Below are 144,179 nucleotides of genomic sequence, written 5' to 3'. Positions count from 1 at the left end.
TTTATTTCTTTCTATAGCTGATTTCAATTCCGAGTTTAGTAAAATTCCTGCGTCTCCTACTCTTCCGTTAACACCGACATCTGCATAAATAAAACAGTAATTGGCATCTGCGACTGCCATCAACACAAATGAATGATATCCTTTATAATTAAAGTATGTAGATCCACTTTTCCTCATCGGCAGTATCTTACAATGCTTCGCTGAAAATTGTCATTATAGCTTGCAATTGAACTCCTTAATAATAAATATATTTTAATTTACCATCTAAAGCACCGATGCAATTCGGAAATCCCCACATTTCATAAAAATCCTTCGCAATATTCAGCCAGTCCTCTTCCGTTGCTGGAAATTTTAAAAGCTAAATATAAATTAGGAATAGATTCCTTTAAAATTTTTGAAATTGACGACTGCTGAATGCGGAATGGCAATTGAAGAGAACTTTGGCTTTCAGCAACGATAGTAAAAAGTTGTACAACATTTCAAGAGGAAATCACACACACTGCTTCTGAACGAACAGTTGGTTGCGTAAAAATGACACCTTAAACTGAAAGCGCCAATTCGTTTGGGGTTTTATCCTACATATATAGGCAGAGCGCGCTACCATCACACCATTATTTCTGTCAAAAGTGGTTATATTTGGAATAGATCTCAAAACAAATACTAAGTTAGTTCAGAATTTATCCCAAAAACTACACCCAAAAAGTCGTTATTTCGAAGTGATCCGCAGGTTGATTCCGAAATAATCTTTGTTAATTCCAGAAATATAAGACTTGCTCCCCCCAATAAATCCTCAACCAGTCGCCAAAGACCCCAAGTAGTCCACATTATCAGCATAAAAACCCGAACGAAATGCTGGTTTAAGGTTTTTAGTAGTCCTTATGCTATGTTCTGTTAGTTACCAGTGGCCAAATAGCGCAGGGTCAAATGTAATCGTTCTCCTGGCGCAATACAGCCCCTCATTTTTGTATATTTTTTCGTGATATAGGGACGCACTTTTTCCAGCAGCATCTCGAACTGAGCAGGAGTCATTCGTAAGATGTTTCGATATAGCTTGCTGTCTTCGCATTGAATTTCCCTAAATAACTTACAACTAAATCCTACGACGAAAATAAAGTATAAATATAATGAAAACAAATTCCTATTTAAGGTATTGTAGTTTACAATTCCTTGCTGCTCTCCCTTTTCCGATGGATGTCCAGCAAGGTGAGCGCGCGAAACTGCAACCCTAGTAAAAAGAACGTGACTTGGCGAGGCAACTCAACCCTAGAATCCCTCATATCAGGAATCTTAAGTTGGATATTATGCGAGTGGTAAATGAATGCAAACGTAAACGTGTCAAATGGGAAAACATATTAAGAACTGTAACCGCTCTGCGGCTGTCGGTTAATTCTGGTCAACCGTCAAATCTTTGCTTATCTGGAAGAAATACAGTGCTGAAATTTCCATCGCATTTGGCGATCAAACTCTCGAAGAAATGCGCTAACGCTTTCTGACGGTAATTTATAATGCATCATTCAATAGACAAAGCTATATGTCCTACAAATAAACGGACACATAAACACAAGCACGCCCATTACTGTCACTACCACAGAGGCTACCAGATCCATGTATATTGTATATGAAGAATTGCAGCGCATTCTTGCAAACTTTGTGTGGCGTATTTCTTTTTTTTAGTTTCCGTTTCCCTCTTATGGTAAGAGCGGAAGCATGCAACAAACAATTTGTTGCAATATTTAAAATTTCCAATTCCATAATTTTTTATTTATTTAGTTTTAATTTGTCAAAATAAAAAAATGAACGAAAATATCCAAGTGTCAGAAAATATAAAGCAAAACGGCCGAATGTCAAAAAAACCTATCGAAATACAAACTGGCTGGTTTGTTTTTAACAGCCTAGATTGTATTTTCTTTGTTTTTCGGTAATTTTTTCCAACATAGCTTGCCCGTTTCCACTTACACCAAAATTGTATGTTCCATTTCTTTCACACAAAATACAGGAAAAATACAAGTAAATAAACTAGTGTCCTACCCTTCAAAAAAGGCGAGTACTCCATAAATAGTGTAAGGAATACTCCTCTAGCAGTATAGGAGTGCTCCAAAATCAATCTGTATTCATACAAAAATTGTGCTCCAATTAACATTGCGATGTCCTAGGAGAGAAGTAGGTGATCCCACTGTCGCTTTATTTGTGATATTCCATAGAGTACATACGTGAGAGTACTTTCTAAAGTACTTTCAATGTGGTACTCCATGGAGCACCCACAAAGGATAATATACCAAAGTACTCCAGAAAAACTACTCTGTAGAGTATCTGCGGAACAGCACTCCCTAAACTGCTCCTGAAATATTACTCCATGGAGTACCGACAAGAGATTACTTGCGAAACTGCTTTCAAAACATTACTCCTAGGAATACTAGCAAAAGAGTACTCGTTAAATCACCCTCGATGGGCTTCCCAATGGAGTACCTAAAGGAGATGACTTACGAAAGTACTCTCAAAGCATTACTCCTTGGAGTAGCTATGGAAGAGTACTTTTAAAACCATCGCTAGAGAAGAAGCCACCCAAACTAAAACATAAAATTTATAAAAAAGTCATATTAGTTACTTTATTCACGGAAATGCTAAATTCCGAATGCACTAAATTCCGAAGATGGCGAAAAATGATTGCCTTCTGCTGCTATGCTAGGAGAGCTGACCAATTCCATAACCTCTGATCCTGCGGCATAATTTGGGTTTTCAATTTGAAGCGTCGCATTTTCTCCATTTTTCAATCTACGCGCAAACTTTTCCCTCTCCATTTTCTGAATACGTCTTTTGTGACGTTCGCTGTACCTTTATATATTTGGTTATAATTATTTTATTTTTCACCAATAAAATTGTTTACTTTTAAATAAAATTCACTTCGATAATTATTTCCGCCACAATTCCTGTTTGAATAATTCCCTATACTATAGTATGTATACGTAAAACCAGTTGAGCGGTTGCATTTTATCAGAGTTGCCATAGTAAAATGTTATCATCAGTTATTTGTATGCAATATTCTACTTTTGGCAACTCTGTTCGATCGTCATCGTGTCGTGATCACGGTCGTTAAAACATGAGAAATGATCGGCTGATGGTGGTCCGCAAACGCTTTGCATAGGAATATTATTAGAGTACTCCAACATGAAAAAAATGGAACACGTAATCCAACAATTTTTGCAGGGTATACGTATAAGAAGGTGTCTGTCTCTGGTGATGGACTTAGTAATTCTTCATCTTGTGATAAAAATGTACGCCAAGTACTCAAATGCCATTTGATTTATAAAGCAGCTTCTTGTGTTTGAAAGTATTTAGTTAAAGCTCCGATTTTCTTTTTTAACTAAAATTTCCAGAAATATTAATTTCGTGATTTTTAACACAGCCAATTTACTTGCGGTTTATTTCACAACACAGCTGATCATCGATAAACAAATATCGATACAAAAAAGTTACTGAATAATTAAACTTCCTTGAGGGCCAGGCAAAGTTGACGTATCCATATCCATATAAAACAGCTGATCCAACCTATTTTATGGAAATCAATGTAACTGGTAAATGGTCCCATACCATAACGCCCTTGCCATAACCATACCATAGCCAACCAATTCGTTTTTGGTTTTCTGCCATATCCATAAACAGCTGATTGCTGAATCGCAATTTTTTTGTAATTTTGTTTGCGCTATACTTTTTGTCTGTGCATACATATATACTTTATTTAACTGCTTTTATTTATTTGTAAAGAAGTTATGGATGATTTGAAACTAATAGAGTTGGTGCGCGATTTGCTGTGCCTTATGATTAGGCGAATAAAGATTTCATGGATCAAGCAAAAAAGAATACCGTGTGGAAAGAATTGTCCGCGGAATTAAGAATTGAGGGTAAGTATCTATTTATCAACGTAAATTTGTAATTATACATATTTATACACAACATTAATGCATATATCAACCCTCCAATAGCATCCGTAGCAATAAGCGATGGGAAAATCTGAGAGAACGCTTTTCGAAAGAAATTCGCAAGACGAAGAACACGTCAGGAAGCGGTGCGTCTAATGGAAGGCAGTGGGCACTATTATAAAGCCTGCAGTTTTTAAGAGCACATATAGTACCGTAGGGAGATGCTTGGCGTTTTATTTATGGTAAAACTATTAAGGGGGATGATAAACAGTCCATTTTTGCTTGCGAGGTGATGTTTAATGTCCCTTTTAGGCCCTCTCGGTATTTCCAACCGCTATATTTAAATACATATAGATCGAATTTTCAAATGCATGAACCTCTTCGTTGTCTGTGTCAAGATTTCAATAATCACTGTAATAATATTGATACTTGCGACACACTTTACAGTATAAAAAAATATATACTCACTGCCTTGAACTCATAACTGTTTCAAAATCACATGTTAAACTAGATCTGTTACCTGCTCCAGTTACTTTGGGCGGGTGGCTTGGAATCACGTCCTTTCCAACCTCCCACACATTGCAGCCCTACTATTGTGTGTTAAATATACATCAGCTGCTCGAAATCACGTCCATTTCGACAGCAATGATAATCAATTCCGTTGCTCGGCATCACAGTCCATCCCGACAACTGATTCAATAATATATGTATATACATATTTTATAATATAATTTTGCTCACTATGTATGCTTGTTAATTTTACACTGTAATCCGCATTTATATTCATTCATTCATTCATATTTAGTCTGATTAATTGTAAAATTTGTAGACTAACAAATAAATAAATAAATAAATTGCTGTGCACGTTTAGTTAAACCTTTTTTGAAAAAAAAAATAAAATTTAAGTATTTTGTCAATAACACATTTATTCGAATTATTATTCGATTTATGATAAGTTAGCAATCATTTTCCCATAAAAACATAATTTTATAATAGAAATTTCTTGTAAATATAGATGTTTTATATATCAAACAATACCTTGTTTTATTACCTGCTGAGCTGGCAAAACTGTTCACTTTCATATGTTTTCATTTGGACAGAAATTTTTTGCAATATTTGTGTTGATATTTTATAAGTAAATTAGTGAAATTTAACATAATTTTTTCATTAATTCGTGTAAGTTAGATTATGTTAATATACCAAGTATAAAAAGTAAAGTTATGTGTGCGCTTAAAAGATTGCAAACATGGGGGAACAATATGTATCACACAAATCGGTTTTTCGCCGATAACTTTTGAGCGGGTGAAAAAAGTTAACTTCCGCTTTCGGGTTCTTAATCTAGACGTAAATGCGCGTCTTTTGATACCTCGAAGAGGGGCAATACAACTTTTATATTTTATACTACGAATATTCTTATGTTATTTAGCATTTGCGTGAATAAAGAATCTAATATAATACGCATACACATACGTGAGTAAAGAAACTAATATAATATATATACATAAAACCAGTGCGCTGTTGCATTTTATCAGAGCTGCCAAAGTAAAATTTTATTATTAGTTATTTGCATGCAATATTTTACTTTTGGTAACTCTGCTCGATCGTCATCGTGTCGTGATCACTGTCGTTAAAAAACGAGCAATGATCGGCTGATAGTGGGCCGCAAACGCATTGCAAAGGAGTATTGTTAGAGTACTCCAACATGAAGAAAATGGAACACGTAATCCAACAATTTTTGCAGGGTAATAATAAAATTTTACTTTGGGAACTCTGATAAAATGCAACAGGTCACTGGTTTCATGTACACATATTATATTAGTTTCTTTATTCACGTATGCGTATGCGTATTATATTAGATTCTTTATTCACGCAAATGCTAAATAACATAAGAATATTCGTAGTATAAAATATAAAAGTTGTATTGCCCCTCTTCATTTACTTTCATTTTAAATTAAATTCACTTCGATAATTCTTTCCGACACAATTCCTCTTTAGTACTTTGGCATATGATCCTCTGTGGGTGCTCCATGGAGTACTACAGTGAAAGTACACTCACGTATGTACTCTATGGAATACTCACAAACAAAGCGAGAGTGGGATCACCTACTCCTCTCCTAGGACATCGCAATGTTAATTGGAGCACATTTTTTGTATGAATACAGATTAGATTTGGAGCAGTCCTATACTCCCAAAGGAGTATTCCTTACATTATTTATAGAGTACTCGCGTTTTTTGAAGGGTTGCTGTCGTGAAAAAAGTAACGCACGCGCTCTCTCAAAATAGTGTACGTGTGACTCGCTTTCTCGCTCTTACTTATTGTGTTTTCGACATTCCTTCTCGCTCGATGATATTTACATTTTGAAGTTACTTCATTAGGTATGTTTTCGTTATCCTTAACCAAAACATATGCAACAACAACAACACGGGTAACTGGCTTGCCGGTTACCCGTACCGGTTACCTTCTGTCAAATCGCTTTTTCCATAAATGAAACGCGTCCCTTATGTTCAGATAATATTTAATTATAAATAATTGATATATACAATGTTTTTTTACAATTTAAATTATTCCCTTATTACTCTAGTGAACTTTACATATGTGTATATTGATATGTACAAGCTAATTAAGTACATTAACGTATATTTATAGCTGTGCCCTTTCTGAAACTTTCGAAGCTCAGTTATGATGCCCAATTTTTCCTGCGCTGGTGGTGTTCTTCAACATCAGTTTGCAGAGCCATATGAGTTTTGTAGGGATAATACCGGAAGCCCCAATTCGTGCTATCAAAGTCGATTTACAGGTGATATGGAGCCTTTGGTCTTGACCCTTTTCCATAGTATGCTTGTTAGTGCCTTATATGTGGTACTAAAAAGGCGGGGGGATAGTTGTCGCAGTTTTCTTATAATTTGAGCAAATTTATATTCTTCCTTCAGCCACAGATGGAATATTTGGAATATTGCTATGCGCACATCGTCAAAATCAAATTACCTAGAATGAGAAAGAAACTAATATCAGTAAGGATAGTTTAGTTTTTAATATATTTAACCCGAAAAATGTTCTATAAATAGGGCTCCACAATTAGCTCTTTTCTGAGAGGCCAAGGGCACAAGGGACTTAAGGAGATTTCAGATAACTAGAATCAGGGGTACCCGAAGATACTTCGCTATAGCAATCATAGAGAACACAACATTATAACAAGGGATAATTGATTGATGTTACGAAGTAAATTAGACGTGCTACAAAAACAAACAAATGCAGATGACAGTTTAATTCAACAACAACAACTGTTGCTGGCTCCAGCGGGTTAGGGGGCTTAGAGTATACCCGCGGTAGGTATGCCTGTCGTAAGAGGCGATTAAAATACCAAATTGGTTCAAGGGGTTGTGTAGCGCAACCCGTTTAATGGGTTGCCAGCGCAATATATAGTTTCTCCAACCTAATGGTGAACCTCAACTACCCGTGGCGAATCCTGTTTCTTTAGCAGCCGAGGCACTGGCGACCCCATGTTCCTTATGGATCTACATTTGAAGGCGCTTAGTTAGCTGACATCGCTTACTTAAATGGTTGATTCTAAAGTAAAAACCAAAACAAAATATAGGTTAGGTTGAACTGGCGGGCATGAGGATCTCACATAGACTGAATGAGTCCGTAGTGTTACCAGAAGTTTGTTTTAACGACCAAGCTAAAAACCCTATCAACAACCAGGACCTATGTTATAAAATAACTCCGTCCTCTTGACAAATACTAGAAGCTTCCTAGAACTTAAACCACTTGCTGCTTCTAGATCTGACAGCTGTCAGCTGGAGTCTTAGCCTGGCAAGCGCATGGCACGAGCACAGAACATAATCGAACGTTTCCTCCTCCAACCCGCACTTTATGCTATCACTTACCAAGCCTAATTTAAAGGCATGTGACGCCAGAAGGCAGTGTCCAGTAAGAATACCCATGAGTCTACAGTCTACAGTTTAATGATAATGAAAATATAATAATCGGTGTTTATGAATAACATATTTTAATTAATCTCTTAGAACAACCTGATCGGTGGCTACATCGCCATGTAGGTAGTGTGGTGTTCCACCTTGTATAAACGTAGGTACTGTATGTGCTCAACCGTGCAAATTGACATCAGCAGTAACAATATTTACATAAACATAGCTTGGTATTTGTGCAGGCATCAATATAGCATACATTGGTCCAGTTCGGTGTGCACCAGCCACTTGTACAAACACTTTTAAATGCATAGCTTTAATATAGATTGGATATCAGCAGTGCTCCGGCTGTGCCAATATGTAATGGGCTGCTCCGTATCTTGGTACGGCTGTATAAGTACGGGCGGGTGCTTTGTATTACTAGTCTGCACAAGATCGTACGGTACATAGATGACTCGAAGATGCCAGAGGGCATTGGACATTGGTCTTCGGACCCAGAGCCAAAATATCAGTACCTCTAAAAGCACATCCGAGCATTTTTCAAGCGGAAGTATTCGCCATAAGTTAGTGCGCTAAGCTGAACCTTCAGCGCTGATACCCCAATGAAACAATTGCCATACTCAGTCAGACAGTCAGGCCCCACTAAAGGCATTTGCGGCGTTCGAAATCAGCAAAGTCAGCACTGATCCTTCAGTGCGTAGAAAAGCTGAATCAATTAGGAGCACACAACGTAGTACTGTTGCCCTGGGTCCTAGGCCACAGGGGAGTAGAGGGTAATGAGCAGGCGGACTCAGAGTTTCATTTTTTGCGTCCCTCCCACAAATTGTCATCCTCCCAGCAGATCCTTGCAGCGGGTCTGCGCCATACTCATACGACCACAATCCGGGTCCTTCTCCTGACCCCTGTCCTGAGAAATAGGTTTGCTGCGTTTGCCGGAAAAGAATCTTTTTAGGACGGTCATATATATAAGGGTCTGAAATATTTCAATGAAGTTCCTAATCACATAAAAAGTAGTAATAACTTCAATACTTTTAAAAAAAGTTAATTGGAGCATTGTAAAACCCATCCAAAAAGATACAATTTTTCTCCTCTTATTTTTTACATGATATATCCGATACTGGAGCGCGAAAAGGGAATGGTAATATTGGAAGTAGCAAAATAAAATGCATCCGGCCCTAAGGAAAAGAAAATCTGTCGCCACCTGTAACTCCAGACAGTTCCAACAACTAATTTCGCTGGAATTCGGTATTTTCAGCCGATATTTACTGTTGCTGATCGGAATCATTCGCATTCCGACAGCATTAATATAACAATAAAATTATATAATGTGTAACAAAAATAACGAAAATAAGGCCAAACAAAAGTTGGAGCAGGGGGGGATTGGAAGCACATCCTTTTCAATCTCCCATTATATGTTGAGCTGTGCTGATCGGAATCTGCGTGCATTCCGACAGCGTCTTTACTAAACAAAGTTGAGGGGTGATTGCATACACGTTATTTCCAATTTCCAACATCCAAAGACATGTTTAGCTATGTTGATCGGAGACTAATGTTGTTGTTGTTGTAGCAGTGCTTCGCCCCACTTAACAGCCGCGACCGATCACAAATTGTCATCAATATCCTCTAAAGGAAGTCCAAGGAAACTTGCTGTTTCAACAGGGGTGGACCATAATGAAAGGGGCGTTAGAGGCGTTGGTTCCACATTACAATTAAAGAGATGATTGGTGTCATGTGGGGACACATTGCCAGCGGGGCATACATTTTGTATGTCGGGGTTGATTCTCGATAGGTAAGAGTTTAACCTGTTACAGTATCCAGATCGAAGTTGAGCTAGAGTGACTCGCGTTTCTCTGGGGAGTGTGCGTTCATCTTGCGCAAGTTTTGGGTACTGTTCTTTGAGTACTGGATTAACCGGGCAATTCCTGGCATAAAGTCCGACCCCTGTTTGTGGAGTTCACCAAGGACCTGCTTGTGTTTGTTTGCTTCATACGATTGGGTACTCAGGTGCCGTATTTCCTCAAAATGCTTACGGAGATGACTCCTTAAGCCCCTAGGCGGTGTTGGCTCATCAATCAGATGTCTGTTTGTATGCCCAGGTTTATGGGTTAGCATCTCATTTCTCTCCTTGATGGGGAGTATTCTCGTCTCATTATGTAGATGGTGTTCTGGGGACATAAGAAGACAGCCCGTGGCGATTCTGAGAGCAGTATTTTGGCAGGCCTGTGGCTTCTTCCAGTGGGTAATTTTTAGGCTTGGCGACCATATGGGTGACGCATAGCACGTAAAAGGCTGGCCAATTGCTTTGTATGTAGTAATGAGCGTTTCTTTATCTTTTCCCCCGGGACTGCCAGCAAGGGATTTGAGGATTTTATTACCGCTCTGGATTTTCGGGACAATTGCGGCTGCGTGCTCAGCAAAATGTAGATCCTGATCAACGTCAGTCGGTAGCGTAGTGCCATCGACGTGTATGTTCAAAATGGTCGACACTTGGGACGTACATATTGTAAATAAGGTCGCGGAAGATTTAGTCGGTGATAATGCCAGGTTTCGCGAGGCGAAAAAACTGGAGAGATCAGGGAGGTAGCCGTTTATTCTGTTGCAGAGCTCATCGATCTGTGCGCTTGGCCTGTGGCCATTATTGTACAGTCATCCGCGTATGAAACGATAGTGACTCCTTCTGGTGGTGAAGGTAGCTTAGATATGTAGAAATTAAACAAAAGTGGGGATAGGACACCACCCTGTGGCACCCCTTGTTTAATTCTTCTTGGTTTTGATGTTTCGTTTCTAAATTACACCGATGCATGCCGACCACTCAGATAATTTGCGGTCCACCTTTTAAGACATGGGGGAAGGGTAGACCCTTCCAGGTCTTGCAGTAACGTGCCATGGTTGACCGTATCAAAAGCTTTTGATATGTCTAGCGCTACGAGTACTGTTCTATGGTGGGGGTTTTGATTTAAACCGCAATTTATCTGGGTGCTGATAGCATTTAGCGCGGTGGTGGTGCTATGAAGTTTTCTGAAGCCATGCTGATGACAGGCTAGCTGCAACTTTGCTTGGAAGTAGGGGAGCAAAATGGCTTCAAGCGTCTTTGCTACTGGCGATAGGAGAGATATCGGACGATACGACTCTATGTTAGCTGGTTTCCCAGGCTTTAGTAGCGGGACCACCTTGGCCATTTTCCATTTTTCGGGTATGACAAAGGTTGAAAGAGACAGGTTGAAGACATGCGCTAAGTATTTGAAACCCTCTTTCCCTAGGCTTTTAAGCATCGGCATGGCTATGCCGTCTGGGCCCACTGCTTTGGATGGTTTAGCGTGACCAATGGCATCTTCAACCTCTCTGGCGGTGATGGTAATTGGTGACGCGCTGAATTTATGTTTATGTGCGTGTCTGTTGGCCCTCCGTCTATCTTTGTCGACCGTAGAATGCATTACATATTGACGGCAGAAAGCGCTCGCACATTTTTTCGAATCCGACAGCACTTTATCGCCGAAGGCGATAGAAACTTTGTCATTGTGCTTAGACGGATTCGATAGGGACTTTACGGTGGACCAAAGTGTACCCACACTGGCAGAGAGGTTACAACCTCTTAGGTGCTCCTCCCATTTCGCCCGCTTGTGTTCATCCACAAACAATCTGATGCGTTGGTTTATATCCCTTATTTGGTGGTCGCCGGGATCGAGCTGTCTTATAAGGTCACGTTCTCTCGCTAAATTTGCGGCCTCCGCCGGGAAGTGGGGCCTTATTTCGGGAATTCTCCCTGCGGGAATGAAACGTGCCGAGGCGGATTGAATGACCTTGCGGAAAGCACGCTCCCCTTGGCGGGAATCAGTCGGGAAAGGGAGGGCAGCGAAGAGGTTGTCTGTAAAAGATTTGTATTCATCCCACTTTCCTTTTTTAAAGTTTATGAAAGTGCGTTTTTCTGTAACAATAAAGTCGGCGGTACGCTCGAACGAAATAAGTATAGGCAGGTGGTCGGATGCCAGTGTTACCATCGACTTCCAGTTGACGCAGTTTACACGAGTTCTGCGTTCACGATTGAGATATCCGGCGAACTGTGAGAGCTTCCTACCATACGTGTGGGAGCGTCTCCGTTTATTGTGCAGAACGTCGTTTCTTCTATTTGATCCGCCAACATCTCACCCCTACTGTCCGCCCGCAAGTTTGAATGCCAAAGATCGTGATGGGCATTAAAGTCACCTAAGATAATGCGAATGTTGCCAGTGAGTAAGGCGCTAATATTAGGGCGGTATCCAATAGGGCAACAGGTGGCAGGAGGGATGTAGATGTTGATGATTTCTAGGTTTGCATCGCCTGACCGGACAGATAGGCCTTGACGTTCTAAGACATTGTCCCTGCGGTCGATGCCGGGATCAAATATATGATATTGCACAGAGTGGTGTATGATAAACGCGAGGCCGCCTCCATTTCCGCTCATGCGATCTTTTCTGTGGACATTATACCCAGAACAGGTTTGCAGTGCAGATCTTGCTGTGAGTTTAAGCTCTTGAATCGCAGCAATGCGGATGTTGTGCCGCTTCATGAAATCGACTATCTCCGTGATCTTCTCCGTTAGTTCATTACAGTTTAACTGCAGAATTCTGAAGTGCATAGGGGAGACGTCGCCACTCTGGGGTAAGTGACGGGTGACTAAGCCTGGGTTGAGGAAGGCCAGGACGCAACTGCTATTGTGGCCCTGGGACTGGGCGTCCTTGGGCAAGCATTTGGGTACCCGGTAGATTGGGATTTGCGACCTGGCAACATGGCGCAATGAAACCCGTCGGGGGTTGCCGTCGCGGAGACCAGAACATCTAAGAAAGTGGCACCGCCCAAGGCAGGAGCTGCATTCGGCGGATGTCGCAAACATATATATTCTGTGCTGGCAAACGGTGCAAACGGGGTTAGGGACTAAGAGCCTGTTTCCCTGACCTACACGATTGCTGCCGGAAAAGAGGGGAGGGGGGATTCAAGGGGTTGTGTAGCGCAATATATAGCTTCTCCGACCCAATTGTCAACCTCACCTTCGAGCCGCGAATCCCGTTTCACTAACAGACGAGGCTCTGGCGACCCCAAGCTCCTCATGGAACTTGGGGGTGGGGAGGGAGGGATGGCCTGAAGGTTCAATGTGGCTATATAATTCGTTCCCGAGATGGTCGGGCCAGCACCTTAATGGTGCTGTGTTACCGGAGCGTATCGGATCTGTATCCGACAAAGGACCATCACATCGATAACACTCCCCAAAGCCTTCGGGGAGTAACCTAATCGCTACAACAACAACAACAACAGGTGGGGGGGGGGGGCTAAGGCGTAGACTACGGGACGCCCTTGGACGTGAACAGCAAGGAGCCACAAAAGATTTATAAAATTACGTGGACGTGGGGTTTTGGGATCAAGCCCAGGACAACCTGTCCGATGCAACCATCCCTTACACGAGATACACTGAACAGAGTACGACCGTCTTAAAAAGATCCTTTTCCGGCAGATGCAGCAAACCCATTTCTCAGGACCGGGTCAGGCGACGGACCCGGATTGGATTCGATACCTTCCCGGAGTAAGAGAATATGGAGCAGTCCCGCTGCAAGGAGCTGCTGGGAGGATGACAATTTGTGGGAGGGACGCAACAAATTAAATGGGGTTACACTGAAATGACAGTCCTTGGCCGGGAAAAATTCCGAGTCGCTCCAGTACATAGAACCGACTGCCTTGAGAAGCGCCTCGGAGACTAATACATTCCGACAGCTTAAAATACAAATATAATTGAAAAATATAAGTTCCAAATTTTGTTGCCTTAAGCTGGGAGCACTGGAGGATTGGAAACGCGTCCTTTCCAACTTTCCTTAAATGAGTGGCTCCCAGACTCGTCCGTTTGTCACGCTAGTAAATATGCTGATCGGAATCACATGGCATTCCAACAGCATATTCAATAGAAATAAGTGATTATAACAATGAATTGTACTTAGTAGTTTAAGTTTTAGGCCTAAACAGCCGTGATAATAAATAAATTAAATTTAAAAAATAAATACTCTTGTCAGTGTCACGTGCAAGGGATGGTTTCATCGAACAGGTTGCTTTGGGCTAGATCCCAAAATCCAGCGTCCTCGTAACTTTTATAAATTTTTTGTGGCTCTTGTTGTTCACGCCCTCATTACATTATGAGGAAATACGGCACCTGAGAACACAGTCGTATGAAGCTAAAAAACACAAGCATGTCTTCAGTGAAATCCACAAACAGGCGTCGGGCCTCTATGCCGGTGGTTCCTGTACTCAAAGAACAAAACTAGCAGGAGAGGAACGCACTCTACCTAGGGAAATGCGAGTAGTCATTCTAGCTCAACTTCGATCTGGATACCGTAATAGCTTAAACTCTTACCTATCTAGAATCAACCCCGACATAAAAAACATTGTCCTGCTTGTAATGTGTCCCCACATGACTGACACCAACCATCTCTTTAACTGTATTGTGGAACGAACGCCTCTAACACTCCTCTCATTCTGGTCCAAACCTGTTGAAACAGAAAGTTTCCTTGGAATCCCGTTAGAGGACATTGATGACAATTTGTGATCGGTCGCACCTATTAGATGGAGCGAAGCCCTGCTACAACAACAACAGCAGGCGGACAATCCGGAAAGAGAGGCAGCAACTGTATGACCCATCGATCTCGAGCCGTTCCAGTTGGCTCACAGGGGCATTTATTAGTAGAAGGGAGGGAGAAGAGAGAAGAACACTGGCCCAATATGCCAGGCCTGAGTCAATATAAGTTACTGTTAGGGGGATACATCACAACTCGATATAGGGCATTAATAGGCCTCTCGAAAGATAACCTAAGAATCCTAACGGCTATTCTTACAGGACATTGTAGACTGAACAGTCGCATGCAAAAGCTGGGTATAATATTGAACAACACATGCCGATTTTGTGATGGATCAGCAGACGGCGGACCATATCCTTCTAGAATGCGACGCAATTTCAAGACGTAGTGCTAAGTTTATGGGCTCACCATGGCTAGAGCATTCCCACATTTAATCCCTCAAGCCATGAACACTGCTAGGGTTCATCAAGGATGTCGGCTGGAATGAGGTGCTGTGAAGGAGATGTGCAAGTTACTGTGCAATCCTCAATAGATTATCTATCTACGTTCCGGTAACATGCACCATTGAGGTACTAGCCCCACCATCTCGGGAACTATTGATATGACTACATTAAACCTTCTAGGGATTGAATATTAATAATGACCGCAATGCGAAAGTCTGCTAAAATGTACCATTCTCCATGGAATGCTCGATATATAACTTTCCACGTTTTGAAACAGTGATGAAAAGAGCAAAATTTACTAAAATTTTAACTGGCTGTGGGTAATAAGGTGTTGATGTCCTCCCTTAACTCAATGTAATGACAACTGCGACGCATGGAAAATGACAAAAATCTTGTAAATCTACTGATAATAATTAATTAATTCTCCCCCTTCTATGCAGTTCTATGCATACATACATATGTATTTTGCTCTCCAAACGCTAATTAAAAAAATCAATTGGTATTTACATGAACTTCGAACTCTGTCGTATTTGTATTCTTCAGTTGATTATCAACAAACATGACAAATTATCACTAACAAATTCATACATGTTGTTTATATATTTAATATGGTAGACAATTTACTTACCCTTTCTGGTGCGATGATTCATGGACAATCGGGCCTGACTAGACGCGATTTTTTTGCCTTAAGAGAGCGTGCTTAACGCGAACCATATCGTGTTATGGCACACCTTTGGTGATTCAAACAATCAAAGAAATTTCTGCTTCTAATGCTTCTAGGATAACAGCAGCAGCTCCCGGTGGCGCCACATAAATAACAGTTGCATGCGGATCAGTTGCCTTTTTTGCTACGGCTACCTATTCAATTTTAATTCACATTACATTATCTACTGTTGCATGTTTTAATCAATACAAATCAATATAAATTACCGAAGCAAATACTGTCAAACCAAGAAGCGTAGTTCCACCCTTTTTTAGGGAAATACATCCAACCAGTTTTGATACCGTATTCCAAAGCATGTTAGTTGTGTAAATTACCTTGTTTAGCGGTAAATCCTTGGCAAATTACACGTGAATCTGCATTTAATTGTAGGTTTCCTCTGGTTTTGGTATATTCTGAGCTGAATCGCACCCCGGCGGAGATGCTATCTATTAGAATAATATAACATTTTTTTTATTATTTAAAAATGCACATACGTATGAATGAAAAGCAGAAAGTAAATAATGTTGTTGTTGTTGTAGCGATAATGACACTTCCCGTTATCGACTTTGTTGGTCCTTTGCCGGATGCAGATCGGGTACGTTTCGGGAACCATTAAGGTACTATCCCGACCATCTCGGGAGCCATTTAGTATGACATGAAACCTTCTAGGCCATCCCGTCGATTCTATACAACTTAATATGGTAACGATTTAAAAGACGGTGCACCACCTAATTTTTATCAAAAATTAGCAAACGTGGAATAAAAAAACGCGCCTCGAGCTCCGTTTTTAGAATCCGAAATATCCGAAAATATAAATTTTTATTTCTGTCAAAACATAATTTTGATAATTTTTAAATTAGGTGGTGCACCGTCTTGTAAAACCTTACCCTTAATATTATTTTGGGCGAAGGCCGCCAACGCAAAAAGGTGTTCTCTGCAACAAAATTTTTAATTTCCGTCATATGTCACAATTAAAATTAACTTAATATTATTTTGGGCGAAGGCCGCCAACGCAAAAAGATGATCTCTGCAACAAAATTTTTAATTTCCGTCACATGTCACAACTAAAAGCACAAGAATTTTTACTTTTTACACACCAGTTTAAGCGAGAGCTTGTAAGAGTTTTATTCATAATGTAATAATAATAATAATTCCATCATGGTTTTATTAGCATCTCAACAATCTTTTTTTTTTCGAGATTTGATTGCATGGAGGAGGACCTTCTTATCTTTGAAAGTCCCAGTTCCAGGTTATTGTGCAATGCATTAAATGATTAATTTCTGGATTAACTTTCCAAAGTATGTAAGTAATTTTGGCTCCACTAGTACACAATGGTAATACCAACTGGCCAGAACCATGTGTAGCAGCTTGCTATTTGTATTTCACTATCCGCTGTTATGGTTTCGCATCTATGGTGTAAGCAGTATGGAAGGCGGTCGGCATGATGTGGTGGTGCACAGTGGCTAGTCATTGTCGGCTGGGGCGGGTCCTTGCCAACCTTACTGTTCCTGCGCCATAATCAGAAAAAAAGTCATATCATGCCTATCAAAACTAAAAGCTGTCAAATTCGAAAAAACCGACAGAAGCGCAGAGACCGACTCAAAGCGCTTATAAATTCAAACTAAAACAACATCCGGTCGAACCGGATGTCACGGACAGACCGTTAAACATTCAAAAATTTAAATTCAAATTCAAAAAAAAAAACTAAACGCAAAAAAAATTACCGAACCGGACATGACCGGTTACCACTCTAAAATCAAGGTTCAAAAAAACTGCTGAAAAATAAAAGAAAACAAAAAGGAAAATGAACAAAGAGGGCCTAATATATATAGGGGGCGCCGCGGGTGGTGTTGCGACGCCCGGTGCTATGCCCACCCTCAAAAACCATGGCCACCGACGCACTTAAATTTCGGTGGCCCCTTACCTGTAAACCCTACCTAGTGCCTTCTAAATAATTATAGACGCCAGCATTCCCATTATTACAATATTTTATTTATAATTCATTAAAAAAAAAAACTGAAATATATATATGTACATATGAAGGTACTTATTTTCAATACGGGCAAATGAAGGTAGTCCGGACCCGTCTAAATAATATATTCGTTTTACATTTCAATTAGGGTTATGCAATATACAAATTTGCATGTCCAGTCACTAAAGCTAATTAAGCACCTATAGTTAATGCTTTTTTCATACCTACGCATGTGATATCAAATATTTAATTGTTATTCATTTTAAATTTAATAATTCAAAATTTACAAATTTGGTATGCCGTACATATTAGCGCTCGATAATCATGAACCTAGCGTGAAAGGTTCAGCGCTTATTGGCCGTCAGCGGCACTATTTCACACCCTTAAAAAGTGTTCTTCCTTACAATCTAATTATATTCGAACGAATACGCCCTAGGCGTAATATATGTGCATAGCATAAAAAAAAATACATTTCAGGCCTGAAAAAAAAAGATTGCAATTTGCATTCCGATGGATTAGAGTTGAGTTTTTTCGTTCGTTTCAGAGATTCGATTCCTTAGTTCTTTCTGATGAACGAACAAGTTATTCCTTTTGTTCATCGGTTCTCTTTTTTTTTCAAGCAAATATGTCCGCTGCTGCTTGCACCCGCAAAAAACAAAAACAAAAACAAAAAAAAAACCCCACCTAGTATAGGTGGGGGTGGGTATGCTGCAAGGCTTTGCGTATATATGTTTAAATGGGTTATGAGTAACAATGTTAGTATATGCAAATGGCTTTAATTAACTTCAAAAGAAAGTTACGAATTTCGGAAGATCCAGGAAATTTAAAGAGCATAGACGTGAATTGTAAATAAGATCCTCCCGAGTTTAAGAAACGTTATTAGTTTTCTTACAAAAGAGGTTTTCCATTATTAGTATATACATACACTGCTGCAGCAATGCCACCCACAAGGAATACCACGCATATTTGGTGCAAGTGGCCTCACAGACATTCGTGCCCAGAATTTCTGCATAGGCATATAGGAATTAACAATGCTCGCGAACGAGAAGGGAGAAAGGATAACCTAAGATGAAACGAACTAAAGGGAACAAATGAACCAAAAGAACAATTAGAATCTCGATCGAAGATCTAGCCTACTTGTTCAGTTGAGAAATCCGGTCAATTGAATAAGTTCAGAATGAAACGACCCAACTCTACTATAGATATAAAGTAATTCCCCCCCTTTTTACCACTCAGGTATATGCATATTTTTTAACGTCTTTTAAATTAGATTGTTTCATATTTCATAAATCTAACATAAATTAATTAATTTTAAAAGCCCCCTTTACAGCTTATGTAAATGCATAATTTTAAGCACATGTTAAATTAGATTATTTCATGAATCTAACCTAAACTGATTAAATTTAAAGGCCCTATTTACAGCTTATGTATGTACATATTTCTAAGCATATTTCAAATGGTAGTATGTCATGAATCTAGCATAAATTGATTAAATTTAAAAGCCCCGGTTACAGCTTATGTATAGGCGCATTTTCAAGTTGTATTAGGTCATGAATTTAACATAAATTGAGTAAATTTAAAAGCCGCGTTTACACTTATGTATATGCATATTTTTAAGCGTATTTTAGACTGGATTATTTCATATATCTAACCTAAACTGATTAAACTTAAAAGCTTCCTTACAGCTTATGTATATACATGACTGTAAGTATATATTTAAAGTGTATTATTTCACGAATCTAACCTAAACGGATTAGACTTAAAAGCACCCTTTACAACTCATGTATATGCACAATTGTAAGTGTATATTTAAGTGTGTTATTTCATAAATTGATTAAGTTTAAAGGTATAAAAAAAATTTGGTTCCCGAATACGGAACGAACTCACCGCTTGTTGCTGGTAAATTGGTACTATTCATTGCCGGTAAGTTATCACAGCTGGGTGGTTGCAGCAGGCCTATATACGGCGGCCTGGTGGATGTTTCGCGCTTGGTTGGCGCTGCCGATGGGATTGCGGTTGTGGTGGCCGGCGTTTGTTATGCCGGGATTAGGTCGGTGGCCTATATGATTCGGCGTGGTGGACACTACGCGCTCGGTTGGCGCTGCCGATGGGATTGCGGTTGTGGTGGCCGGCGTTTGTTATGCCGGGCTTAGGTCGGTGGGCCTATATGAAGCGGCCTGGTGGATGTTACGCGCTTGGTTGGCGCTGCCGATGGGGTTGTACGGTTGTGGTTGCGCGGTCAAAGTGGTCGTTGTGACCACTGGCGATGGTGGTTGGCGCAGTTGGTGGCGGTTGCGCTCGTAGTTGGGTGAAGGACTCGGTCTGCGATTCCTCGTTGCAGTCTTTTGGTTCTTCACCAATACTCTTTTGAATATGTGCACAGCACTGCGAGGGTGTTTTGCGATGAGTTGAATATAGTCGGGGATGTGCAGTTGATGTAAGCAATAGTGTTAATGAAGCAGTATATTATCTGAGCTTGACGCCCTTGCTGTTGAAGTTGGGTCCATAGATGTTATATGATCCTTTTGTATAATCGCAGGGCCGCCAACAAATTAGGCTCAAACAAATCACAAATCTTCCTCGTTTTTTTCCGGCCGGAAACACATGGCCATTTCTCTGCTAGTCGTGGTTTCTAAATTTTTCACACTTCTTTTCTCCTTCACGGCCGGAAACTCATGGCTTTTTTCGCTAGTGATCGCCGAATTTTTTTCTTTTCTTTGTTTCGATACTTTTGTATCGCAACTTTCGCCCCATCCCCAGTCACTAGGTGTGTTTGCACGAAAACGTTCCCAAGTGGACCGTAACCCTAGACCATAACAGCAGACCGTAAAACCGTGCTTTGTAAACTGGTATTTAAAACGGCACCACGCCATGTTATTTTCAATTTGGTGCTTTTTTTTCATGGCACCACACCAGGTTATGTTCAATTTGTCTTTAGTTGTTAATTATCCATTAAATTATGGTAATTATTTTTCATATTCACTCTAGTCATGTGTACATGACTGTACATTAAAATATTAGGATATTTTCTATCCCGTTATTTGTCCTCGGTGCATATAACGGCATATTTTTGTTATTTATTAAATTTGTATTTATGTCCAATTATGATATTTTTTCAAATCTTCAAAATCACAACAGTTTAAATTTTTGTTTATTTTTAATTTAAGTTGGTATTTTTGTCCAATTTCTTTTGTTTATATTTTTCCAATCTCCAAAATCACTTTATGGTTGTATGATTCAGTATTATATGTACATTTATGTAGAAGTCCCGTTTTTTGTTCCGTTGATCCACGGTGGCGTTATGTATAATCTTGTAATTTGTCTTATCCAAGAGTTATGGTCAAATTTGGTATATATGATCATTTAACTAGCCCAATTTTTTAGCTCACACCTTTAGTTTTTATATTGTTTTATTTTAGTACAGATGTACATCGTAATTGGTTTTATATTGTAGCCGGATTAAGTGAAATATGATTATATGCACATGACTGTACATTTATGTATTAAGTTAAATTGTATATGTTCCGTTTGTCCTCGGGGACATTACGTATTATGTATTCTATTTCTCACAACGGTATGTATGTATATACATAAAACGATATCTTTATGTATATTTATTTTACACATTTTTGTAAATTTATTTTTTTCTTTTAAACATTATAATAATGTTAGAAATTCATTTTTTTCGGTTATTGGCCCGATAGCACTTGTATGTTTTTGCAACTGAAATGGCGTATAAAACGAAGGTTTTATACATATATTTTAACACTTCCCGTGAGTGGTTTATTTATTATTTGTTGAAAATGTGGATTTTTTTAAATTATTTGACGCGAAACACGTTTTACTTACGCGTAACGCTGTAAAATTCCTTGCGGTCTGGATTTGTACTCAACCACATGTTATAAAGTCCAATTTTTCATATGGTTGAGCTGCAAGGAATTTCAGCGAACCGTTCACGCCGAGTTTGAAAACGCGAATGAGCATCTCAACAATTATATTTTTTCTTCGTTTCAATGTTTTCCGGAATAATTAATGAACTGTCGTTTCTATGACAGCATGAAACGTCGATGGGTTAGTGGAGAGCGAAAAAAGCTTTGAATGTGTGGGTGAACTACTTTGCCAAAATTGTTGGATTACGTCCCTTCAAAAAACGCGAGTACTCCATAAATAGTGTAAGGAATACTCCTTTGGGAGTATAGGAGTGTTCCAAAACTAATCTGTATTCATACAAAAAATGTGCTCCAATTAACATTGTGCTGTTCTAGGAGAGGAGTAGGTGATCCGAATCTCGCTTTGTTTGTGAGTATTCCATAGAGTACATACGTGAGAGTACTTTCCAAAGTACTTTCACTGTAGTACTCCATGGAGCACCCACAGAGGATCATATGCCAAAGTGCTAAGGAGAAATTGTGTTGTCGGAAAAATTAACGGAGTGAATTTAATTTTAAAGTAAATGAAGAGGGGTAATACAACTTTTATATTTTATACTACGAATATTCTTATGTTATTTAGCATTTGCGTGAGTAAAGAAACTAATATTTCTCTATACTATAGTATGTATACATAAAACCAGTGCGCTGTTGCATTTTATCAGAGTTGCCATAGTAAAATTTTATCATCACTTATTTGTATGCAATATTTTACTTTTGGCAACTCTGTTCGATCGTCATCGTGTTGTGATCACGGTCGTTAAAAAACGAGCAATGATCGGCTGATGGTGGTCTGCAAACGCATTGCAAAGGAGTATTGTTAGAGTACTCCAACATGAAAAAATGGAACACGTAATCCAACAATTTTTGCAGGGTATTCCATTTTCTTGCCTCGAGCTCATCAAAATTTAATAAATTGAAATAGATAAACTTCAAAAGATGCAAAACAGATGAGATGTATGATTTTTTTCACGCTACGAAGTTTATATTTAATATTAAAAGTGAAAATGTACCTGAATATCTAAGTAAAAACGTAGTATTAGTTAAGCGAACACATAACATTAACACAAGGAATAAACATAATTTAAAACTGCCTTTATTCAGAACTGAAACAGATCAGCAAAATATTTTTTATAAAGGTCTAAAAAGTTTCAATGAACTCCCTATGGATATAAAAAGTTGTAATGAAGTCGTAGCTTTTAAAGCAAAGCTTTACGAATATTGTAAAACCTTAGCAATAAGATAGTAAATTGGAATCTAATTTAATTTATAAATTAGGCTTTTTTGCCGTAATAAATAAATGAAATGAAATGAAATAGTGCGAATGGTATGGAATGGAAACATAAGACTTAGCATTTTTTGTATGTGTAAGAAAATGTTGCCAATGTGTTGGTTTCATTTTGAGTTTGCCATCTCCTTTTGACAATCCCATCGACCATGCAATGAAATAAATAGAATCAGCTGCTGAGCTGAGCCAACCATATAATTGAACCATGCCATAACGCTAACTCGATTACATTGATTTCCATAAGGTAGGTGTGATCAGCTGTTTTATCTGGTTATGACTTTATGGTTATAAGGCACCATTAATTCGCCCTATAAATCACCATTAAATGACCCTTAACGAAATCGTTATAGTTATCGATTCGCAAATAAAACGATTGCAAATGTGGTTAAAAAAGTTAATGAATTCCAGTTAGTATAGGGAATTTATTTATTTTTGGCATTCCTTTTGTGCTTTTTGCATTTTTTAGGTTTTGTTAAGCTGTGCTGCTTCCTACTATTAAAACTAATTTAAATGTCAACTTTGTCGAGTCGTTAAAACTAAGTTAGGGAATAGTACAATTGATACGGCAAGCGACAAAATCGTTAATTAAATCTTCGACAAATCGCATGGTTATAAGTTATTGAATTCGGTTGTAGTGCAGTTGAGGGGCCCCACCCTAAAGTTGGGCCAATATTTTCGAGTGAGGTATCAAAAGACGCGTATTAATCTCGAGAACAATAATCCGAAGACGGAAAATTTAATAATTTTATCTCTGTCCGGAGATATTTGCAGTCGAAGTTGGCGACTTTCATGTGGTTGTTGTTGTGTTGTACCCACAAAAAAAAAAATTGTGTATCACCGTGGCGGTAGCCACGGTTATACCACACACCGGGCCTTGGCATGGCGTAGCCCAGGCTTATTTTTTATAAGGGCGGCCGAAGGCCGCCAATGCAGAAAGGTGTTCTGCGCAAAAATACTATGGATCCCACCCCCGGTTTCGGAAGTACCCGCGGGTCTTTTTTCGGTTTTTCGTTAATATCTTTTGAACGGGTAAATAAAGTTAAATTCCGCTTTCGGATTCTTGATCTAGACGTGACTACGCGTCTTTTGATACCTCACTCAAAAAAAGGCCTAATTTTAGGGTGGGGCCCCTAAACTGCACAATTACCGTGAATTCCACTACAGCACACGAATTCCAGCATTCGCTTACGCTAAAGCTCCACCGCTAAAAATATCTAAAACAGTAACAATTGCGCAGAAAAGTATGGAAAATTTAGAAGCATATGAATACAAAGAATAACAGCCTAATTCAAATACTCTTACATGGGGGTGACCATATGGTACTAAAGGTTGCATACCTTTTGCGCACTTGGTACTGTTTTAGATAATTTTAGCGATTGAGTTTTAAAGTTAGTGAGGGCAGTTTACCACTGAGCCTTACTGGTGAACTATGGTGTAAAGTTTCCTATAGGGTTTATTACTTTTATCAAGTGGCATCATTCCTAAAATAGTTTCTTATGGCAGTATCAGTATTCAAAACTACCGTTTCCTTCGGTTATGCATCTGTGAAAAAAATCAAGCATTTAGAATTTTTGTTCTTGTTTGCTTGTATAATAAAAAAAGTTAATGCATTTAAGCTTAGATGTAAGTATGTATTTTGTTTCCATAAACGTAAAGGATAGTAAGAATAAGTTTTGCAGAGAAATAAGTTGGTTATTGCATGTTAATTTAAAATATTTCAAATGCAACGCTTTTACACTGATGGTTTAGTAACCTGCTAAAGTATGATGTCTTTGAATATGCAACAAAGTGGAGAAAGAGCTAGCCAATTGCTTAAATTTAATATGGAACATATTTCAGACGAATTGAGTGCATTAATAATGGTTGGCGAATTAGATAGTTTTGGAACCATTACGACTGTGTCAAAAAATATTAATACCAGTCAGACCATATCTTTTGAACCCTGTGCTGGTGCCCAATCAAAAAGTGTTATAAATACCGTTGCAGCCTACAGAACTGATGGACTATCAACTATGTCAATAGATGATACTGCAGTAGATAGTAAGGAAACGCGGCCTCTACAATTATACCTACAATATCATTGCCAACAACAGTTATATTCTCAGCAACCTCAACAGAACCTTCCATGTAACATCCATCAACGGGCAAGTTATAGCACAACTTATGATGTCAGACATTGCCCGTCCGTAGTAGCGGAATCTCAATTAAACCATAGATTTGGGGTCAAAATAAATAATTACCATACCTGTGCGAACCGCCAACTGAATCCGATGCGAAACTATGAACGATTAAACAACTGTATTGTTACTGCCAATGTTCCACTAAATCATTCGTTATCGCCCAAATTTGAATTTCACTTTTTACCCTGTCAGTCATCCAATGGACATCCCGATAAAAAATCTATGCCACTAATTTCCAGTGCTGCTCGTAGGGATCATGAATCCGAGCATTATAATGGAATTTGCAGACGCTACAGTGGATGTGTTGGAGGTAGTAGTTGGTGCAATGAACGACGCAAATTTATGAAGCAACAAACAGATAGTGCATATATTGATGAAATTGATTACGACAGAATAGTGATAGATATGTCTGCAATAGGTTTATCTATGGACAAGTAAGTTTTTCTTGAATATATTGGGCTGTGTGAAAAAATATAACAATTGCCTCTTTGAATTTTGAAGTATTGTTCGTTGTGTTTGCATTTGCTTATTTTTTTTCAGAGAGCCCATATCAGATTAAATAATTAATATTTAAATTTTAAATAGCAGAAACCTTAATCCAGTGTTGCGCTTGTTTGGGGTCTTCCATAAAGTGCACTATTTTTTGAATGATGTCTTTCCCGAAAGTTTTGTTATGCAGTGTAGAGTAGTTACATCAACAAAGTTCTCCATGCCATGTACAATGAATGTTCAATATCAAGTGAAACAGGTGACACGCAAGGGTGCAATATTCCTCCTCGAAATGCAACGTCTTTTAAATACAAATAGAATACATTGCTTAGAGTTGTATTTAGAATGTGAACAATCTTTGAATATGTTACGAACTTCATTAACACATTTCGAAATTTTCAAACGTGTTGAAATGGAACATAAACGTGGACAATTTGTTACAGAAGAGGCTCAAGGTAAGAATAAAAAATAATGTCATAGTAACGTTTAATTCACAAGAAATAAAATAATATAATAGAATGTTTAATGTAGTCATATTAAGTCCCGGGATGCTCGGGGCTAGTACCTTAATTGTGCTTTTTACCGGACGTTCCGAACGTATTCAAGGGGTTGTGTAGCGCAACATATAGCTTCTCCAACCCAATTGTCAACCTCACCTTCGAGCGGCGAATCCCGTTTAACTAACAGACGAGGCTCTGGTGACCCCAAGCTCCTCATGGAACTTGGGGGTGGGGAGGGAGGGATGGCCTGAAGGTTCAATGTGGCCATATAAATCGTTCCCGAGATGGTCGGGCCAGCACCTTAATGCTGCTGTGTTACCGGAGCGTATCGGATCTGTATCCGACAAAGGACCATCACATCGATAACGCTCCCCAAAGCCTTCGGGGAGTAACCTAATCGCTACAACAACAACATAACACTCTCCCAAACCTTCGGGAGTGTGATGTATATTGGAACGATTTTCCGCCATCCCGCCGTTTGCCTACTTCGCTTTCTCCAAAATATTGACCAAAATATAAAATCTTTTGTTTGTTTTGGTAGAAGATCTTTATCCCCTCAGATGCTATAACCAATAGAAGATATTATAATTCAACTTTATATTCTCATTTTTTGCAAGTTAGGAAATGTCTAATATATCACCCGTTATCTTCCTTATCCGAGAAGAATTTGATTTAGGAAATTTCTTTGATATAAAATATTGTACCAAATTTAAGAAATGTTATAGTTCAATACAAATACAAATACTTAACAATCAAGTTACTCGCGTACAGTACACTCGGAAAGTATGAGAACAAGATGAAAAAGTTGTTTATCGTATCCTTTATTAAAATATTATTTACATATTCGAAGTAGTTTTATACATTCAACTTTGTTCTATAATCCGAAAACATTTTTAAACTGTTCGCCAGATATATCAATCATGAGCGCAGGACTCGTAAACTGCGTCAAATGGCAGCCGACGGTAACATTGGCATCCGACCACCTGCCAATACTTATCTCGCTCGAGCGTACCGCCGACTTCATCGTCTCTGATAAACGCACTTTCATAAACTTAAAAAAGGGAACGTGGGAAGAATATAAATCCTTTACAGACAGCCGTTTCGCTGCCCTCCCTATCCCGACTAATGCTCGTCAAGAGGAACGTGCTTTCCGCAAGGTCACTGAGTCCGCCGAGGCTCGCTTTATTCCCGCCCTAAGAATTCCCGAAATTTGGCCTCACTTTCCGGCGGAGGCCGCAAATTTAGCGAAAGAACGTAACCTTATAAGACAGCTCGATCCCGGCGACCCCCATATAAGGGACATAAACCAACACATCAGATTGCTTGTGGATGAACACAAGCGGGCGAAATGGGAGGAGCATCTAAGAAGCTGTAACCTCTCTGCCGGTGGGGGTAAGCTTTGGTCCACTGTAAAGTCCCTATCGAATCCGTCCAAGCACAACGACAAAATTTCCATCGCCTTTGGCGATAATATGCTGTCGGTTGCGAAAAAATGCGCGAGCCGATATGTATAATGCATTCTACGGTTAACAAAGCTAGACGGAGGGCCAACAGATACGCGCGCAAACATAAATTCAGCGCGTCCCCAATTACCATCACGGCCAAAGAGGTTGAGCATACCATTGGTCAAGCTAAACCATCTAAAGTGGTGGGCCTGACGGCATTGCCATGCCGATGCTTAAAAGCCTAGGAAATAAGGGTTTTAAATATTTAGCACATGTCTTCAACCTGTCTCTTTCCACCTTTGTCAATCCCGAAAAATGGAAAATGGCCAAGGTGGCCCCACTTCTAAAGCCTGGGAAACCAGCTAACGTAGAAGAGTCATATCGCCCGATATCTCTCCTATCGCCAGTAGCTAAGACGCTTGAAGCTATTTTACTGCCCCTTTTCAAGGCAAATTTGCCACTAGCCTCTCATCAGCATGGCTTAAGAAAACTACACAGCACTACCACCACGCTAAATGCCATTAGCACTCAGAAAAATTTCGGTTTAAATCAAACCCCCACCATAGAACAGTACTCGTTGCGCTTGACCCTATCAAAAGCTTTTGATACGGTCAACCATGGCAGGTTACTGCAAGACCTGGGGTCTATCCCTCTCCCATGTCTTAGAAGGTGGACCGCAAATTATCTCGGTGGTCGGCAGGCATCGTTGTAATTTAGAAATGAAACGTCAAAACCAAGGAGAATTAAACAAGGGGAGCTACAGGGTAGTGTCCTATCCCCACTTTTGTTTAAATTCCACATATCAAAGCTACCTTCGCCACTAGAAGGAGTTACTATCGTTTCCTACGCCGATGACTGCTCAATAATGGCCCCAGGCCCAGGCCCACGGATCCATGAGCTATGTAACAAAATAAACGGCTACCTCCCTGATCTATCCAGTTTCTTCACCTCGCGAAACCTGACATCATCACCAACTAAATCATCGGCGACCTTATTTACAATATGGACGTCCCAAATGTCGACCATTTTGAACGTCCACGTCAATGGCACCACGCTACCGACCGTCCTGCACCCTAAAATCTTGGGTGTGACGTTCGATCAGGATCTACATTTTGGAGAGCATGCAGCCCCAATTGTACCGAAAATCCAGCGCCGTAATAAAATCCTCAAATCTCTTGCTGGCAGTACTTGGGGAAAAGATAAAGAAAAGCTCATTACCACTTACAAAGCAATTGGCCAGCCGATTGCATGCTACGCGTCCCCGATATGGTCGCCAAGCCTAAAGATTACCCACTGGAAGAAGCTACAGGCTTGCCAAAATACTGCCATCAGAACCGCCACGGGTTGTCTCCTTATGTCCCCAGAACACCATCTACATAATGAGGCGAGAATACTCCCAATAAGGGAAAGAAATGAAATGCTAACCAAACAGTTTCTGTTGAATACCCAGAAACCTGGACATCCCAACAGATATCTGATTGATGAGCCAACACCTGCGCTTCCCAAGGCAGTCGGTTCTATGTACCGGAGCGACTCGGGATTTTTCCCGACCAAGGACTGTCATTTCAGTGTGATCCCATTTAATTTGTTGCGTCCCTCGCACAAATTGTCATCTCCCAGCAGCTCCTTGCAGCAGGACTGCTCCATATTCTCTTACTCCGGGAAGGCATCGAATCCAATCCGGGTCCGTCTCCTGACCCCGGTCCTGAGAAATGGTTTTGCTGCATCTGCCGGAAAAGAATCTGTTTAGGATGGTCATACTCTGTTCAGTGTGTCTCGTGCAAGGGATGGTTGCATCGGACAGGTTGTTCTGGGCTTGATCCCAAAACCCGACGTCCACGTAACTTTTATAAATATTTTATGGCTCCTTGCTGTTCTTGCCCAAGGGCGTCCCGTAGTCTACGCCTAAGCGCCCCCACTACCTTCCAGCAGCCCCGCTGCTCAGCAAGCCACAACAAGTACCCGCTGCTGCTCGCGCCCCACGGCGCCAACAACTCAAACAGCTGCTACCACTCATAACTACTACCTTCGTAGTAGAGTCGGTAGCAATGCTGAACATCAGCCCCTGCCCCCGTCTTCTCCCCACCCCCCTCTTTTCTGGCAGCAATCGTGTAGGTCAGGGAAACAGACTCTTAGTCCCTACCTCCGTTTGCACCGTTTGCCAGCACAGAATACATAGGTTTGCGACATCCGCCCAATGCAGCTCCTGCCTTGGGTGGTGCCACTTTCCTAGATGTTCTGGTCTCCGCGACGGCAACCCCCCGACGGGTTTCATCGCGCCAGGTTGCCAGGTCGCAAACCCTAATCATCCGGGTACCCCAACGCTTGGCCAAGCACGCCCAGTCCCAGGGCCACAAAGCAATTGCGTCCTGGCCTTCCACAACCCAGGCGTAGTCACCCGTGACTTACCCCCAGAGTCGCGGCGTCTCCCCTTATGCACTTCAGAATTCTGCAGTTAAACTTTAATGGACTAACTGGGAAGATTACGGAGATAGTCGATTTCATGAAGCGGCACAACATCCGCATTGCTGCGATTCAAGAGACTAAACTCACAGCAAGATCTGCATTGCAGACCTGCTCTAAATATAATGCCCACAGGAAAGACCGCGAGAGCGGAAATGGAGGCGGCCTCGCGTTTATCATACACCACTCTGGGCAATATTATATATTTGATCCTGGCATCGACCGCAGGAACAATGTCTTAGAACGTCAAGGCCTATCTGTCCGGTCAGGCGATGCAAACCTAGAACTCATCAACATCTACATCCCTCCTGCCACCTGTTGCCCCAGTGGATACCGTCCTAATATCAGAGCCTTACTCACTGGCAACAATCGCATTATCTTAGGCGATTTCAATGCCCATCACGATCTATGGCATTCAAACTTGCGGGCGGACAGTAGGGATGAGATGGCGGATCAAATAGAAGAAACGACGTTCTGCACAATAAACGGAGACGCCCCCACAGGTATGGTAGGAAGCTGTCACAGTTCGCCAGATATCTCAATCGTGAGCGCAGAACTCGTAAATTGCGTCAACTGGCAGCCGATGGTAACATTGGCATCCGACCACCTACCCATACTTATATCGCTCGAGCGTACCGCCGACTTCATCGTCACCGAAAAACGCCCTTTCATAAACTTCAAAAAAGGAAAGTGGGAGGAATATAAATCTTTTACAGACAACCGCTTTGCTGCCCTCCCTATCCCGACTGATGCCCGCCAAGGGGAGCGTGCCTTCCGTGAGGTCATTGAATCCGTCTTGGCACGTTTCTTTCCCGCCGGGAAAATTCCCGAAATCCGGCCCCACTTCCCGGCGGAGGCCGCAAACTTAGCGAGAGAACGTGACCTTATAAGACAGCTTGATCCAGGCGACCCCCAAATAAGGGATATAAACCAAAGCATCAGATTGCTTGTGGACGAACACAAGCGGGCGAAATGGGAGGAGCACCTAAGAGGTTGTAACCTCTCTACCGCTGTGGGTAAACTTTGGTCCACCGTAAAGTCCCTATCGAATCCGACTAAGCAAAAAGACAAAGTTTCCATCGCATTTTGCAACAAAGTGCTGCGCGAGCGCCGACAATATATAATGCATCCTACAGTCGAGAAAGATAGACGGAGAGCCAATAGACACGCACATAAACACAAATTCAGCGCGTCACCAATCACCATCGCCGCTAAAGAGGTTGATGAGGCCATTGGTCGCGCTAAACCATCCAAAGCAGTGGGCCCAGACGGCATAGCCATGCCGATGCTTAAAAGCCTAGGGAAAGAGCGTTTCAAATATTGAGCGCATGTCTTCAAGCTGTCTCTTTCCACCTTTGTCATACCCGAGAAATGGAAAATGCCCAAGGTGGTCCCGCTACTAAAGCCTGGGAAACCAGCTAACATAGGTGAGTCGTATCGTCCGATATCTCTCCTATCGCCAGTAGCAAAGACGCTTGAAGCCATTTTGCTCCCTTATTTCCAAGCAAATTTGCAGCTAGCCTCTCATCAGCATGGCTTCAGAAAACTCCATAGCACTACCACCGCGCTAAATGCCATTAGCACCCAGATAAATTGCGGTTTAAATCAATACCCCCACCATAGAACAGTACTCGTAGCGCTAGACCTATCAAAAGCTTTTGATACGGTCAACCATGGCTCGTTACTGCAAGACCTGGAAGGGTCTACCCTCCCCCCATGTCTTAAAAGGTGGACCGCAAATTATCTGGGTGGTCGGCAGACATCGGTGCAATTTAGAAACGAAACATCAAAACCAAGGAGAATTAAACAAGGGGTGCCACAGGGTGGTGTCCTATCCCCACTTTTGTTTAATTTCTACATATCTAAGCTACCTTCACCACCGGAAGGAGTCACAATAGTTTCCTACGCCGATGACTGCACAATAATGGCCACAGGCCCAGGCCCAAAGATCGATGCGCTATGCAATAAAATAAACGGCTATCTCCCTGATCTCTCCAGTTTTTTCGCCTCGCGAAACCTGGCATTATCACCGACTAAATCTTCCGCGACCTTATTTATAACATGGACGTCCCAAATGTCGACCATTTTGGACATCCACGTCGATGGCACTACGCTACCGACTGTCCTACACCCCAAAATCTTGGGTGTGACGTTTGATCAGGATCTACATTTTGGTGAGCACGCAGCCGCAATTGTTCCGAGAATTCAGAGCCGTAACAAAATCCTCAAATCCTCTCGCTGGCAGTAGCTGGGGAAAAGATAAAGAAACGCTCATGACTACATACAAAGCAATTAGCCAGCCGATTACGTGCTACGCGTCACCCATATGGTCGCCAAGCCTAAAAATTACCCACTGGAAGAAGCTACAGACCTGCCAAAATACTGCTCTCAGAATTGCCACGGGCTGTCTTATGTCCCCAGAACACCATCTGCATAATGAGATTACTCCCCATCAGGGAGAGAAATGAGATGCTGACCAAACAGTTCCTGTTGAATACCCAGAAACCTGAGCAGCCCAACAGACATCTGATTGATGAACCAGCACCGCCTAGGGGCCTAAGGAGTTATCTCCGTAAGCATTTTGAGGAAATACGGCACCTGAGAACCCAGCCGTATGAAGCGAAAAAACACAAGCAGGTCCTTGGTGAACTCCATAAACAGGACCTTTATGCCGGGAATTGCCCGGTGAATCCAGTAATTAAAGAAAAGTATCCAAAACTCGCGGAAGAGGAACGCATACTCCCCAACTTGCTCAACTTCGTTCTGGATACTGTAACAGGTTAAACTCTTACCTATGTGGGAGATTTTCTTACCACTTTTCAATTTAGTGTTCTTGCCTGACGAAACACTTAGGAAGATAATTTTCCGGTAAATAAAAAAGTCGGTTTAATATTAATAACCTCAACTTTAATTACTTGAAAGTTTACTTTAAAGGAAAATTAGCGCGTGTTCTACAGCTTGAGTACAAAAATCGTTTAATCAAAAATGTTCAGTTTAGCTAACTGTAAGCTTACAAAAACAATATACATTGTAGAAAGAGAATGCCAAAATATAATAATGTATTATTTATACAGAAGTTTTCACAGGGTGCCCCACAGAACTCCGCCACCAGACGAAAGCTACCTGTAACGTTGAGGAAGATTAATCTGGCGACCAGTGCGGGTGGTTTTCGTCGGTACGCTCTTGCTACTATCCTGTACAGGTTGTCCTTTTTCAGAATTAGTTGACGCTTCGATGTTTTCTTGTGGCTGTTGATTGATTTCAGAATGAGTTGGCGTTTCTATATGTTTTTGCGACGTTTGGTTTCTCTCAGGATGAGCTGGCGTTTCGAGATCGGTGTTTGTTAAAAAGGCAGGTTTAAGTCGATCAATGCTAATATTGCTAGGGTGGCCTTTGATGATGACCGTAAAGTATTTTGGATATTTGCGTGTAACAGCGTAAGGACCATCGTAAGGATGTGTCAACGAAGGGTGTATGGAGTCGTTTCTGACGAAAACGTGTGTTGAGCTCAGCAGTTTCGGTGAAACGAACGTTGCTAGTGGCGAATGATAGGCGGTTTCCGTTGGCCTTAGCTTTTCCATAGCTTGGCGAAATTTTGCAACCGATTCGCTGGTAGGCACGAGTAATGTGGTCGTTTGAAAAAATTCGCCTGGAATTCTGAGCGTCGTTCCATATACGAATTCTGCTGGCGATGCACCAATATCGGGTTTATATGCTACTCTGAGCCCGAGTAAGATTGTTGCAAGAAAGTGTGTCCATTTGTCAGGGTCGTGACACAGGATGGCAGTTTTAAACGTTCTATGCCAACGTTCTATGAGACCATTGGATTGGGGGTGATACGGCGTAGTACGAAGATGATTGGCCTCGATTGTAGAAACCAGTTCTTTGAAAACGGCTGACTCAAACTGTCTACCTCGGTCAGATGTGATGCGTTCTGGAACACCAAATCTGGAGATCCAATGTGTAGTCAATTCTTTAGCGATAGTTTCGGCTGTCATATCTGGGATTGGTATCGCTTCTTCATCTCGTGTAGCGGTCTATTACGGTGAGACAGTATCGCTGCCCATCGCATAGCGGAAAAGGTCCAACCATGTCGATATTTATGTGCGAAAATCTATTTTGTAGCAATGCGTATTTCTCAGGTGATGATTTCGACCGTTGACAAGTTTCACAACTACTAACAAAATTTGTCACATCCCTTTTAATACCTTTCCAAACAAATCTGGACGTCATTAGTTTGGTTGTGGTGCGAACGCCGGGGTGCGATAGGCTGTGAACTTTCGTAAGTATTTGCGTTCTGAATTTTTTCGGAACATACGGGCGCACACGCGATGTGCTGGTGTCGCAAATCAGCTTCACATTCGTATCTGGAAGTATGAAAGGCTTTAGAATAAGTGAGGTTTTTGAATTTGTACCTAATTGCAAAAGGTGTTGGAGTTCCTCATCCTTTCGCTGCTCCTCTCCTAGGCTTTTGTAGTCGATGGTGCCGTGAACTGATTGGATTCGCGAGAAGACATCTGCTACAATGTTGGCTTCGCCCTTTATATGCCGAATACCGGTAGTGAATTGCGCGATGTAATCAAGTTGTCGGGCTCGGCGTGGAGCGGTTTTTCTAGCTTTTGGGCAAAGGCGTACGTAAGTGGACGATGATCAGTGAGAATGTGACATCTTCCTTCTATCATATACCGAAAATGTGAAACTGCCTCGTACATGGCAGTCAGCTCTCGGTCATAAGTAGAGTATTTGCACTGAGGTGGCGTAAATTTTTTTGAATAGAAAGCTAGAGGTTGATATTCACCGTTTACAATTTGATGCACCGCGGCACCGACTGCGAAATCTGAGGCGTCGATGTGTAAAGACAATTCGGCATCGTGGGATGGATGAAACAGCGGAGTTGCGTTTGCAAGCTCCTCTTTGCAACGTTGGAAGGCGGATTCAGCCTCTGGTGTCCACGCAAGCAGCGTTTGGTCATTCTTCTTATTGCCTGAAATAAGGCTCTGTAAATATTTTTGATAGTCGACGGCATGTGGCAAAAAGTTTCTGTAAAAATTTAGCATGGCAATAAAGCGCTTCAGATGTTTGGCCACTGCTGGTTTGGGGAACTCTAACAACGACGATACTTTTTCTGGCAAGGGTTTAATGCCTTGGGCATCGACAAGATGGCCCAGAAATTTGATCTCAGCTTTACCAAATTCGCATTTAGAAAAGTTAATAGAGAGGTTGTTTTTGCATAAGCGTTGAAAGACTAAACGCAGATGCTGCCGGTGTTGCTCGATTGATTCGGACGCAACACATATGTCGTCAATGTAGGGAAATACGAAGTTGAGACCTCGTAGGACTTCGTCAAATGTTTGTGCAGCGTTGCGCAAACCGAAAGTCATGAACTGGAATTCGAACAATCCGAATGGAGTCGTGATTGCTGTTTTCGGAATATCATCAGGGTAAATTGGCACCTGATGGAATGCCTTTTGCAGGTCTATTTTAGAAAAAATGTTCTTACCTCGCAAAATATTGGTAAAATCTGTCAGATAGGGCAATGGGTATCGATCCGGGAGAGTATGTCCGATAAGTGCCTTGTAGTCGCCGCACGGCCTCCACATACCATCACTTTTTTCACCATATGTATCGGACTTGACCAGTTGCTCCTAGATGGGCGACAAATACCTGCTTTTAATAAAAATTCAAATTCTGCTTTAGCAGCTTCTAGCTTGTCGGGCGAAAGGCGACGTGGTTTCGAAAATACTGGTTGTCCTGATGTCTCTATGCGATGAAACACTGTCGATGTTGTTTTGGATCCAAGCGGCGCTAACTTTGTGATGGACGGGAACTCTGATAAAATATTTGCGAATTCATTTCCTCCTATGAATGTTTTTACTAATGCTGCGGTGCACTTGTTCGATTCTCCTATTGATGTCGAAACAGATGTTAACTTATCTATAAGTTTGTTTCATCGCATATCGATAAGCAGATCATAAAATTTTATGAAATCGGCACCGATGATGGGTTGTGTGACGTCTGCGACTAGAAATGACCACACAAAATCGCGGCGGAGGCCTAGGTCTAATCTAATTCGTTTTTCCCCTAGTACTTTTTTAGCAGCACGGTTTGCTGCATACAACTTTGTGGCGGTTGGACGAATATCATATGACAATGTTGTTAGTGGGAGGATGGAAACGTCTGCTCCCGTATCAATGAGAAAAATTGTACTCGTTGTTTTATCTCTTACCTGGAGGCGAAAAACTTGGCGTTCGGTGACAGAACTTTCGCTACATTTCGTCACCCGCTTTCCAAGTCAATTTTTACCATCTGTTGTTATTGTTTGAACTGACCGTTGTCGGCGTCGGCAGGGGCTGTGGTACTTGCGAGCATTTGTGCCATACTTCTGATGATACCAACATTCGGCATTGGCTGATGATGGACTTCTGTTTCTAGCTTGTTGCGGCCGGCTCGTGCTTTTCGAGTTGTTGTACTTTGTCGGTGTTGATCGAGTTTGTGAGCGAGAGCGTGATTTCGAACTGAGTCTCTCAACTCGCTTGGATAAGTCTTCTATTGCTGTACGAAGTTGATTTAATTCAGCTGCATCGGTTCGTACCTGCGCTACTTGCTGGGGAGCAACGGCATCAATTATTGAATCGGCTATCTTCATGAATTCTGCTGCTGTGCCAGACGATGCGGCGATAACCGTCTGGGCAAAGGCTGGTAAACGTTTTGTCCAAAGTCCTTTAAGAGCAGCGTCGCCCAGGGTAGTACCTGCCACTCGTTTCATCTCCACATACAGCTCCGAAGGCTTTCTATCACCTAGTGGCAGTTCCGATAGTAGCCTATTGAGACGTCTCTGCTCCCTATCGGCGAAATGCTCAATGATTTTTGTCTTGACATATTCAAATTTGTCGCTCTGTGGCATGTCGGCGATGACTTGGGCCAATTGGCTAACCACAGTGGGGTCCAGTGCTGCAAACACGGTTGCTGCTTTTTGATTGTCTGATGTGATTCCAGAGGCTGTAAACCAAAAATCCATAGACGTAAACCACGACTCTATGTTGGAACTAGACATTGCCGGGACAGGCAGCCGGGCGTAGATAACTGCGGCCTGCCTCTCATTTGGTTGCACTTCTACCACGTTTTGGTTTTGTTGCTGTGGAAAGCTCGTCGGTGGGGAAGATATGCCGCTGTCGGAATGCATTTTCGGTAATGCTAGACTTCTAGAAAAAACGCGTGTTTCTTACAACGGGACTTGCGGCTGTACTCCGTTAGGGCACATTAGAGTGTACGTGTGTTGTAAATCAGGATCACGTCGGGGTCACCAGATTTTCTTACCACTGTTCAATTTAGTGTTCTTGCCTGACGAAACACTTACGAAGATAATTTTCCGGTAAATAAAAAAGTCGGTTTAATATTAATAACCTTAACTTTAATTACTTGAAAGTTTACTTTAAAGGAAAATTAGCTCGTGTTCTACAGCTTGAGTACAAAAATCGTATAATCAAAAATGTTCAGTTTAGCTAACTGTAAGATTATAAAAACAATATACATTGTAGAAAGAGAATGTCAAAATATAATAATGTAATATTTATACAGAAGTTTTCACAGGGTGCCCCACAGCTATCCAGAATCAACCCCGACATACAAAATGTATGCCCCGCTTGCAATGTGTCCCAACATGACACCAACCATCTCTTTAATTGTTATGTGGAACCAACGCCTCTAACACCCCTTTCCTTATGGTCCACCCCTGTTGAAACGGCAAGTTTCCTTGGACTCCCGTTAGAGGATATTGATGACAATTTGTGATCGGTCACGGCTGTTAGGTGGGGCAAAGCATTGCTACAACAACAACAACATGAGCCAACACCGCCCAGGGGCTTAAGGAGTCACCTGCGTAAGCACTATGAGGAAATACGGCACTTGAGAACACAGCCGTATGAAGCCAAAAAACATAAGCAGGTCCTTGGTGAACTCCATAAACAGGCAAACAGGGAAACGCGAGTCACTCTAGCCTAACTTCGATCTGGATACTGTAACAGGTTAAACTCTACCTATCCAGAATCAACCCCGACATACGACATGTATGCCCTGCTTGCAACGTGTCCCACATGACACCAACCATCTCTTCAATTGTAATGTGGAACCAACACCTCTAACACTTCTCTCATTATGGTCCACCCCTTTTGAAACAGCAAGTTTCCTCGGACTCCCGTTAGAGGACATTGATGTCAATTTGTGATTGGTCAGACCTATTGGATGGGGCGAAGCACTGCTACAACAACAACAATAACATAATGTGCTTTCGGATGCGAAAAAATGAGCGAGCGCTTTCTGCCGACAATATATAATGCATTCAGCGCGTCTCCAATTACCATCACCACCAAAGAGGTTGAGGATGCCATCCGTCATGCTAAACCATCCAAAGCAGTGGGCCCAGACGGCGTTTTCAAGACGATGTTTAAAAGCCTGGGGAAAGAGGGTTTCAAGTATTTAACGCATGGCTTCAACCTGTCTCACTCCACCTTCGTCATTCCCGAAAAATGGAAAATGGACAAGGTGCTGCCGCTACTAAAGCCTGGGAAACCAGCTAACATAGGAGAGTCATATTGCCCGATATCTCTCCTATCGCCAGTAGCCAAGACGCTTGAAGCCATTTTACTCCTCTACTTCAAAGCAAATTTGCAGCTAGCCTGTCATCAGCATGGCTTCAGAAAACTCCATAGCACCCCCTAGCAACCCCCACCATAGAACAGTACTCGTTGCGCTAGACCTATCAAAAGCTTTTGATACGGTAAACCATGGCTCGTTACTGCAAGACCTGGAAGGGTCTACCCTCCTCCATGTCTTAAAAGGTGGACCGCAAATTATCTGGGTGGTCGGCAGACATCGGTGCAATTTTGAAACGAAACATCAAAACCAAGGAGAATTAAACAAGGGGTGCCACAGGGTGGTGTCCTATCCCCACTTTTGTTTAATTTCTACATATCTAAGCTACCTTCACCACCGGAAGGAGTCACAATAGTTTCCTACGCCGATGACTGCACAATAATGGCCACAGGCCCAGGCCCAAAGATCGATGCGCTATGCAATAAAATAAACGGCTATCTCCCTGATCTCTCCAGTTTTTTCGCCTCGTGAAACCTGGCATTATCACCGACTAAATCTTCCGCGACCTTATTTATAACATGGACGTTCCAAATGTCGACCATTTTGGACATCCACGTCGATGGCACTACGCTACCGACTGTCCTACACCCCAAAATCTTGGGTGTGACGTTTGATCAGGATCTACATTTTGGTGAGCACGCAGCCGCAATTGTTCCGAGAATTCAGAGCCGTAACAAAATCCTCAAATCCTCTCGCTGGCAGCAGCTGGGGAAAAGATAAAGAAACGCTCATGACTACATACAAAGCAATTAGCCAGCCGATTACGTGCTACGCGTCACCCATATGGTCGCCAAGCCTAAAAATTACCCACTGGAAGAAGCTACAGGCCTGCCAAAATACTGCTCTCAGAATTGCCACGGGCTGTCTTCTTATGTCCCCAGAACAGCATCTGCATAATAAGGCGAGAATACTCCCCATCAGGGGGAGAAATGCGATGCTGACCAAACAGTTCCTGTTGAATACCCAGAAACCTGAGCATCCCAACAGACATCTGATTGATGAACCAGCACCGCCTAGGGGCCTAAGGAGTCATCTCCGTAAGCATTTTGAGGAAATACGGCACCTGAGAACCCAGCCGTATGAAGCGAAAAAACACAAGCAGGTCCTTGGTGAACTCCATAAACAGGACCTTTATGCCGGGAATTGCCCGGTGAATCCAGTAATTAAAGAAAAGTATCCAAAACTCGCGGAAGAGGAACGCATACTCCCCAACTTGCTCAACTTCGTTCTGGATACTGTAACAGGTTAAACTCTTACCTATGTGGGAGATTTTCTTACCACTTTTCAATTTAGTGTTCTTGCCTGACGAAACACTTAGGAAGATAATTTTCCGGTAAATAAAAAAGTCGGTTTAATATTAATAACCTCAACTTTAATTACTTGAAAGTTTACTTTAAAGGAAAATTAGCGCGTGTTCTACAGCTTGAGTACAAAAATCGTTTAATCAAAAATGTTCAGTTTAGCTAACTGTAAGCTTACAAAAACAATATACATTGTAGAAAGAGAATGCCAAAATATAATAATGTAATATTTATACAGAAGTTTTCACAGGGTGCCCCACAGTACTCCGCCACCAGACGAAAGCTACCTGTAACGTTGAGGAAGATTAATCTGGCGACCAGTGCGGGTGGTTTTCGTCGGTACGCTCTTGCTACTATCCTGTACAGGTTGTCCTTTTTCAGAATTAGTTGGCGCTTCGATGTTTTCTTGTGGCTGTTGATTGATTTCAGAATGAGTTGGCGTTTCTATATGTTTTTGCGACGTTTGGTTTCTCTCAGGATGAGCTGGCGTTTCGAGATCGGTGTTTGTTAAAAAGGCAGGTTTAAGTCGATCAATGCTAATATTGCTAGGGTGGCCTTTGATGATGACCGTAAATTATTTTGGATATTTGCGTGTAACAGCGTAAGGACCATCGTAAGGATGTGTCAACGACGGTGTATGGAGTCGTTTCTGACGAAAACGTGTGTTGAGCTCAGCAGTTTCGGTGAAACGAACGTTGCTAGTGGTGAATGATAGGCGGTTTCCGTTGGCCTTAGCTTTTCCATAGCTTGGCGAAATTTTGCAACCGATTCGCTGGTAGGCACGGGTAATTTGGTCGTTTGAAAAAATTCGCCTGGAATTCTGAGCGTCGTTCCATATACGAGTTCTGCTGGCGATGCACCAATATCGGGTTTATATGCTACTCTGAGGCCGAGTAAGATTGTTGGAAGAAAGTGTGTCCATTTGTCAGGGTCGTGACACAGGATGGCAGTTTTAAACGTTCTATGCCAACGTTCTATGAGACCATTGGATTGGGGGTGATACGGCGTAGTACGAAGATGATTGGCCCCGATTGTAGAAACCAGTTCTTTGAAAACGGCTGACTCAAACTGTCTACCTCGGTCAGATGTGATGCGTTCTGGAACACCAAATCTGGAGATCCTTTGTGTAGTCAATGCTTTAGCGATAGTTTCGGCTGTCATATCTGGGATTGGTATCGCTTCTTCATCTCGTGTAGCGGTCTATTACGGTGAGACAGTATCGCTGCCCATCGCATAGCGGAAAAGGTCCAACCATGTCGATATTTATGTGCGAAAATCTATTTTGTAGCAATGCGTATTTCTCAGGTGATGATTTCGACCGTTGACAAGTTTCACAACTACTAACAAAATTTGTCACATCCCTTTTAATACCTTTCCAAACAAATCTGGACGTCATTAGTTTGGTTGTGGTGCGAACGCCGGGGTGCGATAGGCTGTGAACTTTCGTAAGTATTTGCGTTCTGAATTTTTTCGGAACATACGGGCGCACACGCGATGTGCTGGTGTCGCAAATCAGCTTCACATTCGTATCTGGAAGTATGAAAGGCTTTAGAATAAGTGAGGTTTTTGAATTTGTACCTAATTGCAAAAGGTGTTGGAGTACCTCATCCTTTCGCTGCTCCTCTCCTAGGCTTTTGTAGTCGATGGTGCCGTGAACTGATTGGATTCGCGAGAAGACATCTGCTACAATGTTGGCTTCGCCCTTTATATGCCGAATACCGGTAGTGAATTGCGCGATGTAATCAAGTTGTCGGGCTCGGCGCGGAGCGGTTTTTCTAGCTTTTGGGCAAAGGCGTACGTAAGTGGACGATGATCAGTGAGAATGTGACATCTTCTTCCTTCTATCATATACCGAAAATGTGAAACTGCCTCGTACATGGCAGTCAGCTCTCGGTCATAAGTAGAGTATTTGCACTGAGGTGGCGTCAATTTTTTTGAATAGAAAGCTAGAGGTTGATATTCACCGTTTACAATTTGATGCACCGCGGCACCGACTATGAAATCTGAGGCGTCGATGTGTAAAGACAATTCGGCAACGTTGGAAGGCGGATTCAGCCTCTGATGTCCACGCAAGCAGCGTGTGGTCATTCCTCTTATTGCCTGAAATAAGGCTGTAAATATTTTTGATAGTCGACGGCATGTGGCAAAAAGTTTCTGTAAAAATTTAGCATGGCAATAAAGCGCTTCAGATGTTTGGCCACTGCTGGTTTGGGGAACTCTAACAACGACGATACTTTTTCTGGCAAGGGTTTAATGCCTTGGGCATCGACAAGATGGCCCAGAAATTTGATCTCAGCTTTACCAAATTCGCATTTAGAAAAGTTAGTAGAGAGGTTGTTTTTGCATAAGCGTTGAAAGACTAAACGCAGATGCTGCCGGTGTTGCTCGATTGATTCGGACGCAACACATATGTCGTCAATGTAGGGAAATACGAAGTTGAGACCTCGTAGGACTTCGTCAAATGTTTGTGCAGCGTTGCACAAACCGAAAGTCATGAACTGGAATTCGAACAATCCGAATGGAGTCGTGATTGCTGTTTTCGGAATATCATCAGGGTAAATTGGCACCTGATGGAATGCCTTTTGCAGGTCTATTTTAGAAAAAATGTTCTTACCTCGCAAAATATTGGTAAAATCTGTCAGATAGGGCAATGGGTATCGATCCGGGAGAGTATGTCCGTTAAGTGCCCTGTAGTCGCCGCACGGCCTCCACATACCATCACTTTTTTCACCATATGTATCGGACTTGACCAGTTGCTCCTAGATGGGCGACAAATACCTGCTTTTAATAAAAATTCAAATTCTGCTTTAGCAGCTTCTAGCTTGTCGGGCGAAAGGCGACGTGGTTTCGAAAATACTGGTTGTCCTGATGTCTCTATGCGATGAAACACTGTCGATGTTGTTTTGGATCCAAGCGGCGCTAACTTTGTGATGGACGGGAATTCTGATAAAATATTTGCGAATTCATTTCCTCCTATGAATGTTTTTACTAATGCTGCGGTGCACTTGTTCGATTCTCCTATTGATGTCGAAACAGATGTTAACTTATCTATAAGTTTGTTTCATCGCATATCGATAAGCAGATCATAAAATTTTATGAAATCGGCACCGATGATGGGTTGTGTGACGTCTGCGACTAGAAATGACCACACAAAATCGCGGCGGAGGCCTAGGTCTAATCTAATTCGTTTTTCCCCTAGTACTTTTATAGCAGCACGGTTTGCTGCATACAACTTTGTGGCGGTTGGACGAATATCATATGACAATGTTGTTAGTGGGAGGATGGAAACGTCTGCTTCCGTATCAATGAGAAAAATTGTACTCGTTGTTTTATCTCTTACCTGGAGGCGAAAAACTTGGCGTTCGGTGACAGAACTTTCGCTACATTTCGTCACCCGCTTTCCAAGTAAATTTTTACCATCTGTTGTTATTGTTTGAACTGATCGTTGTCGGCGTCGGCAGGGGCTGTGGTACTTGCGAGCATTTGTGCCATACTTCTGATGATACCAACATTCGGCATTGGCTGATGATGGACTTCTGTTTCTAGCTTGTTGCGGCCGGCTCGTGCTTTTCGAGTTGTTGTACTTTGTCGGTGTTGATCGAGTTTGTGAGCGAGAGCGTGATTTCGAACTGAGTCTCTCAACTCGCTTGGATAAGTCTTCTATTGCTGTACGAAGTTGATTTAATTCAGCTGCATCGGTTCGTACCTGCGCTACTTGCTGGGGAGCAACGGCATCAATTATTGAATCGGCTATCTTCATGAATTCTGCTGCTGTGCCAGACGATGCGGCGATAACCGGCTGGGCAAAGGCTGGTAAACGTTTTGTCCAAAGTCCGTTAAGAGCAGCGTCGCCCAGGGTAGTGCCTGCCACTCGCTTCATCTCCAAATACAGCTCCGAAGGCTTTCTATCACCTAGTGGCAGTTCCGATAGTAGCCTATTGAGACGTCTCTGCTCCCTATCGGCGAAATGCTCAATGATTTTTGTCTTGACATATTCAAATTTGTCGCTCTGTGGCATGTCGGCGATGACTTGGGCCAATTGGCTAACCACAGTGGGGTCCAGTGCTGCAAACACGGTTGCTGCTTTTTGCTTGTCTGATCTGATTCCAGAGGCTGTAAACCAAAAATCCATAGACGTAAACCACGCCTCTATGTTGGAACTAGACATTGCCGGGACAGGCAGCCGGGCGTAGATAACTGCGGCCTGCCTCTCATTTGGTTGCACTTCTACCACGTTTTGGTTTTGTTGCTGTGGAAAGCTCGTCGGTGGGGAAGATATGCCGCTGTCGGAATGCATTTTCGGTAATGCTAGACTTCTAGAAAAAACGCGTGTTTCTTACAACGGGACTTGCGGCTGTACTCCGTTAGGGCACATTAGAGTGTACGTGTGTTGTAAATCAGGATCACGTCGGGGTCACCAGATTTTCTTACCACTGTTCAATTTAGTGTTCTTGCCTGACGAAACACTTACGAAGATAATTTTCCGGTAAATAAAAAAGTCGGTTTAATATTAATAACCTTAACTTTAATTACTTGAAAGTTTACTTTAAAGGAAAATTAGCTCGTGTTCTACAGCTTGAGTACAAAAATCGTATAATCAAAAATGTTCAGTTTAGCTAACTGTAAGATTATAAAAACAATATACATTGTAGAAAGAGAATGTCAAAATATAATAATGTAATATTTATACAGAAGTTTTCACAGGGTGCCCCACACCTATCCAGAATCAACCCCGACGTACAAAATGTATGCCCCGCTTGCAATGTGTCCCAACATGACACCAACCATCTCTTTAATTGTTATGTGGAACCAACGCCTCTAACACCCCTTTCCTTATGGTCCACCCCTGTTGAAACGGCAAGTTTCCTTGGACTCCCGTTAGAGGATATTGATGACAATTTGTGATCGGTCACGGCTGTTAGGTGGGGCGAAGCATTGCTACAACAACAACAACATGAGCCAACACCGCCCAGGGGCTTAAGGAGTCACCTGCATAAGCACTATGAGGAAATACGGCACTTGAGAACACAGCCGTATGAAGCCAAAAAACATAAGCAGGTCCTTGGTGAACTCCATAAACAGGCAAACAGGGAAACGCGAGTCACTCTAGCCTAACTTCGATCTGGATACTGTAACAGGTTAAACTCTACCTATCCAGAATCAACCCCGACATACGACATGTATGCCCTGCTTGCAACGTGTCCCACATGACACCAACCATCTCTTCAATTGTAATGTGGAACCAACACCTCTAACACCTCTCTCATTATGGTCCACCCCTTTTGAAACAGCAAGTTTCCTCGGACTCCCGTTAGAGGACATTGATGTCAATTTGTGATTGGTCAGACCTATTGGATGGGGCGAAGCACTGCTACAACAACAACAATAACATAAGGTGCTTTCGGATGCGAAAAAATGAGCGAGCGCTTTCTGCCGACAATATATGATGCATTCAGCGCGTCTCCAATCACCATCACCACCAAAGAGGTTGAGGATGCCATCTGTCATGCTAAACCATCCAAAGCAGTGAGCCCAGACGGCGTTTTCAAGACGATGTTTAAAAGCCTGGGGAAAGAGGGTTTCAAGTATTTAACGCATGGCTTCAACCTGTCTCACTCCACCTTCGTCATTCCCGAAAAATGGAAAATGGACAAGGTGGTGCCGCTACTAAAGCCTGGGAAACCAGCTAACATAGGAGAGTCATATTGCCCGATATCTCTCCTATCGCCAGTAGCCAAGACGCTTGAAGCCATTTTACTCCTCTACTTCAAAGCAAATTTGCAGCTAGCCTGTCATCAGCATGGCTTCAGAAAACTCCATAGCACCCCATAGCAACCCCCACCATAAAACAGTACTCGTTGCGCTAGACCTATCAAAAGCTTTTGATACGGTAAACCATGGCACGTTACTGCAAGACCTGGAAGGGTCTACCCTTCCCCCATGTGTTAAAAGGTGGACCGCAAATTATGTGGGTGGTCGGCAGGCATCGGTGCAATTTAGAAACGAAATATCAAAGCCAAGAATAATTAAGCAAAGGATGACACAGGGTGGTGTCCTATCCCCACTTTTGTTTAACTTCTACATATCAAAGCTACCTTCGCCACCAGAAGGAGTGACTATCGTTTCCTACGCCGATGACTGCACAATAATGGCTACAGGCCCAGGCCCACAGATCGATAGCTTTGTAACAGATTAAACGGCTACCTCCCTGATCTTTCCACTTTTTTCGCCTAGTAAACCTGGCATTATCACCGACTGAATCCTCCGCGACCTTATTTGCAACATAGACGTCCTGTCTTAACGAGCGACAGACAATATCACTCTCTGTATATATTATCAGATTGTTGGGGGTCTTTATACTAAACTAGTGGATCTTTTCGTACAAAGTTATGACTTCAGTTACGAAGTTCTGATTCTTAACGAGAGATGGCTGAAACCATCGGTGTTTAATTCTGAAATTTTATCGGATTCATATGAAATCTTTAGGAAAGATCGTCTATACAGAGTTGGTGGTGGCATATTGATCGACGTGCATACCAAGTTCTCTGCGGAGGAAATGTATTTCGCGGACCTTAATGATGTTGAGTTCCTTTTGTATTTTGTAGCATAATATATTCCTCCACAGTCAGATATTTCTATATATATAAAACATGCTTCCCTGGTGAGGTTGGTTGTTTTTGTTGTTGTTGTTGTTGTAGCAGTGAGGTTGGTATTTTCTTTGGCTAGGTCTGTTGATTTTAATTTGATTTAATTTAACTTGATTTTAATTTGTGTTTGAAATGGGCTAGCTATCATCCTCTTAAGAGTTTTACTATAAATAAGACATTAAGCATCTCCCTACGGCTCTGTAATGTAGGCAACTGTAATAGTTTTAACCGGCTGCAGTACGGTGGAAGATTCATTGACGTGTCCCAAGGCAATTGTTTCAAAGCAAAAAGCAAAAACTGTTTTTGGACCGATTCCAGTTTATCGCAGTGAATTTGATAACTTGGGCTCCAGATTATCGAAGCATATTCCAATATTGGCCTCACCAATGATGTAAAAAGAGTTGTAGTAACGTACGGATCATTAAATTCCTTAGACTACCTTTTCACGAACGGCAAAGTACCTTTAGCTCTATTAACGCAAGTTTCTATATGTAACCTAAAGTCAAGCTTAGGGTCCATTGTAACACCTAGGTCAGTGAAGTTGGTAACTTGCTTAATAACATAATCTCCAATCACATACTCATGGGAATTAAAAGGTTTTCATGTAAAACACATGAACTTACACTTCGGAAGGTTTACTGACATGAGGTTAGCATTACACCATACAACTAGGCTGTTCAGATCCAACTGAAGAACTGCTCCATCCTCTGGTGAGCGGATAGGCATAATAAGTTTCACGTCATCCGCATACATCAACGGCTTACAGTGCTTCAAAACACTTGGTAGGTCGTTAATGAATAGTAGAAATAACACAGGACCAAGGTGACCTTGTGGAACACCAGAAGTTACATTGATGAATATGGACCAACAATTGTTAAAAATAACTGTTTGTTTATGTTTATTCAAATAAGGAGAAACCCAAGAGAGAAGTAAAGGAGGAAAGCCTAACCGGTCGAGTTTGTGTAAGAGCAGAGAATAGGATACTTTATCAAACGCCTTACTAAAATCTGTGTAAATAACATCCATTTCGCAGTTAGATTTGAAGCTATTGGACACAAGGGTCGTGAACTCTAGAAGGTTAGACACTGTTGACTTTCCCTTACAAAATCCGTGCTCTGATAAGTCAATAACCGAAGATAGACTGAACGCCAGTTGCTTTGTGACAATGGCTTCGAACAGCTTGGGAATGGCATTGAGTTTAGCTATTCCTCTGTAATTTGTGACACAAGATCTGCTGCCACTCTTATGGAGAGGAATTATAAATGACTCTTTCCACTTCATAGGAAACATCCCTTGCTTCAGGGTGACATTAAATAAACAAGCAAGAGGTCGATATAGGTATTGTGCACAAGTTTTTAGCACAACCGGCGGAACTTGATCAGGTCCAGCAATGTAAGATATTTTCAGATTTTCCAGATGCCAAAGAACATCCTCAGCACTAATAAAAGGAATTAATGCTGAATTCAGTGGGGACAAACTAAATGTATAATCTGACGGCACCGAATCGGATGAATTCGAATAGCTAGATTTGAAATAATCCGCAAACATATTAGCAATTATGGCATTATCGCTCGAAGTATGATCGCTAAGCTTCATTGTAGAAGGAAATCTTTTAGTCTTTCTTTTCGAGTTAACAAAACTGTTAAACGCCTTAGGGTTACAAAAAATTCGACTACTAATCCTACTAATATACTCTTTATAGCAACTGCTGTTTAGAGTGTTATATTTATGACGTAATATAGAGTAAGCAGCATAGGCAGTTCTCGTACCAGACAGTTTGTATCGCTTGAACAAACGCGTCTTTTGGTTTTTGTTACGTTTCGTACTTTTAAACGTTTATATTTAACTTTTATTAGTATTCAAAAATTAATTCCAAAAAGTAAAGTAAAACTCGATAATATAATAAATTGTAATCTCAAATTTTTCCACGTGTGTATTCTTGCTAATGTAATGCTCAACTCAATTTCCGTGTTGTATATCAAAACGTCACAATGTAATTCCGTGTTGCCAGATGATTGCTATCATGTGCCCAACACCTTCGCTGTTTGGTTTGATTGGTCCGGTGAAAATCTACGTGGAGCTCGTCGAGAACGGCCTGAGCGACGTAGCGGAGCCGGTTGTTCTACGTTATGGAGTGGCGTAGAACATTCTTCCTGAATGATTTGCTCCGGGCCGTCATCATGGTGATCTTCGAGATGATCCACGTTGTGGTTTTCGATTTGAGTGCTTGAGGTTTCGTCTAAGTGATCTAAAATATGATCCTCGAGTTTAGGTGTCTGTTGAGCCTGTGATCCACGAAGGCGTAACTGATTTGCGTGAAGCCTTTTCAGCTTTCCCGTGCTCATTAAAATGTTGTACATCACGCTGCCGATACGTTCTATGATTTTGCCTGGTTTCCATTCAAACTTGTTCGATATATGTATTGCAGCGTACACGTTGTCGTCGGGTGAGAATTGCTTTGCTTGGATCCATGCTTTTTGTTGAACTGGTTTCGCATTTCAGTAGTACGGTTTTCGCTTTGTTCTTTTTTCTCCCTAGGTAAATGGATGCGAAGTTTTCGATTGTAAAGTAGTTCAGCCGGTGATTTGAATCCCATGCAATTTTCGTTCGGGGTGGAGCGATAACTCAATAAGAATGTTTGTAAATATTGATCGGTTGTACCCTCCTCGAAAAGTTTTTTTAAAGCCCTCTTGAGTGTATAGACAAATCGTTCCGCCTGACCATTGGACATAGGGTAGTATGGGCTGGAACAAAGATGTTGGATACCGCGTTCTCGCATGAAATTTTCAAATTCTGCGCTCTTGAATTGTGTTCCATTGCCCGAAACCAAGGTGTCTGGAAACCCATGTCTGGAGAAAATTTCGTTTAAAATGTTGATGGTTTGCTGAGTAGAGATCGACTTGGTCATCACTATTTCTGGCCACTTAGAGTAGGAGTCCACCAGTACTAAGAAATAGTATCCATTGATCGGGCCTGCGTAGTCGACATGTACACGTTGCCATGGTCCATCAGGTATAGGCCACGGGCTTAGCGTTGTTTTTGTTGGAAACTTTCACAGCCGCTGCGCATTGATGACAATCGTTAATAAAGTTAGTGATATCTTTATCTATCGTGGGCCAATATACATAGCTACGAGCGATTGCCTTTGTTCGTTGTATACCTTGATGCCCTCGGTGAAGTTCTTTTAGGATTCGCTTTTGGTAGATTCTAGGTATCGCAATTCGATTTCCTACCATTATGCAGTCCTTAGTAACGGTAATAGAATCTTTGCGGGCAATATACTGTCTGATGTCTGTGTTTTCCGGGAGTTTCTGTGACCATCCCCTTTTGTGAAAATCTAAGACATCTTTCAAGACTGGATCTCTTGCAGTCTCGTATTGTAGCATTTTATGTGTGATCGGCATTTTCTCTATACTTTCTGTGAAAATTGAATTTACCTCATTTTCTAGTTTAATGGGAGCTATGATGAAATCTTCTGAATCGGGAATTGTGTTTTTGATAAGGCGCGATAGAACATTGGCATAACCGAAACTATTTGTGTTTATGAATTTAATCTCGAAGTCATAAGCCAGTAGTTTGATAGCCCATCTTTGAAGACGATTTGCTTGGTGAGCACTGATTCCCGACTTTTTCCCGAATATCGCTAAAGGAGGTTTATGGTCGGTATGAAGAGTGAATTTACGACCGAAGATCATTTTATGGAATTTGGTAACATAGAAAATTAAAGCTAAAGCCTCTTTTTCAATTTGACTGTAACCTTTTTCTGTTTCAGTGAGTGACTTTGATGCATGGCTGATTGCCTTTTGTGTGCCGTCTGGATACGCGTGCATTATACAAGCGCCAAGTCCATAATTTGACGCGTCTGCTGCCACAATTATCTTTTGATTTGGATCGTAATGTGCGAGCAATAGATCGGAGGACAGATTGTTCTTAAGATGTGTGAAACATTTAGAGTGTTGACTATTCCAACGCCATTTGGTATTTATTTTTAGAAACTCGTCAAGTGGTCCTCGGTACACTCGCATTTTGTCCACAAATTTTCCATAAAAGTTGATAGCCCCTAAAAATGAGCGAAGTTCAGAAATGTTTGTTGGTTCCGGCATTTCGCGGATCGGCCCTCGGTTTCAAGCCCTCTGAGTTAATGATGTAGCCAAGATATTTTATTTCGCGAAGTGAAAACTTACATTTTTCAATTTTAAGCTTGAATCCATGTTCTTGTATGCGGCGTAACACTTTTTCGAGATTGTTGTCATGCATTTCTTGTGTGGCACCGGAAACAAATATGTCGTCGATGTATGAAGTGACGCCTTCCAAACCGGCAAGCATCTGGTCCATATTTTGTTGAAATATTGATGGGAATACTTTTACTCCAAAAACCATGCGATTATAGCGAAACAATCCCAGGTGTGCATTTATTGTGAGTAAATGTTTGGATTCATTATCTACGGCAATTTGTAAAAAAGCATCTGCCAAATCAATATGGCTGAAAATTCTCGCGTTCGATAATTTTGAGAAAATATCCTCCGGCAAAGGAAGTGTGTATTTGTGTGTCTCCAATGCATCATTCAGACCAGTTGAAAAGTCTGCACATATGCGTACCCTATTGTCTGGTTTCCTAACTACAACGATGGGAGCCGCCCAATCGCTATAATCTACCGGTGAGATTATGCCACTTTTTACAAGACGATTCGGTTTCTACAGATTGTTTAACGGCATACGCGACTGGTCGCGGTGGGCGAAAAACTGGCCTGTAGTCTTTCTTAATGTATAAGTGCGCTGTTGCTTTGTTGTACAGCCCCATTTTGTTCTCAAAAAGATCTGGAAAGAATTCTTTTACATTATTTTCGTTAGTTCGGGGTCTTGAATAATTTGCTGTTGTAATCGCCATACATATATCGTTGATCGACATGTTGTCTAGCTGGCGTGCTCTTATCCAATCGAGACCCATAACATTGAGGTCTTTTACTGAAGTTACGTAGCATGTGGAAGTAGCCTTCCTGTTTTGAAATTCAATGTTGCACTCAAATTGAGCTATGAGTGGCAGCTCACCTGTTGCGCTGCGTGCTTGTTGCATAACTTCATCCACTTTTTTGATTGAAAGCTTCTGCAAAGTATAACCGCACTGCGTTACCCAGCCTTTACGCACTAAACACACCCCTGAGTGCAAATGGCATCGCTGTCAGCTGTTGCTGAACAGCAATGCCAATTGCACTCAGCAGGGCCAATTGCATTCAGCGATGTAAAATGATGGCCGCTGAGCGTGGATGGAAAACGAACCCGAGCGATTTCGTTTGTGGACATTCAAGTGACCGGTCGTGGCTACAAGTACAAGAACAAAAATTTAAGTTGAAACCAAGAGTGTTTTTATTGTATTTTTAAAAAAAAACTAAAGGTAAAAGTTGAGAAACATAGTAGAATACAATTAAAAGACTAAGAACAGTGTAGAACTTAAACTATGAATAGAAAAACTAAATAGAAAAAACTACAGTGTTTAGTTCTATATATATATATCTATAGACAAATTAATTAATTAAATAAACTGTGTATAACAAAAAATAAGCTTAACTAGCATACTTATTTTGGAAATAGAAAAAGGAAATTAAAGCGTTGTGTGTACTGGTGTGTGGGTGGCTGCATTCCCACAGGCGTGAGTATATAAAAATTGCAAAAATGGTTGGCGATAAAAAGCCAACCTTAAATGGCGACCGTGACGCCGGGCCTCGGAATGGCGGCCATAGTGGCGAAGAGGCACTAAAAATCAAAAAGAAAAAAACCTAAAAATTTAAAATCCAAAAAATTTTATCAAAAATGAATTAAACAAACAAAAATAAAAAAATATTAATATTACAAAAATTATTCCTGAATTAAAATTTAATTTACTCAAAATTTAAAAATCTACAACAAAACCATAAAAATCCAAAAAAAATACAAAACTTACTAAAACCCTACAATAAAAAATGTAATACCATTTAAAATCTACGAAAATTACAAAATTTATAAACCATTACAAAAAAAAAAAAAAAAATATATAAAAATGCAAAAATCTTACAAAAAATTGTTTATTTAAAAACAAAAACTATAAAATCTACAAATATTATATAAAAATTTAGAAAAAACCCTACAAATATGGGGAAAATTACAAAAAAATCAAAAACATTTAAAAATTACAAAAAAATTATAAAATTCAAAAAAAAAAAAACCATTACAAAAAAATTACAAAATATAAAAAAAAAATCTACAAAAAAAAAAAATTGTACAAAATCATAAAAATTACCAAAAAATACAACACTATGATATACAAAACTTATTAAAACATAAACATTTTCAACATTAAAAATATTCAAGGATGCATCATAAATATGGCAGTGGTGGTGGTTTCTTTGTCCGTGGCTAGTGCAGAAAAAATAAAAGCATTTAACACAAAAATATAATAAAAAGACTTAATAAAGTACGGAAATAATTAGAAAAATATAAACTGTAATAAAATATCAAACTAATCGGCAGAAGAAGTAATACAAAAACTATAATTTTGAACGGTAAAAATCAAAACCGAAACTGTACCAAAATAACTAGTGAAAAAAAAAAACGGCACTAGCCACGCCACCACAATAACGGAAAACCACCGTACACCAAAGGAAAACCGAATAGCGGAAGACGAGTGACGCCATCGACAATAGCATCGATAAAGCAGCAGAACATCAGATGCAGTAGCAGTATTCCAAGCGCAGCAACAGAGCATCAAGCGGCAAACCAAACAAAGCAGAAGTCGGTATGACGCACAGTGTGCGAAAATCATTTTTTATATTCATATACATAAAGATTTATCTAAAATTGCATTTTTCATACGTTTCATAAATATTAAAATTAAAAAAGTTATATTACATATATCTTCTCACTTTTCTACCTTCACAATTATTAAGAAAACCTTTACATTATATATATATATAACTGTTTTTTATCACTTTACCGAAAGCGTTAAATAACCCAATTACATATACATATATATGTGTGAACTTACGGGTAGGCACAGTGGGACAGAGTTGGAAAAACGCCGAACAATTTTGTGATTTTTCTTTAACCAGGTCAACTGGTAAATTTTCTGAAAAATTAAAAGCAGTTGCCATCTTCAAAAACAAATTAAATAATTTTTATCAATTTTTCGGTTTTAGTCCCACTCTGTCCTACAGTGGGCTCCATCAAAGAGACAAATAATAACATGATTAATATTTTTTTTTTTCACATAAAGCGGTGGTTCCGTAATTAACCAAAAATATTTTTTGCGTAAACGGTGGTTCCGTGAACAACCAACGAAATTTTTTTTAAATTCCGGTGCGTCCGATGATATTCGTATTACAAATTTGGAAAGATGCGGTGCGCCTGTTTCTATAAAAATAAAACCATACAATTTTAATAAAAACGGTGCGTCCGTAATAACACAAACACATGGAGATCTTTTTAATAAAGCGGTGCGTCCGTTGTCAACAGTCAAGTCCTTTTACTAAAATAAAATATTTTTCGTTGAAATCAAATTAAATTAAATTACTTCAGTATACATTCAATTTATCATTAAATATTTAGTCTTTCATTAAATTGCCGGATAATTCTTTCAATTTCACATCGACATATTTCAAATTTTTGTTAAATTCTCGTAAGCAATTTCTACAAATTCGACTTTAATCAGTTTAAATATTTCTTTTTGCTTCCTACTACATATGTTTCTTAGAAACAAAAAAGTAGTTCCCAGAATTTCAGAGCAAGACTCAGATTCCGAAAATTCAGAGTCTAATTCCAAAAATTCAGATTCCAATTCCAAAAATTTTAATTCCGAAAGTTCCGATTCCGAAAGTCTTGATTTTAAAAGCCCAGTTTCCGAAGGCTCAACCACATATTCGCCCAGTACAATAAAAAACCTTGTTGTTAGACTTTCTTTGTCCGGAGAATTTCACGGATTTGAGGAATTGCCCGAAACACATATTTCAAATCCTAATTCCGATACAAATATTGCAACTCCTGAAGAAAAAAGATCGTTTATCAGCATGTGTGCTGGTATTATGCGTGAAAATTATAGCGGCGAGCCCCTGGGTCTTGAATCTTTCATTAATAAAATTGAGTTAATCGAAGAATTTGTCGACGAAAATTTAACTGGCACTTGTATTTCATATATTAAATCCAAACTCGATGGTAAAGCTCGAGACGCGATACCAACTCATACTTTCAGTTAATGATATAAAAATAGCACTACGTAACCGTATAAAACCCGACAACTACAAAGTTGTGGCCGGAAAAATTGCGGCTTTGCAAGCTAATAATAATAATTACACCGATTTTGCAAAACGCGTCGAGGAATTGTCTGATTCCTTAGAGCGTTCGCTCATTATCGAAGGGATTACTCAGGCCAAAGCCCATGAAATGGCCATCGAGCAAACAGTTAACGTTTGCCGATTGAACGCAAAAACAAGTTTAGTCAAATCAATCCTCGCTTCAAGCAATTTTTCTGATTCCAAGGACGTAGTAGCTAAATTGATTGTAGAGCAATCAAACGAAATAAAAGAACGCCAAGTTTTAGCATTTAGAGCTCGGAACAATAACAATTTTAGAAATTTTCAAAGTAATAACCGAGGTCGAAACTTCCAAAATCAAAGTCGTAACTTTAACAATTATAGACAAAATAGACCATCTTTTAGTAACAGTAACTATGGCAACAACTTCAATCGCGGCAATCAAAGGCAAAATTTCCGTTCCGGCGGCGGAAGTCGGAATCAGCCTAATAATAATAATAACAGCAGCAATAGTCGTACTAGCAATAATAACGGTTCTAACACTTCCAATAATAGAGGTAGAAATGCAAGTGTCCGGACCGGACCGGAAGTGTCCGGACCGGAGGGAAGCCCCTCAGGAGCGAACACTGAGGGAGGACGAGACAAATTACTAACTAATTCAGCTCATAGTTTTTCTTCTAAAAACGTTTATTGTCTTAACTTAAATTATTCCGATTTTATACAAATAAATTTAACTGGCTCTGACAAATTTTGTACATCTCTAGTCGATACACAAGCCGACATTTCGTTAATTAAAATTTCTTCTCTTAATAAAAATTGGGCAATTAATAACAATGATACAATTAATATTACTGGAGTAACTACAGATACAGTTTCTATAGTAGGTACTTTTACAATTAACTTACACTTTTCAAATTACAAAGTACCTACTATAGAAAATAATAATTTTCTATATAACTTTTAATAATTTATTTAAACTTTATTTACTTTAAAAGGTATATTTGATGACTGAAATATTTTAATTTTTTGATAATAAAAAATAACTAATATAATAAGAATAAATTTAAAATATAACAAGTATATTTGTTATAAGTAGATAACTCTACATATACTCCCCCTCCAGTGAAACGAAAAATTTATTTTTTAAATGTTAATTTATAGTGTATATTGATTACTGTAAGAATTTTGTGTTGTAGTTTGAAAAACATTTGAATTTTGTGTTAATTGTGTGAAAAGTTTATGTTGGTATTGATGTAAGTACTCAATCTTTTGATGATTCGATATACTTAATAGCTTGTTTTAAGTTGTTGTTATGTTTACTTATTGCATTAATATTTTATGTATATTAATATTTGGTTGTGTTATTGTTATGTTGTTGAGGTTAAAAATCACTTAATAGCTATTTGTTAAATAATGTCAATTATAATTATGTTTTTGAAGAACCTAGAATCAGGTTGAATTATAGTAGATGGCAACTTTGTGTGCACCATTACTCAAAAATTAAAACTTGTATTATGCAGAATATATGTTCAATATATAATTGTACTCTGCATAATGTATGTCCAAGTTGTTGATAAGGAATGAAAAGTTGATTCCTTTAATTGTTTGAGGGTGAAATTGTCATTGATTCATGTTATGTTAATGAGTATAAATTGAGTTTTTAATATGATTTACATTTCAATGTATTGTATGTATTTCGTTAATATTTATTTTAAAAAATCTTTAAGAGATTTTTTAAAATTGTAGAAATTTGTTTGATTTTTAAAAATCAAAGCTATTTTTTTTTTTTTTTTGTAGTGTATTGTGTTATTTTCGAATTGAATATGAATTAATTTGCATTGCGGAGTTTGTATGTCTTTTGTTGTAAAATATTGTATATGTGTAGATGATAAATATTCTTGAATATAAACTGGAGAAGAAGTGCGTATAATTAATATAAATAATAAATTGACTATTGTTTTAAATCAATTAATATAAATTTTTAAGCAATGTAACATTAGTATTCTAAATAGAATTATTTTGTTTAGATTAAATTTACATTTCATAATGTAACAAAAGATTGAAGAAACAAACTTTTTTAAATAAAATATGAGTATTAGTTGTCGAAAAATGCAAAAATTTTGAACAATACAGCTCACTAAATGGTAATATCATTATACTGGTACTACTAATTTATGTGTTACATTTATTTTGATATTTTTAAATTTAAAAAAAAAGTATAATTTTCAAAAATAAATTATACGTTATATGACTTGTTAAGTAGATTATTAGTGTCAATTAAAAAATAAATGTGGTCGTAGACCAAAATTCATAATGTTAAACATATATATGTATATATATATATATATTTATATATTCAGCATATCAAGTTTAGTATAGCTTTTGAAAAAATGAAGCGATTCAGGCAATGTTTCGAGAAGATTTTTAGATAAATTAACGTATGAAGCTAATATGCTCCTCTGATGCCGTTTGGAATACTTCATAAAGCATTGGTGAAAGATATTGCATTGTCACATTAAGTGTTTGTGTATTTCTCATTTTGTATTTATCGGGAAATATTGCATTCTCATTACAGTCGTCAGTTGGACGACGTGGGCTATTCAAACTATCTGCCATCATGTTATATGAACTATTTGGTATAAATGAAATTGCCGATGATGTCGATTAAAGAGAATTTGTATCACTTTGATAAAGATGTTGTTGTTTTTCGATAGAGGCACATGCACGTTCACGTAATGTTCATTGAATACGCGTAGTATGGATTTAATCGGATTGCCGTCCATTTGTAAGTTAACTAAATGTGCCAAGGAGGTTTATGACAATGGTAGATTAGTTATTGAATTATTTGTAAAATCAAGTTTTATTAGATTATTTAACATCGAAATTTCATCCGGGATTTTCGTAATTTTGTTATCGCGTAAATCGAGAATAGGTCAGAAGGTCAGAAGGATCGTTGGTGGGATCGCCAGATATAGAAAATAATAATTTTCTATATAACTTTTAATAATTTATTTAAACTTTATTTACTTTAAAAGATATATTTGATGACTGAAATATTTTCATTTTTTGATAATAAAAAATAACTAATATAATAAGAATAAATTTAAAATATAACAAGTATATTTGTTATAAGTAGATAACTCTACACCTACCTATTTTTTATTTTATATTTATCTTAAAAATCGTTTAGATATGTTCAAATTTCACCAAATGTTTACGTGTATAGCATATATTGTTTTCTGCAAAAATCATAGAGACCGGTGGTATATATAATCTCATACAACCGATTGTTCAGATAAGAAACTTTGCGCAATTTCTTCCCCATTTTAACAGCTAGAAGCTTCAAATTTCACCAAATGCTTACGTGTATAGTATATATTGTTGTCTGAAAAAATCATTGAGATCGGTGGTATATATAGTATATATCTCATACAACCGATTGTTCAGATAAGAAACTTTGCGAAATTTCTGCCCATTTTAACAGCTAGAAGCTTCAAATTTTACCAAATGCTTACGTATATAGCATATATTGTTGTCTGAAAAAATCATAGAGTTCGGTGGTATATATATTATATACTTCATATAAACTCTCATTTTTGCACCTTTTTTTCTGAAAAAATCATAGAGATCGGTGGTACATATATCATATACCCCATATAAACTGTATTTGTTTGCCCCTTTTTTACGGCTAGAAGCTTCAAAATTAATAAAATTTCATCAAATAGTTACGTTTACGTCATATATTGTTGAAATACGTGATTCGTAGTCAAAGTTTTTACACGCAGACCACAAAAAACCTGAAACTTTGCACCCTCACACAAAGTACTTACCTATTTTTATACCTTTCATGAAAATGAAATGGTATATTAATTTCGTCACGAAACCCAAAATTGTAAGTCCTTAAAGGAAAATAGATAGACCCACCATTAAGTATACCGAAATAATCAGGTTGAAGAGCTGAGTTGATTTAGCCATGTCCGACTGTCTGTCTGTCCGTCTGTCTGTTTGTATGCAAACTAGTCCCTCAATTTTTGAGATATCTTCATAAAATTTGGTGAGCGGGTGTATTTGGGTGTCCGATTAGACATTTGTCGGAACCGGCCGGATCGGACCACTATAGCATATATCCTCCATACAACCGATTTTTGAGAAAAAGAGGATTTTTGTAATATCTTACTCAATTTAACAGCTTCAAACTTCACCATATAATTTCGTATATTGCACATATTGTTGCCTGAAAAAATTGATGAGATCGGTCGTATATATAGTATATATCCCCCACAACCGATTGTTCAGATAAGAAACTTTTCGTAATTGCTGCCCTATTTTAAGAGCTAGAGGCTTCAAATTTCAACGAATTTATGTATATATCATATATTGTTGTCTGAAAAAATCATACAGATCGGTGGTATATATAGTATATATATGGTGGTATATATAGTATATATATATATTTTCGCAATTTTAGCCCCATTTTAACAGCTAGAAGCTTCAAATTTCACCGAATGCTTACGTATATGGCATATATTGTTGTCTGAAAAAATCATAGAGATCGGTTGTATATATAGTATATATCTCATACAACCGATTGTTCAGATAAGAAACTTTTCGCAATTTCTACCCCATTTTAACAACTATAAGCTTAAAATTTCACCGATTGCTTACGTATATAGTATATATTGTTGTGTCAAAAAATCATAGAGATCGGTGATATATATAATATATATATGATGGTATATATAGTATGATGGTATATATAGTATATATATATTTTTTTTTTGCGGTTTCGGCCCCATTTTAACAGCTAGAAGCTTCAAATTTCACCAAATGCTTACATGTATAGCATATATTGATGTCTGAAAAAATCATTGAGATCGGTGGTATACATAGTATATATCTCATACAACCGATTGTTCAGATAAGAAACTTTGCGCAATTTCTTCCCCATTTTAACAGCTACAAGCTTCAAATTTCACCAAATGCCTACGTGTATAGTATATATTGTTGTCTGAAAAAATCATTGAGATCGGTGGTATATATAGTATATATCTCATACAACCGATTGTTCAGATAAGAAACTTTGCGCAATTTCTGCCCCATTTTAACAGCTAGAAGCTTCAAATTTCAACAAATGCTTACGTATATAGCGTATATTTTTGTCTGGAAAAATCATAGAGATCGGTGGTATATATATTGTATACTTCATATAAACTGTCATTTTTGCCCCTTTACGGATAGAAGCTTCAAACTTCATCAAATTTCATCAAATAGTTACGTCTACGTCATTTATTTTTGAAATTCGTGATTCGTAGTCATAGTTTTTACATTCAGACCACAAAAAACGTGAAGCTTTGCATCCTCACACAAAGTACCTACCTATTTTTATACCTTTCATGAAATTGAAATGGTATAATGGAAATCCAAAATTGTAAGTCCTTAAAGGAAAATAGATAGACCCACCATTAAGTATACCGAAATAATCAGGTTGAAGAGCTGAGTTGATTTAGCCATGTCCGTCTATCTGTTTGTATGCAAACTAGTCCCTCAATTTTTGAGATATCTTCATAAAATTTGGTGAGCGGGTGTATTTGGGTGTCCGATTAGACATTTGTCGGAACCGGCCGAATCGGACCACTATAGCATATATCCTCCATACAACCGATTTTTCAGAAAAAGAGGATTTTTGTAATATCTTACTCAATTTAACAGATTGAAGCTTCAAACTTCACCATATAATTTCGTATATTGCACAAATTGTTGCCTGAAAAAATTGATGAGATCGGTCGTATATATAGTATATATCCCCCACAACCGATTGTTCAGATAAGAAACTTTTCGTAATTGCTGCCCTATTTTAAGAGCTAGAGGCTTCAAATTTCAACGAATGCTTACGTATATATCATATATTGTTGTCTGAAAAATCATACAGATCGGTGGTATATATAGTATATATATGGTGGTATATATAGTATATATATATTTTCGCAATTTTAGCCCCATTTTAACAGCTAGAAGCTTCAAATTTCGCCGAATGCTTACTTATATGGCATATATTGTTGTCTGAAAAAATCATAGAGATCGGTTGTATATATAGTATATATCTCATACAACCGATTGTTCAGATAAGAAACTTCGCAATTTCTACCCCATTTTAACAGCTATAAGCTTCAAATTTCACCGATTGCTTACGTATATAGTATATATTGTTGTGTCAAAAAATCATAGAGATCGGTGATATATATAATATATATATGATGGTATATATAGTATGATGGTATATATAGTATATATATATATTTTTTTTTTGCGATTTCGGCCCCATTTTAACAGCTAGAAGCTTCAAATTTCACCAAATGCTTACATGTATAGCATATATTGATGTATGAAAAAATCATTGAGATCGGTGGTATACATAGTATATATCTCATACAACCGATTGTTCAGATAGGAAACTTTGCGCAATTTCTTCCCCATTGTAACAGCTAGAAGTTTCAAATTTCACCAAATGCTTACGTGTATAGTATATATTGTTGTCTGAAAAAATCATTGAGATCGGTGGTATATATAGTATATATCTCATACAACCGATTGTTCAGATAAGAAACTTTGCGCAATTTCTGCCCCATTTTAACAGCTAGAAGCTTCAAATTACACCAAATGCTTACGTATATAGCGTATATTTTTGTCTGGAAAAATCATAGAGATCGGTGGTATATATATTATATACTTCATATAAACTGTAAATTTTGCCCCTTTTTTACGGATAGAAGCTTCAAAATTTCATCAAATAGTCATATATTTTTGAAATTCGTGATTCGTAGTCATAGTTTTTACATTGAGACCACAAAAAACGTGAAGCTTTGCATCCTCACACAAAGTACCTACCTATTTTTATACCTTTCATGAAAATGAAATGGTATATTAATTTCGTCACGAAACCCAAAATTGTAAGTGCTTAAAGGAAAATAGATAGACCCACCATTAAGTATACCGAAATATTCAGGTTGAAGAGCTTGATTTAGCCATGTCCGTCTGTCTGTCTGTCCGTCTGTCAGTTTGTATGCAAACTAGTCCCTCAATTTTTGAGATATCTTCATAAAATTTCGTGAGCGGGTGTATTTGGGTGTCCGATTAGACATTTGTCGGAACCGACCGGATCGGACCACTATAGCATATATCCTCCATACAACCGATTTTTCAGAAAAAGAGGATTTTTGTAATATCTTACTCAATTTAACAGATTGAAACTTCAAACTTCACCATATACTTTCGTATATTGCACATATTGTTGCCTGAAAAAATTGATGAGATCGGTCGTATATATAGTATATATCCCCCACAACCGATTGTTCAGATAAGAAACTTTTCTTAATTGCTGCCCTATTTTAAGAGCTAGAGGCTTCAAATTTCAACGAATTTACGTATATATCATATATTGTTGTCTGAAAAAATCATACCGATCGGTGGTATATATAGTATATATATGGTGGTATATATAGTATATATATATATGTTCGCAATTTTAGCCCCATTTTAACAGCTAGAAGCTTCAAATTTCACCGAATGCTTACGTATATGACATATATTGTTGTCTGAAAAAATCATAGAGATCGGTTGTATATATAGTATATATCTCATACAACCGGTTGTTCAGATAAGAAACTTTTCGCAATTTCTACCCCATTTTAACAGCTATAAGCTTCAAATTTCACCGATTGCTTACGTATATAGTATATATTGTTGTGTCAAAAAATCATAGAGATCGGTGATATATATAATATATATATGATGGTATATATAGTATGATGGTATATATAGTATATATATATATTTTTTTTTGCGATTTCGGCCCCATTTTAACAGCTAGAAGCTTCAAATTTCACCAAATGCTTACATGTATAGCATATATTGATGTCTGAAAAAATCATTGAGATCGGTGGTATACATAGTATATATCTCATACAACCGATTGTTCAGATAAGAAACTTTGCGCAATTTCTTCCCCATTTTAACAGCTAGAAGCTTCAAATTTAACCAAATGCCTACGTGTATAGTATATATTGTTGTCTGAAAAAATCATTGAGATCGGTGGTATATATAGTATATATCTCATACAACCGATTGTTCAGATAAGAAACTTTGCGCAATTTCTGCCCCATTTTAACAGCTAGAAGCTTCAAATTTCAACAAATGCTTACGTATATAGCGTATATTTTTGTCTGGAAAAATCATAGAGATCGGTGGTATATATATTGTATACTTCATATAAACTGTCATTTTTGCCCCTTTTTTACGGATAGAAGCTTCAAAATTCATGAAATTTCATCAAATAGTCATATATTTTTGAAATTCGTGATTCGTAGTCATAGTTTTTACATTGAGACCACAAAAAACGTGAAGTTTTGCATCCTCACACAAAGTACCTACCTATTTTTATACCTTTCATGAAAATGAAATGGTATATTAATTTCGTCACGAAACCCAAAATTGTAAGTGCTTAAAGGAAAATAGATAGACCCACCATTAAGTATACCGAAATATTCAGGTTGAAGAGCTTGATTTAGCCATGTCCGTCTGTCTGTCTGTCCGTCTGTCAGTTTGTATGCAAACTAGTCCCTCAATTTTTGAGATATCTTCATAAAATTTGGTGAGCGGGTGTATTTGGGTGTCCGATTAGACATTTGTCGGAACCGACCGGATCGGACCACTATAGCATATATCCTCCATGCAACCGATTTTTCAGAAAAAGAGGATTTTGGTAATATCTTACTCAATTTAACAGATTGAAGGTTCAAGCTTCACCATATAATTTCGTATATTGCACATATTGTTGCCTGAAAAAATTGATGAGATCGGTCGTATATATAGTATATATCCCCCACAACCGATTGTTCAGATAAGAAACTTTTCGTAATTGCTGCCCTATTTTAAGAGCTAGAGGCTTCAAATTTCACCGAATGCTTACGTATATGGCATATATTGTTGTCTGAAAAAATCATAGAGATCGGTTGTATATATAGTATATATCTCATACAACCGATTGTTCAGATAAGAAACTTTTCGCAATTTCTACCCCATTTTAACAGCTATAAGCTTCAAATTTCACCGATTGCTTACGTATATAGTATATATTGTTATGTCAAAAATCATAGAGATCGGTGATATATATAATATATATATGATGGTATATATAGTAACAGCTAGAAGCTTCAAATTTCACCAAATGCTTACATGTATAGCATATATTGATGTCTGAAAAAATCATTGAGATCGGTGGTATACATAGTATATATCTCATACAACCGATTGTTCAGATAAGAAACTTTGCGCAATTTCTTCCCCATTTTAACAGCTAGAAGCTTCAAATTTCCCCAAATGCTTACGTGTATAGTATATATTGTTGTCTGAAAAAATCATTGAGATCCGTGGTATATATAGTATATATCTCATACAACCGATTGTTCAGATAAGAAACTTTGCGCAATTTCTGCCCCATTTAAACAGCTAGAAGCTTCAAATTTCACCAAATGCTTACGTATATAGCGTATATTTTTGTCTGAAAAAATCATAGAGATCGGTGGTATATATACTTCATATAAACTGTCATTTTTGCCCCTTTTTTACGGATAGAAGCTCCAAAATTCATCAAATTTCATCAAATAGTTACGTTTATGTCATATATTTTTGAAATTCGTGACTCGTAGTCATAGTTTTTACATTCAGACCACAAAAAACGTGAAGCTTTGTATCCTCACACAAAGTACCTACCTATTTTTATACCTTTCATGAAAATGAAAAGGTATATTAATTTCGTCACGAAATCCAAAATTGTAAGTCCTTAAAGGAAAATAGATAGACCCACCATTAAGTATACCGTAATAATCAGGTTGAAGAGCTGAGTTGATTTAGCCATGTCCGTCTGTCTGTCTGTGCGTCTGTCCGTCTGTCTGTTTGTATGCAAACTAGCCCCTCAATTTTTGAGATATCTTCATAAAATTTGGTGAGCGGGTGTATTTGGGTGTCCGATTAGACATTTGTCGGAACGGGCCGGATCGGACCACTATAGCATATATCCTCCATACAACCGATATTTCAGAAAAAGAGGATTTTTGTAATATCTTACTCAATTTAACAGATTGAAGCTTCAAACTTCACCATATAATTTCGTATATTGCACATATTGTTGCCTGAAAAAATTAATGAGATCGGTCTTATATATAGTATATATCCCCCACAACCGATTGTTCAGATAAGAAACTTTTCGTAATTGCTGCCCTATTTTAAGAGCTAGAGGCTTCAAATTTCAACGAATGCTTACGTATATATCATATATTGTTGTCTGAAAAAATCATACAGATCGGTGGTATATATAGTATATATATATATTTTCGAAATTTGTGACTATCCTCTTCATTTGTGTTGTTATTTTTGTAAGAAAGAAGAAATTACCTCTAGGTTTATAAATACACAAAATGACCATACAATCTATACATCAGCACTAAGTGAAAATCGAATAGAAATGTATATTTTGTGTTCATAAACGAAGAAGAAAACATCGCAACTCTGGGTTACTTTACAACACTATCATTGACAAATCATTTCTGATTGACACGACAGATTGTTCATCCATCTGTCAAATTTTCGTACATATAAAATATTCCCAGGAAATTGCTAGCTTCCTTTCCGTTTCTGGTTTTCTTCAAGGTAGGAGTGAAGTCTAAACTCTGCAAAAGTAATTCGTCTACAATTTTTCAATCATATTTTACTTCCAATTGGTGAAAAATTGCAAGAGTTCTATTCCATCAATCAAATCGTCTCGCCTTGCTGCAGGCGTATACGCACACAGCAGCGACAAGTGATCTGCACCGATAAAGAATTCGTAGCCTTTGACTTTGCGTATCCAACCTAATCAGGAGATCATATGGTGCCAAACGGCATATCAAATATTGATTTTGCACTCCGCAATAATGCAGACCAAATTACCTCCCATAGTGGCTGTTAGTTTTGTTCGGAGTGCTGCGAGCTCACGACGCGGTTGTGAAAAATTAAAAGTTAACTAAAGCTCTCGTTAAGTTCTTAAAAACAAACAAACTATAAACGGAAAGTGGAGGACTCTTGCAGTCCATTCATGCAACAAACCGAGAAGAAATAAGTATTAAAATAATTTTTCTAAAAAAATAAAAAAAAAAATAAATAAATAGACAGTCGGAGTCAACCAATTATTGAATTAGTCTTGTTTTAAGAAGAAAAGCAAAACAAAAACTCCAAAAACAAAAAAAAAAAAAAAAAACAAAACCACAAATCTAATTACCAACGCTAAGAAGAACGAAACTTTAAACATCTATCGTATTTTGCTGAAACGAAAAACAAATCAAAAATTGTTTAATGTCCCAGTTTTGTTGATATTAAAGGAGTGTCACTATTTATTATAATTTGTATAATAAATAGTATAATAAAATAGTAATATACAATAAGTAAGAAATTATAATTGTTGCAGAAAGAATGTTGCTAAACTGTTGTTGCTAATTCTACATATACATATATATTCAACAGCTCAGCAGTTATCATGTAAGGCCTTTCATCATGCTGCCGAAAAATGTTGCCGTGAGTTTAAAACATGAGTACATAAGTAATTATTTATAAACATACATATATATATAATTTCATTCTCTTTCTAGTAGTTTTATATTTTTGTATGATTTTTTTTGTTGAGTAAGAAAAAGCGAGAGCGTGAAATTTGAAGTTACCATTCGAGTTCTCTCTCTTTCTCTTGGTCTCTATGGCAAACCAATTTACTATGGATTCTTTTTGTTTTGCCAATAAGCATTCTCAATGAACTTTAGGCATATAAACAGTAAATATTAATTACTTCTAGCTTTAGATTTGTTGTTGTAAACACCAGTTCTTTTTAAGTGAAGAAAGGGTAATTCCAATGGCTGTGATAGCCATATTGTTTAAACCTTGAAAACTCTTAAAGAAATTTTTTTTTTGTGTAAATAAATAAAAAAATATGGAGTAAAAATTCAGTTTCCTTTTGCGATGGGGTAAAGATGTAGAAGTTTGATGTGTACCTGGGATCCTCATTTTAGCGCCCTAGAGGATAAATGGAGGGTGGGCTTGGTCCCTGCAATTGCGCTAACATCAACACCATATCCACAGCATGCAGGTGAAGGAGATCATAGAAGAGTTTTAGGGTATATCTATATTTTTTTTGTCTTCATTCGTTAGGAATGATATATTCTAGTCCTAATTTTTTTTGCCTAACATTGTAGTTGTCTTCTTCAGCAACTCCGCAGGAACTCGATTAAAGTTATGGACCAATTATAAGGCGTAGTTGGATAGTTAAATAAACCCCCCCACAGGCTGATTGCTAGCTGCTACCACGAGTTCCGCCTAACTATCAAACTAGCCACAAACAGGCAAGCAAAATAAAAGCTTTGCTACTTTGAATGTTGGTTACATAAATGGCGCCCAACGTGTGAGGCAGACATAATAGCTGAAAAACCTGCCTCACTTTAAGTTTTTACTTAACAAATCATTTCACTTCAGCACCCGTCCCAGTCTCTAAATAAGTTTCCTGTGCTAATAGAATTTCTGTACATGATTCTAGCTTTCGTTGTAAGGCACAGTGCACAGGCAGAAAATATGACTTTACGGAATTCGCCAATTTTTGAATTAAAGTTGAACGACCTTAAAGACACGTTAATATCAATTATTTCCATCTTATCAAAAGTGTTTTAGTTTGAAAGGCTAAGGATGACATGTTTTTCGTATATGGAATACGAAATTTACGCTTCACATGTGTGGAAATGCTGTTTTTCGTCCGTACGATACTTGTTTTCGAACTTTTCAGAAAATTCAATATTACATAGGCTACTTTTAATGCTACTCATCTTTCTTCTTTAGTGATCTCTTTAAAAAAAAAAAAAAAAAAAAAAAAAAAATTCACATCAAACCTACTATTACCAATACACATCGCAAATAAAGGAAATAGTCAGTTTGTTACGAATTCATATAATAAAAAAATGTCTGTAGTACATAGCGCGGAAAATATATCGGCTTTAACCAAGGATGTGACAGAAAAACAATGTTCCATTTGTTTGCAAGTAATGAGCGATAAGAAACAGTGCTCAAATACTATATGCCACCATTCCTTTCATACCACTTGTATCAGTAAATGGATCAAAGACCATAATGAATGCCCCGTATGTCGTCGGTTATGTCATGCCAAAGACATAGAGCCTTACAGTAATATACCTGAAAGTAATAAGAAAGGTGCAATTAGTAAAACTCCACTAAGACAATCATCCACAAGAGGCCATGGTCGCGGAAGAACACCTCATAGTTACGGCCTTCGCCCTTTGAATTGTCGTTCAGAAAATGCTGTCAATCAGTCTTTGCAGGAAAGATCACATGAGCGCAGTCCAAGTATTAATTCCAATATAAACAATAACTCTTTACCTTTAATTGAAATTAATGAGCCAAGTGGGGGTAGTAATAATAATTCTTTCATACAGAATAATGTGCCAGTACCACAGGTAAACTTGGATTACTCGCGTATCGCGACTATGATAGACGATAGTATTCAGCGAATGTTTAGTAATTTGAATATAAATACGTCTCAGAATAGGCCGATTTCTCTGCAGTTAAATCCACCCGAAAGCCGTCCGAATCTTTCAAATAGCCACTTGAACCCGAATAAGATAACTAATATAATACAGAACTGGAAAGTTCAGTTCGACGGTTCTTCCGAAGGTTTGAATGTAGAGGAATTTATTTATAGGGTACGCTCATTAGCTCGAGAGTCTTTTAATAATGATTTTAGCGATGTTTGTAAAAACTTGCACATCTTACTAAGCGGAAAAGCTAGGGATTGGTACTGGAGGTACCATAAATAGGTACCACGTATTGAATGGCAAGATTTCTGTTCAGCGCTCAGGTATCAATACAAAGACTATCGTTCAGATTTTGACTTCCGTGAACAAATTCGCAACCGAAAACAAAAAGTTAATGAAACATTTGAATCCTTCTACGATGCTGTTAGCACCATTACCGACAGACTGTCCACTCCAATGGAAGAATCAGAACTAGTTGAGATACTCACCAGACACCTGAAACCCGATATCAGGCATGAATTATTATACATCCCGATTCATTCCATAGCGCATCTGCGAAAGCTAGTACAGATGCGGGAACATCTTATTGCAGATGAGTCCTTTCGTCGTGCATTTTCTCAAATGCCGCGCCACCTTTCCAATGCCCCTACCCGCAGGAATCTTTCTGCCCTGGAGGTAGAAAACGAGCCAGAAGCGGATGCTGATTTATCCATATCTGCCATGCAAAAGAGTATAACTAAATCATTTAATTGTTGGAATTGTGGAAAAGAAAGTCACCACTGGGAAGACTGTTTGGCAGAGCGAAAAATTTTTTGTTATGGCTGCGGTGAGCCGAACACCTACAAGCCACAATGTCCCAAGTGTAATATTCGTAGTACAAAAAACTCGCAGGCGAGTGCACTCGACACAAGTCGGATGCCTCGGAAATCTTAAATTCGGATACACCAGGTTCATTGCCGGCTAGCTCCAATAAATTGGCGTTTGACCAGATCCTCCAAAATAACGCAAACTTGAGACAACCAATTATTCAAGAAAATATTGTGCCACAGTTAAGACCGCTTCGTCCATACCATGAACGTTTAAGAAATTACATAGATACTCGAGAGAGAATTTTCAATGAGTCGCCATCGACGCAAAAACAAAAACCTAAACGGTCAACACTGCGAATTCGTACCTATTATAAAAAAATCAGAAATAACAAAAAAATGTTAGTTTCTTCAATCTTTTGTGATTATTCAGATATGAGATTTTATGCCAAAGTAAATTTTCTTGATTTTAATGAGTCAGGTTTACTTGACACAGGAGCAAATGTTAGCTGCGTGGGGTCGAGTTTAGCTACCGAGGTTTTACAGAAATTATCACCATTTAAGAAAGTTTCAGCGTATGTCAAAACAGCTGAAGGTAAATCTCAGAAGGTCATAGGATTTATACAAGTAGATATCTCTTACAAAGACCAAACCAGAAACATGAAACTTTATATTATACCGTCTATTGCGAATAGATTAATATTGGGAGTCGATTTTTGGAAACTCTTTGAGCTTGCTCCGGGTGTAATACCGACAGTTTCCATGATATCCACTTTCAACAACCAACAATTGGAGGTTGTCAAGTCGATGTTTCCTAATTTTGAAACCAAAGGCTTAGGTCGAACTCCATTAATTCAACACAAAATCGACACAGAGAATGCAAAGCCGATAAAGCAAAGATATTATCCGGTTAGTCCAGCGGTGGAAAAATTAATGTATGACGAGATTGATCGAATGCTTAGTTTAGGGGTAATTGAACCAAGCCAAAGTCCATGGAGTTCTCCAATGCGGTTGGTCTTGAAGCCTGGTAAGGTGAGATTATGTCTAGATGCCCGCAAACTTAACTCCGTAACAAAAAAAGATGCCTATCCGTTGGCCAACATAGATGGAATTTTTGCGAGGCTTCCAAAAGCGAATTTAATAACCAAATTGGACCTAAAAGATGCGTACTGGCAGATCGAGTAAACAGCAGAATCCAAACCGCTGACCGCCTTTACAATTCCCGGGAGGCCTTTATATCAATTCACCACTATGCCATTTGGATTGTGTAATGCGCCCTCAACCATGTCTCGATTAATGGATGAACTCATACCGGCGGACCTGCGCTATTGTGTTTTTGGATACCTTGATGATATGTGCATCGTTTCAGATAATTTTGATACGCATATGGAAATTTTGGTTCGTCTAGCACAACAATTCAAAAAGGCAAATTTGACATTAAACTTATCCAAAAGCCGATTCTGCGTCACGAGAGTGAAATATTTAGGTTATATAATTGGCGACGGAGGGATTTCAACAGACCCGGAAAAGATAAGTTCTATCTTATCCTGGCCGCCACCAAAAAACTTAAAACAAGTCCGAGGATTTTTAGGACTTTGCGGTTGGTATAGGAGGTTTATTAAAAACTTTGCCGATATTGCTTGTCCTATTACCGAAGTACTAAAGTCCAAACAAAAATTTAAATGGACTAACGAGGCACAAGAAGCATTCGAGTCTTTAAAAAATTGTCTTACAACTGCTCCTGTATTAACAAATCCGAACTTCCATAAGAAATTTTACCTCCATTGCGATGCCAGTGATTATGGCATTGGAGCTGTGCTTGTACAGTTAAATGACGAAGGTTCAGAATGTCCAATTGCATTCATGTCAAAGAAATTAAACTCTGCTCAGAGAAATTACAGCGTGACCGAAAGGGAATGCTTAGCAGCCATCGAGGCAATCGAACGCTTTCGTTGTTATATAGAATTACAAGAATTCGAAGTCATTACCGATCATGCAAGTTTGATATGGCTTATGAGGCAACCCAATCTTTCAGGACGATTAGCCAAATGGGCGTTCAAACTACAAGGCTATAACTTCTCCATAAGTCATCGCAAAGGAAAACACAACATTGTTCCTGATGCTTTGTCCCGTATGTACGAAGGAGATGTATCTAGCGTGGAAAAAGAAGAGCCACTAATGGATCTTGACTCGCCTCATTTTGAAGATGAGGATTACAAGATACTGAAGGCCCGAATTCGGATGGAACAAGAAAAGCTTCCAGATTTAAAAATAATGGATAAATACGTTTACATTCGAACTGAACATGCTTCTGGTGATAACGATCAAGAACAAAAGTCCTGGAAACTTTGGATACCGGTTAATATGCGTAACAGTATATTGCAGAAAGCTCATAACGACAAAATTCGTTCTCATGGTGGTGTGGTCAAAACTTTGGAACTAAAGCTCCCAACTTTATTACCCGGCCACCAATGGGTAACGCCTCAACTTCATCAAGGCCATTTCAAAAGTTATATATCGACTCATTAGGTCCATATCCACGAAGCAAAAAAGGACATATCGGGCTGTTAATTATTTTGGACCACTTTAGTAAGTTTCATTGGCTGTGTCCACTACGAAAATTCACTTAAAAAAAAATTATAGAGTTTTTGGAAAATGAAATATTTTACGCATATGGGGTCCCGGAAACCATCGTTAGTGACAACGGAAGCCAGTTTAGAGCAAACGACTTTCAGGCCTTCCTGACTGCGTTCGGTATTGACCACGTATACACGGCGATATATTCTCCTCAAAGCAATGCGTCCGAGAGAGTTAATAGGTCATACTTTTCCATCTAACATTGAAGTTTAAGAAAATTCCCTCTTATCTGGTTTTGTGACTATCCTCTTCATTTGTGGTGTTATTTTTGTAAGAAAGAAGAAATTACCTCTAGGTTTATAAATACACAAAATGACCATACAATCTATACATCAGCACTAAGTGAAAATCGAATAGAAATGTATATTTTGTGTTCATAAACGAAGAAGAAAACATCGCAACTCTGGGTTACTTTACAACACTATCATTGACAAATCATTTCTGATTGACACGACAGATTGTTCATCCATCTGTCAAATTTTCGTACATATAAAATATTCCCAGGAAATTGCTAGCTTCCTTTCCGTTTCTGGTTTTCTTCAAGGTAGGAGTGAAGTCTAAACTCTGCAAAAGTAATTCGTCTACAATTTTTCAATCATATTTTACTTCCAATTGGTGAAAAATTGCAAGAGTTCTATTCCATCAATCAAATCGTCTCGCCTTGCTGCAGGCGTATACGCACACAGCAGCGACAAGTGATCTGCACCCATAAAGAATTCGTAGCCTTTGACTTTGCGTATCCAACCTAATCAGGAGATCATATGGTGCCAAACGGCATATCAAATATTGATTTTGCACTCCGCAATAATGCAGACCAAATTACCTCCCATAGTGACTGTTAGTTTTGTTCGGAGTGCTGCGAGCTCACGACGCGGTTGTGAAAAATTAAAAGTTAACTAAAGCTCTCGTTAAGTTCTTAAAAACAAACAAACTATAAACGGAAAGTGGAGGACTCTTGCAGTCCATTCATACAACAAACCGAGAAGAAATAAGTATTAAAATAATTTTTCTAAAAAAATAAAAAAAAAAATAAATAAATAGACAGTCGGAGTCAACCAATTATTGAATTAGTCTTGTTTTAAGAAGAAAAGCAAAACAAAAACTCCAAAAACAAAAAAACAAAAAAAAAAAAAAAACAAAACCACAAATCTAATTACCAACGCTAAGAAGAACGAAACTTTAAACATCTATCGTATTTTGCTGAAACGAAAAACAAAACAAAAATTGTTTAATGTCCCAGTTTTGTTGATATTAAAGGAGTGTCACTATTTATTATAATTTGTATAATAAATAGTATAATAAAATAGTAATATACAATAAGTAAGAAATTATAATTGTTGCAGAAAGAATGTTGCTAAACTGTTGTTGCTAATTCTACATATACATATATATTCAACAGCTCAGCAGATATCATGTAAGGCCTTTCATCATGCTGCCGAAAAATGTTGCCGTGAGTTTAAAACATGAGTACATAAGTAATTATTTATAAACATACATATATATATAATTTCATTCTCTTTCTAGTAGTTTTATATTTTTGTATGATTTTTTTTGTTGAGTAAGAAAAAGCGAGAGCGTGAAATTTGAAGTTACCATTCGAGTTCTCTCTCTTTCTCTTGGTCTCTATGGCAAACCAATTTACTATGGATTCTTTTTGTTTTGCCAATAAGCATTCTCAATGAACTTTAGGCATATAAACAGTAAATATTAATTACTTCTAGCTTTAGATTTGTTGTTGTAAACACCAGTTCTTTTTAAGTGAAGAAAGGGTAATTCCAATGGCTGTGATAGCCATATTGTTTAAACCTTGAAAACTCTTAAAGAAATTTTTTTTTGTGTAAATAAATAAAAAAATATGGAGTAAAAATTCAGTTTCCTTTTGCGATGGGGTAAAGATGTAGAAGTTTGATGTGTACCTGGGATCCTCATTTTAGCGCCCTAGAGGATAAATGGAGGGTGGGCTTGGTCCCTGCAATTGCGCTAACATCAACACCATATCCACAGCATGCAGGTGAAGGAGATCATAGAAGAGTTTTAGGGTATATCTATATTTTTTTTGTCTTCATTCGTTAGGAATGATATATTCTAGTCCTAATTTTTTTTGCCTAACATTGTAGTTGTCTTCTTCAGCAACTCCGCAGGAACTCGATTAAAGTTATGGACCAATTATAAGGCGTAGTTGGATAGTTAAATAAACCCCCCCACAGGCTGATTGCTAGCTGCTACCAGGAGTTCCGCCTAACTATCAAACTAGCCACAAACAGGCAAGCAAAATAAAAGCTTTGCTACTTTGAATGTTGGTTACAAATTTTAGCCCCATTTTAACAGCTAGAAGCTTCAAAAAGTACCTACCTATTTTTATACCTTTCATGAAATTGAAATGGTATATTAATTTCGTCACGAAATCCAAAATTGTAAGTCCTTAAAGGAAAATAGATAGACCCATCATTAAGTATACCGAAATAATCAGGTTGAAGAGCTGAGTTGATTTAGCCATGCCCGTCTGTCTGTCTGTCCGTCTGTCCGTCTATCTGTTTGTATGCAAACTAGTCCCTCAATTTTTGAGATATCTTCATAAAATTTGGTGAGCGGGTGTATTTGGGTGTCCCATTACACATTTGTCGGCACCGGCCGGATCGGACCACTATAGCATATATCCTCCATACAACCGATTTTTCAGAAAAAGAGGATTTTTGTAATATCTTACTCAATTTAACAGATTGAAGCTTCAAACTTCACCATATAATTTCGTATATTGCACATATTGTTGCCTGAAAAAATTGATGAGTTCGGTCGTATATATAGTAGTAGTTGTGGGGGATACAACCGATTGTTCAGATAAGAAACTTTTCGTAATTGCTGCCCTATTTTAAGAGCTAGAGGCTTCAAATTTCAACGAATGCTTACGTATATATCATATATTTTTGTCTGAAAAATCATACAGATCGGTGGTATATATAGTATATATATGGTGGTATATATAGTATATATATGGTGGTATATATAGTATATATATATTTTCGCAATTTTAGCCCCATTTTAACAGCTAGAAGCTTCAAATTTCGCCGAATGCTTACTTATATGGCATATATTGTTGTCTGAAAAAATCATAGAGATCGGTTGTATATATAGTATATATCTCATACAACCGGTTGTTCAGATAAGAAACTTCGCAATTTCTACCCCATTTTAACAGCTAGAAGCTTCAAATTTCACCAAATGCTTACATGTATAGCATATATTGATGTATGAAAAAATCATTGAGATCGGTGGTATACATAGTATATATCCCATACAACCGATTGTTCAGATAGGAAATTTTGCGCAATTTCTTCCCCATTTTAACAGCTAGATGCTTCAAATTTCACCAAATGCTTACGTGTATAGTATATATTGTTGTCTGAAAAATCATTGAGATCGGTGGTATATATAGTATATATCTCATACAACCGATTGTTCAGATAAGAAACTTTGCGCAATTTCTGCCCCATTTTAACAGCTAGAAGCTTCAAATTACACCAAATGCTTACGTATATAGCGTATACATCATAGAGATCGGTGGTATATATGTATATTATATACTTCATATAAACTGTAAATTTAGCCCCTTTTTTACGGATAGAAGCTTCAAAATTCATCAAATTTTATCAAATAGTCATATATTTTTGAAATTCGTGATTCGTAGTCATAGTTTTTACATTCAGACCACAAAAAACGTGAAGCTTTGCATCCTCACACAAAGTACCTACCTATTTTTATACCTTTCATGAAAATGAAATGGTATATTAATTTCGTCACGAAACCCAAAATTGTAAGTGCTTAAAGGAAAATAGATAGACCCACCATTAAGTATACCGAAATATTCAGGTTGAAGAGCTTGATTTAGCCATGTCCGTCTGTCTGTCCGTCTGTCAGTTTGTATGCAAACTAGTCCCTCAATTTTTGAGATATCTTCATAAAATTTGGTGAGCGGGTGTATTTGGGTATCCGATTAGACATTTGTCGGAACCGACCGGATCGGACCACTATAGCATATATCCTCCATACAACCGATTTTTCAGAAAAAGAGGATTTTTGTAATATCTTACTCAATTTAATAGATTGAAGCTTCAAGCTTCACCATATAATTTCGTATATTGCACATATTGTTGCCTGAAAAAATTGATGAGATCGGTCGTATATATAGTATATATCCCCCACAACCGATTGTTCAGATAAGAAACTTTTCGTAATTGCTGCCCTATTTTAAGAGCTAGAGGCTTCAAATTTCACCGAATGCTTACGTATATGGCATATATTGTTGTCTGAAAAAATCATAGAGATCGGTTGTATATACAGTATATATCTCATACAACCGATTGTTCAGATAAGAAACTTTTCGCAATTTCTACCCCATTTTAACAGCTATAAGCTTCAAATTTCACCGATTGCTTACGTATATAGTATATATTGTTGTGTCAACAAATCATAGAGATCGGTGATATATATAATATATATATGATGGTATATATAGTATGATGGTATGTATAGTATATATATATTTTATTTTGCGATTTCGGCCCCATCTTAACAGCTAGAAGCTTCAAATTTCACCAAATGCTTACATGTATAGCATATATTGATGTCTGAAAAAATCATTGAGATCGGTGGTATACATAGTATATATCTCATACAACCGATTGTTCAGATAAGAAACTTTGCGCAATTTCTTCCCCATTGTAACAGCTAGAAGCTTCAAATTTTCCCAAATGCTTACGTGTATAGTATATATTGTTGTCTGAAAAAATCATTGAGATCGGTGGTATATATAGTATATATCTCATACAACCGATTGTTCAGATAAGAAACTTTGCGCAATTTCTGCCCCATTTTAACAGCTAGAAGCTTCAAATTTCACCAAATGCTTACGTATATAGCGTATATTTTTGTCTGAAAAAATTATAGAGATCGGTGGTATATATATTATATACTTCATATAAACTGTCATTATTGCCCCTTTTTACGGATAGAAGCTTCAAAATTCATCAAATTTCATCAAATAGTTACGTTTACGTCATATATTTTTGAAATTCGTGACTCGTAGTCATAGTTTTTACATTCAGACCACAAAAAACGTGAAGCTTTGCATCCTCACACAAAGTACCTACCTATTTTTATACCTTTCGTGAAAATGAAATGGTATATTAATTTCGTCACGAAATCCAAAATTGTAAGTCCTTAAAGGAAAATAGATAGACACACCATTAAGTATACCGAAATAATCAGGTTGAAGAGCTGAGTTGATTTAGCCATGTCCGTCTGTCTGTCTGTGCGTCTGTCCGTCTGTCTGTTTGTATGCAAACTAGTCCCTCAATTTTTGAGATACCTTCTTAAAATTTGGTGAGCGGGTGTATTTGGGTGTCCGATTAGACTTTTGTCGGAACGGGCCGGATCGGACCACTATAGCATATATCCTCCATACAACCGATTTTTCAGAAAAAGAGGATTTTTGTAATATCTTACTCAATTTAACAGATTGAAGCTTCAAACTTCACCATATAATTTCGTATATTGCACATATTGTTGCCTGAAAAAATTGATGAGATCGGTCGTATATATAGTATATATCCCCCTCAACCGATTGTTCAGATAAGAAGCTTTTCGTAATTGCTGCCCTATTTTAAGAGCTAGAGGCTTCAAATTTCAACGAATGCTTACGTATATATCATATATTGTTGTCTGAAAAAATCATACAGATCGGTGGTATATAGTATATATATATATTTTCGAAATTTGTGACTATCCTCTTCATTTGTGTTGTTATTTTTGTAAGAAAGAAGAAATTACCTCTAGGTTTATAAATACACAAAATGACCATACAGTCTATACATCAGCACTAAGTGAAAATCGAATAGAAATGTATATTTTGTGTTCATAAACGAAGAAGAAAACATCGCAACTCTGGGTTACTTTACAACACTATCATTGACAAATCATTTCTGATTGACACGACAGATTGTTCATCCATCTGTCAAATTTTCGTACATATAAAATATTCCCAGGAAATTGCTAGCTTCCTTTCCGTTTCTGGTTTTCTTCAAGGTAGGAGTGAAGTCTAAACTCTGCAAAAGTAATTCGTCTACAAATTTTCAATCATATTTTACTTCCAATTGGTGAAGAATTGCAAGAGTTCTATTCCATCAATCAAATCATCTCGCCTTGCTGCAGGTGTATACGCACACAGCAGCTACAAGTGATCTGCACCCATAAAGAATTCGTAGCCTTTGACTTTGCACATCCAACCTAATCAGGAGATCATATGGTGCCAAACGCCATATCAAATATTGATTTTGCACTCCGCAATAATGCAGACCAAATTACCTCCCATAGCGGCTGTTAGTTTTGTTCGGAGTGCTGCGAGCTCACGACGCGATTGTGAAAAATTAAAAGTTAACTAAAGCTCTCGTTAAGTTCTTAAAAACAAACAAACTATAAACGGAAAGTGGAGGACTCTTGCAGTCCATTCATACAACAAACCGAGAAGAAATAAGTATTAAAATAATTTTTCTAAAAAAATAAAAAAAAAATAAAAAAAAATAAATAGACAGTCGGAGTCAACCAATTATTGAATTAGTCTTGTTTTAAGAAGAAAACCAAAACAAAAACTCCAAAACCAAAAAAACCAAAAAAAAAAACAAAACCACAAATCTAATTACCAACGCTAAGAAGAACGAAACCTTAAACATCTATCGTATTTTGCTGCAACGAAAAACAAAACAAAAATTGTTTAATGTCCCAGTTTTGTTGATATTAAAAGAGTGCCACTATTTATTATAATTTGTATAATAAATAGTATAATAAAATAGTAATATACAATAAGTAAGAAATTATAATTGTTGCAGAAAGAATGTTGCTAAACTGTTGTTGCTAATTCTACATATACATATATATTCAACAGCTCAGCAGTTATCATGTAAGGCCTTTCATCATGCTGCCGAAAAATGTTGCCGTGAGTTTAAAACATGAGTACATAAGTAATTATTTATAAACATACATATATATATAATTTCATTCTCTTTCTAGTAGTTTTATATTTTTGTATGATTTTTTTTGTTGAGTAAGAAAAAGCGAGAGCGTGAAATTTGAAGTTACCATTCGAGTTCTCTCTCTTTCTCTTGTTCTCTATGGCAAAACAATTTACTATGGATTCTTTTTGTTTTGCCAATAAGCATTCTCAATGAACTTTAGGCATATAAACAGTAAATATTAATTACTTCTAGCTTTAGATTTGTTGTTGTAAACACCAGTTCTTTTTAAGCGAAGAAAGGGTAATTCCAATGGCTGTGATAGCCATATTGTTTAAACCTTGAAAACTCTTACAGAAATTTTTTTTTGTGTAAATAAATAAAAAAAATATGGAGTAAAAATTCAGTTTCCTTTTGCGATGGGGTAAAGATGTAGAAGTTTGATGTGTACCTGGGATCCTCATTTTAGCGCCCTAGAGGATAAATGGAGGGTGGGCTTGGTCCCTGCAATTGCGCTAACATCAACACCATATCCACAGCATGCAGGTGAAGGAGATCATAGAAGAGTTTTAGGGGGTATCTATATTTTTTTGTCTTCATTCGTTAGGAATGATATATTCTAGTCCTAATTTTTTTTGCCTAACATTGTAGTTGTCTTCTTCAGCAACTCCGCAGGAACTCGATTAAAGTTATGGACCAATTATAAGGCGTAGTTGGATAGTTAAATAAACCCCCCCACAGGCTGATTGCTAGCTGCTACCAGGAGTTCCGCCTAACTATCAAACTAGCCACAAACAGGCAAGCAAAATAAAAGCTTTGCTACTTTTAATGTTGGTTACAAATTTTAGCCCCATTTTAACAGCTAGAAGCTTCAAATTTCACCGAATGCTTACGTATATGGCATATATTGTTGTCTGAAAAAATCATAGAGATCGGTTGTATATATAGTATATATCTCATACAACCGATTGTTCAGATAAGAAACTTTTCGCAATTTCTACCCCATTTTAACAGCTATAAGCTTCAAATTTCACCGATTGCTTACGTATATAGTATATATTGTTGTGTCAAAAAATCATAGAGATCGGTGATATATATAATATATATATGATGGTATATATAGTATGATGGTATATATAGTATGATGGTATATATAGTATATATATATTTTTTTTTTTTGCGATTTCGGCCCCACTTTAACAGCTAGAAGCTTCAAATTTCACCAAATGCTTACATGTATAGCATATATTGATGTCTGAAAAAATCATTGAGATCGGTGGTATACATAGTATATATCTCATACAACCGATTGTTCAGATAAGAAACTTTGCGCAATTTCTGCCCCATTTTAACAGCTAGAAGCTTCAAATTTCACCAAATGCTTACGTATATAGCGTATATTTTGTCTGGAAAAATCATAGAGATCGGTGGTATATATATTATATACTTCATATAAACTGTAATTTTTGCCCCCTTTTTACGGATGGAAGCTTCAAAATTCATCAAATAGTTACGTTTACGTCCTATATTTTTGAAATTCTTGATTCGTAGTCATAGTTTTTACATTCAGACCACAAAAAACGTGAAGCTTTGCATCCTCACACAAAGTACCTACCTATTTTTTATTTTATATTTATCTTAAAAATCATTTAGATATGTTCAAATTTCACCAAATGTTTACGTGTATAGCATATATTGTTTTCTGAAAAAATCATAGAGACCGGTGATATATATAATCTCATACAACCGATTGTTCAGATAAGAAACTTTGCGCAATTTCTTCCCCATTTTAACAGCTAGAAGCTTCATATTTCACCAAATGCTTACGTGTATAGTATATATTGTTGTCTGAAAAAATTATTGAGATCGGTGGTATATATAGTATATATCTCATACAACCGATTGTTCAGATAAGAAACTTTGCGAAATTTGTGCCCCATTTTAACAGCTAGAAGCTTCAAATTACACCAAATGCTTACGTACATATATAAAATATATTGTTGTCTGAAAAAATCGGTGGTACATATATTATATACCCCATATAAAATGTATTTGTTTGCCCCTTTTTTACGGCTAGAAGGTTTAAAATTCATAAAATTTCATCAAATAGTTACGTTTACGTCATATATTGTTGAAATACGTGATTCGTAGTCATAGTTTTTACACGCAGACCACAAAAAACCTGAAACTTTGCACCCTCACACAAAGTACCTACCTATTTTTATACCTTTCATGAAAATGAAATGGTATATTAATTTCGTCACGAAACCCAAAATTGTAAGTCCTTAAAGGAAAATAGATAGACCCACCATTAAGTATACCGAAATAATTAGGTTGAAGAGCTGAGTTGATTTAGCCATGTCCGTCTGTCTGTCTGTCCGTCTGTCCGTCTGTCTGTATGCAAATTCGTCCCTCAATTTTTGAGATATCTTCATAAAATTTGGTGAGCGGGTGTATTTAGGTGTCCGATTAGACATTTGTCGGAATCGGCCGGATCGGACCACTATAGCATATATCCTCCATACAACCGATTTTTCAGAAAAAGAGGATTTTTGTAATATCTTACTCAATTTAACAGATTTAAGCTTCAAACTTCACCATATAATTTCGTATATTGCACATATTGTTGCCTGAAAAAATTGATGAGATCGGTCGTATATATAAGTTACACGCATAGGTACCATAATACGGCACACCCTACGATCACGTTGCTAAGCATGTGACTTATTTAGTTCAACAGAATAAAGTCGCTGACGCGGCACACGCGCAACCATCGATCAGGTCACCTTACATTAGTTATGGGAATCGCACGCTAAGCATTTCCTGTTTACACAAGCGAGCAGTTCTGGGTAAAGCATGGGAACTGCAATGTAAACATTTTAGTTAATCTAAGAAGTTATTTAAGTAAGTTACAACGCATGTTTAGGGCAGTAGTTAATTAGCGTGCAAGTGGCACGAATAAAGAAGTTGTGACGTTGATCTAAAATCGTTCCTTGTTTCGTTTCACAAGTATCGGAGGACAGTGAGTTCTCCGCACCTTTAATTTTTTTACATCTCCCACGAGACGGGAGATACTGGCGCCCGAGCTTCGGAGTACAGGGTTCGCGTCGCGTGTGTTAAGTGAAAAGTGCACGAAGAAGAGAGAAAATTTAAAATTCTCCAATCTAACAGTGAAAAGTGCAAGAAAAATAGAGAAAATTGAAAATTCCCCAATCTAATAGGGAAAAGTGAAAGAGAAAAAATTGAAAATTCTCCAATAGAATCCTCAAATGAGACATTGGGTTGTGTAGGTCACACGTATATTTTCTTACAGTTCTTATCTTTTCAGCATACCTAATCATGAACGCCGACGAAATGAAGAAGTCGCTGACTGAAATGAATGGCGCCGTGAACGCCATCCTCGCTCAGCTGAGGAGATTCGAGGAACGCCTCAAAAGCGTAGAATCGACGAACGCTGACGAGTCCATACAAGGACTTAGCTAAACCCTAGAGAGACTAGAAAGTAGGGTAGAAGAGGTTCATCGGCAATCTGTCGATAGTGAGGCAACACCAGTAGAAGAGCCTCTTGTGACTCCTCAGACGGAGGAGGACCTCAAAGAAATAGCAAGGTTACCAGATTGTGTGAAAGAACTTCAAGTGTTTGATGGATCGCGGGAGCACTATACCTCCTGGATCCATAGTGTAGAACAGGTTTTAAGTGATTATAAGCCCGTTCGGCAAAAGCCAATATATAAGGAAATTTTAAGGCACATAAGATGCAAGATTAGGGGAGCGGCAGATGCCGCCTTGGTGTCTCACAATATTTTAGATTCGGATTGGAAGAAAATCAAGGAGATTCTCTCCTTGCATTATGCGGACGTTAGGGATATCGAAACCCTTGATCAGCAACTTACCCTCATGACCCAGGGGCGGCAAAAGTTGTCCGAATTCTATGCCCAAATAAACAAGCAATTGTCACTCATGATAAATACAATAAGCACTGATAAATATGTGCACACAGAAACGGTTAAGGCATTGGCCGAGGCACATAGACGAAGAGCTTTGGATGTCTTCATCAGGGGGCTAAACGGCGACTTGCCGACCTTGCTTCTTATGCAGAAGCCAAAATCCTTACCTGAGGCATATTCGTCATGCCTCACGTTCATGAACGTGGATCGGCGAAACGCTATTTACCGCCCCCCACAGGTATTAAACAGAAGTGGCCGAATGTTCGGCGATTCGTACCAAACTCCATCACAGCGTTATTTTCCTCGCGGCAGCACAGACCACTCTGGCACACCGCAGAATCCAGCCCCGAACCATTCAAGGTACAATAATGCAACCCACTCCAATGGGAGCTTTATAGACCGACATCAAAATCAGAGGGGATTCAACTCCCCATACGCCAGGTCAGGGCAAACCAGGAATAGCCACCAATCTGCGCAAAGCTGGCGCAACAACAGTAACCCCCCCACGGCTTTAAGAGCGGATGCCGGTGCATCCTCTCAAACCCGCCAGACAGGAAATTCCAGGTTCTCTAGGTACGACGGGCCAAGGAAAAGTCAGTTTCCAACAAAATTTTCAAACAACGAAACAAACAAGAAACAAAAATTGTTTCATCTGGTGGCCGTAGACGAAAAGGAGGGAGAAGATGCCTCCAATGAACAAAAAGATTCAACAATTGACCAACTAAATTTTACAATGGGAGCCTCGTGTCCGGCGTACCATATTTAGAGTACGTCACTCAGGGTCAAGGTATATTAGAGTTCTTAGTTGACACCGGCGCAAATAAAAACTACATTAGCGAGCGCGTAGCCTTAAACACTACCCCAGTGGAAAAACCATTCCATGTAATCTCGGCGGGGGGTAGAATCAAAATCGACAAGAAGGTTTGCGGAAACTTTTTTCAGTTTGTTGGTAGGTATCTGCCGACTACATTCTTTGTCCTTCCCGGTCTAGAATCATTTGACGGGATAATAGGGGATGATACTCTCTCAGAAATTAAAGCGGTGTTAGATAGGGAACTCAATACCCTCATCCTTAAACCAGACATCCTTCTGCCTCTTAAGCGAAATGTTGCGCAACAAGTTAACTCCATTAATATAGTCATCCCCCTTGACAACTATGTCACCGAACATACGAAAAGCAAGCTATATGGAATACTAGAAAAGTACGAAACTTTATTCGGTCCAGTCGACCAATCCACGGAAATTCAAACCAACCTCCAGGCTGAGATAAAAACAGTAACCGAAAACCCCATTTACACCAAAAGCTATCCCTACCCCGTCAATATGCGTGGAGAGGTCGAAAGACAAATTCAAGAACTGCTTTCACAAGGCATCATCCGTCCGTCAAAGAGTCCCTATAACTCCCCCCTATGGATTGTCCCAAAGGATGGTCATTGATTTTAAAAGGTTAAACGCCGTAACGATTCCCGATACATATCCCATCCCGGACATCAACGGGACTATTGCCAGCCTTGGCGAAGCCAAATATTTTACCACACTGGATTTAACGTCAGGATTCCATCAAATCCCAATGAAAAAGTGTGACATCCCTAAAACGGCATTTTCCACCATGAATGGAAAATATGAATTTCTGCGACTTCCTTTCGGGCTAAAGAATGCGCCCTCTATCTTCCAAAGAATGATAGACAATGTCCTCAAAGAATTTATAGGTCGAATTTGTTTTGTATATATCGACGATATAATTATCTTCAGCAAGGACGAGGCCACCCATTTAGAGGACATCGAAACAATTCTTTTTAGACTACTAGACGCGGGACTCAAAGTTAACCTCAAAAAAACACAGTTTTTAAAAAGAAGCGTTGAATTTCTGGGTTATATAGTAACCTCCGAAGGAATCCTGCCAGATCCTAAGAAAATAAATTCGATAAGAAATCTGTTGCCACCCTCAAATCTAAAAGAGCTCAAAAGTTTTTTAGGTTTAACTTCTTACTATAGGAAATTTATTCGGGACTACGCCAAAATCGCGAAACCGCTCACTAACCTCACAAGGGATGAACACGCACAAGTTAAGGCTACGCAGTCCAAAAAAGTGCCAATATCACTAGACAGGGACGCCCTTAGGGCATTCGATGACCTTAAGGAAATGTTGACAACCTCAGAAGTCCTAACACTTCCCAACTTCGAAAAAACCTTTAACTTAACAACAGACGCCTCAGACTACGCTATTGGCGCGGTATTGTCGCAGGACTATGATGGTAAAGACAAGCCAATTGCGTTTATATCGAGAAGCTTAACAACCACAGAGGAAGGGTACGCTACAAATGAAAAAGAGATGCTCGCCATCGTTTGGGCGTTAGACAATCTGCGAAATTACTTGTATGGTGCCAGGAAAATACGTATATTCACCGACCACCAACCACTAACTTTCTCCCTCAGCAATCGCAACTACAATGCTAAGCTGAAGCGATGGAAAGCCCGGATCGAAGAGTACAATTATGAACTCATCTACAAACCCGGAAAATCTAACGTCGTGGCTGATGCCCTTTCTAAAAACCCAAGTAAACCAATTGACGGATTCAATGCCGCCCACATCCGAGGTCGGTAGTCAGAATGCAACCATGGTATCAGATTCCGATACAGTCCATAGCGCAGAACAGGATAACACAGACCTGATCCCCTTCGTGGAAGTACCACTAAATGTTTTCAGAAACCAAATTGTGTTCGGGGGCAGACTTCAAATCTACGAAGAACCGCACCCAGGACACTCACGCCACTACGTAGGGATAGAAAATATTAGTGAAAACGAACTAATTAGCATCTTGAAAGAAAAACTGAGCCCAAATGTCATAAATGGTATCAAAATACCGGAAGATCAGTTAGGTCTATTACAGAGAGTTTATTTAGACCATTTTACCAACTATAAGGTACGAATAGCGCAAACCCTTGTGGAGGACTTAAGAAATCCAGATAGTGTGTGTAAAGCAATAGCAAAGGAGCACAAGAGGGCTCATCGTAATGCCACGGAGAATAGGAAACAACTTCTTGAGAGTTGCTATTTTCCCAAGATGAGCAGTCAAATTAGGAAATATGTACTGGCTTGTGAGACGTGTAGACTCAGTAAGTACGACAGGCACCCCCATAGGCCAGAATTACAGGCTACACCAATCCCATCGCGACCATGCGAGATCCTTCACTTAGATATATTCGAAATTCAAGGGGAAAAATTTTTGAGTTGCATCGATAAATTTTCTAAATTCGCAAAGCTTTTTCACATCAGAAACAAAGGAACCCTGCACCTTAGGCAAAAAATAGTGAAACTTCTGCACTATTTCACCACCCCTAGAATTTTAGTCACTGATAACGAACGCGGATTGATTAGCCCTGGTATACAAAGCTTGTTAGAATCTCTAGGAATTCAGCTTTACCGCACCCCAACTCAGAGGAGCGAGGTGAACGGCCAAATCGAAAGATTTCACTCTACGTTACTTGAAATTTTTAGATGCCTAATGGCGGAGACTGAAGCCCTCAGGACCAAGGAACTTGTTATCATAGCTGTAGATCGCTATAATAATTCAGTCCACTCGGTAACGAACAAAAGACCAACAGACATATTTTTTAATCGCTCACAAGCCTCCAACTTCCAAGAACTCCTTGACCAGAGCAGAAAAATGAATATCCAAATTAAAGCACTATTGAGGGAAAAGCAAATGGCTCAGATAAAAAGACACAATAAAAAAAGGATGCTACCGGAGCGTTATGACGAAAATGACGTCATATACGTGAAGGATAAGCAAATAAAGGGGAAGCAAAAACCTCTATACAAGAAAGAAATCGTTTCAAAAGACAATAAAGTTTCAGTCACCACACTTAGTGGGAAAAAAATTCATAAACTCCACATTAAAAATATAAAAAGAAGGGGACAAACTGCCCCCACACAATAAAACAAACAAACATACAAAAAACATGAAAAGAAATTATAAAAGATCTGGCACCAAGAGGGAGTTTATCTAACAAGAGCGGGCTTGTAAGTGGGACAAATCGTGCCTTAGTAGGCTCGTAGTGCCATCGAATTTGACAAATGGCTACACTACTTCCAAACGGGATTCTGGCGATCTCCCCATAGCTGGTTCGAGAAATGTTAACACCTCTGGTCCAGGAGCAAAAAGAAAAATTTGAGCTTATGCGCCTAATCCGTAGATGAAACAGAAAAAATTTTAGCTTATGCGCCTAATCCGCTAAGCAAATATTTATTTAATTCTCTGCGCCTAATCCGTAGATGAAACAGGAAAAAATTGCCTAATCCGCTAAGCAAATATTTATTTAATTCTCTGCGCCTAATCCGTAGATGAAAAAGAAAAAAAGAAAAATTTGAGCTTATGCGCCTAATCCGCTAAGCAAATGAATATTTAATTAAAAAAAAAAAAAAAAAAAAAACTTAAGCTTATGCGCCTAATCCGCTAAGCAAAAATAAAACAAAAATATTTTTTTTTTTAACAGAAACAAATAAACAAATAATAATAAAATTAAAATATTAATCCAAAGAAAAGAAGAAAAACGAAAAAATTGTTAACAATGAAAAAGGATACAAAAAAAAAGACAACCAAAAATGTTCACCTTTTTAATTTTCCTAATTTTTTGTTCCCTTTTTATTTTTGAAACCCTTTGTAATAACAGTATAAAGCAAAATTTTTAAATTTTATTCTAATCTTCCCCACTAATCATAATTTGTAAACCACCGACACATTAACAAATTAACATCGCTAGAAAGGCGAAAATCCTAAACTAAAACAGTAACGCTAGTTTAATGATAATCAATCTAATCTTAAGAATTCCGCTTACTAATAATACTTTCCTACTATCAATAACATTTTTTTCTTTTTTATTAAATAGATAACCGTAACTTAGTACTTAGAACATAACAACTACTAACTACATTAAATTAGAATTAACATCTTGCATTGCAGATTCCCACTGCTGGCATCAGCCATCAGCGCACTACACATATTCAACTACAAGGCCCCAATAATAACCATCCAGAGCGGGGATGGGTGGATCATAGGGGACTCATTCAAACTCATACACGTCATCGACCACGATGGTGACTCAAATGGATAAATTAGCAAGTCATCTAATCAAACGAACCGACGAGCAACTCTTAGCCCAGCGCTACATCAACCAAACACTCGAACGACTCGAAGAGTTGATGGGAAGCACAAGCAAGACTAGAGTCACCCGATCCATTGACTGGATTGGGTCAGCATGGAAATGGCTGAAAAAATTGATGAGATCGGTCGCATATATAAGTTACACGCATAGGTACCATAATACGGCACACCCTACGATCACGTTGCTAAGCATGTGACTTATTTAGTTCAACAGAATAAAGTCGCTGACGCGGCACACGCGCAACCATCGATCAGGTCACCTTACATTAGTTATGGGAATCGCACGCTAAGCATTTCCTGTTTACACAAGCGAGCAGTTCTGCGTAAAGCATGGGAACTGCAATGTAAACATTTTAGTTAATCTAAGAAGTTATTTAAGTAAGTTACAACGCATGTTTAGGGCAGTAGTTAATTAGCGTGCAAGTGGCACGAATAAAGAAGTTGTGACGTTGATCTAAAATCGTTCCTTGTTTCGTTTCACAAGTATCGGAGGACAGTGAGTTCTCCGCACCTTTAATTTTTTTACATCTCCCACGAGACGGGAGATAACTTATAGTATATATCCCCCACAACCGATTGTTCAGATAAGAAACTTTTCGTAATTGCTGCCCTATTTTAAGAGCTAGAGGCTTCAAATTTCAACGAATGCTTACGTATATATCATATATTGTTGTCTGAAAAAATCATACAGATCTGTGGTATATATAGTATATATATGGTGGTATATATAGTATATATATATAGTATATATATATATTTTCGCAATTTTAGCCCCATTTTAACAGCTAGAAGCTTCAAATTTCACCGATTACCTACGTATATAGTATATATTGTTGTGTCAAAAAATCATAGAGATCGGCGGTATATATAATATATATATGATGGTATATATAGTATGATGGTATATATAGTATATATATATTTTTTTTTTTGCGATTTCGGCCCCATTTTAACAGCTAGAGGCTTCAAATTTCACCAAATGCTTACATGTATAGCATATATTGATGTCTGAAAAAATCATTGAGATCGGTGGTATACATAGTATATATCTCATACAACCGATTGTTCAGATAAGAAACTTTGCGCAATTTCTTCCCCATTTTAACAGCTAGAAGCTTCAAATTTCACCAAATGCTTACGTGTATAGTATATATTGTTGTCTGAAAAAATCATTGAGATCGGTGGTATATATAGTATATATTTCATACAACCGATTGTTCAGATAAGAAACTTTGCGCAATTTCTGCTCCATTTTAACAGCTAGAAGCTTCAAATTTCACCAAATGCTTACGTATATAGGTTATATTTTTGTCTGGAAAAATCATAGAGATCGGTGGTATATATATTATATGCTTCATATAAACTGTAATTTTTGCTCCTTTTTTACGGATAGAAGCTTCAAAATTTATCAAATTTCATCAAATAGTTACGTCTACGTCATATATTTTTGAAATTCGTGATTCGTAGTCATAGTCGTAGTCAGACCACAAAAAACGTGAAGCTTTGCATCCTCACACAAAGTACGTACCTATTTTTTATTTTATATTTATCTTAAAAATCGTTTAGATATGTTCAAATTTCACCAAATGTTTACGTGTATAGCATATATTGTTTTCTGAAAAAATCATAGAGACCGGTGATATATATAATCTCATACAACCGATTGTTCAGATAAGAAACTTTGCGCAATTTCTTCCCCATTTTAACAACTAGAAGCTTCAAATTTCACCAAATGCTTACGTGTATAGTATATATTGTTGCTGAAAAAATCATTGAGATCGGTGGTATATATAGTATATATCTCATATACCCGATTGTTCAGATAAGAAACTTTGCGAAATTTCTGCCCCATTTTAACAGCTAGAAGCTTCAAATTTCACCAAATGCTTACGTACATAGCATATATTGTTGTCTGAAAAAATCATAGAGATCGGTGGTACATATATTATTACCCCATATAAACTGTATTTGTTTGCCCCTTTTTTACGGCTAGAAGCTTCAAAATTCATAAAATTTCATCAAATAGTTACGTTTACGTCATATATTGTTGAAATACGTGATTCGTAGTCATAGTTTTTACACGCAGACCACAAAAAACCTGAAACTTTGCACCCTCACACAAAGTACCTACCTATTTTTTATTTTATATTTATCTTAAAAATCGTTTAGGTATGTAGATTTGTTCATTATATATTTCTTATCTTATTCATCCGATTATTCGGAGATTACGAATGGGATAAGATTATTGTTCAGCCCCATTCATGAAAGGTATGAAGTCTTCGGCACAGCCGAAGACAGTCCCGTCCTTACTTGTTAATCAATTTTCACATTCGATTTCAACAACAGAGCCAAAATTTCAAAATGTTTTAGTTACTCTTCAACGAGATACTATATCTAAAATTTTAGACCTTATTAACCCTCCTCCTCTTTTCAATAAATATGATACAATCAAAAAAATTTTATGTGAAACATTTTATAGCGTATACTTCCGCAATTCATTTGGAATTTATTAATTCACTTTTAATTGGTGTCGTCCATATCTGAGATTGTCGACTTTGTGGCTAACCACTTACGTACATGGTATTATAATTAACTGTAATTGAAGTAAACTGTCTGTCATTTAACCCTCAACTTACCAGCCAAACCCACATCATTGTTTTTTATCTCTAAATATTTTTTACGCATATATATATTTACATATTTATTTTAATAGCCCGAAAAACATTCTCGGAGCGATCCTATCTTACCTTTCACTTTAGCAGGCACCTTGTCGTTGGTGTGAGGGTTTAGTCGAACTCCATAGCGCCCGACTTTGGGGCTGAGCCGTTAAGGGCCTGCACCTACGCCGTTTCGCTTCATAGGAGGCCACGAAATGTCGGTGACCAAGAACTGCCAACTTCCTAATTCCGGGTGTTATGCGGACCGTGCCTATTGGATGATTTGCAGCCAGGGGGTATTTTCGGCTGTATTTGAACGGAAGCTTCCCCATAATAGGCCGCCTCGGGAAGTAATGACGACTTTAGCACAGCAAGTGACACTGTTGTGACTAAGCCCGCCTTGTCGGGCATGTGGTCGTACGACTAAGATGAATTCAAAAACTTCAAAAAAAAGTACGGATAAAAAGGAAATGGCAATGGCGTCGGAAGCTGGTTAGGAGGAAATCGCTACTAAATGTCTGCAGTAATCCGCCCATGTTCCTTTTACCTTGTACTTAATTTTCACGATTTAGTCATGAAGTTAATCTGCTCGCCAAGTTGTACCACTTTAACAATATTTTTAAACGCAATGTGTCAGTTTTCCAATTTTTTAGACATTTTCGATGTCGAATAAGAAAGCTCTGTTATCGTTCGCTTTCGCCCTATTTGAATACCAATTCATTCCGGCCTCAAATTAGCTGGTGTAACTATAGTGTTAACTACTTTGTATTCTTTATTTTAATTTTTAAAAATAATTTTTATTGAGTTTTCGTGTTAACTTAAAATTTTTGAATAACTTCAAAAAAAAAAAAATTCTAATTAGTTTGAAAATATTTAAACTCAAAAGTAAATAAACTAATATTTCTAAAAATAAATATTTAGATATTTGGTTAACCACCAAATATATTGGCGATTCTACCAACGGACCTAATTTTTAAATCGATATTTGATACAAATGCTGAATGTGGCACTTTACGTAGCACAGATCTACTGAACAATGCAATATCACAAATAGAAGTGCAACTAAGTGACGTGCTACCAAAAAAAACAAAAAAAAAAAGTTTTATTAAGTTGTCTGAACCAATTGCAGACTATCAATCGGTTTCGGCAAATGTGCACACGATCCAATACAAAAATGCGTGAACTGATTTCTCAAAGAAAAGTTAAATCAAAAATATCTACAAGAATTAGTGAAGATTAAATAGTGAATTCTTAACCGAAATTTATCTAAAAATAACACTAAAATTGTGCACAAATATCTTTAAATATTTATATGAAGTGAACTAAAGAAGTTATTATAATAAAACAAACATCCAAATTTAAAAATTTAATATACAAAGATATAAACTATGAACAAAGATACAAATATAAATAAACTATCTACGTAAATACAAATATTAAAAACTTTATTATCTATATTTAAACCCTTAAAATTTAACTAAGTACTTAAAATTTAAAAACTATTTACAATTGAGTTATCCACTTCATTACAACAAGAGCTATTTTACGCACAATACACACAAGAACGGATTTAAAATATAAGACATCACGTTGAAAATGACGAGATTTATAAAGAAAACCACAAAGCCATTGCATAAACAGCAACAACGATGTATTCAATTGTTATCACTTCCAAAAAACGCAATTGATTCCCTTAAAATCTCTACAATCATCAATCAACTACTTATTAATTTTAATATATATATATATTTTTTTTTATTAAATTAAATTTTATGTAAGTATAATTATTATTTTAATATTAAATTTAAAATCTTCTTTTATAATTTAAATTAAAATTTTAAACCCTTTAAATTTTCAAATTTATTTCAAGATTATTTTTATATTTTAAAAATTCTATACAAATTATTTAAATTTATTTATTTTTTATATAAAAATTAATATTTTATTTAAATTGTTAACTCCCTTTCCAAAAAAATCTTAAATATTTCCTAATTTTCAAATTTTTCATTTAATTTTTTTTTTTTTTTTCATATGGTTCTACGTTCACCAATACGAACCCGTAAGTTTACAAATTCGGAAACAACAATTATACAAATAACACAATGACTCACAATACAACTCAAAATTCTAACATTAATACAACACAAAACAACATCTCTAATATAACACAAGATACTTCAACACAAGATAACTTTACAAATTTTCCTTCTACTAAATCTATTAAATTACCACAATTTTGGCAAGATTGCCCTGATGCTTGGTTTTTACTTGTTGAAGGACAATTTGAAATTAATAATATCAATGATGATAATTTAAAATTTCAAAATGTTCTAATTACTCTTCAACGAGATAATATATCTAAAATTGTAGATGTTATTAACCCTCCTCCTCTTTTTAATAAATATGATACAATCAAAAAAATTCTATGTGAAAGATTTTCTCTTAGCGAGGAAAAACGATTAGAACAATTATTTTCAAAAACTGAACTTGGTGATCGTTCATCATTTGAATTATTCAGAATTATGAAATCACTTATAGGTACTGACTCCATTGTAAGTCAAGAGATACTTTTAAAATTATGGATTCGTAAATTGCCACAAGAAATACAAATCCATTTAAGATAAAGATGAAGTAATTATTTTGGCAGACAAACTTTTTGATTTAATCAACAAACCTCATTCTTCCAAATCTATAGTTTCGAGTATAAATAATAATATTTTAGAACAATGCGTTAAAAATTTAACTGAATTAACTACGGCTTTTTATCAAAATTTAAATAAAATGTCTAATGATATTTATCAATTACAAATCCGTTCAAGATTTAAAGAAAGAAATAGATCTAAATCTCGAAATTCTTCAAGATCCAGAAATTTTTCTCAAAAATCGGAATTTTAGTTCACAAAATATTTGTTGGTATCACAAAAAAAGTTAACAATAACGCTTTAAATGTATACCTCCTGTAATTTTAATAAAATTCATAATTCAAATTCTGAACAAAATTTAAACTGAAACAATCCATTATGACGGTGACGGATAATGGAACTGTTATTAAATCTACTCGTCGCCTATTCATATTTGATAAAATCATTAAACTTAATTTTCTCATCGATACCGGCGCAATCGTATCAGTTATTCCTTTTTCTAAATTTAAAATTTATAAAATAAATTCGGATCTTACTTTGGCTGCAGCAAACGGTTCTTCAATCGGTACAAAACTACTTAAAATTGATTTAGGTTTAAGAAGTGACTGCATTTCCATTCATTATTGCGAACATTGATACACCCATTTTAGGAGCAAGGTTAGGTTAGGTTGAACTGGCCGGTCCATGAGGACCTCACATAGACTGACTGAGTCCGTAGTGTTACCATAAGTTTGTTTTAACGACCAAACTGAAAAACCCTATCAAAAACCAGGACCTATGTTATAAAATAACTCCGTCCTCTTGGCAAATACTAGAAGCTTCCTGGGACTTAAGCCACTTGCTGCTTCTAGATCTGACAGCTGTATCACTCCTAATAGCTGGAGTCTTAGCCTGGCAAGTACAGGGCACGAGTACAGTACGTGCCCCATCGTTTCCTCCTCCAACCCGCACTTCCTACATCTGCTATCACTGACCAAGCCTAACTTAAAGGCATGTGACGCCAGAAGGCAGTGTCCAGTCAGAATACCCGTCATGAGTCTACAGTCCTCTCTTTTTAATGATAGAAGCAACTGTGTTAGTCTAAGGTTGTAAGACCTACACATAATCTTCGACACTTTACACCCACGCCTTTCCCGCTTGGTCGATCATGTGCACCTCTCGCCTTCGCTTAATCTCGCCAAATCTAATTGGGACATCCACGGAGCAAGCTTCAAGAGATGCGCCCTTTTTAGATAGTTCGTCCGCTTTTTCATTCCCATCTATTCCCATATGCCCCGGGACCCAATATAGATGTATGCTTCTCCCTGTCCCGATTCTCTCCAGAGACTGCTTACACTCTTAACACGCATTTAGATGCTGTGCTACGCGAGATTATTGCCTTAATTGCTGCTTGACTGTCAATATAAAAGTTAACACGGTTGCAGCTTAAGCTATTCTCTTCCAGGGTTTATACTGATTTGGTTACGGCTAATATTTCCGCTTGGAAAACGATGCAGTAATCCGGCAGCCTGTAGGATCTGCTTATTTCCGGATCAGCGCAGTATACCGCAGACCCTACTCCTTCCACTACTTTGGAACCATCGGTGTACACATGTATCGCCTCGTCTGCCATTTGCGCACCCTTGCGCCAACCGTCCACCTCTATTGTGGTCTTAAGATCTCCCTCGAAGCGCAGATAGGGAATCAGGTAGTCTGTTAGTCTTGTGATTGATGACGCTATACTACTATGGCCATATTGTCGGCGCTCAAGCTGCCCCGAAGCACCGAGCCTGGTTGCGGTCGTTAATGCTTTGTTCTTTGCTCCAGGTCTACAGGTGGAATGTGGCATACAGTGCAGCCGTCGGGGTTTTTTCAGGGCTCCCGTAATGCTAAGCATCGATAGTCTGCATACCCCCTCTAATTTTTTGAGGTATGTTGTTTTTGTGTGGCTTTCCACCAAACAAGAACTCCATAGTATAGAATAGGGCTTACAATCGCTGTAAAAACCCAATGAGAAAGAGAGGGCGATAGGCCCCACGTCCACCCCAGCATTCTTTTACATGCATAGAGTGCCGTTGAGGACTTCTTGACCCTCTCCTCCACGTTGAGCTTCCATGACAGCTTACTATCTAGCATGATCCCTAGATATTTTGTGCAAGGTTTCTCCTGTAAGTTCACCCCTCCTAACTTAGGCCTGGTCCAATTTGGGACCTTGTACCTCTTTGTAACCAAGACCATATCCGTCTTCTCCGCATTGACTTTCAATCCGACATTAGATGCCCAGGTATGAATATCCCGAAGCGCCCGATCCATCAAAGAACTAATCGTTGGAAGGCACTTTCCACTTATGACAATTGCAACGACATCTGCGTAAGCACCCCTCACTGCGGCGTGCCCCTGTCTACTGGTTTCGTGGCCTCGTACAATCCCCATTGTGATGTAATCTTTCTGCAATTTAACATGCAGCCGATCCATCTGATTAAGGCAGGATGTGCTTTAATTTAATTAAGACCATCCATAATCGCCCATTTTGCAACATTATTGAAAGCCCCGGCAATGTCCAAGAAGACTCCTAGAGCATACTCTTCAGTGGATTCAGGGATTTCTCTATGCTTATTACCACCCTATGCAATGCGGTGTCTACCGATTTGCCTTTGGTGTACGCATGCTGTGTTGTGGAGAGCAGCTTTTCATCCACGTTGGACTTTATGTACACATCTATCAGCCTCTCAAAGGTTTTGAGCAGAAATGATGTTAAGCTAATGAGCTACACGAGCAGTTCTCCAAGAGTGGGGTACATGATTCAGTCTTATGCACCCATCGAATATTATTTTAAGCCATTCCACGACCGCCCTACTTGAGACTTGTAGCATGGCCGGGAATATACCATCTGGGCCCGGCGATTTAAACTTAGATAACGTCTTCACTGCCCACTCGATCTTGGTATCGCTCACCAAGCCCAGCACTACTAGCTCCGTGATCGAAGTGTGAGTGATGTCTGCTGGCTCTTCTAAACCGTCTCCCGATGAGAAATGTGTATCGAGAAGCACCTCAAGGGATTCCTCACTATTACGTGATCATTCCCCGTTCTCCTTCTTTATTAGTCTCTGGACTATATTTCCCTTTGCTAGGACTTTTTTCAACCGTGCTGTTTCGCTGGAGCACTCTATGTCCGTACAGAAACTTTTCCATGAGTTTCTCTTCGCCTTGGTAATTTCATGCTTGTAGATCCTCAGTAGATCCCTGTACTCTTCCCAACATGCTTCGTTTTCCGCGGTCTTTGCGAGCTTAAACATTTCTTTTACCTGTCTTCTTAGAAGACTCAGCTCATAGCTCCACCATGGCGGCTTTGCTTTTCCTCTGAATCTTCTTAGAGGGCAAGCTTTGTTATACGCAGTCATAAGCGTCCTTGTTAGGAATTCATTCGACTCCTCCAGTTCCTCTACATTACCAACCTCTTTGGGTTGTCCCAGTTTTGTTTCTACATGTTTCTGGAATTTAGTCCAGTTCGTTGACCTAGGATTTCTAACGGTTCCTCCCTTCTCTACCCTCTTTAGGGGGATACTGAAGCTGATATACGCATGGTCGGAGAAGGATGATCTATCGAGAACCATCCACTCATACCTTGATATATCACGCTCGGAGTCCAGTGTAATATCCTGAACATTGCTGGATGTTGGATCAATGTATGTAGGGACATTTCCCCTGTTGGCTATCTACAAATTGGTTTGCAGGATGTAACAAAATAGAGATTCGCCTCTCTTGTTCGTATCTGCTCCTCCCCACGCATTGTGGTGCGCATTTATATCTGCGCCTATTACCAACCGCCCTTTGCGCCCTTCCTCCTGTACTAGCCTTTTGCACTCCATCGGTGAAACCTCCGCAGCATGGGCCATGTAGCAGGACGCCAGGATAAATGCCTGCTTATTCTTTTGCTCAACGGCCACCGCTACGAGATCCTCAGTTGGGTAATTAGGCAGCATATATGAATGAATGCAGCTGTTTTCTTACCATTACTACAGCTCGCACCCGTCCTTCCGTTTGCGCGTAGTAAACACCAACCCGCGCGCGCTAAGTCCAGAAACCTCTCCTCCCGATGAGAGCCACGGCTCCTGGATCAGCGCCACGTCAAACGAACCCTCCTCAAGGGTTAGGTGGAGTCCGCTCGACACCACTTTACTGTGTTGGAGGTTTATCTGTAGGACTCGCAGCACCATTGGCCTGTTTGTCCCCCTCCAGCACCTTCGTCTTGACGTCGTCGTCCTCCTCTTGCCCTTTTGGTTTAGAATATTTTAGGCCCCCTTCAGCCTCTCGTGAATGTTGTGCCGAGTGTTCCTCTTTACGAGTCACAGCGCCATTTAGCGGTTGGCCCTCTTCTACCACGTTCGTGGTGACGTCGGGGACCTCCACCTGTCTTTTTTCCCTTAGGCTTTTGAGGTCCTTTTCGACTTCGCCCACCTCTAGCGTGTTAGGGTTTTTATCCTCGGGACTTCTTTTCCTGAGTCGCATGTAAATTTTGCCGGTGCCAAAGGACATTTTGCCAAGCTGCGTGTACAAAATATCCTCTGCCTGCTTGTTTATTTGGAAGATGTAGAACTCACCATCCTCGGTAGGCCGAGATACAGTAAGTAACTTCCAATACTGCCACGATCAACTAGCGCCACATTCAGTGAATGATTTGCCACATCACTCATCTTCTCGGAAAAGCAGGAGTCTTAGTATTATCACCATTTGGCACCTCCGAGAAAGCCGGAGTCTTAGCGTTAACTCCCTTCAGCGCCTCCGAGAAAGCCGGAGTCTTAGCGTTATCTCCCTTTGGCTTATCTCCTACTTCCGTAGTTGGAACTTTCCTCTGACTCGCGAGGTAGTTGCTACCTCACTATTGGAGCCCATCTGTCTTACAGCTTTGGGCCTACTTGTCTTGTCTATGCGACTGCCCTGCCTTGCGGCTCTAGGACTGGGTCCTTTCTGCTTCTTGAAAGCAGGCTTGTGGCCTTCCGCCGAACGTTGCCTCTTCATTCTGCCATTCGACCCTTCTTCCTCCTCGTACCGGCTGCAGAACCGAGGGTTTCTCGCAGCAAACCTTTTGAACTGCCTTCGACCTACTTCTACCGCTTCATTGGCCCATTCCAAGCGCTCGATCTTCACTTCTGTTGGGTCGACCACTGCTCCCAAGCGGTGTACAATTCTTAGTGCTACACGGTACTGCGAGAGAGCTCTTTTACTTCCTCTACTCCGTACCCTTCTCCACTCTTCTACTCCGTTTTCATTTGTGTGCTTCTCCAACACGGAGTTCATTGAATCAGCACTACTCTCGCTCCCCGAGTCCGACGAATCGCTTAATTCGTATTTGTCGTCCTTGGATTGCGACTCAGTCCTCTTTACATCGTACTTATTACAATCAGGTAATAAGTCGTTCATCATGGTCGTACGACCACCTGCCCGACAAGGCGGGCTCAGTGGTCCAGTATTATATACGGAGAAAGAACTGTCCGCCACAGCAGCGCCCCTTACTGTGGTAAGGCCAAAAATACTTCCCGAGGTGGCCCGGTATCGGGAAGACTCCGTTCGAATACAGCCGAATTTATCCCCTAGCTGCAAATCGTCCAATAGGCACGGTCCGCATAACACTCTGGATTAGGGGGTTGGCAGTTCTTGGTCACCGATATTCCATCGGCCTCCTATGAGGCGAAACGGCGTAGATGTCAGTCCTTAACAGCTGCGCCTCATAGTCGGGCGCTATGGAGTTCGGCTAAGCCCTCACACCAACGACAAGGTGCCTACCCTAGTGAGGGATTTTAGGAGCAAACTTTTTAGAAAATTTCGGAATTGTTGTCAATATAAAAAATAAAGAAATAATGGATTCTCCTACAACAATTAAAGTTGCTGGATCTTCTGGATTTTATGATATCTTTTCACTTAAAATTCCAATTAATGAAAATGAATTTACAAATCTACTTAATGAATTTCTATTACCTCTGAACCAAATTACACTAATGGAGTGAAACACCATACGGTTCACAGGATAGAAACAAAATGTATTTTACCATTTTCGAAACCTATAAACCTTGATCCAATTAAATTAAAAATTGCTAAAGCTGAATTTCAATTTCTAGTTAAAACAGAGACCGTCAAATTCTCCTATTGCATCTCCACTTCATCTCGTTCCTTAAAAAGAACAAAATGATTGGAGACCTTGCGGAGACTATCGAAGACTAAATTTTATTACTACACCAGATCTGTATCCTTTACCACATATCCACGATTTCTCTCGGTGGAAATAAATTAAAATTCTTAAGTTACGAAATTTCAGGCGAAGGTATTAAACCATCTTTAGATCGAAGTGAAATCATAAAAAATTTTGAAAAACCAATTTCTATAAATAAGTGACAAAAATTTTTAGGTATGATAAATTACTATCACAGATATATTAAAATTTTAGCAACAGAACTTAGTCCTCTGTATGAAATGTTAACACATGCAATTAAAAAGAAACTCAAACAATTATTGGACAAATGAAACTACAACAGCTTTCGAAAATGTTAAAAAAAATTTCGTTAAAAATACTTACACATTTCGACAAAAATGGTACTTTATCATTAGCAGTAGATGCATCAAATGTTGCTATTGGAGCAGTTCTTCAACAAACTAGCAATAATATACTAGAACCCTTAGCTTATTTTTCAAGAAAAATACACCAACAGAAACTAAATATTCAACATTTGATCGTGAACTTTTGGCAATTTATAATTCAATTAAACATTTTAACAATTTTCTTGGAGGTAGAACTTTTACAATTTATACTGATCATAAACCTTTAACTCATGCTCTAAATTCTAAAGTAGATAGATCTCCTCATCAACTACGTCATCTTGAATACACTGCTCAATTTACAAATGATATACAATATATACGTTGAAAAGACAACATAGTTGCCGATACACTTTCCCGTATTCCAGAAGTAAATACAATTTCAACTCAAGATATTAAGTTAGAAACTTTATATAAAGAACAACAAACTGATACATTTTTACAAAAAACTATTTCTGATCAAACTTCTAAAAATTATTTAAAAGAAATTCATATTCCAGTTATTAATTTAAATATATGGTGTGATGTTTCTCAACAACCTTTTAGACCTTATATTCCACATTCTGTGGGAAGAATTATATTTGAAAAAATTCACTCACTATCTCATCCAAGTATAAGAACAACTAGAAAATTAATTCAAAATAAATTGTATTAATGATTCGACTTCATCTTGCATCAATTGTCAAAAATCCAAATTTCAATACATACTAAATCTCCTATTCAAAAAATTCAAATACCATCAGGTCGTTTTGAACATACTGTAACGAGTGTTAGCAGCACTGAGCGATGCTATCGTCTCTAAGCCGATGCTAAGCAGTGACGTGAATTCACATCCATAGATCAATCATTATGTATCTACATAAACGAAACAATAATTGCGTCTACACATATGTACCATGTACGTATACGAGCAACGGAGAGTCAATGCACAAACACATGCATATATCTGAGATACTCCTATAATTGTAGTTACAGCTGAGAAGTTTGAGAGCTGCTGGACTAGTAGATTCTGGAAGCGCCTAGAAGATGCGAAGGTTGAAATCAAAGAGTATAAAAGGCGGCAATTGTAGAGGCGCTGGAATTCAGTTTGATTTGAGTTGTCAAGCAGTTTCGACTAAGACGCTATTTAGTGAGCAAGAGCAGTATTATTTTGAATAATAGAGTTCATTTGAGCTATCAATCAGTTTGGTTATTAAGCAAGCTATTCGTTGCACAGTTTGAGTGTTATTGTGAAGTACTTTAATAAAGGCCATTTTCCCATTATTCAATATTGGAGTTATTTATTCAACAATTTAGCGATACGAACGTTGGCAGAAGATTGCAAATAAGGGGAATTGCAGCAAATTCGTTACAATTGGTGTCAGAAGAGGAATTGTTGAATAAATTCCAGAGGACAACAAGGACATGGCAAAGTTCGGTGAATTGAAGATCCAGCAGCTAAAGGAGTTGGAGAGCCGTGGATTGAATACAAGCGGCGTTAAACTTGAACTTCAGGCACGGCTACGAGAGGCAATGGAAGCAGAAGGAATTTATGTGGAAGAGTATGTCTTTCATCTTGATGGCGAGGATACAACAAAAATTGAAGAGAAAAACGAAACATCGCAGACGGTTACCAGCACAGACTTGAAAATGATATTGGCTGCAATATCTGCACAAACATCGACAGTAGCATCAATGTCGTCGCAAATGTCAGAAATGTCGTCACAAATGGCATCACAAATGGAACCGCAGGAGACACGCATAACATCGAAGATTGAAGCACAGGAAATACAAATTTCATCACAACTGGAAGAACAGAAGACGAATCGCAGGAAACCCGTATAACATCCAAGATGGAAACACAATTGGAAGAACAGAAAACACACATGGCGTCACAAATTGCGGAACAATTAAAAGAACAAGAGGCACGCATAACATTACAGCTCGAAGCACAAGAAGAGCGTATCTCAACAAAGCTGGAGGCACAGGAAACAAAATTCTCATCGCAGCTGGAGGCTGTTAGTGAACGACAAAATAAAGTGGAGGCCGAGATGGATGCTTTGAAAGATCGGGTTCAGGAGTTACAATTTAACCGTCCAATCACTTCAACGTCTACTCTGAAGGTAAAATCCCCAACGTTTGATGGTTCTGTTCCATTCCAGGTATTTAAGCTCCAATTTGAGAAGACCGCAGCAGTGAACAACTGGAGTACGGAAAATAAAGTTGCTGCACTGTTCGTGGCATTGAAAGGGCCTGCAGCGGAAATCTTACAGACTATTCCAGAGTACGAACGGAACAGCTATGAAGCATTGATGGCCGCTGTCGAGAGACGTTATGGAAGCGAGCATAGAAAACAGATATTCCAAATTGAGTTGCAAAACCGTCACCAAAGAGCGAATGGGACTTTGCAGGAGTTTGTCTCGGATGTTGAAAGGTTGGCACATTTGGCAAATGCGGACGCACCCGTGGAGTACACCGAGAGGGTAAAAATCCAGAGTTTTATAAATGGCATACGGGATGTAGAAACGAAGCGAGCGACATATGCAAACCCAAAACCTACATTCGCAGAAACGGTATCCCATGCACTGACTCAAGAAACAGCATTGCTTCTGTGTAAGCCAGTTTACAAAGCACGCCGTGTGGAGGTAGAAAGGCCAGAGTGGGTAGACGCAATATTGGAGGCGCTGAAAGGATCGCAAAAGCGGAATGAAAAACTTATCAAATGTTTCAAATGCGGGAATTCTGGTCACATTGTCCGTCATTGCGATCTTGATCCTAGTAGTTCCAACAATGTGGGTGGCCGTAAACGCAAAGCTGGAGGGCTCATCTCCTCCAGAGCGAGTAAGAGGTAGAGATTGAGAGCTAGATCCAGCTATTGAATGCCTGTGATATCTGTGTTGCAAATTGGTAGAAAATCGAGCAGTCTTACCGTCAGAGGGATTGTGGATGGCAAAGAACGTGCACTGACGGTAGATACGGGCACATCTCATTCCTTGATTCGATCTGATATGGTCTACAGGAGAGTAAAGTCATTACCTGGAGCAAGGTTGCGTACGGTCACAGGCGAGTATAACCAAGTCCAGGGAGAAGTGATATGTGAAGTCCTAATTGGGAAGGTCATGGTTTCACACAAATTCGTTGTGGCGGAGATCGTTGATGAAGTCATATTGGAAGTGGACTTCTTGGTTGACCATGACATCAGGATCGATATGCGGAGAAAAATTATGCGCTATAAGAACCAGGACATACCACTTAACTTTAGTTTGGAAAAAGGGTTCAGCAGTAATAGGGTACTGGTGGAGAAGACTCGACAAAGGCCACGAAATTTAAAGGTAAAGGTTGATGGAACAAATGGGCCAAACAAATCAAAACCGAAGGTACCTGTGAGAGAAACACTGGCGTTGAAAAGCCCTAACGGACGTACTAAAACGAAGGAAAGGATTTCGCAGAAAGAATGCAAGGGTGGTTTCAAGCCAAGGCACACTACTGTTGTGAAGCGTCGGAACGATACTGATTATGCAAAGCAAATCCGTCCAGCGCAAGCTCTACGAAGTAGTTCATTGGCCAAACAACAGAGTTTGAAGGAACGGCCCAGGGTAATGAGTAGGAAGATGAAACACTGGCATGACAAGAACTTTAATTCGGAAGGTTTCTTGGCGGGAGATTTTGTACTGTTAAACAACCCTCACCGCCGGAAAGGTGTTCCAGCCAAATTTCGGTGCAGTTGGGAAGGCCCGTACAAGGTTGTGAAGAAGATCAGTGATACCATCTACCGCATACAAAGCATTGAGAAACCACGGAGTAGAAGAGTGGTACATTTGGAAATGCAAGCGACGTTTAGATCGGGAGATTTGTCTGATCGGGACGATCGGGACGAAGGTTGAAATCAAAGAGTATAAAAGGCGGCAATTGTAGAGGCGCTGGAATTCAGTTTGATTTGAGTTGTCAAGCAGTTTCGACTAAGACGCTATCTAGCGAGCAAGAGCAGTATTATTTTGAATAGTAGAGTTCATTTGAGCTATCAATCAGTTTGGTTATTAAGCAAGCTATTCGTTGCACAGTTTGAGTGTTATTGTGAAGTACTTTAATAAAGGCCATTTTTTCCATTATTCAATATTGGAGTTATTTATTCAACAATTTAGCGATACGAACGTTGGCAGAAGATTGCAAATAAGAGGAATTGCAGCAAATTCGTTACAATATTCATATGGATATTGTCGGACCTCTTCCAGTTTCAAATTAAATTGTTATAATTGATATTAGAGAAAAATTGTAAGTTTACAAACGGCGATGGTTACTAGGACATGTTTCTGAATTTCACTTCTTCATCAGCTAGCTTTTCGGGAGCTGAGCGTTGAACTCGAATCTCCAACATTCATATCAATGCAAAGGTAGATGCCTTTAGCTGCTAAGCCATATGAATGTCCCGTTGTTCGCTGTACAATTGGGCTCTAAGAGTTGCCTTGAAAATTGTTATATTTTAACAATTACTGATAGATTTTCACGTTGGCCTGAATCTTATCCCCTTAAAGACATTTCAACAAATACTATAGTAAAAATTTTTATTCAAAATTATATACCACAATTTGGTATACCATTGAATATTACAGTAGATCAAGGTTCACAATTCACTTCAACATTTTTTACGGAATTAACTAAACTATTAGGTTCTCATAAAATTCATACATCTCCTTACCATCCCGAAGTAAACGGCATGATAGAGAGATTTCATCGAACTTTAAAAGCAACAACTATAGCATGCATCAAACGACTCGGTTCATTGGTCTGACATTTTACCATTCATTCTTTTTGGTTTACGAACTTCTATTAAAGAAGATTTAAAATGTTCATCTGCTGAACTTGTTTATGGCCAAACACTTAGAATACCTGGTGAATTTATTATTTCAAATAGTAATAAATAACATGATTTTTCTAATGACGCTCTTCACAAAATAAGAGAATATTTTTCGTTTGTTCGATCTAAAGTTTTCATCATAACAAAGACAACTTTTTCGTTCCTAAAAAATTAGAAAATTTTGAGTATGTTTTTGTTTAAGTTCTTCGTAAATCTAATTTAGAATCACCTTGTGAAGTACCTTTTAAAGTTATCTCTAAGAAACATAAAATATTTACAATTAAATACAAAAATACTATTGAAAATTTTTCAATTGATTTACTTAAACCGCCAAACATACTTATTAACACCAATTTAAATACAAATACATTAAACAACAAAAAACAAAAAAGGTTTCATTTAATATTAATTAATAATTTATTTGTTTTAAATTTTCTTGGAGGGGAAGTAAATATAGTGTTAACTATTATAACAAGAATATTATACTTTGTAACTAATACTTTGATTTTTAAATAATTTTTAATTTAGTTGTATTTTGAAAATGGAATTTTTGAATACCTTCAAAAAAGAAAATTCTAATTAGTTGATAAAAATAAAAACTTCAAATAAATATAAAATAAATTTTTTTAAAATAAAATATTATTTGGTTTATCTCCAAACTACACCTCCCAGGGGCTTAAGGGGTCATCTCCATAAGCATTATGAGGATATACGGCACCTGAGAACACAGTCATATGAAGCAAAAAAGTACAAGCAAGTCCTCAGTGATATCCACAAACAGGCGTCGGACCTCTATGTCAGGAATTGCCCGGCGAATCTAGTTCTTAAAGGAAAATACCCAGAACGCGCATCACTCAAGCTCAACTTGGATCTGGATACTGTAACAAGTTAAACTCTTACCAGAATCAACCCCGACATACGCAGTATCCCTAGGAAAACGGGCATCACTCTAGCTCAACTTCGATCTAGATACTGTAATAGATTAAACTCTTACCAGAATTCACCCCGACATACAAAATGTATGTCCTGCTTACAATGTGTCGCCACATGACATCAACCATCTCTTCAATTGTAATGTGGAACCAACGCCTCTCATTAATATGGCATTCAGATCATCTCCGCCATTTTTTGTATACGATACGAGAACTATTACTGGAGTGTAGTGAAAAACTGAGTCTTAAAACGGCGGTATCACTCCCTTTTTTTAATTTTTAATCGATGTTGCTGGCGACCCAAATATAATATTTGAACAAGTTCGCTTCATTATTATCTAATCGGTCGATGCAAATTTCAGCAACTGCTCGAGCCTTTGCTCAGAAATGGCTGAGACTACGAAAAAGTACTTCAGGCTGGACCTGTGGAGAATTTCATGATGTTCAACTTCGAACTGAGCGCGAAACTCGAGCAAGATATAGGAAACGAGATATTTGCGATGTTCTAAATTTTGTAACCCGGGTCTCCTTAAGGCACGCACATGTGGCTTATCATGACTTTTAATACCATTAACATATTGTCAAAATAAATCATACGCCTTTATTTTCCAAGTTTCCAAGTCTTATCTCAAATTCCGAGGTCAAACCCTTAAATGACTGGAGTAATTTTAATTTTCTTAATAAATAAATATTAAATACCATTTTTTTGAATAGTTTTTACTTGTCAATTTGTTTGTGTAAATTTATTTTCATACCGAAGTGCTCCTTCATCATATGCAAAGTGTATTTAACAAATTGTGATTGAATTTGACCGGTCTCTCATAAAGAACCGGACTATAATGTCAAAAAAGAAGAAAATTTAAAAAAATTTTTAAATTTTAAGTATGTGAACGATATCTTTTTTTTAAATAAAATATCATTTGCGATAAGAACACGCAAAGAGCAGTAGGGTACATGTACACATATAATATTTCGCAGCCTACAAACCCATGATATTGTCGTTGTAGCGATAAAGACACTCTCCGAAGATATTGGGGAGGGTTATCGATGTTTATGGTCCTTTTCCGAACATAGTACGTTCCGGTAACAAGCATCTTAAAGTACAAGCCCGTCCATTCCGGAACGATGTAATATGACCACATTGCACCTTCTAGGCAATCCCGGCACCAACCTCTAGTTCCATGAGCAACTTGCGGTCGCCAGAGCCTTGCCAGCTAAAATTTGTATGATGCTTTCGTATTTGTAACAGAATTCCCCTCGGGTAGGTGAGATTGATAATTGGGTTGCGGAAACTCTAAAGATTTTATTGCCCCTTGAATCCTCTTACAATTCCATTTAGATCATAGAAGTTAGAAGTATGAGAAGCAGCACAAGGTATGAAGATTGCTGTGCTTGTTACAACAGAGAAAGACAGCGAAGTAGTCCGTTTGTTTTTTATGGGGTTGTATTAACAAATTCATCTTCCTTTTTGAATTTCCGAAAATAAATTTAAGGAAACTGATTTTATCAGCTGTCCGTCATATCTAAGTATTTACAAATGTGCTCGGTTGTATTCAAGAGCTGTTCCCATTCTAATTGAACCGAGACCTTCAAGTTGAGCACAGTTAAGCTGTTTCCGACTTAGAAGCTCAAACAGAAATTCCTTTCGAAACTAGTTTCCGAAAGGTGAAAATATGAAACATGGAATGTAGGCTCGTGGAGGTTAGGTGTATAAACTTAAAAATCTTAACAAAAAGTATTTCTGGAAGTGGGGAGATAATTTATGCGAAAAAGCATAAATCTTGGGCAATAATACAAAAAAATGGCTTAAACGGGTTGTAAATAGATATGTTTCATTTTTAACTAAATACCCTTTTAATATGATACCAGATAGACCAATGCAACTAGTGTGTTTGGTTTTATTGGAATAAGTACGGTCGGCATTTGAAGTTCTCATATTATTTTCTTTGCAGTCATAAATAATCCTGTCACACAAGGTAAAATGCAAAAAAAAAAAAAAAACAGTCATAAAATGCTACATACACTACATAGGGTTAATTCATATTTACATTTGTTTGTCATAATAGTCCCTTACAAGAGAATCATATTAAACTGTCACTTTGTTAAATTCACTTTGATGAGATGAAAGTGCTTTTCATTTGCACTTACATATGAAAATCAAAAACTTTCATATGAATTTAATTTATATGCGAGGGCATACGGGATTGTTTCAGATTTTTTTTATATTATTTTACATTTGTATCTGTGCCTATGATTCACGGAAAACAAAAACTAAAAGTGCTTTAAGTGTATAGGAGTTGAGCAGCTCCGCATATATCGTTTAACATAGCAAGTTTTCTTTAATTTACTTTTAAAGACATTTTCGGAAATGCCTGTTGTGCAGGGACGGAAACTACACTGGATCACAAATTCCAATTTTTTTCTGCACCAGAGACGCCATTATGAAATGTAAAATCACCCCCTGATTTCGAAAATCAATGTTATTTTTAATTCTATGGTAACGTTTTTGAGATATTTACGAATAACGCTTTTCCAAAAAAAAAAAAGAAATTGGATCCACTTAATCATATATATCTCAAGAACGAATTGAGCAATTCCAAAACGGTTTAAAGCTTTTAAAAGGTAAAAAAGTAGGGTACTTAAGTATTAAATGCGAATATTTACATGAATGCTTTTGTATTAGTCCATCGATTTTGTTGAATGAAAGCTTAGAGTTGTATGTTTATAGAAAATTTTATGTCCTTTTAAAAGCTTCAAACTGTTTTGGAATTGCTCAATTCGTTCTTGAGATATATATGATTAAGTGGACCCATTTTTTATTTTTTTTTGAAAAAAAAAACCGTTATTCGTAAATATCTCAAAAACGTTACCATAGAATTTAAAATAACTTGATTTTCGAAATCAGGATATGATTTTACATAGGAATTTCATAATGGCGTCTCTGGTGCATTCTGGCTGTAAACCAGTCTTTTGTTTGGTCTTTTAATATATTTGGGTCAAGATAGATTTTTATTACCTCAGTCCGATATAACTAGTTAAACTCGGACTTTTAAAAATAAAAGTCTGGAAATAAGTTATTTTTTAAGGCCAAAATAAAGTTCGGCTTGATAACAAAGAAACGGCTTATCCGAATTAAAAAATTGGCGCCCAGGTTGCTTAATGGGTGTAGACAAAAAGTTGGCTGTAATTGAAGAAAAGGCAAGGCTTAGACAATTATCAAAAGAGAAATATAGATTAAAACAAATGCCCTCAGAGGGCTTGCCGACATCTGTTGCTGCTAACAAGGATATGACACTTAGAGAATTATATGACCAATCTGCAAGCTCTGGAGAAAGTCTGAGCGAACCGACTCCTTCCACTTCTCAATCAATTCGTTCTTTCAGTGCAGTAGCAAAAAGAGGAAAAAGTTTTGTCACGCCAAAACTGGTTGCGACTTTAGGCAGATGTCAACTCAGCATTCGGGATTCTGTTTAAGTAGTTCAAGCTGCAGTGGAAGCTCTAGGTCTTAATTGTGATGATTACCCAATCAACAAATCCTCTATTCAACGCATTCGAACGCAAATGAGAAAACATAGAGCGGAATCCATTAAATCTGATTTTCAGAATAACATGGCCGAAGTTGTTGCTGTTCATCGGGATGGAAAAATGTTACCTAGTCTCAACGTAAAAAGCTCTAAAGAAGAACGCTTGCCAATAATTATTTGATTTGAAGAGAATGAACAAATTCTTGCAGTCCCGAAATTAGAAAGATCGTCGGGCAAAGTCAAGCAAATGCAGTACTAAATGCGCTCAATGATTGGAACCTTAATGATAAGGTACAAATAATGTCCTGTGATACGACAGCATCGAATACAGGTCGCTTGAATGGAGCTTGTGTCCTTTTGGAGCAAGCATTAGAAAGAGAATTGTTACTCTTTGCTAAAATCCAAGAGGACAGTACCAGTCCCGAGATTCCACTATTTAAAAAGTCCAAAGATAACTGGAAGAATATTAACCCTAATGCTATTGAATCCTGCGCTAATTTCTTAACTGGTGAGTACGCCAGCAACCTTCCCAAGGCAGGATAAAATAAATAAATTAAAACTATGATGTGTGTGTATCGTTGGATCGTAAGTACGATCTCCGGCGGACATCCGTGCTCGCAGTAATGCAGCCTCGCTGAACTGTGGATGAAAAAGAAAAGCGTTAGTATTCAAGTACGTGGGGTTGCTTGGTTTAAATTGCACCTTGTGGTATAGTTTAAGGTTTTATAGTGGGTGGGTTCCGGACACGACGAGGCCGAATATTGTGGCTCGAAGGACCAAATGTTGCGGGGGGAATGTGGCACCCGGGTCGTAGGGCGCGATCGCACGCAAATAAAGAAAATAAAAAAAGAAGAATTAATACCGAGTAATCACCATGTATTATTATTTATTTATAAAATATAAAGTGAGGTATTAGCGACGAGCTGCGTTATGTGTTTACAAAAATGAAACTCTCACAAACTAATTGTTTCACAATATAAATAGTTATTCCAACTTTATATGCAGTAGTGCAGAACGAACTTAATGGAAATACAAAATCCAAATTTATCAAAGTGCAATCTTCCCGCAAGTGCACGTAGTTAGGATATAAGAAATTTCCACTTGGCAATTCAAAGCGGACAATTATAATTTTGTCAATTCAAATGCGCACGGATGAGCGCAATTATAATGCGGAAAACTAGATATATCAATTAAAATCGACAACTCACTGTGCACTTGGAAAATTCACTTTATATTAATTTGCAAATATTAATGACGATGAAAATCGCACTTAGTACAAAAAAATGGAAAAAGGTGGGAAGTGGTTGATTTATATAACTCACTTTTTACTACTCACCTGGGGCTAGCTGCTGGCTCTTTGACGTTCCAAATAGAAAGAAAGATTTAAAAACGAAAAAGGTCCGCACCACCTGCCGATAGCTAACTTTCGTCGAGTTTTTCCCCTTTGAAGTTAGCGCTCGGCAGGGGTGGGCCGTTACCGGTAAATAATAATATTGCCAAAAAATGTGCATTAGGGTGGTAGCAAATATTTAGGCTGGTGGCCTAAACAAACATTTTTGTGGAGTTTTATTGGTGGAGTTTTATTACAACGAACTGGAGAAGTCAATTGTACGAGATGATTATCGGGAACTGATTGAACTAGCTATTATTTTTTTGGGAGGAAACTCGGAGAATAAAATTAAAATCAGACCTTCAGGCGCGTTGCACCAAGCACGATGGATGGCGAGAGATATTTACTCTTTAAAGATGTGTTTGTTGCAGACTCAATTTAAAATGAACGTCAAGGACGAACAAGCGGTTAGAGATATTTCTTTATTCATTGCGACAGTTTTTGTTAAGATGCAGTTTAGCAGTAAAAGCGCCGAATCAAGACTTACTCTTTTTAAAGACCCTGAAGGAATACGAAAGAGTCGACAAGTAGATTTCCAAAGCAGCTTTAGGAAAACTCAGTCAACACCTGTGGTATTTATCAGAAGAAATAACCCTGCTTTCAATGTTTAAGGACGACGTTGATAAACAAACCAAGAACAACATTGTATTTAACTTAAAAAGAAAGCTTTGGTGATTCCGGAAAGAGATACGTTCCATCGAAAGATGAAACGTCTATATCTTTATATGGTAAATACTAATTAATATCTTTTTTAAGCTGTGCTCACTATTTACTAAATGCTAAACTTTTCTTCTTGCTTTAGAAAAATCTTTGAGCGATTTCATTACTATTAGAAGCAAAAATACATTTTCGAAGTTAACAGTTGACTTCCTTCAGGAAAATATATCTTCGTGGGAAGAAAATATAGCCTATGTACGAGCAAAAAGAAGATTTTGAGCTTAAAAGCGGTTAATGACGTTAAACACATGCAAGACTTTCATGGTTTGATAACCGCAGGAGAAGAACAAAAGCAGTTCCTTTTACGCTGTGTGCAAGAACATAGAAATATTTATCCAGATGGTAAAAAAACAAACTTTAAAAAGTGTCCTGAGTAATTCTGTTGTAACGAATTTACAGGAATTCCTCTTATTTCCAACCTTCTGCTAACGTTCGAATCTAAACTGTTGAATAAATAACTCCAATATTCGATAATGCAAAATGGTCTTTATTAGACTACTTTCAAAATAACACTTCTATTGCTCGACAGATAGCGTGCTTAATCAAACTGATTGTAGTGCCTCTACTGTTGCTGCTTTTTATACTCTTCGATTTCCTCGTTACTTCTAGGCGTTTCTAGAACTTACTTAGTTACTGCTATAAAATTATAACAACAGATGCACGTTGTGAGGACCCCAAATCCGAAGGCACATACACACATAAATTTACATATACAAATTTATAAATTTTTGTAAATTATTAAAATTCCAAATTTATATACATATTACATAAACATATGAAATACCTGATTTTTCTGCCAAAGGCATATTTACATACAAGTAGAACTTAAATCGAACCCCCCCTGTACAATGGAAGTTAGGCGCGAAGCTTAGAATTTACAAATGTACAAGGCGCGAAGCTAAGAATTTACAAATGTAAAAACACAAAAGAAAGCACAACAGGCATACCTACTTAATCTAATGTAAGCATACAGACGTGTGTACATATGTGAAGTTATTTGAAGATTAATGCGGCAGTTACTCACGAACGTACGTACCAAAAACGTGTCAGCTGACACGACCTATCTTATGAGTGTGCAATGTAAACGAAAACTCACCGACGTGCAACGCCCGTACGTACGTAGCCCGGAACGTAGAAATCAAAACAATTTTGATTTTTTCCGTAAGAACGTGTCAGCTGATCGCTCTCTCACTAGACAGAGTTGCCTAGTAAACTTTTGTGCGCTAATTTTTGATCATTTGCAGTTTAATGCAAAAACACCTAATTAAAGTTTGAAAAATTGTGAAAATAATTCGAAATAATTATGTAAAAGTGCAGATTATAAATATGTAATCTATTTATATTTATTTAATATTAATTCCAGCCTTTTACAACATCAAAAATTAAATTGGAAAAAGTTGATGTTTCCATAAGCATGCATACAATCTGGTCAATGGCAACAGTGCTTTGCTGTAAACAATACACACACAAATATGTTATGTACATGTACACAGACGCACACATTGATTCCTACGGGCTTGAGGGTTCGGTCGAACGTGTTTCGTATGACAAACATCCGTACGTACGGCACACGTCGGTGGGTAATTGCCGCTTAAGACAAAAGGAGAATGTATCATAATAAAAGTGTTAAATAGATATAATTTTAGTGGTTAAGCATTGTTATTGTAATATCACCGTTTGCCTATGCGCAAATTAGTATAAAATGGCGACAAATTCTTAAGTAAATTGAGTAGTTAGATAGCACTAGCTAGGTATAGTAGTTGGCTGGTTAAACTGGTCAGCGAATAGTACACCTGGGGGATTTCACCTCACGAGTACTTAGTCAATATATTTGTTGGGCGGTTCTCACCCCCATCAACCGGAGGGATTAGTGGGTGGTTTTCACCTCCGCTACCCTTTAATAAGCCAGGCTTAGAAATAAGAGAAAATAATAATTTGGAAAAAATAAATACATACATACGCTTTATACATAATTACAGGGTTTCTTTTATTAGGTACCTAACTCTGTTCTAGGGAACCCTGGACGGACCGATTTCTACCCCGGCATAAGGAAAGGTCCGTCACAAATGGCGCCCGAGCAGGAACGCTAATCAGAGTAATCACAACTGAGAGAATCTCCAGCACAAGAACCACACAGAGGATTTCAACACACAAGCCACAGAGGATTTCAACACACAAGCCACAGAGGATTGCGAGATACAAAATCTCCAGAGGAAAGGGCACAGAGAGAAAGCAAAATAACCAGCAGGCATTGCGTTTTATCATTACAGGGGCTGATGCGACACTCCGACTACACCAGTGCCCCGAAGCTAACCAGGATATATAGAAATGCCCGCAGAGAGTACCAGCTCTATGTCAAACGAAACGAGTTCGACAGTCTGGAGGAGTTGGTGAGTCTGGTCGAGGACTATGAAAATATTACCCCAGACAAGGAACCACTGAGACCAGCAGCAAGACCTTTCATCTCACGACGACAAGAGGAAAGGTGCCAATATTTGCACGCCGAGGATGCTCACCAAAGGCAAGAAAATACACAAAAAAAAATACGAGGCAAACCATTCGCATACACAGTAACAAGGACACATCGATCCACGGACCGCATGCAGGCGATGCGGCGAGAGCGGACACTTCGCTTATGGGTGCCGCAACGCTCGTCGCGAATTCTGTTGGCTATGGGCAGACAAGGCGTACTTACGCGCGACTGCTGTCGTGGTCAGCAGGGAAACGGCGAGAGGCCCCATTGGCATCGAGGGGTGGGTGGGGTCTCCAGCAGCTGAAACTACTAGAAGACGACCAGCAGCGGGAATTAGTAACATGTACAACTATGATAGGAAGCACACATCAAGATGTAAAGGAGAATGTGGGACAGGAATCAAGCACCCTAGGGGCGGAAAGTACGGAGGTAGCGGTGAGTAAATTTTTAAAACGTGAATTGCAGATGTTTGAAGAGATGTCGGGAGTATCTAACGTTGTCGAGCACAAGATTGTTATGCGAGATGACCGTCCGATTAAACAGAGATATTTCCCCAAAAATCCAAGGATGCAAGAAATTGTAAACACAGAGATCGACGAGCTCATCGAGAAGGGTTGCATTGAGCCATCGCACAGCCCACATAGTGCCCCTGTAGTATTGACAAAGAAGAAAAATGGTAAGTGGAGGCTCTGCGTTGACTACCGGCAGCTCAACGCTCGCTCAGTGCCGGATGCCTACCCATTGCCACGCATACAGCATATCCTGGATAGACTAAGAAGTGCGCACTTTATTAGCAGCTTGGACCTAAAGAATGGTTATTGGCAAATCCCCATGGATGATAATAGTAAGAAGTACACCGCATTTACAGTGCTTGGGCGCGGGTAATACCAGTGGAAAGTAGTGCCCTTTGGTGTACATTCTGCCCCGGCCACCTTTCAGAGAGCACTCGACCGTGTCGTTGGCCCAGAGTTGGAACCACCCGCGTTGGTTTACCTGGACGATATTATCATTACTAGTACTACATTGGAAGAGCATGTAGGGCATATCAAAGAAGTTTTCGAGCGGCTGAGACGAACAAACCTTAAGATCGATCCGGAGAAGTGCGAGTTCTTTAAGAGAAGTCTGAACTATTTAGGCCATGTAGTAAGCGAAGAGGGAATCTACACAGATCCGGACAAATTTGCGACCATAAAAGAACTTACACCACCGCGCAATATACGAGAGTTACGACGCATCCTGGGAGTAGTTTCATGGTACCGAAGGTTTGTTCCCGGTTTTTCGCAAGTCTCGCACCCACTAAAGGCGATGTTGAAAAAGGGCTGCAGATGGAAGCGGTCCGATGAACAACAGTTAGCATTCGAAGGTTTGAAGAGCGCGCTTATACAAGCGCCGGTATTAGCTTGTCCTGATTTTACAAAACGATTCGGATTACAGACAGACGCTAGTGATTTTGGTCCCGGTGCAGTCCTCACACAGGGATTAGACGACGAGGAGTGGGTAATAGCGTATACAAGCCGACGGTTGAATAAGGCCGAGACAAACTACTCGCCTAAGGAGAAGGAATGCCTGGCAATAGTTTGGGCGATCAGAAAGATGCGACCATACCTAGAAGGATACAATTTTACCGTGATCACAGACCATTTGGCGTTGAAATAGCTGAACGCAATCGAGAGTCCATCGGGGCGAATTGCTAGGTTGGCGCTCGAACTACAACAATATTCATTCGATGTACAATACAGGAAGGGAAAAATGAACGTTGTAGCAGATGCGCTTTCGCGGCAACCGTTGGAGGAGCAGGTGGGCACCATGGCGATAGAACATGATGATATTCACTGTAAATGGCTCACGGCAAAGATGATAGAAGTAACGAAAACCCCAGAGAAGTTTCCGGATTACGTGATCGAAGCAGGAAGACTGTATAGACGAATGACAAATCAAGCAGACGGCGAAGATGCAGTTCCTTGGAAGTTATGTGTACCGACATCGCAGCGGCGGAGAGTACTCCACAAAATTCATGACACTCCAAGTGCAGGACATGCGGGTATACGGAAATCGATAGCGCGTACAATGACTCGTTACTACTGGCCCGGGATGCTTAGAGACGTGAGGAAGTATGTGCAGCAATGTCACGAGTGCCAGGTGTGCAAACCCAGCCAACAACGAGCTGCAGGTAAGATGCTCACACAAATATCTGAAGAACCCTTTGCGACAGTTTGCGCGGACTTTGTGGGACCGCTTCCGCCTCCAAACACGGAAACACGATGCCGTTAGTATTTGTAGATCGATTTTCAAAATGGGTTGAAGTCATAGCGATACGGAAGGCAACAAGTGATAATCTAATTCGAGGACTGAGAGAACGTGTTTTGGCTAGTTTTGGGGCACCAAAAGTTTTGATCACAGATAATGGAGCACAATTTGTAAGTATAAACTTTAAGAAGTTTTTGCAGGAGGTCGGAGTAAAACACCAACTAACGGCACCATACACACCGCAAGAGAACCCTACGGAGAGAGGTAATCGGAATATCAAGAGGATGATAGCACGATTCTCGGGGAAGGAGCAGCGCAATTGGGATGAGTTACTGCCAGAAATAACACTAGCACTAAAGACAAGTGTATGCGAGTCAACAGGCTACAGTCCAGCATACGTGGTACAAGGACGGGAACCGAGAATCCCGAACGCCCTGTACGATGAGCACACTTTGGGTACAGGCCAAGAAGGAATGATTCTGAGTGAGAAATCAGCGAAAATGAGGGAAGTTTATAATATGGTACGTCAGAAACAACAACAAGCATCCACGGAGCAGACGCGATACTACAATCTGCGCAGAAAGCAATGGCAACCGGCTGTGGGCGACCTAGTATTGGTGAAAGAGCACCAGTTGTCCCAAGCAGTGGACAATTTCGCGGCCAATTTAGCACCCAGATATAGCGGTCCACATCGAGTAATGAACTTCGTATCCCCGGTTATCGTAGAATTGGACAAGGTGCACAAAGGCAAAAGAAGAACGACATACGTGAGTGAACTAAAGGCATACCATCAAGGCGAAGTGGAGAACAATGATCGACGGGGGCCAAGTCCAACGCAGCAAAGACAAAAGGAGACGGAACTACCAGAATCTCGCCGCCGAACGAGGCAAATCGAGAGAAACACCAAGTACGTCAACAGCACAGTTTGTAACCCGGGTCCCGAGTATGCAAAAACAGCAAGTCGTAACGCTGTAAATATATGCGGTTCACTGTCACTAGCTAACTCAGCAGCAAACAATTCAAAGATCGAGCATACACCCGAGAATAGAGAAATGGTCGCCAAAAACCAGAACGGAGTGAGGTTAGCAGTAGGACATGGCTACCCGTCAACTATGGAAAACGAGATACGGATGGCAATGGAATACGCCAATAACGTGGCCAGCCAACATAATTATGATTATTTCGTAACGTTTCATTTCAGACCAAGAACGCAGTACCATACAACAGAAAACGGTCACACGATGCGCGAGGCAATATCGCCCCAGACACATAGATTCGCCATCCAACAGGGGAATACAAGTCTCGCTTAATGACGCAAGAACCATACCACGGCAGGTGAGGAGAGAGTGGGATGACCCCAAATCCACAGGCTTAAGAGTCCCCCACTAGAACTCACTAGTTTATACCACATAAATATTTCACATAACGTGAGTTACATACATCATATAATACCTCGCATACATTGATTTACATATACACGTTCATATATCATACCATATCCACTGCCTACCATACTTCCATATACTAATATTTTTTTTTTTCGCAAACAAATATTTTTCCCATGTCATATAAATTTTTCGGTAGATACGAAAACATACCACTGTGCAGCCCCATGCAATACAAGCCTCTGCTAGCGTCAATGACCTCCTAACAAAACAGTGGTAAAGCAACACAGCAAAGGAGGAATAAGGAAGAATGCAAAAAAACTAACCAAAACACTCGCAACAAGTGGAACTTTCCTGCAAAGCACTACCAACAATGCAAAAATACGTTTCGGGATAAAACGGCGCCTGGAAAATCACAGTTTAATACGCAAGAAGGATTTGTATAAATACGGGCCGCAACCTGAAGGACAACCAAAAAGTGAGTCAACATGGAGAAATCAAGTTCGAACATGAATAGGTACGCGGTAGTAAGAACCACAGACGACTCCCTTAAGATCACTATAAGGCGAGTCTTACATACGACGGGCCGAGTGCCAACCCATACGACGGGCCCAGTGCCACCAGAGGAAGGAGTATACCGGCGAAGAAGTCAGCGAAGCCAGCTCGGTTCGTAGCCCGGTTTACGAAGACAATATTGAGGAAGAGGTCAGCGCAATAGACAGCGTGTTTACGGAACAGTTCGGTCAGATCATCACCGAAGACGAAGGCCCGATATACAGCCCGGCTTACGAAACGGTATCTGAATATGGTTTGGGATACGAAGAAGATGACGAAGCAATGGTAAAGGCGCCGACACCTATATCGATTTCGTCGGAAAGCGACGCCAGCAATGAAGAGGCCCAACGAAGACAAGGAGAGCTCTCCATACGCCAAGAGGGCAAATTTAAGGATGCGAGTCTACTATGGCGACCTACTTGGCAAGAGACGGCCCAACCACCGGTAAAAGTACAAATTTGCGACGGTGCCGCAGAAGACTGCGCCCCTGTCGACCGAAATGATGTGCTGAGTCTCACAGCAGGCGACGACGTGGCGTTGGTAGAATCGGCCATGGACAACAACATTGAAGTCAGCAACTCGCAAGACCTGATTGGTGAGATCAAACGATGGCTCCAGGAATCCACATGTGGGAGAATAACTCGGACGTTGATCCTCTCTCAGAAGCTCCCGTCAAAAAAATTGAGGCACACCTTCAGCAGACGCAGCAGAAGAGAGGGAAGCAAACGTCCCGCGCGACATCGACGGCAACAGCTACAGAGTGCGGATCACGAGGACCGGCCTCGTAAGGATAGGCCTGGTTCTAGCAGGTGAGGGGAGGGTGTGAGGACCCCAAATCCGAAGGCTTTGAAGTTCCCCACATCACTGTAAACATATACATATATTGAATTGAAAATTAAAATGTAAATACTTTGTACATAAAATGAAATTACTGAATTATTTAACTATTTACACATAAATTTACATATACATATTTATGTATTTTTGTAAATTATTAAAATGCCAAATTTATATACATATTACATAAACATATGAAATACCTGATTTTTCTGCCTAAGGCATATTTATATACAAGTAGAACTTAAATCGAACCCCCCATGTACAATGGAAGTTAGGCGCGAAGCTTAGAATTTACAAATGTACAAGGCGCGAAGCTAAGAATTTACAAATGTACAAACACAAAGAAAGCACAACAGGCATACCTACTTAATCTAATGTAAGCATACAGACGTGTGTACATATGTATGTTCAGTGAAGTTATTTGAAGATTAAGACAAAAGGAGAATGTATCATAAAAAAAGTGTTAAATAGATATAATTTTTAACCACTAAAATTATGCATTGTTATTGTAATATTACCGTTTGCCTGTGCGCAAATTAGTATAAAATGGCGACAAATCCTTAAGTAAATTGAGTAGTTAGATAGCACTAGCTAGGTATAGTAGTTGGCTGGTTAAACTGGTCAGCGAATAGTGCACCTGGGGGCTTTCACCTCACGAGTACTTAGTCAATATATTTGTTGGGCGGTTCTCACCCCCATCAACCGGAAGGATTAGTGGGTGGTTTTCATCTCCGCTACCCTTTAATAAGCCAGGCTTAGAAATAAGAGAAAATAATAATTTGGAAAAAATAAATACATACATACGCTTTATACATAATTACAGGGTTTCTTTTATTAGGTACCTAACTCTATTCTAGGGAACCCTGGACGGACCGATTTCTACCCCGGCATAAGGAAAGGTCCGTAACAACGTGTATAGCTTCTCATATGCGCGTGCATATGTGAGTGACACTTCTACAGATAATTGCCTACTTTTGGGAGCATTTCAGGTAAGATATATGCATGTGTTTGTTCCTTTCTTCTCCGCTGCGTGTACATACATATGTGTAGACATAATGATTGATTCGTTTATGTAGATACAACTGACTGCCTACTTTATTGTTGTTGTGGCTTCATTTACTTAGTGTCAGACTAGTGATGTGAGTATCACTTAGTGTCACTAATATTCATCACACTGCCCTCCACCTAAGTCTGATCGTCCCGATCAGACAAATATCTCGACCTAATTGCTGCTAGCCTGTCCAAATGAACCACCCTTCTATTCCGTGGTTTCCCAATTGTTTGTATGTGGTAGATGACATCACTGATCCTCTTCACAACTCTGTACGGGCCTTCCCAACTGCACCGATATTTGGATGGAACACCTTTCCGCCGGTGAGGGTTCTCTGAATTAAAGTTCTTGTCGTGCCTGTGTTTCATCTTACTACTCATTACCCTGGGCCGTTCCCTCACACTCTGTTCTTTGGCCAATGAAGAACTACTTCGAAGAGCTTGATCTTGACGGATTGACTTTGTATCATCAGTATCGTCTTGACGTTTCACAAGAGTAGTGCGCGCTGGCTTGAAACCACCCTTGCATTCTTTTTGGAAAATTCTTTCAGTCGGTTTAGTGCGTCCATTAGGGTTTGTCAATGCCAGTGTTTTTCCCGCAGGTAGCTTCGATTTTGCTTTGTTTGGCCCATTCGTTCCATCAACCTTAACCTTTGACTTTCGTGGTCTTTGTCGACTCTTCTTCGCCAGTACTCGATTACTGCTGAGCCCTTTTTCCAAAATGAAGTTAAGTGGCACATCCTGGTTCTCATAACGTATCACCCTTCTCAGCATATCGATCTTGATGTCATGGTCAACCAAGAAGTCCACTCCCAATATGGCTTCATCAACGATCTCCGCCACAACGAATTTGTGTAGAACTGTGACCTTTCCAATTAAGACTTCACATATCACTTCTCCCTGGACTTGGTATTACTCGCCAGTGACCGTACGAAACCTTGCTCCAGGTAACGGTTTTACTCTCCTGTTGACAAAGTCAGATCGGATTAAGGAATGAGATGCGCCCGTATCTACAGTCAGTACATGTCCTTTGCCATCCACATTCCCCTTGACGGCAAGACTGCTCGAGTTTCTTCCAATTTGCGAGATAGATATCACAGGACATTCAACAGCTGGGGCTAGCTCTCGATCTTTACATCTGGCACGCTCTTGCTCATCTCCTCCAGCTTTGCGTTTACGGCCACCTAAGTTGGAACTACCAGGACCAAGATCGCAATGACGTGCATTGTGACCGGGCTTCCCGCATTTGAAGCATTTGATAACTCTTTCACTCCGCTTTTGCGATCCTTTCAGCGCCTCCAATATTGCGTCTACGCACTCTGGCCTTTCTACTTCCACACGGCGTGCTTTGAAAACTGGCTTACTCATAAGCGAAGCTGTTTCCTGAATCAGAGCATGTGGTACCGTTTCTGTGAATGTATGTTTTGGATTTGTGTATATCGCTCGCTTCGTTTCCACGTCCCGTATGCCATTTATAAAGCTCTGGATTTTTACCCTTTCGGTATATTCCACGGGTGCATCCGCATTCGCTAAATGTGCCAGCCTTTCAACATCCGACGCAAAATCTTGCAATGTTTCACCAGCCCTCTGGAAGCGGTTCAGTAACTCCTTTTGGTATATCTGTCTCCTATGCTCAGTTCCGTCTCTCTAGAGCGCCCATCAATGCTTCATAACAGTTCCGTTCGCCCTCTGGAATGGTTTGCAATATCAGCTGTAGGCTCTTTAAATGCTATGAACAGTGCATCAACTTTATCTTCCGCATTCCAGTTGTTCACTGCTGCGGTCTTTTCAAACTGTAGCTTAAAGACCTGGAAAGGAACAGAACCGTCAAAGGATTGTATTTTTACCTTTGTATTACTCGCTGAAACTGCTGGCCGATTTAGTTGTACCTGCTCCATACGACCTTTTAAATCATCGACTTCTGCCTGAAATTGAGCGATTTTTGCATCCTGCGCTTCCAGCTTTGATGCTACCCTTGCTTCCTGTGCTTCTAACTGCGAAAACATTTGTGCCACCTGTAATGATAAGCGCTCCTCTTGTTCTTCTATCTTGGATGTTATACGTGTGTCTTGCAATTCCAGTTGGGATGCTATACTTGTCTTCTGTTCTGCCAGTTGACACGACATTTGTGTCGAAATTTCTGAAATGCGTGCCTCCTGTGCTTCCATCTTGGATGTTAAACGTGTCTCCTGTGTTTCCAATTGTGATGCCATATTTGCCTTCTGTTCTGCCAGTTGAGGTGACACTGTCGATGTTTGAGCAGATATTGAAGCCAAAATCGGCCCGGAAAATCCCAGTGGACTTACTGGCAAGCGAAATGGCCGATCTGTATAACACTAATATCGAGCGACCATCTGAAGAAGACAAGAAAAGAGCAAGGACACAAACAATAGCTAAGTGGCAAGAACGATGGGAGGCCTCGAGTAAAGGGCGTTGGACTTTCACACTAGTTTGGAACGTAGCTCAATGGAATGAGCGGAAGCAAGGCGAACTGAACTACCATCTCACGCAGATAATGAGTGGACATGGCGGTTTCAAAGAGTATTTATGGAAGCGTAGGATAGAGGAAGATCCTCATTGCCCAATGTGTACCACAGAGTTAGAAAACGCAGAACACGTCATGTTCTACTGCCCCCGTTTCCACGAAGAAAGACTCACCTTGCATGGAGTCTTTGGGGAGGAACCTACCACGAGAAATTTAGTTTCACATATGTGCAAAAGGAAAGAGTGCTGGACTGCAGTGAGCAAAATGGCATTTATAGTAATGACACGCCTGATGGATGCTGAGAGGGAGCGCAGAGAAATGCGCATGCGAAGCAGTGGCGATTAAATGGACACTCAGAGCAAATAGCAGGAACCTGGACGCAGGGACAACAGTAGGCTCTTAAAAAATGAGAAATATGGAACGCCACCCTGAAGTAATGCGAAAGTGGTGCCGGGGTGGGCGACGGTTCCAGAACGGGGCTGTTTTTTAGTCTACGGACACACGGTTGCTGCGATGGCAGCAATTATGGTGCATTAGGCATTTTTCATCCCCGCAAAAAAAAAAAAAAAAAAAAAAGATACAAGTGACTGCCTGCTTTATTGTTGTTGTGGCTTCATTTACTTAGCATCATACTAGTGATGTGAGTATCACTTAGTGTCACTAGTATTGTCACACTATTAATAATACATAAATTAAACAATGTTTAATACAAATTTCTAATATCATCTTTAAACAAAGCAATAACATTTTCGTTAACCCAGCTACTAGATGAAGACAAAAACTGCTATTTTTGAGGTCCGGTCCGCACGGGTTAAAACTTACGTGGAAAGTTAAAATTTGTTATTTAAGCATAGGTTTGTATACTAAACAGAATTAGAGGGTATGCGTTTTGATAATTGCAAAATGAAATATTTCGTGCATATAAGGGACACCCTATGCACACTCTGTAGTAAATACAGCGTGGGGACGAATAACTGTTGCAAAACTGTTATCACAACTGTCTGTTTTATGTTTGTCATTATTTTAAAAATTTCCTCCTCCATTGCATTTTGCTGGTCCTATACAAGCGCTGCTTGAATTGTTGCATCTCAAGTTTTCATATGGTCCTCATCATATTGTGACGAATATTAGCAACACTAAGGGATACTATCATCTCTAAGCCGATGTTAAGCAGTGACTTGTATGCACATCAATAAATGAATCATTATGTCGACATATATGTATGTACATGCAGCGGAGAAGCAACGCACAACTACATGCATATATCTGAGATACTCCTGAAAGTATGCAATAATTGTGCAAGTATTACTTACATATACACGCGCATGGGCTATGAGAGAAGCTATAAAAACCGTACATCTGTAGTTATAGCTGAGAAATTTATAGATGATAACTAACTAGTAAATTCTGGAAATAGAAACGCCTAGAAATATGGAACGAAGAAATCGAAAAGTATAAAAGGCAGCAACAGTAGAGGCACGACAATCAGTTTGATTTAAGGCGCTATCTGGCGAGCAATAGTAGTGTTTTTCTGAAGTACTTTAATAAAGGCCATTTTGCATTATTGTATAGTGGAGTTATTTATTCAACAGTTTGGTGATTCGAACGTTAGCAGAAGGTTGCAAATAAGGGGAATTGCAGTAAATTCGTTACAATATGAACCATCTAACCCCATATTAAGTTATCCACAACGTGTGAGTTCGAGGATTTGGATACCCGTTCATCCTAAAAAATAAAACAATGAATTTTGTTTATAGATTGGCTCTATACAATGACTCCTCAAACCTTCTACACTGAATGAATAAATTTTCTACATATGTATATCATAATTAACTATAATAAAAGCTGAACAAAATGTTTGGGTTATGCAGATATTCGAGCAATAAAAATGACCTTCAGGGTCCCAGCCAATTCAAGTCCGCAACTAGGGAATTATGTGGTCAGTCATAACTCAACAGTCACCAATAATAATGGACACCCGTTATGAAATTCCTCTTGACTCTATTTTAAATCGCCCATAGTAGGACACTGCAACCAATTTTAAATTTTTGAAGAAATGGTTTGGACTTTAGGAATTGAATTGATTTACCAATGTGAAGTCTACAAATTTACATATATTTTCTACCTATTAGTAAAAACTCCTTGAATCCATAGCTCCCTTATTTCTTTTATGTATACGATTTTGAATTGTGTGGCTCTATTTCATGGGATATCATTGTATATGCGTTCATTTTTAGTGTTTGATTTTATTTGTATGTTGTTAATTTAATTTTGGTCAACAATACTAAAGTAATTTTTATTCATCTATATATAATGTATATTATTTTAATTATAGTTCAATCACAAAAATTGGAACAACTATTACTACAGCTTAGTGATCAGATACGGGAAACACACATATACGTGCATGCTTTTAATTGGGCGGTGGAACACATCAGTAGCTCTACTTTATACAGTAAGATCCAGAAGCATCAAAATGGCACAGCAATTCCCTTTGAATGGACTTCAAGTGTACCACATTCAATTATTTTACCATCGACAGACTGTGATATTATATCAAATGCAATAAATGACGATGTAATCAATGAGGCAGGCGCCTCTGAAGCAATTTTGTCTTCTGCTTCCAACTATAGTCGTGGGATTCCTATTACTACTGGTTATTGCAGTGAATTGGACACTGAACGGCAATCCACTCGGTACATTGGATATAAGTAAATAGTTTATGTTGTTTGAATCAGGGTTCAGAAAACCATAAAAATACGCTGTTGCTCTCATGAGTATTTTAACTCCTCTAACCAGACCATAACCATTTTTTTTCACAATATACTCCTCAATTATATGCCTCATTCATGAACAAGCGCATCAATTATTTTAAAGCAAGGGATGTTTGTATTGATTTATAATTTACATATTTATCGTTCGGAGTTTTCAAATGATACGTAAGTGAATCGTTCTCTACATTGAAGCATTGTGAGCGGAAAACGAAAGAACCAAACCAGAAAAGACAAAACAGGGACTACCATAGTGTGCCCAGAGAAGTGGGTCCTTAATTTCTACACTATCTTTTCCACCAGAAGGAGGCCACGCAGACGACTTCACAATAAAAGCAGCAGAGTAGGACTTTTTTTATTGATAAGCTGTGCATAAAAATAAATAGTTCACTCCCTTGTCTCTCATTTCTTTACCTCACTTGATTCGGCATATTTGGACGACGTAATGCTTCCGACTAAAGTATAAAAAAAGATCCTTCACGAAAAAAAAGATATGCAGACGCTGCCGTAAAAAATCCGTAGGGGCTGTCGAACAGGAACGGTAGCCTCAACCCAAAAGAAAATTTAAGTGAGCATTAAGATCATCCATCCGTCTGAGCAGCGATGCTGTGTGTGGCATGTTGAGAAAAAATATACCCTAAAGTCTGCAGTGTGTGGCAGGACGCCCTTCCTGTAAGGGCAAAGGTATGATATTTCTCAAGACTTTAATTTTCTACGTGTAGCAAGACACCACCTTCACTGACACGCCAATGTTAAAAGGCTATATAATGCTGCCTCAGCTACAACGGGTATGAGAATTCTCATGCCTGGTAGATCTGCAGAGCTACAGGGGATCTGAGCTTTCATCAGCGATATCTATATAAAGGTTTAAGGTAAAGCGACGAAATTTGTTATGCATCGTCCCTTTTCAATAAGGACCTGCTTCAGGAAAAAGAAATCGAAAGATATTTGTATACAAAATTCCAAAAATACGAAAGTAAGGAAAATTAAAAAAAGCGTGGTAAATCTTCCTTACCACACCTGGATACCTCGAGAGCGTTAAAGATATAGTAATGACATTCGGTATACACCATTGATGTCCAAAGGAGAATTGTCCTAGATAAAAGTCACGAAAGTCGGTTATAACCGCGCCTACTTTCTTATACACACATATATGTCTCCCCTATGCTATTTTGATTTTTTTATATATGCAAAAAAAGTGAGGATAAATCTTTGACTGAAAAGGCTGACGGATGGATGGATGAGTATTACTAAATTATAATTTTGTTTTGGTGGATGCTAAGGATTTTTCCGTTGACTTAAGCTGTAAACACAATCCCGAACCGCCGCGAAATAAACGCAATGGTGTCCGCCCTGTCAAAAATTGAATCCCCGTAATTACCGGAAGTTTAACACAAGTCTAAGAGCGAGTAAATAAACAAATGTAAGGCGCGATAGCCTCCGAAGAGATTTTAGGCCGAGCTTCTCTTCCAATTTCCGTCGTGCTCCTTTTTTAATTTTCCCTACAAATCGGAGGGATGGGACCTACTTGTTTTTATGCCGACTCCGAACGTCATCTGCAAGACAGATGAATTTTCACTGAGAAGCTTTTCATGGCAGAAATACACTCGGAGCGCTTGCCAAACACTACCGAGGGGCGACCCCCCTTAGAAAAATTTTGTTCTAGTTGAAAAAACTTGGTTCTAAAATTTTGATGTTGCTTTGCCCATGATCTTTGGTGTGGTAGGCGGAGCACGCTACCATAACACCACGGCGGCCGCCGAGAGATAGTTGTTCGAGGATATATTTCCTTCTATCGCCGTCGCCGGGCGATGGCGGTAAACATGACAGGCGTTGTGCAGTTTTTTTTGCAAAGTATAAAAACACATAATATAAAAAAAAATATGTTTTTTTAAATACAATTTTAATTTGACTGTTACAACACGTTAAAAAAATTTGGGAGAAATATCGACAGCCGCCGTTCGGTATCATTACTAATAAACCGGCATTTAAAGATTAATATTATTGAATACTAAAAGTTGGCCAAAAGATCTGCTAAGTGCTAGTCTTTTTAAATAATGTATACACAAACCGGCGTGCGTTGGCCGTTAAAAGTTGAAACTCATGCAAGCTTATTGAGAGCATTTAAACATATTTGATTGCACGTTTATCAATAATGGTATCTTCACTGCGTATTTTTGCTCATATTTAAAATATTTTAGCATTTTATGTTTTTTACCAAACATTTTCAATATCAAAATCTAAGTTTGCTACACTTTTTATCTGAAATTAACTTATCGCGGAAACTGAGCATCCACGGATATGATTTTAGGCAGCAACAGGAGATTCAACGAAAAATTATCATGATAAATATTGTAAAATCAACCAACAAGTTTATAGTGTATGTAAACGATATCGTTTTATATTTATCTTGTTTCGTGCAAAATTTTCTATTTTTTTATTGTACAAGTCTTGAAAAAATTTCGGTTTTATAAAACTTAACACGTCTAATCTGGGATATTGACATTTTTTATATTTTATAACTGCTTTACACATGCATGGAAATCTGTGGTATTACAAGTGCTGTTCGCCAGTTGTCACTGTTTCGGCGTGTTTGCCTACCACACACCTGGGATCAAGGCCTGGGAAGAACAACATCAATATATGATGTATATTGGAACGATTTTCTGTCATCCCTTGTCAAATTTGGTTTCGCGAAAATCGTTCCACTATACATCAGCAATCCACCCTGTCGGAAAAGCAACAAAACAAAATAAGTCAACATCAATATACTTTAGAAAAGGTCTGTCTAAGCTGGTTCGCTCCTCTGCATTGGTTTCGCACAAACTCTAAGTGTATTTCTACCATTAAAAACTTCTCTCCCTACCGTTCTGAGTCGGAATAAAACATGTAGGACCCCTCCTGGCAATTGGTAGGAATGACTAAAAAGTAGCGCGACGCAAAAGAAAGGGAATTAAGCCCCACTCTCGCCCATATTTTTACTTTTAGAAGTATTTTTTACATTAAACTCTAAACTTGCAAATTAAATGGTTATTGGTGTTAGCCAACCGGATTAAGATTTCAAGGAACATTTTTCGGCGAATTTTAGCAAGTGCAAAATTAAAGAATTAAAAAAGTTTCAATTGATTTTATCTTTTCTTTGTGTACAAGGAAACTCTGAATAAAAAGTGTCAGATAATTTCGCAGCCGGTATGTTCGTCATCACTCGTCATTGTGTTTAAAGCTTTAAATTGATGGATGATACCGAAACAATAATTGATCGAAAAAAGCAAACAACGAGCTGAATGGTTTGCTGGGTTGAGCTTATTGGTCGTCTAAATAAGCAAAATTTTTTCTGTTTAATTAGCTTCAACGCGTTTCAACGCTTCATGCGTCTTCCTCAGGAAGCTATTTATTGAAATATTTTAATAGTTTAACAATTTTTTAACAACAAACGTGATGAGCTGAATTATTTCTGAAAACAATCCCGAAATCTCATATAGCTTGGACCTATATACCAATTCCGGATTAAACTGTGTTACAAAAAAGACAAAAGTGAAAATACCTGGGAAGTCATACCATTTCTTAGTAGATCTCGAAATAGAGAGTTACGGGAAAAACCTGGTCTTTCGTAGCTTTAGGCCTTTGGAAGACTATAACTTTGTTGGCTATAACCCGAAATTTAGTTTCTCTCCGGATCATATTATTAGAGATTTAGACCATGCCAATGATATATATGTACATATACAAGAAAAACATATCACACATTTTTTTTCACTTTTACCTTTACTATACCAACAACGCATTGCATCAAAACAGGATATAAATTATGAGTTTAATGAGTATTAATTTTCTTATATATGCTGAGAACTGACTGAGTTATTAAAACTTCCATGAAAAAAACAATTTTTTTTTTAATATAAAATTGTATCACTTTTTTCGCGTTTAGTCAATTTTGGTGCTATCTGTATGCACTAATCTATAAGAAGACTATACCAACAATGTATTGCATCAAAACAGGAAATTGATTATGGGTTCAACGAGTTTTAATTCTCCTGACTGAGTTTTAAAATTTTTAATGAAGACGAAATTTGAAAAAAAAAAATGTTATTAAATTGTATCAAAACGAATAATGTGTTTACTTGGTATATTCTTGTCTATATCTAGAACCACCCTTGGCAGACTAATATGACTATAACTAATGTACATATGTAGGTCTCAACCGATTTCAAACATTTTACCAATTTTGTATAGACAAAACTTCATTCTTTTGTTGTATATGTATACATCATTGGAAAGCTCTAAATCTACTCATTGAACTCATAATTAATTTCCTGTTTTGATGCATTGTATTGTTGGTATAGTCTTCTTATAAAAGTGCATACAGATAGCACCAAAGTTGACTTAACCCAAAAAAAAGTGAAAAATAAAAATTGGTTCATTGGCAAAACTTTCAAAGTTGTGTTATGTTTTTTCCTAGTATATATATCTACATATGTGTATATCATTAAAAAGGTCTAAATCTCTCCTAATACGATCTGGCCAGAAACTAAAAATCTGGTTACAGCCAACAAACTTATAGGCTCCTAAGAGTTCAAAGGTATGAAAAAAAGATTTTTTGCCCGTCACTCCCGATTTTAGAGGTGACCGGGGAAAATCATGTATGCAGTCATTCTTAGATTTTCGAGATCTACTTTAAAGATGGTATGACTTATCAGGTATTTTTTTCTTTTGTTGTCACACAGTGTTATTGATACAGAGGACAGGACGAGATTTTCCGACGTGTAATAGCAGTCCACCCCTCTTGTAAATTGTTACTCTGAAACAATACTAGGGATCAGAGAGACACAAAGTTAAAAAAAATACAGGAAAAATACACGAAAAAAGCTAGTGTCATATAGATGTAAGTGATGAAATACGAACAAGAAAGCTGTTTTAATGAGGAATTTATTTTGAGAAAAGCATGAGTATCAGGCATATGCTGAAATCAACTTACGAGTGAAATTGCTTGTTGGGCATATTCAAATTTGCCGAATACATCAAGCGAGTTCGAGGGAGAGTGAAATGCAGCTCATGCAAGTTATAAATATTTCAACAAGGTTTTAGTGAAAAGCTTCAGTACTTTCAACTCAAAATTAATTAAGAAAAGAAACAAATTTGTCATGGGAATCAGTAATCAGTAATAAGGATAAATATTGAATTTATCAAGCATACATTTTTCTGAACCCTGGTTTGAATATGAAAATACCGCATTATAGGATTGTAAATAATACTAAGATTATAAAATACTGTATTTAGATCTTTTCTGTTTCTTTATTTTTAACGATATAATTTAAATTCCCATGTTTTTCAGTATTTTGTTGCCATTTTTCCTTTTTTAGATTTGATAATAAATAAAATTGTTTGTACTCGTATCTATTACGGTATCCGCCGAATGATTTCGATCAGAGTAAGATTCGATTCGCACTTTCTTTTCAAATCATCTGTAGGATACCATATTAGGCATGACTAATATCTTTATATTCAAATGTTTTATATACTATATTTTATTTTATTAACTTAGATAATTTGATATCCAACTAATCTTATTTCTATTACTTCATGTTTTACTTTACCGATGCGGGTAACATATCGTCGCCCTCTTTTCGGAAGCATTTTTTCCTAGATTTTGAGTTCAAGGGTTAACTATTAAATGCTTTCTATTATATTGAAATTTCGATTACCAAGCTTAATGGAAAACCGCACTTTTTGCGGTCTAAACAAGGTGAATGTGGAAAAATTTATGGATCTATCGAAAACAGTAAACTTTAAAACTTCTATTACCAACATTTTAATTTTTTTTGTTTGACAAGTGGGTGACGATATAATAGGAACATAAAAATGCTAAAAAAGCGACTTCCGAAACAAGAAAGCGTCATAAGTTTTCCCATCGGATATTCTTCGTGTTAAATAATTATGCATGGATAGGCATGATAGATTCAGCCGTTTCAAGATTCAAGCTGAGATAACAAGCTGGAAACACACATACATACGTTTGTATTCTCTAATTCTATACGCCATATCGAAAACCATAATAAAATAAGTGAAAGCAAAATCAGTTTTGCGATTACTACAAAGTTTTAGATCATGAAATTTTACAAAAATTTGAGAATGTGCGAACTGGCCCTCGAAATTACTATCATTTTATATTAATTATAAATGAATCGAATTCGCACAAGGATTTTATTTGCGCCAACATTTTAATCACTCAAAAGAAATTTTAACAGTAGAAAAGTGGCTGTGGCACCATTTTTCACGATATTCGGATGCTGTAAATTGAGTTATATTTGGCACATCGCATGATAAGTGTTTGAAAAGCGCACCCTTAATTTGAAATGTCTTAACTTCTATGTTAGCACTTATATTGGCAGTCCAAATACAAAATTTGCTCCATTTATCACTTATTTAGGATGATGCAATGGTTCAGGAACACTTTGCGCCTTCCGCAATGTAGCTCAGAACACGGTTGCGTGATTCTGAATCCGTTTTGATATAAAATTCTTAATCAAAATCAAAGATACTTTTTATTTGTGATTTAATTCTTCAGCCAAATCAAAGATACTTGTTATTTATGGTTTGAATTTATCCAAATCAAATTTGTGATTCGGTTCCACATAATAGATACTTCTCTATTTCCGACCTGATTTGTAAAATATGAGTGAAACAGATAACATGTGTTTAGCGGGAAAATATGTTCTATAATAGGGGTTTTTTTATTACGCGAGCTCGAAAAAACGCTCCAACTAGCTAAACAGTTTCATTATGGCAAAACCATACAGATGGTTACTTTTTTTTAGCTGCTTTGACATTTCTACTTCTAGCGCAGTATGTTTTTGACACTCAACCAGAGAATTACAAAAACAAAATACATGAAATGCGTGTGTTTGTTTGTATGTATGTCACCCTGCCGCCACGCTGTTATTTTGTTATTTTTGTTTATTTGGACATTCGTATGTTCATTTCATTCCCTCGTTCAAAAATAGTGCCCTATTTTTGAATATGCAACATTAGCTGTATTTCGTTGCTAACTAGTACAATTAAAACACTAGCTAGCTTACCGAATTGCATGGAAAGCAACAACAAAAAGTAATCGAGTTGATTTGGCTAAGCGCTTTCAGTTGAAACCGCTTAGGTAATTGTCGACCTGATTGATAGTAGATATAGGGTTTTACCATTTATTTGGGCAACAATTTGTTTCAGAAAAGAAAAGGCTATAAAATATTTAAACATTGGTATATAGTGCTCTATATGGGTGTTCTCTTAGAAGTGTTAGCCAAGAGCAAAAAAGTAAACTTTTGCCTAAATTTTAATCGAAATCCGCGCCGCATATGTTGTCCTCTACGACACAAAATATTTATCCAGTTATTTGTATAATTGAGAAGATTTTAAAGGTTAATCAAACATTTGTTTTTTTGGACAAGCTTCAATAATTTGTCCATAATATAATCATGAACGTAGTAATATAACGAGATTATCAATATATTTGTTTAGTACGCACTATGTTCCGTATAACTTGTAACAAAAACTTCATTTAACTATTCATGTTGAATGTTATCAAAATACGTGACTTTTGCAAGCGTTCGGAACATTTTATATTAATATAAGTCGCGGGGGTAGTTTAACACTAAACGCCATTTTCAGGTATTTTTATTGTTCCGTAATTTGTTTTTCGAATAACATTATCAGTCAAGGTTATAAGGATGTCGAGAACTTCCTGACGCTTATAGAAAATTGTCTTCTCTTTTCTTTATAAATTTATTTTCATATCTGAGTGGCGAGTTAAAAAATTAATTTTGCTAGATTTAGTGCGAGTTTCAGCAAAATTTTACGCATTTCCAAAAAAATTTGAACATGCCATTCGAATAGCTTCAATTTAGACCAATAAAAACATCACTGCAGAGATATGAGTTATGCAGTTTTAATCCTTGTATATTCCTTTATTCACATTCCTGCAACATTTTCATGCAAAATAAACCATTTCGCAAAATTCTAGAAAAGTACATTTTAAAAATTAAATGGTATTTTGAACTTTAATTTTTTGAAACTTTCCAACATTTTTATTGGGAATAAATATTTTGGACTAATTTGGATACGAAATTCCATTTACGCCAAAAAAAAAAGTTCAATTGTGAAATCACTAATTTTGAAAAAAAAATTCAGATACCCACATCTTAACTAGGGCGGCAGTATAAGGTAGGAACCCATTTTAATATCTTTAATAACTTCTTCATGAAGTCCACAAATAAAGAAAAATCCGGAATATTATTTAGTACGTCCGAAATTAAAGTTAAATCCGGACTTTTACATAATAAATCCGAAAATAAAAGTTAAATCCGACAAAATGCAAGTCCGGCCCATAACCCCAAATGAACCGAGTTTTTTACCCATCAACTCTCGTAAATATGTGGTCTTGAAATCTATAGAAATTAGTCATAGAAAAACCATTAGCATTTCTGTTGAAACAAGAGGGATTCTGATCGGATTTTAATTCTGTCCTTAAAAACTAAAGTTCCGAATTTAATAATCTCTTTCGAACTAAAAAAACTTAGAAGTCCGGAAATATTTTTTTTCTAAATGGACTGTTTTTATAAAAGGAAAAATAGTTTGGGTCCTTGCTATAAAGTAGCTGTGTTACCCTTTCGGAAAATATTTGTGATTGGATTGGATATAGACCTATGTTCGTCGTTTATAACAAAAGAAAATCTTCTGATCAATGGTTACTATAGTTTTTATATCCCCAAAAGTGTGCCAGGAGGGGCAAGTCCGTAACGTTGAAAGCACTTATATATAAATAAAAAAATAAATGTAAGGCGCGATAACCTGTATTTTATTAAGATATCTTTGATTTGAAGGAAAACCCAAATTACTGGTGTATAGTTAAATTGGCTGAATAATCAAATCAAAAATAAGAAGTATCTTTAATTTGGATGCCGAATCAAATCTCAAATAAATATTACATGTTATTTAAAAAAATTTTCAAATAAAAAATGTACATATCATTCGAATCAGAATCACGCAACCTTGACTCAGAAACGGTCAAGAGAATGAAACATATTTCAGAAAAGGCTTGTAGAGAACTTAATTGCGTACAATATTCTAAAACTGCGAACGAGAGTAAGCCATGCGAAACGAGATATATATTTCCCGAAATCTGAATTTTGCTACCTCACAAAGTGTAATATTTTTGTTATTTGTATAAATTTAACTGCAGCTTTTTATGGGACAAAAAATTTATAACGGCAAAGTTTATAAATTTTAAAATATCAATTTAATTGTTCAATATCTTTCGAATGAGTGCCATAATATAAGTGCTAATAATAAATTGCAAATGTTAAATTATAATTTAAGTTTTTATTAATTACATAGTATAATTTATTTAAGCTTCATATGAACTATTTGTTATTATTTTGAGCTAAAAAGTTTTGTTGGCACATTTTTAAATCAAATTCAAACTCAATTGATTGTAACTAGGGTATGTATTTTACTTTATTCATACGTTTATGGCTTAATTTTTGTTATATTTGTATTTAAATAATAAAAAAAAAAAAATAGATAATTTCTAGGTCTGTCTTTCCATACAAAATTGACTGTCGAAATAAAATGAAATGAATTCTGCTGTCAAAATATTGAATTGCTTTTACTAGCGTATTGGATTCAATAATTGAACAAAATCGTTTGTAAAACGAATATTTATTTATATATACACGCGTGGACATAATTCAACGCCAAAACAATTTTTGAAGTTCTCATTAAGTTTGACTGGTCCGAAACTATTTTTTTTTAATGAAAATTTGTATTAACGTTTAACCTTAACAATCTAAATGGAAGCTTAAAACTTTTTGGATAATTCGACCAGTTTTCATGAAAATTGTAAACTTTTCAGTAGGGTGAAGTTTTTTGAAGTGTATGAAGATTTTTCAATGGTCGACTTCTTGGTTTTTTTTTTAATTTTTTGTTTGACATAAATAAAAAAATACGCTATTTGAAAGTTTTTCGAAAATCGAATTTTTTCCAAGTTATAGTACTTTTGGTTTTACTAAATGAGTTAAACTTTTTACAACTCGTAATAGCTTCGGCCGATTTTGCTAATGTTTTTTAAAATAATTTATTTTGGTTTTTTGAGTAAATTATAATATCTTTTACTTCCCCATGACCTTATGCCGTTTTGATAATTTTATATTTTTACTTGTTTCGTAATTAATTGCTGTCAAAAATGGAAACATTACGCTTTTCAGTTTTCTAGGGAATTTCAACTGTTACATGCTTTTTGTTAACATTCGATAACACGTGGAACAGAATACTCTTCATGTTTTTTCTCCAATTTAAAATTTTTTTTAAATGTTCTCAATATCTGACCAACCGAATCAGAAATTGAGAACATTTCACAAAACTTTTAAAAGTGTACTGTTGCTTAGTGTGGATGTATCTTAACTTAAAATCATGTGCTTTGTATTCCCGAGCAGTTAAAATTTCCTAGAAAGATCTTACTCTTCATAAAAAAAGTGGAAAAAACTCGAATCAGTTAAAAAATATTCATTCTTTTATTCCTGACAGTAACTTATTACGAGACAAGTAAAAATACAAAAATATCAAAACATTTTAAAGTGATGGAGAAGTTAAAAATATGATTATTTACTACGAAAATTGAAATAGAGGCAATAATTGCTAATGAAATTTTATTATTTTAGACATTTTTTCAGAAAAGAAAAGGCTTTAAAATATTTCAGCATTGGCATATAGTGCTCTATATGGGTGTCCTCTTAGAAGTGTTAGCCAAGAGCAAAAAAGTAAACTTTTGCCTAGGAAAATTTTATAAATTTTAACTGAAAGCCGCGCCGCGCGGCATATGTCGTCCTCTACGACTCAAAATATTTATCCAGTTATTTGTATAATTTAGAAGATGCCAGGAGGGGCACGTCCGTAACGTTGAAGACACTCATATATATATATGTAATACATACCTTAAACTACTTATTCTTCAGATACACGGAATTTTTTAAAATTGATCAGATAATTTTTCTGCTTCAAGACTTGTATATAATGAACCAAGTTTATTTGTAACACGTATCAAGTAGGAAACAAAAAGTGTATTTTATTAAGATATCTTTGATTTGAAGGAAAACCTAAATTACAAGTGTATAGTTGAATTGGCTGAATAATCAAATCAAAAATAAGAAGTATCTTTGATTTGGATGCCGAATCAAATCTCAAATAAATATTACATTTGATTTAAAAAATGTTCAAATAAAAAATATACATATCATTCGTACAACCTTCTAACACTGTGTACGAGAGTAAGACATGCGAAACGAGATATATATTTCCTGAAGTCTGAATTTTGCTACCTTACAAAGTGTAATATTTTAGTTCTTTGTATAAATTTAGCTCCAGCTTTTTATGGGACAAAAAATTTATAACGGCAAAGTTTATAAATTTTAAAATATCAATTTAGTTGTTCACTATCTTTCGAATGAGTGCCATATTATAAGTGTTAATAATAAATTGTAAATGTTTAATTATAATTTAAGTTTTTATTAATTACATAGTATAATTTATTTAAGCTTCATATGAACTATTTGTTATTATTTTGAGCTAAAAAGTTTTGTTGGCACATTTTTAAATCAAATTCAAACTCAATTGATTGTAACTAGGGTATGTATTTTACTTTGTTCATACATTTATGGCTTAATTTTTGTTATATTTTTAGATAACACTAGATAATTTCTGGGTCTATCTTTCCATGCAAAATTGACTGTCGAAATAAAATGAAATGAATTTTGCTGTCAAAATATCTAATTGCTTTCACTAGCGTATTGGATTTAATAATTGAACAAAATCGTTTGTAAAACGAATATTTATTTATTTAAGTTCTCATTAAGTTTGACTGGACCGAAACTATTTTCTCTATTTTTTTTAATGAAAATTCGTATTAACGTTTAAAGTTAACAATCTAAATGGAAGCTTAAAACTTTTTGGATAATTGGACCAGTTTTCATGAAAATTGTAAACCTTCGAGTAGGGTGAAGTTTTTTGAAGTGTATGAAGATTTTTAAAGGTCGGCTCCTTGGGTTTTTTTTAATTTTTTGGTTGACATAAATACGATATTTGAAAGTTTTTCGAAATGGGTCATGGTATAAATATTACCACGTAAAACCATTTACTCTTCTTGGCGGTCATAATGGTTTTTTGATTTTTAAAAAAATTTTAAAATCGCTCTCTTAATCTTTGTGGAAATGACAAACCGAAGAAAACACAAACAAAATTGTTGGTATAACATTTTTAACTTTTTTTAAAGCCAAAAAAATAAAATGCTTATGATATAAGTGAAAAAATATTTCGATAAGTTTTGAAATCGGTTTTTATGTATATGACAAAAAAATGAGTTACCAATATATTGGATGCCTCAACACGTCCTATTTTTGCAAAGGGACTTCTTAACCTCTTCTAATTAAGAAGCGAATGTTGGAGACCACCCTTATTTATTTTTCATTCATCCGTCTTTACTTGGTGGATACGTCTTTAACCCTTAAATATGCGGAAACTTCACTTTATAAGAGATCAGCAGTCTCAAGTGTCCTGGCTACTGCGGAAAAAATGATCTTGGAGGTATTCTTTGGTTCGTTTTGGTCCTTTTCCTCGCGGTTGGAAGATACATTTTTTAATTGGCGCTTAACGATTTAGGAGATGCTGGTCGTTGCGTAACAAGTCACTCCGGCTATCCCTGTTCCGCGATAACTGACGCTAACATGGGCACCAAGAGAATCAAAGTTTTCCCCTCACCGCTTCTCCGAAACCAGTGGAGATCTTGCCATAACATGCCCACGCCAGCAAAAACACTGTAGCTCTTCGCAGCTCAGCTAAAAATCATCGTCCAGTTGAAGTATGATAGTTCGTGGAGGCCGAATTGACCGGCTTAACGGTCAAAGTCTGCCGCCGTGGTGTAGAGCTAGTGTGTTGGCCTATCCATCAAAAATAATTAAGAAATTTTTTATAAATGGTATTGATTGTCCCTCGGCATTACCTTGGCACCAAAAGTTCGTCCGCCTTAGCAGATAAATTTTTGGGTCGGCACAAAACATGTATTTAGGCGAGCCAGTTCGTAGAAAAACGAATACACGATACATAGCCTTCAAATTGGATGGAAAGCTAAACCTTAATCTCCTCAGATATATATCACACCAAATTATTGTTATTAGTAGATATGTATCTCTTGCGTATACCTTGGCGGTAAGTCGGGTTTTTATTCTCGTCGCGCAGACGTAGATAAATTTCTAAACAATTTGTTGAGAAAAATTCCTCAGAAGAGGATCGCGGCATGATGCCTTTTTTTTGCGGCAAACCACAAAACAACTCTTGAATTAAAATTCTGGAATGCGGTTGACCGTTGAGATTTCTTTCCCACCAAAAAAACGTTATTTCCACCAATAAATAATATAATATCGTAATATTAATGTTAGAACGCAAAAATATATGGTAATTCTATACAAATGCATTCCACTGGTAATACGCGTCCAAAAATTCCGAGAGGTATCAAAGGACTCGTATTGACCTCTACAACAGTAATCCGAAGGCGGAAGGTAAAAATTTTAGATCGCTCAAAAGATATTAACGAAAAATTGAAAAAATTACCCCGGAGTGCTCCGAAACGGAGAGTGTGATCCATAGTATTTTTGCACAGAATACCTTTTTGCATTCGCGGCCTTTGGCCGCGCTTATAAAAAATTACCTTGGGTGGGTGCAACACCGGTTTGGAGACCAAAACTATATCCGCGCAAAACACTTATGTTCACATTTTTTTTTGTGGGTACAACAAAATAATCAAAATTACAAAAACCACATGAAAAATTTAAAAATTTACTTTGCAAATATTTCTTGACAGGCCCAAAACTTTTTACCTCCGCTTTCAGATTCGCGATCCTGGATCCAAAACGCGTCTTTTGATACCCCTCTTGATATTTTTGGACGTGTATTAAGAGTGTCATGCATTCGTATAGAATTACCAAATATATTACAGTTTGTTATATTTTTGTTTTGAAAACAAAACCAAAATAAAAAAATAAAAATGTGAGAGCAGTAAGAATTTTAAAATTTTTTTAAACGTCATTTCGGCTCTCACCGGTTTTATCTTGCAATATTTATACCATGAAATGGGTTAAACTTTTTACAACTCGTGATAGCGTTGGCCGATTTTGCTAATGTTTTTTAAAATAATTTTTTTTTGTTTTTTGGGTAAATTATAATATTTTTTATATGTATTTTTTGTTGAATTTTTCTTTTTCCATAGGCTAATCCGATCTAACCGCTGATTAGTGCAAATCAAACATTCCACTAATTTCCCGGACGTTTCGCTAAAACTTTTCTAGCATCTTCAGGTGCATTTCCGTTTCATTTACTGGTGAAAAAAAAGAAATTAAAAATGTAAGTTTTAATTTGAGAGGCCATTACAAACATATCTACTTGGTAATCCCAAACATTCGCGTAGATACATACATAGATACATATAACATCGTCAATAGACTCACAATATATAATTCACATTAAAAATTGCACAATTTTACATTAAGAAATTACACTTATTAAACATTAAAAACATAAAAATAAAAAAATATCGGTACCACCTTTTGTGGTAGTGTTGTCAATACTAAAGCATTGTGTACAGTACCAGTGTGTCAACTAAGCGATAAATGTCAAAATTACACACAGCCTCACTCACCTGATGCAAATCTCAGGTCTAGAGTTGCATTTTTGGTACATAAGAGTACTTTAACCTGAGTTGCATTTGATAGTTTAATAAAACTTTGTAGTTTTAACAGATGAAATAATTGCGTAAATATAAATAATAGAAGATCTGTAGCCTCCCAACAATGCCGAAACATACCGAAAGCAAAATTTATTTAAATTAAAGTCAAAAAGGTCTAGAGAAACTTAACAAAATATAAAGCGTGTAACATGTTTCCCTGAGGAAAATTTTCACTTCTATGGCTGTTTACACAAATGCATAAAGCAAAATTATATAAACGCTTTGGTCGCTTCAAAGCAAAGATAACGCAAGGCGTTTGATTGTTTTTCGTATGGCGTCGTCAAAGCGTAGGCATCAAACCAAATCGGTTATGTAAATCTTTTGATGCTTCGCCCGACAGATGAGTTAAATTTATGGGACCTCCTATATTTTGCCAAGCTAAGTTTGTTGAATGTTAAAGGACTCAAAAAGTTGGGAAATTCTCAAAGGAGGATTTACAACTCTCTTCGCTTAAAAGCGAAGAAAATGGCAAGGAGTCTCATTTTTATATTACGGGCCTGCCAAGGCTTCAGATCGATGCAACACAACCAAAGCGTCTATGTAAATCCGCCTTAATTTCTGTCGCTGTGAAAATCTCCCGCATATAAAACGGTGCTGTGAGTGGAAGCAAACCAAAAAAGCGGGCAGAAATATGAATGAATGAAAGTTTAACTATTAGATACGTTTTTATGCAATAACATTGTTGGTTTTTCGTTTAAAAATGCTATTACCAGATTCTTTTTTTACACAAATATAATGAACTTGGGTACAGAAATTCAGAAATTCTAGAAAATATTTTACCGATATACTTTGTTGTTGAGTTTAAAAAGTTTTACACAATACCCACTCAGCATTTAGGTGATTAAGTTTTGAATTTCCCTACATATCAATACAATTTGATTACTCTTTCTGACTAAGTAATGAGTTATCATACAATTGAACAAAAGAAATAATCAATTATGAATACTTTTGATGATCAAAAACTCAATATAGCTTCTCAGTCACATTTTGGAATCACATTTGAATCAAATGTGTTTACTTTAGGTGATCAGAAATTTTGAATAATTTTTCATTCAGCTTTCTGAATCTTTTCTGACTCTTGGTTTACTGAATAATGAATTTTATACTTGTTAAAATTTTACCTTTCATTGAAGATCTTATTTTTTTCACATACTCACATTTTTTCAGTCATGAAGTTCAGAAAAAATATATTAAAACTTTATTCTTCAAAACAAGAAATGATGTAAATACTGCACCTAAGAAAAGATGTCCCCAACCATTTCTCCCCCTCGGCTTCCCAGAAAATACAAATTAGACAATATAAAGGTTGTGAACCCCAGGTAAGTGAAACTCTCTTGACATATGTATGTACCTGGATATGGCTTCAACATCCCGTACCATATCGTATTTCAAGATATTGACGATCATATCTGACGTTGGATGTTGTAGTTGCAGGTGTATATCGGTCAAGTTTGTTTGCGAGTGACCTGTGGTTCAAATAGCTCACTTCCTCATTCTTTCTTCCCCTGATGAAATAAGATTATTATGTAATATCTTATTTTGAATGAGATATGAAGAATAAATGAATCGTAATCGCATTCAAAAATGATTCAAAAATCTCAACCAAAACGATTGAAATATGTTCACGAATATGATTAGAAAATGACTGTGAAAAGCATTACTTAAGCATAATATTACTCTAAAACAATTGAAGCTCAATTTTACAATGATATCAAATATGAACAAAAAGCGTTTCGAAATATGAATCATAAATGATTATTTAAGAATAATCACATTTATGGTACATTTTTCTCCCGACGCTACATTAATTTTCGAACAGAAAATTCTTTTAAATTTGAACGTTTTTAATCATCGTGGGGTATGATATGAATATTTTTTGATCAAAATTTTCAAAAAATGCTGGCTGGGTAATTTGAAAAACTCTACGTTTTCTATGCTTCTTTCTATTCTTTTTGTTTATCATGTAAACATAAAACATATGGCGAAGCTATTTGATCCGTATCCTCCTTATTTATTGTTTTCTCTCTTTTTTGCAGTATCCTAAGGCTTTCCAGTGTGTATCTAGTTTTTTCCCTCTTTTCTTTGTCTAAAATGCTTGTATTGGCAAAATGAGCTGTGTGTCCAGTGTCTTTATATGTTGCGCTAGGGCGGTGCTGGTTTTTTGTTTTTTGATGTCCGCTTTATGTTCTGCTAACCTGGTACCCAAGGCTCGCTATGTCGTTCCAATGTACACTTTGTCGCAGCTTTCGTTTTCTTTTCCCTTACATTGTATTTGGTAAACAACATTGCTCTGTTGTTGGATATCGATGGCACTTTTTGTTTTTGTATAGACTGACGACAAAGTGTTGTTGGATTTGTATGTGAATACGATGTTCTCGTATTTCTTAAATTTGTGGTCAATGTTTTCGCTCAGCTTAAGTAAGTGACGATACACTATTGTTTGACAGTGTTAGCCGTATCTTTGGTTTCTTTGTTATGTCTTTGCCCATTTATTTTCGTAAGTTTCGTTTCAATTAATTCGCTTATTAAGTGTTCGGGATAGTTGTTGTTCTTCTGGATCCCTCTGATTTTCTTTATGTTCGCCTGGTGAAATTGCTTATGACTTATTGTTAATATTTTGTCTATTAGATTGTTGGCAGTATTTATTTTATATTTTTTGGACTGTGATGAAAGATAATTTATGAGCCGTCCAGAGGAAGTTGGTTTGGAGTACCAGTCTAGGAGGAGTTCTTGGTGTTTTCTATAAATGCGTACGTCCATAAAAGGGATGCTGTCATTTTATTCCATTTCAAAGGTGAATTGGAGTTTAGTATGGTACTTGTTTAGAGTTTTTAGGATTATATCCACGTCATTTCGTTTGATAATTGTCAAAAATGTCAACATATTTTGCTATGAATTTAATGTAAATATTGTGTTTGGATTTTAGCTCCGAGAGGGTATTGTCTAGTAGATCGTCCATCACGCAGTCAGCTATTGTTGGGGAAAGGGGGTTTCCCATGGGCATTCCGAAGATCGGGGAGTAGAGCTTATTATCATATATGAAGTAGTTATTGTCCTTGAGGCAAAAGTCAATCATGTCTTGAAATTTAGTTTTTAGGATATTTGTCTTTATTTACCAGGTTAGCAGAACATAAAGTGGACATCAAAAAACAAAAAATCAGCACCGCCCTATCGCAACATATAACAGACACTGGATACACAGCTGATTTTGCCAACACAAGCATTTTAGACAAAGAAAAGAGGGAAAAAACTAGATACACACTGGAAAGCCTTAGTATACTGCAAAAAAGAGAGAAAACAATAAATAAGAAGGAAGAGACGGATCAAATGTCTTCGCCATATGTTTTATGTTTACATGATAAACAAAAAGAATTTAGACTTCAGTATTGACAACGACCACAAGAGGTGGTACCAATATTTTTATTTTTATGTGTTTCATGTTTAATAAGTGTAATTTTTTAATGTAAAATTGTGCAATTTTTAATGTGAATTATATATTGTGAGTCTATTGACGATGTTATATGTATCTATGTATGTATCTACGCGAATGTTTGTGATTACCAAGTAGATATGTTTGTAATGGCCTCTTAAATTAAAACTTACATTTGATATTTCTTTTTTTCACCAGAAAATAAAATGGAAATGCCCCTGAAGATGCTAAAAAAGTTTTAGCGAAACGTCGGAAAAAATAGTGGAATGTTTCATTTGCACTAATCATCGGTTAGATCGGATTAGCCTATGGAAAAAGAAAAATTCAACAAAAAATATATATATATATTAACCGATCGTATTGCAAAACACATATAATATTTTTTACTTCCTCATGACCTTGTGACGTTTTGATATTTTTACTTGTTTCGTAATTAATTGCCGTCAAAAATGAAAACATTACGCTTTTCAGTTTTCTAGGGAATTTCAACTGTTTGGAAATACAAGGCACTCGAGTGCATGCTTTTTGTTAACATTCGATAACACGTGGTACATACTACTTTTCATGTTTTTTCTCCAATTTAAAATTAAAAAAAAAAAAATATATATCTGACCAACCGAATCAGAAACTGAGAACATTTCAAAAAACTTTTGAAAGTGTACTGTTGCTTAGTGTGAATGGATGTTAACTTAAAATCATGTGCTTTGTATTCCCGAACAGTTGAAATTTCCTAGAAAGTTCTTACTCTTCATAAGAAAAGTGGAAAAACTCGGATTAGTTAAAAAATGTTCATGCTTTTATTCTTGACAGTAACTTATTACTAGACAAGTAAAAATACAAAAATATCAAACATTTTAAAGTGATGGAGAAGTTAAAAATAGGATTGTTTACGCAAAAACACTTTCGCAAACAAGTTTTAATTTTATTTTATAAAACGTTAACAGAAAGTGATCACG

The 144,179-nt window shown here is 37.9% G+C and overlaps 2 protein-coding genes and 1 long non-coding RNA gene across 8 annotated transcripts; 1 reads left to right on the top strand and 2 right to left on the bottom strand.

Annotated features, from left to right (window-relative positions):
• Nucleotides 1-6,494: 6,494 nt before the first annotated feature.
• On the bottom strand, nt 6,495-16,265 carry LOC137237935 (uncharacterized). The gene is made up of 3 exons (XR_010949058.1): nt 15,811-16,265; nt 15,509-15,738; nt 6,495-6,903 (listed from the first exon to the last, which is right to left on the bottom strand). It is a non-coding gene; the product is annotated as an uncharacterized lncRNA (long non-coding RNA).
• Nucleotides 16,266-24,281: 8,016 nt separating this feature from the next.
• On the top strand, nt 24,282-139,390 carry bam (bag of marbles). 6 transcript variants are annotated; one of them, XM_067759827.1, is made up of 4 exons: nt 24,282-24,395; nt 24,522-25,386; nt 25,538-25,896; nt 124,540-134,619. In XM_067759827.1, exons 2-4 carry the CDS (start codon nt 24,536-24,538, stop codon nt 124,917-124,919), a joined length of 1,590 nt encoding a protein of 529 aa, XP_067615928.1. In that variant the 5' UTR covers nt 24,282-24,395; nt 24,522-24,535; the 3' UTR covers nt 124,920-134,619. The 6 variants fall into 6 exon arrangements, with proteins under 6 accessions (XP_067615928.1, XP_067615930.1, XP_067615929.1 ...); XM_067759829.1 differs by lacking the exon at nt 124,540-134,619 and adding an exon at nt 139,278-139,390 and having other exon boundaries at nt 24,292-24,395; nt 24,452-25,386; XM_067759828.1 differs by having other exon boundaries at nt 24,292-24,395; nt 24,452-25,386; nt 25,541-25,896.
• On the bottom strand, nt 42,864-49,834 carry LOC137238626 (uncharacterized). Its single transcript, XM_067763782.1, has 2 exons — nt 48,219-49,834; nt 42,864-44,268 (listed from the first exon to the last, which is right to left on the bottom strand). The coding sequence occupies exon 2, from the start codon at nt 44,097-44,099 to the stop codon at nt 42,864-42,866; it is 1,236 nt and encodes a 411-aa protein (XP_067619883.1). The 5' UTR covers nt 44,100-44,268; nt 48,219-49,834.
• Nucleotides 139,391-144,179: the final 4,789 nt, after the last annotated feature.

This window comes from Eurosta solidaginis, chromosome 1 (genome assembly GCF_040869045.1).
Source record: "Eurosta solidaginis isolate ZX-2024a chromosome 1, ASM4086904v1, whole genome shotgun sequence".
Lineage (NCBI taxonomy): Eukaryota > Metazoa > Arthropoda > Insecta > Diptera > Tephritidae > Eurosta > Eurosta solidaginis.
Note: the sequence above shows the minus strand (reverse complement) of the source record. Positions and strands in the feature narration are given on the sequence as shown.

Excerpts from the sequence above, each read along its gene's own strand:
- bam (XM_067759827.1), top strand. The coding sequence starts at position 24,536 with ATGATGTCTTTGAATATGCAACAAAGTGGAGAAAGAGCTAGCCAATTG. Across the intron at positions 25,387-25,537 it reads ATAGGTTTATCTATGGACAA|CAGAAACCTTAATCCAGTGT; the intron begins GTAAGTTTTTCT and ends AATTTTAAATAG. Across the intron at positions 25,897-124,539 it reads TGTTACAGAAGAGGCTCAAG|TTCAATCACAAAAATTGGAA; the intron begins GTAAGAATAAAA and ends TTTTAATTATAG.
- LOC137238626 (XM_067763782.1), bottom strand. The coding sequence starts at position 44,099 with ATGCATTCCGACAGCGGCATATCTTCCCCACCGACGAGCTTTCCACAG.